General features: G+C 38.3%; 6 protein-coding genes and 1 non-coding gene across 17 annotated transcripts; 4 read left to right on the forward strand and 3 right to left on the reverse strand.

Moving 5' to 3' along the window:
• Positions 1–878: 878 nt before the first annotated feature.
• Positions 879–9,382, reverse strand: zfx (zinc finger protein X-linked). 3 transcript variants are annotated; one of them, XM_027173808.2, is made up of 8 exons: positions 9,093–9,382; positions 8,024–8,124; positions 7,493–7,804; positions 7,168–7,323; positions 6,904–7,035; positions 5,507–5,641; positions 4,876–5,019; positions 879–4,447 (listed from the first exon to the last, which is right to left on the reverse strand). In XM_027173808.2, exons 2-8 carry the CDS (start codon positions 8,088–8,090, stop codon positions 3,216–3,218), a joined length of 2,178 nt encoding a protein of 725 aa, XP_027029609.1. In that variant the 5' UTR covers positions 8,091–8,124; positions 9,093–9,382; the 3' UTR covers positions 879–3,215. The 3 variants fall into 3 exon arrangements, with proteins under 3 accessions (XP_027029609.1, XP_027029617.1, XP_047664732.1); XM_027173816.2 differs by having other exon boundaries at positions 8,024–8,163; XM_047808776.1 differs by lacking the exon at positions 9,093–9,382 and adding an exon at positions 8,401–8,419.
• Positions 9,383–10,464: 1,082 nt separating this feature from the next.
• On the reverse strand, positions 10,465–25,777 carry eif2s3 (eukaryotic translation initiation factor 2, subunit 3 gamma). 6 transcript variants are annotated; one of them, XM_027173848.2, is made up of 14 exons: positions 25,637–25,763; positions 25,341–25,366; positions 24,092–24,160; positions 22,956–23,019; positions 22,036–22,163; positions 20,883–21,004; positions 20,591–20,685; positions 20,319–20,477; positions 17,135–17,269; positions 16,956–17,050; positions 16,668–16,812; positions 11,306–11,475; positions 10,912–11,084; positions 10,465–10,792 (listed from the first exon to the last, which is right to left on the reverse strand). In XM_027173848.2, the coding sequence occupies exons 3-14, from the start codon at positions 24,158–24,160 to the stop codon at positions 10,729–10,731; spliced, it is 1,419 nt and encodes a 472-aa protein (XP_027029649.1). In that variant the 5' UTR covers positions 25,341–25,366; positions 25,637–25,763; the 3' UTR covers positions 10,465–10,728. The 6 variants fall into 6 exon arrangements, with proteins under 6 accessions (XP_027029649.1, XP_027029683.1, XP_027029666.1 ...); XM_027173882.2 differs by lacking the exon at positions 25,341–25,366 and having other exon boundaries at positions 25,637–25,777; XM_027173865.2 differs by lacking the exon at positions 25,637–25,763 and having other exon boundaries at positions 25,345–25,591.
• An 18-nt stretch (positions 25,778–25,795) lies between these two features.
• On the forward strand, positions 25,796–34,114 carry klhl15 (kelch-like family member 15). 2 transcript variants are annotated; one of them, XM_027173837.2, is made up of 6 exons: positions 25,796–25,933; positions 26,036–26,186; positions 27,620–27,707; positions 28,331–28,402; positions 28,852–29,563; positions 30,057–34,114. In XM_027173837.2, exons 4-6 carry the CDS (start codon positions 28,383–28,385, stop codon positions 31,164–31,166), a joined length of 1,842 nt encoding a protein of 613 aa, XP_027029638.1. In that variant the 5' UTR covers positions 25,796–25,933; positions 26,036–26,186; positions 27,620–27,707; positions 28,331–28,382; the 3' UTR covers positions 31,167–34,114. The 2 variants fall into 2 exon arrangements, with proteins under 2 accessions (XP_027029638.1, XP_047664733.1); XM_047808777.1 differs by lacking the exon at positions 25,796–25,933 and having other exon boundaries at positions 25,940–26,186.
• Positions 34,115–36,524: 2,410 nt separating this feature from the next.
• trnat-agu lies at positions 36,525–36,598 on the forward strand. Its single transcript has one exon. It is a non-coding gene; the product is annotated as a tRNA-Thr (tRNA).
• Positions 36,599–37,140: 542 nt separating this feature from the next.
• On the forward strand, positions 37,141–45,574 carry cmbl (carboxymethylenebutenolidase homolog (Pseudomonas)). Its single transcript, XM_027173964.2, has 6 exons — positions 37,141–37,326; positions 40,301–40,515; positions 40,722–40,829; positions 41,496–41,638; positions 42,137–42,228; positions 42,333–45,574. The coding sequence occupies exons 2-6, from the start codon at positions 40,301–40,303 to the stop codon at positions 42,510–42,512; spliced, it is 738 nt and encodes a 245-aa protein (XP_027029765.2). The 5' UTR covers positions 37,141–37,326; the 3' UTR covers positions 42,513–45,574.
• Positions 45,575–46,200: 626 nt separating this feature from the next.
• Positions 46,201–53,286, reverse strand: cct5 (chaperonin containing TCP1, subunit 5 (epsilon)). The gene is made up of 11 exons (XM_027173953.2): positions 53,114–53,286; positions 52,423–52,483; positions 50,764–50,928; positions 49,113–49,311; positions 48,283–48,475; positions 48,008–48,157; positions 47,778–47,897; positions 47,481–47,666; positions 47,236–47,373; positions 46,932–47,112; positions 46,201–46,443 (listed from the first exon to the last, which is right to left on the reverse strand). The coding sequence occupies exons 1-11, from the start codon at positions 53,216–53,218 to the stop codon at positions 46,316–46,318; spliced, it is 1,626 nt and encodes a 541-aa protein (XP_027029754.1). The 5' UTR covers positions 53,219–53,286; the 3' UTR covers positions 46,201–46,315.
• mtrr (5-methyltetrahydrofolate-homocysteine methyltransferase reductase) lies at positions 53,240–86,322 on the forward strand. Of its 3 annotated transcripts, none has more exons than XM_047808349.1 (15): positions 53,240–53,377; positions 55,628–55,794; positions 55,984–56,137; positions 56,219–56,336; positions 56,540–56,897; positions 59,097–59,210; positions 59,474–59,627; positions 59,718–59,806; positions 60,430–60,610; positions 62,877–62,919; positions 64,497–64,680; positions 66,816–66,934; positions 78,442–78,534; positions 84,440–84,625; positions 85,444–86,322. In XM_047808349.1, exons 2-15 carry the CDS (start codon positions 55,648–55,650, stop codon positions 85,586–85,588), a joined length of 2,085 nt encoding a protein of 694 aa, XP_047664305.1. In that variant the 5' UTR covers positions 53,240–53,377; positions 55,628–55,647; the 3' UTR covers positions 85,589–86,322. The 3 variants fall into 3 exon arrangements, with proteins under 3 accessions (XP_047664305.1, XP_027029744.1, XP_047664304.1); XM_027173943.2 differs by lacking the exon at positions 53,240–53,377 and adding an exon at positions 53,424–53,778; XM_047808348.1 differs by lacking the exon at positions 53,240–53,377 and adding an exon at positions 53,837–53,983.
• The last annotated feature ends 57,857 nt before the right edge of the window (positions 86,323–144,179 follow it).

Below are 144,179 nucleotides of genomic sequence, written 5' to 3' on the forward strand. Positions count from 1 at the left end.
CGAAAAAATCCAGCCAAAAAATACCTTTTCTTTGATAAATTTTGTTATACTTTATGACCAAAACAACAAAACCTCCCATTGCAAAACTATGAGAATGAACACAGTTGGTCTGCCATTATCTGCTAAAAAAACAGTCTCTGCTCTTCTTGAAAGGCTTTTCACTAGATTTGAGATCTGTGTGAATTTGTGCTTATTCTTGTGCCCATGAGAGCACAAGACATCAGACATTGATGTTAGGGAAGGATGCCTGTCATGTCGATACTGTATTAGTTTATCCCGGAGGCAGACAACCCGAGATCTCCAACTCCAACCTGGGCAAACCATGTCTTCGTAGAGCTTGCTTTGTGCATAGGGACATTGTCATGCAGGAACAGGTTTGGGCTTCTTGGTGTCAGTAAAAGTAAATCTTAATTCTCGTGCACAACAAAGACATTCTTGACAATGGCATTCTTCCAGATTTGTGTCAACAGTTTGTGGAATTTTACAATGTTATGATCAGGTGTCCACTTGCTTTTAGCCATATAGTTTCTGTAGGTAAGGTGACTCGGTTGTATTTAAAAGAATTGTACCTTAACAAATGTAATTATTTAATTTTTTTTAAATTCCAACTAGAAAATTTGATTGCATTTGTATGCCTGGCATGGTATTGAATTGTCACTAAAGAAAACCTAATGTCTTAGACTGAGCGTAAACTAATAAATAAAACCTATGAACAAAACCACAGCTGGAAATACAGTAAGGGCTGATGTTCTAGAAAATGAAATAAACATGTGGAAGGTATGTGATTTTTTTTGCTTTCTGATGTAAAAATGAAACATTCACAAATTTCAGATGTGTGCTTGATCTTACAGCCAACAAAAGGAAAAAATCAGACAAAATAGTCTATTTTTTTTTTTTAATAATTCTGTATTTACAAAAGTTATATATGTACACGACGTCTTTCAGGATATAGCTATTCAAAGTTATACATTAGATTTTGTGAGAATCATGTGCATCATTCCTCTACACGTTTAGAGACAAAAGGCCGTGTTCAGTCCACTTAACATGATTATTCTGTACTTAAAAACTATTTCAGATGCAAGCGGCCTAGGTAGAATAGAAAGAATAAGAAGGAAAGCTGTCTACTAAGGGTCCTTAGTTAAGACATGTCTCACTGATATGTCATGATTATTTTGTGAGCTGTGATAAATTTAATGTGATATAAATACTTTACTTTATATCTTCCACGTAGGTGTCTTAATCATTCATTAATGGTTTAACAACAAATGTTTCACTCAAACCCAAGACCCACCCACCCCAACACACACACACACAGCTGAAATCTGCCAAATTTAAACGCAGTCATAATTTCAACATAAATGGACTAAATAAATACAGACAGATTAGAATATATGGTGCCTGGCTTTTAAGAAACTTCCTTGTTTTTAACAGACTTCCTGTATCTGTGATAAAGGTGTTGCATTATATGGCCAAAGCATTTTTGCTAGCATGTTGGGTGTAACGTACCCTGCATGTGGTAACTAGGGATGCACCAAAGTCATATAATCCATCAGGATCGTTATACTGTTGTCCTGAAAGATGACATGGTATCGAACCTGATCTGATGTTTAAGAATCCAAATCAATGCTGCTTATGCTGGGACTGTTTACGTGAAAGTGGGTAACAAATCGTGTTAAAGTTCCCCGCCTTCATAGATTCTGTGCAAAAGATGTTGCTAATGGAAGATGTGCAGCTATTCAGAAGATTACATGAAACCGTTGCATCCTGACTGCTAGCTGAAAATGTATGCTACATGTAGACTGATTCCTGAAACGGAGACATTTTAATATGTGAAGAGCTCATGGCTGCTTGTGATTCACCGATACTCTGGCTTTAATTAGAATACGTATAGCATAAACAAAGCTACTATAGCTTGATTTTACATCAGACCAGACAGTCTACAAATTTGAATTTGTGCAAAAAAAACCCTCTTTATAATTTAACAGAAAGATCAATTGTGAGGGTTTTAAAATAGCAAGAATGTGCATTTAAAACAACAACAACAACAACAAAAAAAACGTTTTTAGACCAGAAACATAATTGTCAAACTGATTTCAAATCAAATTCTTCCCATCGAGTTTGTTTCAGAACTACTTTCTGTTAGCCGCCTGAACAGCAGTCGTGGGCAGTTAGAATAGAATACGGTGAAACGTTTAGCACAAACGCCTGAACGTCTCCTGGTTAATTCAATAATTCAGTTTACATCATCAGCATATGATGGAAATATGAATCCCTCTGAAGAAGGGCATCTTTCATTTTAAACTCCACCTCGTCTGTAGTGTATGTGTGTTTAACAAACGGCTAAAGAACGTTTGCACATTTCCATGTAATAAGAAAGGAACAGCAAGCTTATTGACTTTTAATGAAAGTTGATGAATTTCATTAATAGTCATTATGAAAAACACTTTTTTTGCTCACAGCTCACTTTGACTGGCTTGTGAGAGGGGAGATCTGTATGCCATCCTTTCTTCCCTTCAAGATCAAACTCAATCTAGTATGATTTCAGTCACTTTTGTTCTTTTTACAGTACCAGGAAATGTCAAAATTGGTAAGCACACACACACACACACACACACACACACAGCAGTTTCAGCAGATACGCGTTCTATTGCCTGCTTCTAATACACTGTTTTGAATATTACCACATGAACATTTTATAACAGGTGTCACGCCCACTCCTATAGAAAGAGGTGGCGTGAAATAATGATCGGAAAAAGGAACAATAATAAAATTGGAACACAGGGCGTTATCTCTACACTACATGTTCTTGGTGTTAGCCTGATCAACGTCACTACACAAAAAGCCTCTAAAACAGGGGATTCTGCTAAGGGTGTGCGATGTGACAATATGGCATCAATATCACGATCGATTAAGTCGATTATACTTTTTAACAAAGTGGTCACTTCTTTACCAAGTACAATATGACTTGCAATAACAGGTGGCAGAATGGACGGTGAAATCTTTATCGGAAACCAAATTTTTTTTTCTTTCATCCTTCTTGGTAAATAGCATCATGTGATAAACACTTAGATTTTACTTAGTTACGGAAAAAAGGTTCAACTCAATTTTGCAGTTAATACTAATGTATCCAAATATCTGTGAAACTAAAAATTACGATGCGCTTCTTTCCTCTGCCATATCGCACACCCCGTACGCTGCAGTGAGGTTGTGTAACATCAAATAGATGCCATGTCTTTGTGATGGCGTGCAATGTGCTGGTTTTTTTCCGATGGTCTGCGGAAGCCCTTGGAGCAGAAATCGCAGCGATGTGGGTAATCCTTGGTGTGGATGGAGATGACGTGTCTCTTAAAGCCAGAGGCGTCCCCTGTGCTGTAATCACAATACTGACACTGATACACCCTGCGCTCCCTGTGTACTTTGGCCAAAACCTTTTTCCCTCCGTGAGCACCCAGAACAAATGCCTTCTTCAGGCCTTTTTTGTCTGAGAATGGGGTTTGCTGTTGTGTTTCTTTGGTGTGGCTAGACAGGATGTGGCGGCTGAGCACGAACGGATCTCCGATCCTGAAGCTGCAGTGGCGACACTGGTGCAGTTTTTTGGCCTTGTGAGCGGCAGAGTGCTTTTTGAGCTCGGAGGGCCGGTGGAAGCCTTTTCCGCACGTGTCGCACTTATGTGGATATTCTTTAGTGTGAACGGAAATGACGTGGCGCTTCAGGTCGCTGGAGTTGGAGCTACGATGCTCACAGTGCATGCATTGGTGGCTCTTGGCTTCCTCCTCGTGTGCAAGCGTGTGTTGCTGAAGCTCCTCTGGATCAGCGAAGGTCTGGAAGCAGCGCTCGCACTTATGTGGCGTTTCCTTACTGTGCTTCGTCTTCACGTGTGTCTTCAGGTTTGACGAGTCAGCAGATTTGTAGCTGCAGTACAGGCATGAGTACGGCTTTTCTCCAGTGTGAGTCCTCATGTGCTTCTTCAGCTCAGAAGGGTGCCGGAAGCCCTTCCCACACTCCACGCAGATGTGAGGAAAATTTTTGCTGTGCACAGCCAGTAAGTGCCGGTTAAGAAGTCCCTGCTCGGCTGTTTCATATTCACAGAACTTGCAGCTGTGCATTTTTGTAGCGGGCGGCGGAATCTGCAGCTTCTGCTCTCTGTAATGGTGCTGGAGCCGGTGGGAGATAAGTGCCGCCTGCTGGTGGAACTCTTTGCCGCATGTTTCACACTCGAACGGTGCGCTCTTGTTGCTCAGTTTGTGGGTCTCCATGTGATTGTGGAGACTAGCTTTCTTGTTGGTGGTGAAGTCACAGTCTGTACACTGGTACTTCTTCTTGTTTATGGCATCCTGGTGGTGGTTCTTGGTGTGACGCTTCAGGAAGCCTCGTGATTTAAATTTCTTTCCACACAGCATGCATGGATACACGGTGAGAGGCTGGCCATATGGACCAATGATAATGGCTGAAAAAGAAAATACAAAGAGAAAGCAGTTTAGTGTTGGAAGGAAAGTCCAATCTCACAACAATACAACCAGAGTCAACGGCTTCACACAGGTCAGCCCAAAGAAACCACCGTACAGTCAGGCTAAAAAAAAAAAAAAAGTCAATTTCCAATTGACAACAGTGACAGAGTGTTTGAAACCTAAATCTTGCTGAATAACACTGCTGCATTTTGGGTTACCTAAATATTTTGCTACCGTATTATGATAACTGTCATCTAGACAGCACATTTAGGCAATCCTTCCAATAACGATGGGGCCTTAGCTGGGATAAACATCTATACACCTCGCCTGACTGAGTTCTGCTCCAAACACGGCCGATTTGAGGATGATGGTGAAAACGTACGTGTCACAGAAACTCCTGAGCACGTCCAAATCGGTTTTGCAGTACCTGTCTGGATGTGACGCGTCTCTGTGTGTTTCTTGTTCTTGATTTTGATTCGGTGGTGGTTGATTTTCTCCATACTGTCAGAATCTTCGACATGTAACACTGCACTGGCTGCTCCATTCCTGTTCTCACAGCTCTCCTGTCCACCTGAGAACAGGTTTATGCATGAAATATTTCAGTTCGAAAAGATTTAAGTGACATTATGCCATGATCTAAGGGAATATATAAAGGCAAGAATGAACAAATTAGATTTTGTTTAATACAGTGTAGTTGCAGTGTAATATTAGTCGCACAGAATCTTTTTCCTAGTTTTCACCAACAGTAAGATTGATATTTTTTATTATTTCATAAAAAACATAAATACACATATATATATTTCATTCTGTACAATAACAATGTCCGTATAGACCAATTGACAGCAACTTATTAGCTACAAAAACCAAGAGCCTCAGCCTCAGTTGATTAGAAACACATGACTTAAACCACTAAATCTCCAAGTGCACTTTATAAAGCAAGAGTTCATAACAGCTATTAAAAAGGAGTTACTTAAATGTGTTTTTCTACCTTTTATGCATTAGTATTGTTGTCTATACTCTAAAAGGACAAATAATTGTGTCTATACTTTAAAACTTACCATAAGCAGCTGCCCAAGCTACAGGCATGAAGTCCTTGCTAAGTGAGGTGTTATCAAATGGCCGCTGGTGACTGGCTGGCTCCTCACCCCCCACCACCACCTCCATGTACACTTCATCAGTAATCTTGGCCACATCTGTTAAGGAACAAATGCACATTCAGATATCAGTTTCATCCACAAGCTACAACAAGCGCTACAGTCCCCTCCAAAAGAATTGGAACAGCAAGGCCAATTTCTTTCTTTGTGCTAGTCATTGAAGACATTTGGCTTTGAGATCAAAAGACCTATGAGATTATAGATCAGAATAACAGTGTCCATTTTTCTGATATTTACATCTAGACATGTTAAAAAGCATAGAAAGTTGCACCCATTCTTTGAACCCAGGAATTTTTAACCGACAATTGTTTCTTGTTGTATGACTTGTTAGATTGACTGTTTAAACAATAAGTAGCTCCGAATGTCTATATCCTGGGTTTCACATGTGAAGACCAAATGGAAAAACCAGTGGAAAACCAGAGAAGCAAACCATTCTAGAGCTGAAAAAATGGAAAATCCATCAGAAACATTGCTCAGACATTCGGCATAGCCAGTACAACAAATGTACTAACAACATCGGGCAGGTTGACCAAGGAAACATTGATGTCAAGAAAATCCCAAAAAAAAGATTTACAACAACCTACAGAGGGCAGGGGTAAAAGTATCATAATCCACCGTTCTCTAAAAGCAGAAATAGAGACCAAACCACAAGATACAAACCATTAATCAGCAGGAGGCATTAGAAGAATTTGCCAAGAAATACAGAGATGAACCACAGGTTCTGGAACCAAAATTAACCTCTACCAAAGAGATACAAGGAGATGTAAAGGTATAAAGGATCTGCTGAGGATCCAAAACATATGAGCTTGTCGGTCAGTTAGCGTCCTGGCTTGAGCTTGCATAGCTGATTCTGAAACAGAGTCACTAATCTTTATTGATGATGTAACTCATGGTGAAGGCGGCAGAATGAATTCAGAAGCCTACAGAAACATTCTGTCTGCCAGATTACATGGAATTGCCTCCAAACTAAAACACACTGCAAACACAACACAGGACTTCACTGGGGAGAAATGTGGAAGATTTTAGAATGGCTTGGATGCAGTTATTGGGATACATAACCAAATATTATGTGTTATTTACTTTAAGACTATCTATTGCTATACTTTTGCTGGCATAAATATTCACCGACACTAAATTCTAAGTTGTTTAACAGAGCTAGCTGAATATATCAGGAAATAAAAATATTTCATTTCTAATCCAGATGCCTTCATGGTGTAGCAAAACAATAAATCGGACTTTCCCTTCCAATATTTTCAGAGTGAACTGTACATTAAAACAAAAGTCAGCATGGCAGGACTCACTAATGTCTTCCTGATTCTGACTGGCTTCTCCCACAGGCATAAGGACCATTTTATCACTGAGTGCAGATGGATCCATCAACTCCACACTTTCGTCCACATCAATATCAGCATCTCCGATGTCCACAGTGCCACCTGCAGTATATTTAAGCAACAAAAAAGACAGGTTTCTGAGGTGACCGAATGTAAGCAATGGAATGCAATAAAGACTCGTGTCTGGATTTTAAAATCATAGCCATCTCTAGAGTGGACTAAAGCCTATCTCACCCAGGTCATCATCCCCTGAATCGGCCTTCAAGATATAAACCTTGATGACCTCTTGACCATCGTCGTCCTCCTTTTCCCTGTCATCCTGCTCCTCTAAAGTGCCCTCTGTGGTAACTTTAACATCATCATCTGACACAATCTTCCCAGGTTCTTCCACTGGGGGGAAAAAAAGGTATGTGAGGGATAACACTAACCACTTTCTTCACATGTATCACTGTAGTGGCTCCTTAAGCTTTGCTAACAAAAGATGAAAGCGGATAGCATCAAAACAGCAACATATGGCATATTCTTGGTAATGCTGAGTTAATAAAACGTGAGCACTCACAGGAAATCATGAGGTAGTTTTCACACGTGTCTGGGTCCTCCTGCACCTGAGAGGAACTGAGCACATCCTCCAGAGCTATTCCAGGCGACATCACACATGTCCCTACGGTAATGGTACTTAGGCCTTCCTCATCCTCTTCATCATCGTTGTCCTGTACATACTCGGCCACAACGTCTCCCATGGCATCCTGTATAACCAACTCATCTGGGGAAAAACCATGCACCGCTATACCATCATCCTCCACTCCAGAAACCAGTACCGTCTCATGTAGCTCCACTTCTACCTCATCCTCCTCGGCTTCGCCATCCCCACCTATAACATACGCACAGGCAGAAAGAAAGTTCCATCAAATGTATTTACTTTTCAAATAGTACTGCTCCCTTATTAACTTTTGGATTAGGGGAATATAGTTCCCTGCTGCTGGCATATAAATGTTTTTCTGGAAAATAGTATAGCTTTACCAGCAAAGAGGTGGATAACGTGTGCAACAGGCTGATTTTCTTCAGACATACACAGAATTCTGACATTTACCTGACCCATGGAAGATGATATTGGGCTGGTGGGAATGGGGAGAGAGGGTCGTCACATCTTCATCCATCGACCCCCTTGGTCATTGGCATAGTTTTTAACTCCTAAAAAAGACGATCAAAAAGTTTCGTCTACAAACGTCTCTGTAAAAAAAACATTTTCAGAGGCTATAAAATGCACATAAATCAAACTAAAAATAAATTAAGGACAATAACAAGATAAATCACTATTTTACTCATTCATTATATTTATGTTACACTAAAGACTTATTATATTACTTTTAGAAATTCATAAATGGCTTCACACAGGACCAAATTAGGTCCCTGGCAATTTATAATAATTGATAAGGCGATTAAAATACAAACAAGAGAAAGACTAACATTAAATATTATTATCTTCATGATGAGGACCTTTTTAAGAATAGGGCGTGGCCTGGCGGTGACGCAATGGCAACCGCGTAAATGGCGAATCTTGCAGCCGTTAGATTAATATTTTCCATACCCGTATTCCGACAAATCCGGTATTTTGCGCAAGGATTGGTGAGTACTTCATTCACACAGGCAGCTTCTTAGTGGCTATAACGTACCAACCAATAACAATCTAGAGTCCGACATACCACACGCCAATTGTAGCGAAGAAGGCGGGATTTGCCGGAATACGGGTGAGGAAGAAACTCGAAAGGTTCCATCATAGGCACGCCCACTTTTATGCCTACCGCCATATTGGATGAATAAAAAATGATCAATAAACGTGCATAAAAACGTATTTTAAAGCTATAATACTATGTTACAACGCTTCATTGTGGCATGTCTATAAGCTATAACGAAGTCCTTAGATAAGTTATGAATTTAGGTTGTGTGTTGGCACTAGCGGCCTAAATGAGGCCTCCGGAGGCCTTTGACTTGATGCTAACGAAGGCCTAGCTGTTATAACGCTCCTAATCCTATAACCTGGTCAAACAAAAGAAAATGCGTAAGCTTCTTCACCCGTGTAAAACCACACAATTCTCGCGCTATTGAGTGTTTAGTGGTCGATGGAATTGTTTAGCGTATATGGTTGTGCAGCGGCCTACCTTTTTCACACACCGCCTCCAGGCCGTAACGCTTTCCCCAGACTCGGGCAGAGCTCAGGCGGGGAGTTTGTGTGAGCAGGGCGGGCCAGTGCGGCGCTGGGAGGGCGGGGCCGAACTCAGCACTCACACCGCCGTCAGCGGCTAGCGCCATAGCATTTATTATTGACATATTATCACTGCACGTTCTCCTAAACATCAATCCCTACAGATAATAAATATCCATAATATATATAGTTATAATACAATACAGAAATAACGTGTGTTATGTCGAGGCCCTGAGAGGGAGGGGCCGAACCTTCTCGAACAAAAGGCCAAAAGATCCATGCATTCAAATCCGGATGTAAAAAAAAATAAATAAATACTTTTTTCATGGATAAAAATCAAAATAAAATATTACACCTTTTGGTGACACCTTCGTTATGTCACACGTTCTTGCTTCATAAACTTTCTTTTTAAAATACGACGGCTGAATGAAATTCATGTGAAAAGTCGAGTTAAGGTTCCCAAGCAAAGCAGAAAGTCTCCACACACAAACATGAGCTGTTTTGCCTGCGAGCCGAAACTCTTTTAAACACGGTTAAAGTTAAAACGTTAAAGTGATCCAGCGCTATAAAAGTTATAAAATGTAAATATCTCGTTTCTTAAATGACGACAGCTCGTATATCACATATATCGAGAACATACAGTAACTAGATTAGCAAGCTATTGATTAGCTTGTCCGGTTTATAAATCAAAAGATAAATCTGATAAACTTGTAGTGAATTATTACGTTATTTTTGCTTCATAGATTTTAGATTAGATTGTAAATAATAAAAAAAGTGCCAGTATACATTTATAGCATCTTTAATCCCTTTATGAATACATATTTGCTTAGCTAGCAAAGATTAGCTAGTTAGCCATTTCTGTGTATTGATGTGTTATGGCAAGCTAAGCTTCTAGCTAAGCTCTAGTAAAGGTGTAGGTTACACTATATAGGATGTAGAAGCCATTGTTTTAACCACACTTTGTATATATAAGAGGGATTAGAAAGCTATTTGCTCTCATATATACACACAGTTATTTCAAGTGGTGGCTACTTCAGCTAAATGTATTAAAACTTAAGGCACCTAAACCGATTTATGTAATACCCATTTTACATTAGATTTCACATGAAGTTAAATGTCCTCTTTTAGATTTTTATTTCGCTTTAGTACATCAAAGTGTCATCTTTTGATCATACTTCAAATGTTAATAAAATTCCAGTCTCTGAATCTGTGTACGTAAAACGTTCGGCATTGTGAGTTCAAGCACTAGTCAGTCATATCACAAATCACATGAATGCAATATTTATGTATACGCATTGTTTTAGGAGCACTAAAACATCTGGCCGGAGTTTTGATCCAAAGTGTTTTTATTAGTAATCACTGAAATATGTTGACAACTTTTTTTTTTTCAGCAAATCCAGGAAATACATCTTCTCCCATATCGCAGTGTAAATGAAATCAGTCCTGCCGTTGGGATTGGCGCACATTTTAAAATACGGGTGCCGAGATTCTGACGTCTGTGCAGCTCCGACCTCGGCACTAGCGTGAAAATGGTTTGATATTTATGCCATATGGTGTGACAACACTATCCTTTTGTTCCAACTGTAAAATCCTCAATCATCATCCACCGTAGGCGTGATGGTCACTCCTCTCCTGATTTGACCCCAGCCGATTAGACTTAGAAAGAGAAAGAAAATTGAATAAAGTTCACTGACCAGATATAAACGTCCATCAAAAGAGAGACACCTGTTAACTTATTCAACTCTATACAAAAAAGGTGTTTATAATTTGCTTACCGCCAATGTTTCTCCACTCGGCGACTCAAAGCGATCTTCTCGCCCACCTCTGTGCACACAGGGTTAGTGAGCACAATTTTGGCCAAATCGGCTTTCACTGCACTCACACGGCCTCCCGTTGACAGTGAACCAATGTTCACCATCAACACCTCATTTTTCGAAAGCTTCTGGACCTGTACAACAAAACAAAACCAGATTAGTAGCCAGTAGGCATTTCAACGTTCTAAACCATCACTATTGCCGATCAGATGTCATGCTCATTCCATCATTTTATTGACGATACGTTTAGGCAAACACTATAATCACCTGATAACCTGCATTAGATTCGAGTTGTTAGAATGTAATCACACTACCAATCAGTGTCTATGTAAATCAGAGGGAGTATTTCATTTACCTTTGCGGCTTTCTTGTCACCCTCAGTACGGACACCCAGCAGCCTCCTCAACAGGAAGTAGGAGATCTCAAGCTCGGTGAAAATCTCAGGCAGCGCGCCAACAGCACCTAGGACCTGACCGACCATACGGTCCGCTCTGCATAGCGTTGGGTCAATTTTAGTGCCAACACCTGCATCACAAACAATGTATGAATCTAAGTGGCCAAGAGATCGGCTACTAAATAAAATAAACCAGACCTAAACCTCATGTCCTGGCCACATTTCCCCCATACACAATGAAACAAAAGCAATTTAAAAAAAGAACATGGCCTGCTGGCCACGTGTACTGCGTTTCTGACCCAGGAGCTTCATGTGACTTTTTGTTTGTTTATAAATATACAGATCTCACACTAACACCTCAATGCTTCTTGTATACTATAAAAAACAGTCAACCATGAAATAAAATTGCCCAGTACAGAAAACAGCAATGGAAGAAGTGCTGCCATCTCAGTTCACAGACAATCTTAGACACTAAGACATGAAGACTACTAGATAAAAGTATCAGTCTGTTTTGGAGTGGGAATGGAATAAAAGGCTCTTCTGCAGGAGCACCATATTACATCTATATAACTAATAACTATAGCTTAAAAGGTAGGGTCTCCAATATTTGAGAAATGCTTCTGAAAACTGTGTTAGGCCACCAAACAAAACAAAAATCAAAACAAAATGTATAGCCAATGAGCAGAAAGGGGCGGGTCTTTTCAATATTTGCGGAGAGAGTGTTCAGTGTGCATGTGCGCATATTCACAGATTTGAGTTTCCCGAGTCAATAACTCCTGAGCTAAATGCTGTTAATACACAAAACGCGGTTGTAGCTGCCTCTCTACATTACTACGATAGGTGTTCTTTGTGTAGTAACAGCGTTTAGCTCAGGAGTTATTGACTCGAGAAACTTGAATCTGTGAATATGTGGCCAACTTCCCGCTCCTTCAGTTCTCTCCAGTGCTGGAAAGCTGATCCTATATTAACACGTCCTACTTCTTGCCTTATCATAAGCCTTTCTTCGCTTTCTTTCTGTTTTTATCCTCCATATCAATGTTAAAACTGATTTCTGCTAATGTCACACATGCACACTGAACATTCTCTCCACCCATATTGACAAGACACGTCCCTTACTGCTCATTGGCCACACGTTTGTTTTGATTTTTGTTTAGCTTGTCGTCCCGACTCAGTTTTCTGAAGCATTTCTCAAATATCGGAGACCCTACCTTTAAATACATACTTTTTCAATTCCTTTAGGGGCTTTCTACATCTGGTCACCTCATACTTTTTCTGTGATCAGATAGCTATCCGATCGTAAAAAGACCAGGTGTAAATGCCCTCCGAAACATTTTCAAGACGGATATAAATCTGATCGTTCAAACCACTTCAGGAGGAGGTCTGGGACCCATTTCAGATGAAACTGGACAGGTGTAAATGAATGTGGTTGTTCAAGCCACATATGTCAGCACTATACTCCTCCCAAATGGAAGTAAGCAGCGACCCCAAATTTACTGTTTCAGTTGCGAGTGACGACTGAGGAAATGAGGTAAAATATATTTTCATTTTGGGCAGGAGTAGAAAGTGTGCTTTAACTCTCTACATTTGATTATATTGTCTTCTGGTAAAGTAGGTTCCTGTCTTTTGTATACTATCTGCTTAACTCACTTTGTTCTAGAGTAGTGTGATTTGAATCGTGTTATATTCTATAGCATTGTTGATTTTTATAGTGTTGGTTTTTGTTGTTCTCTCAGCTGATTAATCAGGAGTAGTTTCAGTCTCCCTTAAGGTGTGAATTGGGGGCAGGGCTTACCTATTTAAATTGAAGGTTCTCTCTCTCACATTAGTGTCTAGTACTAGACTACAAATATGTGCCTTAAACCCATCTCTGTACTCAAGGCCTACTCTCGCAGACGCTCTCATCCACAAAGCAGAGGTCACAATCCCAATAACCTCATCTACCCTCCTCTGTTGTGTAAGTCTCAAACAGTAGTGGTAGGTGGGCTCTGGAATTGTCAGTCTGCGGTAAAGAAAGCTGATTTTATCTCTGCTTTAACTTCCCATTACTCCTTTGATTTTCTTGCTCTAACAGAAACCTGGATATCCCCACAGAACACGGCTACACCAGCTGCTTTATCCTCTGCCTATGCTTTCTCTCACTCACCACGAGAAACAGGCAGGGGTGGTGGTACAGGTTTATTGTTGTCAAAGAAATGGTGCTTTAAACCTCTACTCTTCTCTAATTTAACCATCTCTTCTTTTGAATTTCATGCCATTTCAGTTACCTCTCCTATCAGCCTTGTTATCATTGTTGTCTACCGCCCTCCTGGTCCCCTAGGAAACTTCCTGGAAGAAATGGACTCACTGCTTAGTGCTTTCCCTTCCGATAGCTCCCCCCTGACAGTGCTTGGTGACTTCAACCTCCCCTCTGACAAGCTACATTCTTCTTCCCTCCTGTCTCTTCTCGACTCTTTCTCCCTCACACTCAACAGCTACATCCCCACACACAAAGGAGGCAATGTCCTGGACCTGGTTTTCACCCGTCCTTCTCCAGCTACAGATATGACTGCTACCCCACTCCACGTCTCTGATCATCACCTGGTATCCTTCACCATCACTCTACCTATCTTACCTAAAACTACCTCTCACCCCCTTGCTCTTACTCGCCGCAACCTTCACTCTGTCTCACCTTCATCTGTAGCTTCCTGCACTCTTTCTTCCCTTCCTGATGCTAAGTCTTTTTCCTCACTACCCTTAGACTCAGCCACAGATACTTTCCTCTCATCTCTTTCCTCAACTATGGACTCCCTCTGCCCTATGTTCACTAAACCCAAGAAAACTTCTTCTTCTGCTCCTTGGCTTTCAGATGTGCTGCGCAACAATCAAAGAGAGCTAAGATCATCAGAGAGAAAGTGGAAGAAATCACAACTTGATGCAGATCTTGATTTTTACAGAACACTTCTTGTCAAGTTCTCCTCAGATGTGACTTCTGCCAAGACTTCCTTCTACAAGGAAAAGCTTGAAGCTTCCTCACATGACCCTCGGAAATTCCACAACATCATCTCTTCTCTGCTCAACCCCCCGGCTCCACCTTCCTCATCCTCCCTGACTGCAGAAGACTTTGCTTCTTTCTACCAGGAGAAGATTGAGGAAATCTGCCGGACCTTCACTTCAGCCCCGACTGCACTTACATCTCAGAGTATGGATTCCCCTACACCTTCGTTGTCACATTTTTCAACCGTGGCAGCAGAAGAGATTTTACAACTCATCCAGTCCTGCAATCCTACCACCTGCCCATTGGATCCACTCCCTACCACTATGCTCCAGACCATCTCACAAGACCTCTTGCCCTTCATTTCCACTATCGTCAATAGATCCATAGCATCTGGTCAGGTGCCAACTACTTTCAAGAGAGCAAGGGTTATTCCCATCCTAAAGAAACCTGCTCTGGATCCATCAGACATCAGTAACTACAGACCGGTATCACTTCTCTCATTTCTTTCAAAAATTCTTGAACGCATTGTCTATAATCAACTGTCTGTCTATCTCTCACAGAACAACCTCCAAGATCCCAAACAGTCTGGCTTTAAAGCAGCTCACTCTACAGAGACAGCCCTTTTGGATGTCTCTGAGAAGCTACATACTGCTAGATCAGCCAAACTATCATCCGTCCTTATCCTCCTTGACCTTTCAGCAGCGTTTGATACGGTCAACCACAAGACTCTCTTATCCTCCCTCAAGAGTCTTGGGATTTGCGGATCAGCTTGGGAATGGTTTGCCTCCTACCTGGAAGGACGCTCATATCAAGTAACATGGAGGGGAGTGACTTCTGCTCCACGCAGACTCTCCACTGGCGTCCCACAGGGCTCAGTACTTGGTCCTCTTCTTTTCTCCTTGTATACTCACTCTCTTGGTGAAGTTATTTCATCACATGGGTTCTCTTACCACTGCTATGCTGATGATACACAACTTATCTTCTCTTTCCCACCCTCAGATGCCACAGCTTCTGACCGGATCTCAGCATGTCTGGCAGAAATTTCATCATGGATGACTGCTCATCAGTTAAAGCTCAATCCTAGCAAAACTGAACTGCTGTTCATCCCAGGTGATTCATCCCCAGGTCACGATCTTGCTATATCCTTGCACAACGATCTGATCTCCCCTTCAGCCACAGCTCGCAACCTTGGGGTAACCATGGACAATCAACTGTCCTTTTCCTCTCATGTTGCAAATGTGACTCGCTCATGTCGGTTTCTTCTCTACAACATTAGAAGGATTCGGCCATTTTTGTCCACACAGACTGCCCAGGTACTTGTTCAGTCTCTTGTCATTTCTAGACTGGATTACTGCAATGCACTGCTGGCAGGTCTACCTATGAACGCAATCCGTCCTCTGCAAATGATCCAAAATGCAGCTGCCCGGCTTGTTTTCAACCTGCCAAAGTTCTCGCATACCACCCCGCTACTGCGATCCCTCCACTGGCTTCCGGTAGCTGCACGCATCCGGTTCAAAACACTGATGCTGGCCTACAAAGCCAAAAATGGACCAGCCCCCTCTTACCTCAAAGCCCTCATCATTCCTCGCACTGCACCCCGTAACCTCCGATCTACCAGCACTGCTCGACTGGTTCCACCATCTCTCAGGGTAAGAGGCAAGTATACTACAAGACTCTTCTCTGTACTGGCACCAAGGTGGTGGAATGAACTTCCCATAGAGGTCCGGACAGCCGAGTCACTGGCTATTTTCAAGCGGCGGTTGAAGACCTACTTATTCAGGAAGCACTTCAACTAGCACTTCTTTCCTTATCTTTTGCATTTTAAAAAAAAAAAAAAAAAAAAAAAAACCTTTGACACTTTTTCATTCTAACTTTGAACAAATGTTTTAAACTCTTGGTATCTTAAGTATGTAACCTAGTGAACCAGCATTAATGTATTCAGTGTTAGAGATTTAAGCACTTATGTACGTCGCTCTGGATAAGGGCGTCTGCCAAATGCTGTAAATGTAAATGTAAATGTAGAAAGATCGGATTAAGATCAGTTTTAACAAATCAGATAGCTATCGGGTCAGAGAAAACACATGAAGTGACCAGGTGTAAAAAAGGCCCTTAGAGAAGGCACACCATGTAAGAAAATGCTTGCGTGAATGATAAAATAACTGAGGATTGATTACTCATTTACATTTCCAATGACTAACATTTTTCAAAGAATATTTGCTACTTAAACCCTTAAGGAAACAACCTGACAGCTTAACAGTAGTTTGTGCTATAAATAATGGATTGATTCTAAGTGCTTATTAAGAGTTCATTACTAAAAGTGCCACCAAATCTATTCTCTCGCACACGTACCAATAAGGCCACCAGGTGCAGCATATTGGAGGTCATTGTGCTCAGCGAACAGCGAGACGATCTTGGAAAAAATGGGTTTGCACATGAGCTTCCCTTCATGGTCCTTGGAAACAATCCCGGGTCGGACTTCGATCTCCTGTCCCACCTGCAAATAGAGAGAGAAGAAGCATAAAAAGAACAACAAAAAATAAAACATTACTTCTTAATTTTATGCATGAATGAAAATGACAAGTTTTAATAATTTATATTTAGAAATATATGGTGTATTAAGATTAGTTTGAAGCTCACCTTCAGCACTCCTTTCAGGATGCTGCCTCCAGCTACACCTCCCTTCAGATCATCCACCTCACAGCCAGGTTTATTCACATCAAATGATCTAATTACTGGCAGAAAAGAGAACGTTCGATTAAAATTCTCCTTGTAAAACATCAACTTAAATCAAACTGCTGCCAAGAGCCTGTGTTTACCGATAAGCCTAGGCTCAGAGATGAAGTCCCGGACAGGCACGGGGATCTTATTTACAATGTATTCACACACCACCTCGATGTTGTACTTTAGCTGAGCTGAGATCGGGATGATGGGAGCGCCTTCTGCGACTGTGCCTGTAAAAAAGTTTACATTTATAGAGATGAGTAGTCGAAGGTTAAGGGTCTTGCTTAAAGTTCTTTGCAGTGACTGTTTGGCAGTGCTGGGATTTAAACTCATGATTTTCTGATCCGTAGCCATTGATCTATTCAAACTACATCATGGTCAACTGTATGTGAAAAAAAACAAAACAGGAACAAAAACTAAACAGGTTAAAGATGCTTATAATGCATTTCAGGTACACGGATGATGAAAAATTCACCGTATTAGGTCACTGCATTGCGAGGTCATCTGAATTAGACTTAAAAATGACACTTGATAGCAATTTTTTTTCATTTCATTTACAAGTCCATTTGAGACTATATGACCCATTTAAAACTCATACACGGTAGTGTACATGGTGCACAATTTAGTCATTTGGGATGCAGTCAAGGTGTATTCACATGTATAATACATAATAAATGTATTACACTTATAACAAGCACACACTAGACAGATGTTTCAGCACAGCTGTGAAGAGCAAGCAGCATTTTTAATTAGAATTATTTTTTAATTATTTTAATTATTAATACACTTAAAACAATGCTCTTTTTTCATTCGTTTTAAGATTTTTTTGTGTGTGGAGTATGTACATATATGTTTGTGATATCCCTAATGAATATAATTACTGAAATACTAGTGCGATGTTACGTTGCTTTTTTTTTTTAATCCCTGCTGCTATTAGACTTTGCAATCAAAGTTGCTCCCAGTGAACCAGTCACCAAAATACACACTGGATTACTGTTTAACTGCAATAATAACAATAACAAAGTATTTAAACAACACGTGTGCAATAACAGAAATTTTTAAAAATGTGCAATATACAGTGCCTTGAGAAAGTATTCGGCCCCCTTGAACTTTGCGACCTTTTGCCACATTTCAGGCTTCAAACATAAATGATATGAAACTGTAATTTTTTGTGAAGAATCAACAAGTGGGACACAATCATGAAGTGGAACGATATTTATTAGATATTTCAAACTTTAACAAATCAAAAACTGAAAAATCGGGCGTGCAAAATTATTCGGCCCCCTTAAGTTAATACTTTGTAGCGCCACATTTTGCTGCGATTACAGCTGTAAGTCGCTTGGGGTATGTCTCTATCAGTTTTGCACATCGAGAGACTGAAATTTTTGCCCATTCCTCCTTGCAGAACAGCTCGAGCTCAGTGAGGTTGGATGGAGAGTGTTTGTGAACAGCAGTTTTCAGTTCTTTCCACAGATTCTCGATTGGGTTTAGGTCTGGACTTTGACTTGGCCATTCTAACACCTGGATATGTTTATTTTTGAACCATTCCATTGCAGATTTTGCTTTATGTTTTGGATCATTGTCTTGTTTGAAGACAAATCTCCGTCCCTGTCTCAGGTCTTTTGCAGACTCCATCAGGTTTTCTTCCAGAATGGTCCTGTATTTGGCTCCATCCACATTCCCATCAATTTTAACCATCTTCCCTGTCCCTGCTGAAGAAAAGCAGGCCCAAACCATGATGCTGCCACCACCATGTTTGACAGTGGGGATTGTGTGTTCAGGGTGATGAGCTTTGTTGCTTTTATGCCAAACATAACGTTTTGCATTGTTGCCAAAAAGTTCAATTTTGGTTTCATCTGACCAGAGCACCTTCTTCCACATATTTGGTGTCTCCCCCAGGTGGCTTGTGGCAAACTTTAAACGACACTTTTTATGGATATCTTTAAGAAATGTCTTTCTTCTTGCCACTCTTCCATAAATGACAGATTTGTGCAGTATACGACTGATTGTTGTCCTATGGACAGAGTCTCCCACCTCAGCTGTAGATCTCTGCAGTTCATCCAGAGTGATCATGGGCCTCTTGGCTGCATCTCTGATCAGTCTTCTCTTGTATGAGCTGAAAGTTTAGAGGGACAGCCAGGTCTTGGTAGATTTGCAGTGGTCTGATACTCCTTCCATTTCAATATTATCGCTTGCACAGTGCTCCTTGGGATGTTTAAAGCTTGGGAAATCTTTTTGTATCCAAATCCGGCTTTAAACGTCTCCACAACAGTATCTCGGACCTGCCTGGTGTGTTCCTTGTTCTTCATGATGCTCTCTGCGCTTTAAACGGACCTCTGAGACTATCACAGTGCCGGTGCATTTATACGGAGACTTGATTACACACAGGTGGATTCTAGTTATCATCATTAGTCATTTAGGTCAACATTGGATCATTCAGTTTGCTGCACTGAAAGTAAAGGGGCCGAATAATTTTGCACGCCCAATTTTTCAGTTTTTGATTTGTTAAAAAAGTTTGAAATATCCAATAAATTTCATTCCACTTCATGATTGTGTCCCACTTCTTGTTGATTCTTCACAAAAAATTACAGTTTCATATCATTATGTTTGAAGCCTGAAATGTGGCAAAAGTTCGCAAAGTTCAAGGGGGCCGAATACTTTCGCAAGGCACTGTATCTGTTAGCGCAACTACCTACTCGTGGTCTCTTTTCTTCTTCTTTGTACCTATACATTGTGTTGTGTATATACTACATTTCTTTATTTACTTATTTATTTTTAGATATATTTGCATTTCTTTTTCTTTACTGCTGCAACAGAGAAATTTCCCAATTGTGGGACGAATAAAAGTATCTTATCTTAGCCTTCACTCCCTGTCGCTGTCCTCATTGGTAGTCATTGCACCAAGTCACTCCATATTTGCATAAACTTTTCTCAGCAGTGTCAAATCTTGAAGTCTACCACATTTAGTTGTCAGAACATGCTGTTGCTCATGTCGCCAGCTCTGGTTGAAAATCTTTGACTTCGGGTTGCTTTGCCGCTGCAAATCCCCTTGTGCGCGGTGACACTTTGCACCATGTATTAATGTGGAAAAATGCTGCTACTATACAAAATATGTAAAAGTCTGCTTTTGAATAATAATGAGAATTCCAAACAGTCAGTTTCCCCACAGTCAGCTTTCAGTTTGACAGTCAGGAGAATAAACATTAAAGATTGCATTATTTAGATCTCAACAATCTTTATACAGATGTCTGTACCCCCAATGTCTGAGCTCACACTCACCCTGCACGAAGGCCAGGATCTGCTCATACTGCTCTTTGGCTTGACTCTCTTTCACAAGGTCGATTTTATTCTGTAGGATCAGGATGTGCTTCAACTTCATGATCTCGATAGCGGCCAGATGTTCTGATGTCTGAGGCTGAGGGCACGACTCGTTACCGGCTAAAACAACAGGACAGAAGGGTTAGATCTTAACGGGTTATGCTAATAATAATAAAGAATCATACTTGAATTGACGTCATTGAAAATGGCTAAAATCAGGAGCAAGCACTCACCAATCAGAAGGAGTGCAGCATCCATCACAGCAGCACCGTTCAGCATGGTGGCCATCAAAATGTCGTGACCCGGACAATCGACAAAGGACACGTGTCTTATAAGAGGACGAGAGGGTAGAAAAAAAACAAATAAATAAAACAAGCACAACTTCCACGGATTCTCTTCTATAGACACTTATACAGTGAGGTTTAATCATGTGTATGACAGCAACCAAAAGCAGCTTTTATTTTTACTATGTGTTGATCTTTTACTAAATGATTATCGATGCTATTAATACACCTGATAATTTACCTGACTAGTTTGAAGTTGCCTTTTGTGCCAGGAATGTCTGTAGGGAACTCATCAGGAGTGCTGCTGCCACATGACCTGTAACACTCGGGCCTCGGGCAGCTCGGGTCGTCCAGTTTATATACCTGACACAGGAATAAAGACATTGCTTACACTATTATCTCAGAGTAGCTTCCTACAACAACAAATTAACCTGAACAAATGGCGAGTAAAATATGATAAAATCTCATTGAACTGGAGGAAGGGGGAAAAAAAAAGGAATAGTATTATAGATTATAAAATGCACTGTTTATCAGTTTAGTGCTTCAAATATCTGTACCTATATATATATGCATGGATTTGAACTGAACTGAAAGAAAGCATGGTTTAAACCATGACAGTGATTTATTTTATTGTTTTTTTTTTTAATGACCTGAAGTCAATCAGTATTCGTGTATTATAACTGAGAAAAAAGGTTGCTGTGGAAAGTTTCTTTCCTGCAAGAATTCAATCTCAAAAAAGACTGAGAACTCTAGGGAACTATCCTTGAAATAAAGTACAAGTACTAATCAGAAAAAAACTGAATATTGTTGACAAATAGAAATCGAATCATTTTTTATTAGATTGTTCTAAGGAAACTTCGGCAAAAATCACTGGACCGACCGGACAAGACAAAATGTTGTCGCTTTAATTGGCAAGATGGTTAAGATGACAGAATCTTACAGGGAATTTAATAGCATGGTTGAATGGGTGGTTTTACACATGTTCTGCACGGTAGCATTTATTCAGCACCAAGCAAAACAGCATAACTTACAAAATGCCGGGTGCAAAGCCACTGCCGGGCTACATTCACGCAAAGAGTGATGGCAAATCATTTCGAAACAATTTTCGTCCATGACGACTTGTGCTGTTGGCTGTTTTAACAGAAAGTTTAAAAGACCCAAACATACTGTGTAAACTGAACCAGTCAGCGAGGTATTGTGTGCTTGGCAGCTGATGCTATTCATCAGTCCGTACACAGCAAAACAATAAGCTCCCTTATAAAAGAGAGGTTTGAAGTAGATTTTTGTAACCTGTGCATTAAGCCTGTTGATCTTATTCAATCACATCACTGTATTGAGCCTCTAAATCAGACTGGAGCTTCATATGAAAAGGAGACGAAGGTTTTTTCCCTTACCTTAGCGTTGGCATAGCCCAACTTGATAGTAATGTTTCTCTCGAGCTCGTTCTTGAAACGGACAGTGTGGACACCAGATATGGCCTTCACCACTGTTGACTTTCCATGAGCCACATGGCCAATAGTTCCTGCAGGGAAAACAGCAATACTTACTTGCAGAAGTGCCACGTTCGTACAAGTGGCCAATAAAAGGGGCAGAGATCATTCAGAACATTAGTTTTAACTTTAATTTGTAATTGCCTAGTGGAAAATTTGTGCATGAATCAACAGAAATAAACCGTACAGAATTTGTTTGCGGTGCTTAACTGATAACAGAGACCAATTTTCCTGAATCAGGAAGATGCAGGTATGTGGAAACCCTGTTGCAACTTTTTTTTTTGATGGCAAAAATGAACCAAAGGGCTAGAACTAAAATAACACCCTCTCCTGTAGTGAAGTGACATACAGCTAAGTATGTAATTTATACACTCATCAGTTTCAACTTCTTAAGACTTGTCAGTTACGATTCCTAGTAACAAAAGCATGGGTCTGAGTTGTACACTAAAGCTTTTTCATTTCGTTTGACAACCCGGGATGATGACGACATTCTGTTTGGGGTCGCTTTGAAATCTTAACAGAAGCCAAATGTGTACAATAACTGTTCTGTATATAGGCTTTTTAAGATTAAAGCTCTTTAATGAAATATTAATTCATCGTTCTTAAGTACATGGTCAAGTTGCATTGCCCATCTTTAACAGATATTGAAAACTCCAAACTGAAACTCCACCATTGTATTTATACATCTACATAGGGGTCTTCTTTTGCTAATGATCTGTTGCACATAAATAAAAGCAAGCATTTGACAGGATGTGAAATCAATTCTAAATAAAGAGTTCGAAATCAAGCGAGCATCTGATATGATTCAGACCCAGCGAACCCACCTATGTTGATTGTAGCTTGCCGGCTGATGATTTCTGGTGAAAGTGGTGTCAATGTGCTCACATCCTGTCAGGAGAAATAGAGCCCATTGAACATCTCATGAAACATTTCATTTATGCATTACATATTAAAAAAAAAACAAATCTGGTATTCAGTTATATCAAAAAAACTTAAGTTGGCACATTTCTTCCCATCAGTTTCCCCAAAAACACTAAGGCAAATAAATATCCTTGTTAAATGGTAGAGAAAACATCGTACTGGTCTGTACGGACAGCGTACCGTACCACACATATATTGTCCACTATATTATGCTTACAAAACATTCAAACTGATGAAGATGATTAGAAAACAAACAAATTGGTAGTGTTAAAATAAGTGCTAGCGGATGCTTCTCACTCTCTCTTTGGTCAGTTTGAGCCTATGAAATCTGGCAGGCGATATAGGGTTCCCGTAGCACATAAAAACGTGTTTAAGAGGTCTTTTATCCCAAATGCTATTCAATTTCTGAATTTCTCAAGCGATCGATAAAACAAGTGGAATCTGAGATACTGTGATATGATCTGATGTGGTATTCTAACGGATTTTGGTCTTTGTTTTTAACGTTATTTTCCGGTTCCTTTTTTGTTTTTCTTATTTTTAAGTGATGGTGAGCCAAAGAAAAATTTACACCTTGGTGGACAATAAAGACATAAAATACGATACAATACAATACTAAATGATATAGCATGTTATCCAAGTGAGTTTATCTGGAGTGATTAATCATAACCACTGTCTCTGGTTAGGACCAAAATCTACTACAAATTATTTTTTATTGTTCTAAAAAAATCATTGTCAAACATTCAGAGATACATTACATTATGTAACATTACACAATCACACAGTCTGTAATACAGTTAAATATTTAGGAAAAAGAAAGACAGGTCTGGGGATAAACAGTTGATGACACAGAATTTACAGATAAACATCAGTTTTAACGTCCAGTGCTTCATTGTGCTTCTGTAGAAGTGAGGAAGCAAAAGCAGGCGACATGAAAACCGCACTCAAAGGTCACAAAACACAAATACACTCGGAAAAAGAGACGAAGTTTAAACTCAGGAAATGTTTCTACACCGCTGAAGAATAAAATATAAGGACTTACTAATGTGCTGAGGTCTTGTTTAGCCAAATGAGGCTGCCCCAGTGTTACACCAGACTCATCACCCGCCATCTTGAAGGAAAAGAAAATTTAAGGGTGTCCACTCACCGCCTTATTGATTCACATAACAAAAAAATAATAATAACGTATCAGAAAAGAAATACATCATGAAAAAATTCAATCAGACGCAAAATGGAGATTTTTTTATACGTATAGTGAATACGAAAATGAATGACACTCTGATCTAAGGCAGTTACTGAAAATACCGGCACACAGGCGTGAATGATGCAATAAGGAGAAGGAACATGTGTTCGCAGATAAATGACACAAATAACGTTTATAGCACCTCGGAAAAGCTTCAAATAGCGCGATATACGTATTATGAAGTGGATTTCTCGGTGTATAACGATTTCCACGAGACATTAATTTACCTGTACAGTCTTTTACAAACGTGATGAAGCTGTTGCCGAGAGACAGTGAGGTCCGTCGTGTATAATAGACGTCATAAGTGTTGTAGTTTATTTAATGGTATCGCCGTGAAAAAAATAATTTAAAAAACATTATCGTTTAAAAGCGCTATTCAAAAAAAAAATAGATTAATTTGGGAAAGTAATCGTTCCTTCATTCGTTTTGTGAAAGTGTAGTTAAAAAATGTGATGCATAAAGTAATGTGATCAAAAATGTGATGTATAAAGGGATGTGATCAAAAATGTGATGCATGAAGTGATGTGATAATGTGATGCGTGACGTAATAAGTAATAAAAATTTGATGCATAAAGTGATGAGTGATGCTTAAAGTGATGTGATAAAAAAAAGTCATGCATAAAGTGAAATATTCCTTAAAAATATTCTTGTTTGCCGTAACCCGACCGACCCTGTCAATTTAGGACCGACCGACTTGCCGGTTGTAAAATTTGCGTTAAGACCGACCTTTTTTTTTTTTTTTTTTTAACTCTTCAAACAACTAATACAAAAGCAATAAAATAGCATTAACGGGTTCGGGCACCATAATACATCTAAAAAAAAATTCACAAAAACAACTCGACACCGCTTTAACTTAGCACGAATTTCTGGAAAAAACTGTGTCCAGCATCAAAATAAGATTTGCAATAATGCGCCTGAAGGCACGGGTTGAAGACCCAGTCAGTGACGTCAAGATATGCTAAATCGTTTAAAGTCATACCTACGTAATCATATCACAAAAATGTTACTTTTTTTTACATTGAAACTTGAAAAAAAAACATAGACCTACCTACCGACTCGACCCTTTTTTTCCCACTGTAAAACAAAATATTTTTAAGGATGTCCTCAGTGAAAACTTTTGCTTCTAACTCTCAGATTTTTCATGAACTAACTGGTTCTAATGGGGAATACAAATCCCTGCTGTTTACTACATTTATGGAGTTTATTTAAGGAGTTAAAAATGCTCATAATGCCTCTGTAAAATTGTCTATGCCTATTAATTAGTTTTACTACGTAAACAATTATGTTTTAGAATGAGCGCAGTGATATAAATGTATGATTTGAATTTCAGCCGGAACTACTTACAGACCGACTCGTAGAACTTAATCAACTTCTGACCAATCGGATTCAAATATTCGCGCTGTGGACTATCTACTAATTTGCATAGTTTCTAGCTCTTTGTCTTCAATCAACTAAAACCCGAGCGGTCTCTCAGCAACACAGTCTTTCCTCAGCCAATCACATGTCGCTTATTCGCACTGCGCAATTAATAATCATGACGCTTTCTTTCTACGATGTTTAAATGTCTCTCTGCAAGGCATATTCTATTCTGCTCTCCAACACCTACACATCCGGTCGCCCGGATATTCTACGGGAAATGACGTCAGTGCAGACAATAATATGGCCTCTAGAATGGCTGGAAAAGCTGTAGGCAATCATAATGTTGTAATTCAGTCAAAGTAACGCTGGTTTGTTGCCCCGCAGAGTCGCGTACGGACGAGATGTCACCACCGATCATGGTTTATCAGCGTCTAGTCTTTCTGATGTCTAGAACAAATTAATCACCGGCCCTCCATGTCAGAAGGATCCCGGGCTCCGTGGTCGAAGCGGGTTTGTGTGGAGTCGCATCGCCGAGGTATTTAAACCTCTAACGAGTGAAGAATAATAATAATACTACCACCGCTCGTGCTCTCTATAGCTGGGGTAAAATGACGTCATTGTGAAGCATGTCGTAGCAACTAAAGCGGTTTATCTCTGTAACTGTAACACTGATTAACAACGTGCTAATACCGTGTACCTGCTGGTTACAGTGTAACAGTTAACCTATCTCTCTCTCTCTCTCTCTCTCTCTCTCTCTCTCTCTCTCTCTCTCTCTCTCTCTCTCTCCATGTCTGTATATGTGTGTGGTCTCTCTCTCCCTGTGTATGTGTTCTCTCTCTATGTGTGTGTGGTCTCTCTCTCCCTGTGTGTGTGTGTGTGTGTGTGGTCGGTCTCTCTCAGTCTGTATGTGTGTTGTCTCGCGCTCTCTCTCTGTGTATGTTCTCTCTCTCTTTCTCTCTCTCTCTCTCTTTGTTGTCTCTCTGTGTATGTGTGTGTGTTCTCTCTCTCTCTCTGTTGTCTCTCTGTGTGTGTTGTCTCTCTCTTTCTGTATGTGTGTGTTGTGTGTGTGTGTCTCTCTCTCTCTCTCTCGCTCTGTGTGTGTTGGGTGTCTCTCTCCTTTCTCTGTGTGTTTTCTCTCTCTCTCTCTCTCTCTCTCTCTCTCTCTCTCTCTCTCTCTCACTCTTATGCTCGCTTGATTCATTAATCAATGTTTGTGGCTTTCCTTAAATCACCTCCATAGATGTTGAGTTGTTCTGTTCTGGTCACTCAATCTCTTGAGTAATGGAGTGTGGAACTATAAATCCTTCACTTGCATTAAATGCAACGCAACATGGGAGTCCCCGATGTCACGTTAACACAGTGACCTCTTTGCTCTGGTGCTGTTTGGTTTTCACGCTCTCAACACACTTCATCACACCTTGGACATACTTTACAACAAACTGTAGTTTTCATGAACGTCTTCCATATGGCAAAGTGAAATCCCTGTGAATTAGCTACTAATTAGTTAATCCTAGAAACAATCCTGTGAAAACAAGTGCATGAACACTGTATAAAGTGGTCAGTTGAAATTCAGTCAGCACTCATGTCAAAGCATCAACAACACGTATTATATCCGACATTTCAACAGTAGTGTAATCAGAATGAAAGGCATTGCCCGTATAGGCATTTTCCCATATAGAAACATGTAACATTTCCTCAGCCGTCCTTAGGTTGGTTCAAAACGGAACAGTACAGTATCTGAATTGCAAGGATTTTAATGTGTCCCTGTTAACAGCGTTGTCCGAGCCTGCCGTCCGAGCTCGGATTCCAGCTTGAGTGTTCTGATAACCTGTTAATGCATCATGTTGTTTTTTCTTCATAATTATGCCATTATTTTTACACTACTAAAGTGTTTTTAATCAGTGTGCTGTGTAGGAGTGTAGTGTTTGTGTTATCAGTGCAGTAAAATCCCTGTTTTTCACACATTAGAACAGGGGAAACACAAGCAAAGGAAATGTGAACGTCCTCCCAGCACACTGACAGCGAAGCCGCCAACCGGCCAGGACGCCTCCAAAAGGTAGCGCTATAAAAACTGCTTTTTATCTACTTGTCTGTCATTTTGATTTTTTTCTTCTTCATTTAATTATTAATAATTGGGTTATGAATGGAAATTATCTGTAGAAGATTGGGGTAGAGTTGGATGATATTCTTTATGCTTGTTATACACTTCCAGGGCACATGTAATTTCCTATTGAACTGGTTGAAAACATGGAATCATTATGTTTAGTTAAGATTTTGTGTATGTTTAGCCCAAATTATGGAGTTAGCTACTGAATAATGCTGGAATTAGCTAGCCACTGAATAACCCTCAAGAATGCAATGTTTATCTGTTAGAATTTTCACGAATTTTCGTTTTCTTTTCTTGATTGATACTAATAAGATATTTGCTCTTAAATACAAAGCATTTGGGACACAACCTTAGTTTTCCTGGTCATGATGATCAAACAGGAATATGAATGATCTAACTATTAGTAATACTTTTCTCAGAAATATCATCACATTATGTCTCTGAATTTCTGTATATACAAAGGGACAAACAATATTTCGGCAAATGTATTGTATGTTTCACATGAACTTACTGACTAAACTTACTGGACGTTTGTTTACAAATAGATGAATATTTGTTGACTTGTCATTTAGGTGAATCCCTCAGAAAAGAGGTTTTTTCCTACGGACACAAAGGGCCACTGTCATGCCCGTGGCCAATCAGAGGTGAGTGCGCAAAGTGTGTGTGTGTGTGTGTGTGTGTGTGTGTGTGTGTGTAAGGAAAGAGAAAGTGTGGGACAGCAGAGTTGGCTCTCAGCATCACAACCCAAACTGCTGAGGTGTGAATGTTCTTGAAGTCCTTCCAGAAGCTTATTTAGCATCTGTCAGTTTTTCGTGTTTGCAAATTCACATCAACTGATGGAAAATTATAGTTAAAAAAATTATAAGAAGAGTCAAATGTTTTATTACTTTACAATAATACTGTAGATAACTGTATGAAGTATTTTTTTCTCCACATTTCTGTGATTTATTTTGCTTATGTTTCTAAAGTACATTTTCGTAATGTGACTTGCACTGACTTACCATTTTATCAGGTATACAATGGCCCTAAGGTTTACTTTGTATTCTGAAAATGGGGTGTTTTTTTTTTTCTTCTTCTTCTTTTTACCCTACAGGTGCTTAATGGCTGGGGACGTTGAGGTGTACCTGTCACAGGTGCATGATGGGAGCGTGTCCTCTGGCTTCCGAGCCTTGTACGAGGAACGTCTTTTGCTGGATGTGACCCTTTTGATAGAAGAACATCATTTCCAGGCCCACAAGGCCCTGTTGGCCACACAGAGTGACTACTTCCGGGTCATGTTCACGGCAGATATGCGCGAACGAGACCAGGACAAGATCCACATGAAGGGGCTGACAGCAGCTGGCTTCGGTCACGTCCTTCGCTTCATGTACTATGGCTCGTTGGAACTCAGCATGCCCACAGTGCAGGAAATTCTGCAGGCGGCCATGTATGTGCAACTCACCGAGGCTGTAGAGTTCTGCTGTTCTTTTCTTTTGGCCAAAATCTGCCTGGAAAACTGTGCCGAGGTTATGAGGCTGCTGGATGATTTCAGTGTGGCAGTGGAGGGAGTGCAAGAGCGGCTGGATGCCTTCCTGCTGGAGAACTTTGTGCCTCTGATGTCAAGGCCTGACTTCTTGTCCTATTTAAGCCTGGAGAAACTGGTGGTGTGCCTGAGTAGTGAGCGGCTGTGTCGGTTCCCGGAGATCGAGCTGTACGAGGCTGTGCAGTCCTGGCTTAGACATGACCGACGCCGCTGGAGACACACGGACGCTGTGGTGCAGAACCTGCGATTTGGCCTCATGACACCAACACAAGTGTTTGAAAAGGTATCAGTATTTCCTTTAATATGGCTGTAGTTCAGTATTCAGATTAATATTGAACTGAAATGCTAAACTGTTATTTGATCCACTGATATATTTTATGCTATAAATTTGATTTTTTACGATTGGAGTAATGTTGTAAATCTCAAATCTCGTACAACTGTATTGAAAAGTGGTTCTTCCTAAATATTTGTAAATTGCTTTTGCTTTTTATGGTTTACTATAAATTACAATAGACAGTGCAGTCCTGAGAAAGTGACCAAGTTCCAAAATACCACAAAGCTATATTAAAAAAAATGGTTGCCTGTTTTGTTTTTTTATCTTCAGAGTTTTAGTTTTATGCACTTTAAAACATATGGAATCTAAATACATGATACCCAGCCTGCTCATGCCTATTAAATAAGTAGACTTGGTTATCTAGGATTTGGCTCTTTACTGAAATAAAGTCTTTTAAGTGGACATCATAACAGGGTCTCCATGACCTGCTTTTATTCCTTAGGTGAAGACTTCGGAGTTCTATCGTTACTCCCGTCAGCTGAGGCAGGAAGTGGACCAAGCACTGAACTACTTTCACTCGGTGAACGAGCAACCGTTAGCCGAAACAAAGTCCAACCGGATTCGATCTGTTCGGCCTCAAACGGCTGTGTTTCGAGGGATGATCGGCCACAGCATGGTGAACAGCAAGATCCTCCTGCTTCATCGGCCCAAGGTTTGGTGGGAGCTGGAAGGTCCACAGGTTCCACTTCGGCCTGATTGCTTGGCAATCGTTAACAATTTTGCTTTCCTGTTGGGAGGGGAGGAGCTTGGGCCTGATGGAGAGTTTCACGCATCATCCAAGGTTTACCGCTATGATCCAAGGCAGAATTCCTGGCTCAGGATGGCAGACATGTCAGTCCCTAGGTCGGAATTTGCTGTCGGTGTGATCGGAAAGTTTATCTACGCTGTGGCAGGACGGACACGGGACGAGACATTTTACTCGACAGAGCGCTATGACATTGCAGAGGATAAGTGGGAGTTTGTGGATCCATATCCAGTTAACAAATATGGCCATGAGGGCACAGTGTTGAATGGAAAACTCTATATCACCGGTGGAATCACATCATCCTCCACCTCCAAGCAGGTATGTGTGTTTGATCCAGAGCGCGAGGGAGCATCTGAACACCGCACACGCCGCAATCCCATTCTTACCAACTGCTGGGAGAACAAATCTAAGATGAACTATGCACGCTGTTTCCACAAGATGATCTCCCACAATGGGAAACTTTATGTTTTTGGAGGAGTTTGTGTAATCCTCAGGGCATCTTTCGAATCCCAAGGCTGCCCTTCAACAGAAGTGTACAATCCAGAAACGGACGAATGGACCATCCTTGCTTCTATGCCCATTGGGCGAAGTGGGCATGGTGTGGCAGTGCTAGACAAACAGATCATGGTGCTGGGTGGATTGTGCTACAACGGCCATTACAGCGACTCTATACTCACCTTTGATCCTGAGGAGAACAAGTGGAAGGAGGACGAGTATCCCAGAATGCCTTGCAAACTGGATGGCTTGCAGGTGTGCAGCCTGCACTTTCCTGAGTATGTCCTGGAACACATGAAGCGCTGCAGCTGAGGGGTGGGTGCAGGTCTCTGGGGTGGGGAAAAAACACACAAAACAAACGTTTACAAATGTGAAAGTAGTCTTCATAACTTATTACACTTTTAAACAGTAGGTCAGTGCTTATTTAAGAACAAAAAGCTTCATACTTTTTAGGTAGAAGTTGGCAGGTTTGGGGGATGTCAGGTAGGGGGAAATGGTTAATATTGCTGGTTAAGCCGTTTAAGCATTTTTCCCTCCAAAATCATTTTTCTCATTTTAAGAGGACTTAACAGCAAACATTTCTGTGGACTTTTTTTTTTTTTTTTCTTTGTGCATAATAATGTCAGTCTGTTCTGTAATTGTAATGTCCTGTACAATAACGGCATACTGCATTTCCACCACATTGTTCATCGTGACTTTGACCTATTCCCCTCTGGTTCTGTGTTTGAGGAAGTTTTTCTTCCACCACTTTCAACTCTGATGCAATTTTTTTGCACTAATGATCAACTGGACAAAAATAGACATTGTAAATGTCATTAACAACAACAAAAAACAACACAATTCATTTCTTTTTGCTTTAATATTCATTTGTCTTGATGTCACACGCTATGAGATTTAGGTTTTGGATGATGATGATGATTATAAAGTTAGTAACACTAATCTGTGATGTGGATTAAATTTTGCACTGTAAAGGGTGTTGTTTTTTTTACTGTTAGGCAATAACACTGTTCCACCACTACTGATGAAAGAGGAAAATGAAAGGAGAGTAAAGGCCAACCTTTCCTTTTAACCTCTTCCATATATGTTAACACTTAACCTTGTTTAATTTATTTACTTGCTGGAGCTTTGTCTTTATCCCACTAAGCTAAACCAGCTGCTGTTTTCAGTTTTGTCACATGTCTGTTTTGTTTCATGAGCAAAGGGCTAAATCACATCTGCTTGTTTTTCATTATTTCAGGGGGTTAATGTTGTCATGCCAAAAAATAGTTCATATTTAATGGGCACTTGCATTTACACAGTATTGTTTTGTATATTTCAGAGAGATCATTTGGGTTGAATTTCTCAGAATAGAATGTGTGGCTGGACAAATTGTGTTGCAATGTCTAAAGTACTTAAAACAGTAATGTGCATGTCAAATATCCAATAGAACTATGTACTGAACTGCTGCACGTGGCAGCATAGCACACACAGAGGAAAGTGCTATCTGCAGTTTTCTTCAAAACACATCACTGATTGTTAGTTTTGCTCACTTCGCTCCAGGCCACAGTAGGCTGTGGCAATGACGGGATTCGAATGTGTAAATAATGAAAGTCCATAGATGGGAATGTGCAAGGTCAAGCAGACATGATTTCTAAGAGTATCTCAAAGTATCTTCATAAATCTTTATAGTCTTTACACTCGACACTAGCTGGCCATCCAATGCCCTATATGGCGAAAAGGTTGTGAACACCTGACCATCACACCCATATGTGCATTCCCAGCATCCACTGATGCTGGGCGTGAACACTTTGGGCACATCAGCATTCCAGTTTATTCCAAACTTGTTAAATGGGACTCTGTGCAGATGCTTGGAGTTTTTCCATTCCAAACTTGCCAAACCATTTCTTAGTATGTTTGGGTCTCTTATTTTCAGCATGGGGAAACGGCATTAAAAGATATAATTGTTTACTTGCACACTGGCAACAAGTTGGGAAAATTTGGGAAAGGCCCACATGTAGGTGTTTGAATGTGTGCACAAACTTTTGGCTATTTTATGTAGGAACTAACCTGACACAAATTCTGGGGAAAATGTTATGTTGGTAAATGTTGATGATTAATATGAATTCTTTTTGGCTCACATAATCGAACACCTTTTTAAGTATAATCATTAAACTAGCTTTGAACACCGGGTGGCCATTTAAATACATTGGAGATGTGTTTTTGAGGGCTCACAGGATACACAAATCTACAGTCTTATATACAACTCATGTAGAGCCTTAGACAATGAGGAAGAGTTATTAATTATGAATGTTTAAGTGGTGTTTGACAAAGTATTTGAAAGCAGTCAAACTGTACCTATGGGAAGTTTCTAGATGAGATGGCATAATTATATTTAGCCTTAAAAGCCTGAACACAACAGAAGAAAAGCAAGTCAGTGACCCATGTCATTACCTATATAAGCTATTTAACAATTTTACTTAACAAATTTCTATTTTTGTCCAGCCACACATTATTCATGAGATTGTTCTGGCTAGTCCTTTGAGTTCCATGTGGTAACACTCCATTGGCTTCTTCACTATTATGCTTTCTGTTAGGCATGCAATCATAGTTTATACGATAGGTTATGAGTTTAAACACCTCAAAGGTGAAGGCAGCCTAGATATGTGGCATCTTTTGGCACTGTTTGTGGCTTTAAGTTAAGCTCTGTCCAATTAAGAAGGCAGCTTATTTCTAAGACTTCATATTTACATTTGTTCTTGAAGACAAATCCCATAATAGAAATGTTAATGTATAGTTCTATACATTATAGTCTTTTGTAAAACTAAATTATTTTTTTTATATCAGTACATGCCTACCTCATGTATTTTTTTCCCTGGGAGTCATTGGCTTTGTACTGATATTATATATGGTACTGGTTTGAACTTCCTCAAATACTAACTTATTCCCTCATGTCTCTGTCTTGTGTTTCATGTTTTCTTTTTCCACAACCAGCTGTCAATGTCATGTACATATAGACACCAAAATACAACCTGAAAGGGTTTCTGCTGTGCAGCTTAAGATATAAAATGCACAGGTCTATCCAATTTAGATTTATTCTTGTCACGTATATCCCTCTGCAAAATAATCTGAATAAACAAATGCAGTTTAATAAAACATAGCCCTGTATCTAAACTGTACTTGAGCATTAATCAGATTACTGATGTATTTACTGTGATCTGATGGTTTATTGCTACTTGGAGACTTTGTAATTTCTTTCCTGAAATAAATGTTCCTATTGTTCAGTTTTTCAGTGGTCTTTTTTTTTAAGTACCTAAAAATTTTATAAGCATCATTAATTTCAGTCCAAGTCATGTGCGAGTCCAGTGCAAAGAACTGGTTATTTTATTGACTGAAGATCAGAACAGCACTTATTGAGCCAATATAAGATTTTTTTTCTCCATTTTTTTTGTGTTCGAATTTAATTAAATGTATGACATCACAGTATATCTATATTAGTTTGTCACTATAATCTATGGCTTTTTGTTTACTGAAGAAATAAAATCAGCTGTATTACAACCAACCCAACTGCCAACTGTTGGTTAATATTACCCAGATACCCAAGTGTGCATGTATGCACACATGGCAAGAACTTCAACTAAAACACAATGACCATATGGTATATATTTTAAATATTGTTGAAATATTTCCTTCATTTCCTGTCGATCTTCCTGACGTAGACGACACCTCAGATTTCTATCTTTATTTTCTTCACAGCTGTAATGAGTGTATTTTCCACTTTTACACCATTCTAAACTGTAGCATGTATTGGGTTCCTATGAGCTGTTCTGTTGCTCAGTACGGCACTTAAATCTTAGTTTCTTTCATATTTTCCAAGGTGCTCTGTTTTTTTTTCCATTGTTCACCATCTGGCTAACTGCAGTGCCAAACCACACACTCTACCCCTGAGACTGCAAACATGCATATGTGGACCAGAATTGGGTTTTTCATGCATTTGCCTTGTACAGTACCTCTACTGAGTGAAGTCTCCTCCAATACTTTGTTTCAGTCTACCTGCCCCTGCAGTCTCCTGATTAGCGGGTCTTATTCTAAGCACAGCTAAAGTATTGAGTGTTCTGCTGCATAACTAGGCCATATTAGCTCACTTACTCATCTCTGTTCAATCTTCTCAGTGTCTTTTATCTGCATAGGTAACTAGTGGGCATGAGTCTAACTACTGTTTCTGTGTTGAGGTGCTGCTCCTAGCCATACTTCTACATTAGTTTGATTGTTAACAACAAAACATCAACAGGCTAGAATAGTTGCAGCATGTGAAGCCCCAAAATCAGAAACCTGGACCTGGTTTTCTCTCCAATTTTCCTCCCATCTTTCTCTCTCCTCTTTAATGTCCTTCCAAGCTTCCTCTCTCTCCACACAGAGGAAACCTCCCATGCCCACTAGTCTAGGCAGGTTTGTTGGTGCTGTGGATAAGCCAAGCATTTCCAGCTTCATGCTTCCACAGGGGAACACTGATCTGAACCCTTGATGTCACTTAAGTCTCCAATGATTAAACATGTACCTGCCACATGCCAGGTAAGTATACAAGAAAGTACTAAGTTTGTAACCAGGCCAATTCAATGAAATTCAATTGAATTCAAGCTGAAAGTGTACACTTCAATCATATCTTGATTGCTTAATTTCAAACCCACTGTGATGTACAAATTAAAAAGAATTCTGTAAAATATCCAAATACTTAAGGACCAGACTACATTAATAGAGCACATTATTAGGAACACTTGCAGACCTAAAGTTTAATGCAATGATCTAATCAGACAATCTTATGACCTCAGTGCATTATTAAAATGATTAGAATGTGAAAAGTGTGATCTTCATGATTTTCATCACACTCTGTACATTTGTGATGAGCAGAAATGCATCTCAGAATGCAAAGGTGTCAAACTTTAAGGCTGATTGGTTACAAAGCAGAAGATCACACCGATTCCACTTCTGTCAGCCAAGAACAGAATGCTGACACTGCATTGGGCACAGACTCACCAAAACCGGACCACTGAAGACTGGAAAATCGTAGAAGGTGTGATGTATCTCAGTTACCACAGAGGTACACAGATGTTATGTCAACAACATGAAACCATGGACCCAACCAGCCTTGTGCCAACAGTCCAGGATGCTGTAGGGTGGTGTAACGGTGTGGGGAATGTTTTTTTTTTAAACACACTTTGGAGCTGTTAGGGAGAATCAGTCATCACTTGAATGTCACAGTCTAGTTGACTATAGTTGATGACGATGTGCATCCCTCTTCATGGCCACAACTGACCATCTTCCAATGACTACTTCCAGCGTGACCATGGACCATGTCATAAAGCAAAAATGTTATGTCAAGGTGGTTTCATGGACATGACAATGGGTTCACTGTTCTTCAGTGACCTTTCCAATCACCTTATCTCAATCTAATACAACAGCTTTGGGATATTTTAGAACTGGAAATCTGTTAACATCCACTTCTTGATAAAGCGACAGTGATTTGTTTCATATTATGGAGCTATTTCTTCAAATTATGGTCATCATTGGTATTTCTTTTGTCAATTTACTTACGTTAATGTACTTTTAGTACATAGAACGTTCTAGCACAGTATTAGCAACTTTAGCTGTCAAACGAACTTTATATTCCTAGAATGTGACGCTTTGCGTCGTCGTGGCGCCGTGGCTTAGTTGGTTAAAGCGCCTGTCTAGTAAACAGGAGATCCTGGGTTCGAATCCCAGCGGTGCCTTTTCTCCAATCTATGTACCAAGGACACACACCTCCTTCACATTTCTACTACATGCATTGAAGATTTTTATTTATTTTTTAAACGTATTAATAAATAAATGAACGAGGTTTATCAAACCGAAACCCAGACTGACTTACTATTCTATATGTAACTGTATTATTATTTTTTTAATATAAGTTGTTTAATGTAATATTTCCATTTTTATTATTGGTTGTGATTTTTATAATGGAAATGTATATCATAACGTGTTGGGCAGAAAAATTACACGATAGTGCCGTCTATAACGTCTATTCAGAGACATTCACTTCCAATCGTGTGCACTGTCTAGCGTCAGTGCCATCTAGCGTCTTTACAGCATATTGCAGTTATATTCTGCAATAGATGAGTGCAGAAAATCTGCAGCCAGAGCTTACTTTAAATAGGTAGTTCACATCCAAAAATGTGGGACTAGTTCAGGTTGAGATTGCACGAAAAACATATGAGAGTACGTCTTGTATTCTATGTCCTATCTTCCCCTTACCATAACCATAATTCATAGGAAGCCTAGTTAGAGCAAGCCCCTCCCATTTGGATCTGGTTCTTAGTGGAAAAATCCAACAACTGCTCTCTAAGGGCGTTTCGGAAGGGGCCATGCTCAGATAAATGACTGTTTTTCTTCTTCGACCTCCCCAGTTTCAGAGCGTGTGTCTTTTTTTTCGCTAAGGTCGTTTCAGTGACAAAAACACAAGGTAAGAGCAATGCAAACTAAAGCATATAACTGATGCATGCTCTTTTTTGTAGTTTGCTGTAAATGCGTTAATGCAAACGAGCAAGAAGGACGTATGTGTTTTCGAATAAGCAGATATAAACGGTGTCTTTTTGTGTCGACTGAATAAGCGGTTTGCTGTATTAGTAACATATAAATCATTTGCATGATCGAGTCCGGTTGTAGAACAGGTTATAAAGGCTATATTATGTTTTGTGTTAAGCACGCGCACGCATGCACAAGATGGCTGCCACGCGATCCCTCTTTGCACGCGCTTTTGGAGCTTCGCTCGTGCACGTTTCCCCAGAAATTGGGTCCTGTTTCCAGTGAGGTTAAACTGCAGAGTTGCAAAGTTCACCTGGCATACAGGTGACAATAATAGTGGCTAGATTTACTTGAACGCTGAACCCAAGTGCTTTTAACTGACTGTAAATTACATTGTTACATTTGAATGTAGCAATGAATGTTTTGGGATTCGAACCCATGACCTTCTGGTCAGTAGTCCAACACCTTAACCACTAGGATTTGTTTGATTTTATGCATGACTAGATTTTGGATAACAACAGCAACTCAGCACTCAGCAACATTTCTGCATACTGTGTGACAACAAAAAAAAAGGATAGTAAAATTTTCTAGTCCACAGGATTATAATTTTAAATCCAGATTATTTTCACTGTTGCAGGTTTAGTCCTCATCTTGCTTTGAGACTCCGGGCTAGTGAGCATTTATTAAAACATTAGATGGTTAAGTTGCTCCTGATCTGATACAAATAAATATTTGCTTTACTTTATTCTATTTGCTTTTTGAACCTGTTCAAACCCTGTTGAGATTTTAGCCATCAGGCACTGACATGGGTAAGAAATCTGTGTTCTTATAATACATTTTGAGACAGACTCGATTAATCTTTAATCCAGTTTCATGGAAAAAAGCAACCGTTTACATCTAGAGAGCTATATCTTTGTCTTGGAACAATTGAATCCTTTCCTATTTTGAGCTTATTTATTCTAATTTCTTCAGAGATGTAAATCCAGCCGTAATCTTTCTACTTTTAATGAAAGACAATGTGTGAACGTTGCCCATTGATCATTACCCCACAATGTTTGAAGTACTTCTGTACTAGCTGTTTCTTGGCTACTGGTCTAAAAAAACACTTACCCATTGTAATGAATTGTGACTGTTCAGGTTTTATATTAAATCAAATCTATGAACAATAAATTGAAGTGACTTGCATGGAATTAAAGCCTCGTTGAATAATAATAAACAAATTGGTTGTATTTTTCTTTAAACATCATGAAAGTCTTTGACCGACTGGGGCGATCCTTCCTGTAGGCAGTGAGGTTTGGAGAAGTTCTTCTATACCAAATCCTCAGAAATTATCTTAAACTGGCTGAACTTGCTTCTCTGTATTTCCAGTGTTTGGATCCTCTTATCAAGGATATTCACTCGGTACAGCAATGTTTGTTCTTTCTCTTGAACCATTTGTAAAAATGTCGCAATAATCTACAAAGCTCTCACTAGTTTCTATTTGCAATGCTCCTCATTTAGCCTTATTATACCGATTGGTTAGTTTTTTCATCCATCTCCAGAGCGATGTGCAAAAGTGCATTTAAGTCTCTATCGATGAATATTTTAACACCGGTTCACTAGGTGACAGACTTCGGATACCATACAATCCATACCGTAGGATGTCAAGAATCTGCAATAGTCTCACTTACTTTCTCCAATATCTGATAAATTTAATGGAAAATGTTTCCTCAGTAAACCACGTTATAGAACATAATTATCAAAAAACTGCAGGCCCGTGTCTCAATTATCAAAATATAGCATATTCTGTATGTCTATTCTTCCTCTTTCTGTTCCAGTCAGCTACTGAAATTAAATGTCTGATATGTTATGAATGGAAATTGAAGTGTGCTGTAATACTTTGTACACTCATGCTCTCATTTCACCTTTTTTACAGTCAGGGTGGTTGTTTGTTTAGTGGAATCAAGAGTATAATTGGCTTGCCAGGTTTCTACTTGTATTTGAGTGTAGGGCAGAGCTTAAAGCACATATTAGCATCCAAACACAGCGAGTCCAACGTCTCCGTGCAGCTCTGTGTAATTTGTATAAACGGAGGTTATAATCGAGAAAGTACATAACGTTATTTTATCATTAACACAGAAAAAAGTTAGCCTTAGCATGTAGCTACCTACTATCATGTGTGCTGATGAGTGATTATATTGCGGTAAAGTAAACGTGTATTAAACATTAGTAAACTTTAGGTACATTATCAAATGCGCTAACAGTAAACCCGCTATTCTGTGTGTTTACAGCCTTGATTTTGTTAATATTATGCATATTTATTTAAAAATTGAAAATTTTCATTCAAACCCATACACCTGACCAATTGCACCCATGTGTATTGTTGAACATGCCATTCCAGTTATAGTCTCAGCTCTGTGTTTATAATAGCCTCCTCTCTTCTAGGAACGCTTCGCAGTAGACTTTGCAATAGAGCGTGGTTATGGGGATTTATGTTCATTTAGCCACAAGAGCTTTAGTGAGGTCATGCGCTAAGGTTGGATGAGGAGTTTTGTCACACAGTTGGCATTTCAGCTTTGTGTACAGTGAATCGTCACGATGGAACAGGTTTGGGCCCTTTATTTCCAATGAAAGCCAGCGCAGCAATAAATTCTGTTCTGTTTACTTTTATCAATATATATGGCTGTGATGGTCAGGTGTCCACACACGTTTGGCCATTTAGTGTGTCTTATAATTACTGTGTAAGCTGACTGTGCATGGAATAAAAGGCTTCCCACTATACACACTTCTCAGTCATGGGGAAGTCAACAGTAGGCCAGTTTTTCATATTCTCTAATTGAGGTAGATCAATCAAATGTATTTACTTTTTGTAAATGCTACAGCACAACAGGTATATTTTAACATACTATATAAAAACATATTTCAATTTCTAGATGGCAAATGAAGCCAGGCCATGCCCGTGTGACATTGGAGACAGGATGGAATATGGCAGTCTTGGTGAAGAGGTTCAGATTGAGCACGTTAAAGCTTACGTGGTGAAACCTAAAGCACCAACAGACAAAGCGGTCATTGTAATTCAGGACATTTATGGATGGCAGCTACCCAATACACGATACATGGCTGACATGCTCGCTTCAAATGGATATGTGTAATACATTTATTTCTTCATGCCAAAGTAATATTCAAATCATAGCCTCAAATCAAGTATGTGGCAAAATGAGCAGTGAGAAAAAAATTCAATTTAATTTCACAATGTTCACAAATGGTAAGCAACTTCAGAATGAATTTAACTTATGTTCTTAATTTTTTTTTTTCTCTCCCTCTCTTGTTCAATCCCTGTCCTCCTGATTATAGTGCTGTTTGCCCAGACTTCTTTCTTGGAAAGGAGCCATGGAGTCCTTCAAGTGACTGGTCAACATTTCAGGAGTGGCTTGAGGAAAAAAACCCCACCAACATCAACAAGTTAATCATTAACCATAGTCTTCGAACTCTGGCATTCCTTACATGTATACAATAGCTGATATGTATGTGGATACATGATCAATCAAACCCGTATGTGCAGGTTGAACATCCCGTTTCGGATTTGGCTCCTTTTTTATATCCATCTCTCTTTTGGGATGTCTTTCCACTAGATTTTGTCAAATGGTTGAGAGGGTTTGCCCATTCAGCTACAAGAGCATTATTGAGGTCAGGCACTCATAGACTGACAGAGCCTGGTTTATAATTGCCTTTCCACTTTATCCCAGACGTGTTCCGGGCTCTATGCAGGAAACTCTCGCGTGATTCTTCCACAGCAACCTTCGCCAACTTTATGGATCACGTGCATCGTCATTCTGGAATCATCTTACAGCATACAAAGACACCCTAGACAATTCTGTGCTTCCAAATTTGTGGGAAATGTTTGGAGTAGGCCTACATATGATTTGATAGACAAGTGTCCACATACCTTTGCCATATAGGCTTTATAGTGTACATGCATTGCTGATGTCTTGAGTTGAGACTGTGACAGCTCAGTGCTGTTTGGAATTGATCTCATACCCCTTCTCTCACTAGAGCAAACCTTTAACCATTGAACCACCATTTTATTATGAGCTTTTATTAATTAATTCTGCCATTTTATTTACCTAGGGAAGTGGATGTGGTTTTGAAATACCTCAAGGAACAAAGTGGCACTAAAAGGATTGGAGTGGTGGGTTTCTGTTGGGGAGGAGTGGCCACACACTACATAGCTCTGCAATATACTGAAGTCAAGGCTGGAGTTTCAGTCTACGGTAACTTCTTGTAATCTGTGGTTGTTTTTATACATGTGTAGTTATACAAGTCCCCAATACTGCAATCACTGCAGATCATGGTATCAGACTGACTGTAGAAAGTTGTAAAGAGAAATTAAGTATATTCATCTGTTTAACATTGGTACATGCACTCAGTAACGGGGAACCTGGTGGACAGGAATATTTTGGCTCTGACCTGCCATCTAGTGGATGGTTCTATAAATTATCCACCTGTAGATGAGATGCAAAAGCGAACAAGAACAAATTTGAATGAATGAATATTACCAAAAGATAAATAAAATGCTGAACACTTGCATTCAGTGTTTGCTAATTCACAGCGATGACCAAACCCATAGAAACTCTCAGCAGTGCAAGCAAAGAAATGTAATGTGGCGGTACAGTGGACAAATGCAAACCATGCTTGTGTACAGTATATAAGAAGTGAACGTGGCTGAATATGTGCTTATAAACCCACTCACCCAAGTAATATCTTTGCAGGGATCGTTAGAGAGCGAGAGGATCGTTACGAACTCAAAAGTCCAACTCTCTTCATCTTTGGGGAAAAAGACACAGTGATACCACTTGACCAGGTAAGACTCACAAATTTAAGGTTGCCAACAACAGGAATTAAAAACTGGTAATATTTATATTTTGTATGTTCATCTTCATGTTTTTTTTTTTTTTTTAAACCAAGGTGACAACACTTGAGGCAAAACTGAAGGACAAGTGCACTGTTGACTTCAAAGTGAAGGTTTTTCCCAACCAAACCCACGGATTTGTGCACCGTAAACGAGAAGACATCAACTCGGCAGACAGGCCACACATTCAGGAGGCCCGGCAGGACATGATTGACTGGTTAAATAAGTATTTGTAAAAGTTAATTGTGTGCAAATTTTCAAATTTATAGTAAATTCTTCCAAAAGTGACCATCTTACCCCAAATGTTGTTGATGCCCCATGTGTTTGGTGTATAAAGATCTGGCTGCATTCATGAGGATAGTTTAGTGCCTCAGAACACCTGACTAATGCATCAAACACTCTCCATAACAAAACACAGTTGTACCTAAAGCTTTTATAAAATACCTGAATAAGTTTATTTCCCCCAGACGTAAGCAGATAAAAGGTCAACAGGTAACTTTAATTGTGCCATTTGCTTTTGGAATCTGTTTAACATTCAACATGAAGTCCAAAGAGCTCTCGCTGCCAGTGAAGCAGTCCATTGTTAAGCTAAAAAATGAAAACAAATCCATCAGAGAGATAGCAAAAACGTTAGGTGTCGCCAAATCGACTATTTGGTCCATTCTTAAAAAGGCAGAACACACTGGTGACCTCATGAACAATCACAGGTCTGGAAGACCACGGAAAACGACTGAAGGGGAAGACAGAAGAATTCTTTCCTTGGTGAAGAAAAACCCCTTCACAACGGTTGGTCAGATCAAGAACACCCTCCAGGAGGTAGGTGTATCTGTGTCTGAGTCAACAATCAAGCGAAGACTTCACCAGAGTAAATACAGTTGGTCCACCGTAAACCTCAAAGAGAGGAAGAACAAACGAAGATTAAAATGTGTGAAAAAGTCTGGAAATTCTAAAACAACATCCTGTGAACAAATGGAAAAAGGATCTACTTTGACAGATTCTGAGGAAGAGACAAGCTCAGAGAAGGGAAAGAACTGTTCATGATCTAAATCATATCACCTAATGTGTTAAGCCTGGTCATGGTGTGGGCATGTGGGGCTGCCACTGGAACTGGATCCCTTCTATCACTCGTGACTGCCGACCAAAGCAGCAGGATGAATTTTAAAGTTTATAGAGCTGTATATCACATCAAACTCACTGGGCAGTGCTTCACAGTGCAGATGGATGATTAATGACACAAAGCGTACTTCAAAAGCAGCCCAAGACTTTTTTTTTTCATTGAGATGGCCATACTGAGATTTATTCTCTAATAACAGCACGTCCCAAAGGGTTCTTATCCATCTTTTACCACAGCAATTTGCCAAAGATCACAACAGAGAAAAAATTATTAATGAAAAAATATTGTGCTTTTTAGTTTTATTTTTTTTTAGTTACCTAAACAAACCGCTATAAACAATCACCATCTCTGGCCTCTTTTTTTTCACCCTTTCTTGATGTTAGGACAGAAAATGCAGTTTGTCATATTTTTAAGGAATCAGAATGTTTCTGTGGTAGAATTTCCAACGGTGGAAAAATGTACACTGGAATTTTTTTCATTAAATGCTAAATATCCACCAGTTAATTTTTTTTTTTGGGGTGGGGGGTGGGGTGTTTAAATAAATGTTTTTTTAATTGGTTCATAATTGCCTCTAGATCTCTGACGTTCCATTATAGTTTTTATGTATAACATAAAATCTAAAGAAACTAATTCAGACCTTTTAGATTCTGGCCCAGATTGGACAATATCATTTTTGACTCCTGATATAACTAAAGCTATATGTCATCATGTACCTGCTTACATGCAGTACATGATGACATACAGTGGTGTGAATAAGTCTTTGCCCCCTTCCTGATTTTTTTTACATTTTATTTTATTTGCATGTTTGTCACACTTTCATGTTTCAGATCATCAAACAAATTTAAATATTAACACTTTTTCACACAGAACCATGTAGGTTTGGATTTTGTTTTCCGTTAATAATAAAAACCTTCATTTAAAAATGGCATGTTGTGTTTACTTGTTATCTTGGACTAATATTTAAATTTGTTTTATGATCTGAAACATTAAAGTGGCACAAATGTGCAAAAATAAAAAAAATCAGGAAGGGGGCAAACACTTTTTCACACCACTGTATAATGATTCCTGAATACTTGTGTCTGGTCTGACCTTGAGTCAGTGATGCAGCATGGCTGGTTCTTGAACTATACCCAATAGATGAAGGGTTAAAAGCCAGAGAGCATTTTAAAATATGAAAAAATAATGAGAGAGAAATATGAGAAAGTGTCTCTGCTATTATTTTTGTGTCCTTCAGCATAGTAGCTGAGCTTGTGGAAAGAGGTCACTTAGTACAGCTCACTGACCGACAGAGAGGCTTTACTATATGATCTCTTTGTAGAACTCTGGTGATATCTGCAATTGTATGTTTTAGAGATGATCTTTTGATCATATTTTACTTTTAGAATTAGTGTTTCATCTTAGTGCAAGAATCCTTTATACTATGCATTCTACCCATAGATGTACAATATATGCCCTAAAGTATATGGACACATGACCAGTAATGCTAATATTTGGATCTTCCTCAAACAGGTGCCTCAAATTTGAAAGCATACACTTGCATTAGTTTGTTAAGGTTGGAGTGGAAGAATGTCAGTGGCCTGCACAGAGCCTCTGTTGGGAAGACCTTTAGAATGAACTGGAATGCTAACGTGTCCTTGTTCATGTTCCAAAATCTAGTGATGTGATCATCCTGTAAAAGTGAAGAGAATCATACGCCTATATGTCTTTCTGAACATCCCATTCCAGATTTATTCCCTGATTGCTGATAAACGTGTGTCCAGAAACCTTTGGCCATATTGTATCACTATGCTTAGTTAGTTATAAGACTTCGTAGGTACGGTAGATGATATGTAATAATAATCCACTGTGTGACCGTATTAAGGAACCTAGTTAGTACTAAGACCCAAAAAATATGGCTATCCTGATAATGCAATGACGTTTGTTCGTTGTGGGCTTTCTATATCTTATAGATTAGGGTTAGTACTATGAATGCATTATGTAGTATTCTCATTATTTTCTTTCATAATACTGTTATTGGATTTCACATGGCAGAAAAGCAAATATGGGAGAATTGTCAATCAGAAACTCAAATCATATCTCTGAGAAATCTGTTAAATGAAATGTTTTGTGGACCTGACTAATACTTGGAAACTTTGATAACTGATTTCATTATTTTTTAAATAAATCATAATTTTATTACCATGATATCTGGTTTACTTTGCATACTTACAGGAGAAACTGTTACTATAACCTAAGAGTGAATGTATTGTGATGCATATAAAAGACCACTAGACTTTAAATGAGCTATACATCTCTACTTTTTACAATTGGGTAATGTTACATGCTTGATCTAGTGTGGTAGAGATAACACACGTCTCTGGATGAAGACTTCACTTCAATTTAACGGTTCATTTCACAATGTACCACAGGACCAAGTTCTGAGATCTGATGAATTACTTGAATACAAGGTATTAAAAATTAAAGTAACCAACTAACTATCACCATGGAGATATATATATATATATAGTATGTTCTTTTTGTCTTCTGTTTTTATCTAAAACATACAGCTGTATCTGTATTGATAAGGATCTTGTTTTCAGACTTTTGAAAACAGAAAAGCTTTCAATGTAAAACTGACCTTGACTTTGATTTGTATTTAATCAATTCCAAATCAGTGAATCTAAATGTTATATATAAAAACAATTATATAATATATTAATATCCTATATATTAATTACTAATTGCAGTACAAGTGTAAGGAGAGACAGCTGGAGTGTATTTAAATCCAGTGCATGCCATTGACTTTTCATTAAAATTGACACCAAGAAACATTAACTTCTGAACAACATTTTATTAATTGTTTCTGCTCTACAGTGAGTGAGTGCGTGCTGTATGAAATGATAAATAAGACTAAATGACATTGCTGTCAGAGTGCCCCATATGTGATCAGTCTTCAGATTCGCCATGGTTCCTGACGTCATCGATCTTCAGGATCATCTTCACCACTTGGGTTGCGAGAGAAATCTGCTGTTTCTTTCCAATGAGGGTCTCGATCACATGTTGCTGCTTCATGTCTGTAAAGAATAAAAAGTTTTATTATTGCTTAACAAGCATAGGTTGCCCACAGTTAAGCTTATAAAAGAATAGTATAGCTAATTAAGTAGGTACAGAAAATACATGAAGTACAAAGGCCTCCACAGCTGACTCTAAGGGAATCATATGTATTGAAAGTTTCAGACCTATTAAAGACTATAAAGCCATAAATCTGTGTACACCTGATCATGGCACTTGTGCACTTTGACCACATCAGTCAAGATTTAATCACCCATTTGCTGTTAGAAAAAGTCCACTCTGGGAAGGTTTCCCTCTAGATTTGAGCATGGCTGTGGTTGTTTGAAGACTTACAAAGTCGTACTATATTTGAGTAGTACTAGGAATAATGCTGTATATATATATTTTTGTCTTTGTCAGTAATCTGGCAGCACTGCTTAGATGAAGAATAAACTATAGTATTGATATAATCAGAGAAAAAAAAATCCTCTGGTTGAGCACATGTACATACCGTTAGTGGACAGGCGCAGGCAGTCAATTCCCAGAGCAGGGTTTGCTTCTTTAACTTGCCGAGCTCTGACCTCAGTCATTGTCTGGATGGGATTCAACCCACTGTTCTCTGCCAATGCCATGGGAATGACTTCTAGAGCATCAGCAAATGCCCTCATGGCGTACTGCTCCAGAGAAGGGCACTGTTGAGAAAACCGAAAACTATTTAAAAACAATCTTCCCAATCACAGATATTGAGTGGTATCATGACTTACTGGGTCCTGTAATAATACAACAACAGCTAAGACCGTATGATTGCCCTGTACCTTATCAGCAGCTTCATTAACTGCAAGAGCGCAGGAAATCTCAGATGCACCGCCGCCATATACAATGCGATTATCTTTAACCAGGTTACGGATGACACACAGGGCATCATGGAGTGCTCTCTTTGCCTCCTCGATAATCTAAAGACATCATACCACAAACATTGGTGAGATAAAAAGACTAAATAAATAAAAGTATTAGACATTGCTGTGAAAAAGCTATTCGGTAACAAACTCCTAACATTTACCATTTTGTTTCCTCCACGGATGAAGATTGTAACAGCTCTGGAGTTCTTGCACTCTTCAATGATAAGCATGTGGTCTTTAGTTGTGCCAAAGCAGATTTCTCGCACCAGGCCAGCGGCACCCAGTTTCTCTGGAGTCAGCTCAGAGAATCTGGGAACAATGCGGCCACCGGTGGCGATGGCAATCAGCTGAGGATTATAAACACAGGATCAACAAAAACTCCCAATACTTTTAAAAACAACTCTGTAATCAGTACCTGAATAATTACATTAAGAATACGCATCCAGACTATGACTTACCTCAATCTCGGGTCCTCCGACCCAGCGCACAGCAGGCAGCTCGTTCTGCAGCAGCAGGTGATTCGCTTCATCATCAAAGCCCCACTGGCAAATGGCAAGATTTGCACCGGTCTCCTTGACCTGGTAGTAGTGACAATTTATTTAAACTAATAACATTGATTCATTTAGTCAAGTAGCTTTTACCGATCAGACACATCCACCAGCTCATATACAAAAGATCCTAAACTGACCTGCCGAATCATTTCCAGGAATTTATCCTTCTCATATTTCTGTAGAGCTTTATAGTCTTCCACTGAGGTCACGTCCAGCTTGTGTTTGGTTTTAGGCTTGGGTGGCTCAAACGGGCATGTCAGGATGGCGATTTTTGTGTCCTTTAAGACCTGCCAATGAATTGCATGTTACATAAGAGCCTCTGTCTGAGAAACATGCAGAATATACAGTCTGTATATCATGTTTCAAAAGTCTTGTAAATCTTTGTATAATCCTTTCATAATTCTTTTAATACCTTGGGCATTTGAGGATGGCTGAACTCTTTGTCCACGACGACACCTTTGATAAGCTGAGTGTCCTCAAGTTTACCTCCAACCTTCCCTTCCATCTTAATGAGCTCAAAGTCAACGTCCTTCCTCTCCATGTCTACCACGGTAAGAATGGCATTCACTGCAATCTCTGCCATCTGTCTGTGGCATCGGTTAATACTGAAAATAAATGCAGAATTAATATTTTACACAAGGGGCATGATTTGATGCACAGAAAAAAATAAACTCAAGCTTTTATTAGTCAATCATTATGTGACTAATTTAATCTGGAAGAAAGTGTATAAGTGCTACTGTGGTGTTCAGAAAAACATCTCAACACATCAAACCTTGAACCCAATGAGGTCTTCAAAATGTTTGTCTTGAGCCAAGTCTTGATGTTTTGTGCAATCCGAGATGCTTTACTGCTCCCTGCAGTGCGCTTATCTGGCTGTCTATTTCCCTTTGACTTCAACTGCAGAACTGTTGCTCATTAATAGTTATGTTTGTTTTTGCCATTCGTTATAAACTCTAGAAGCTGTTCACTACATCACAATCTTAGTCGCAGAGATCGCACTTTGTTCATTCTGGTGTTTGAAAAACATTAACTGAAGGGTTTGACCTGCATCTGTCTGATTTTCTGCATTGTGCTGCACATAATCAGGTGTTAGAATATCTGCATGAAAGTGCAGGTGTTCCTAATAAAGTGGATGGTGAATGTATATTAAAAATTATAATCCATGTTCACAAGAGGCTTTTGTTGATACTGTAAGCTAAAGACTGAAAGGCATATATAAAACAAAAGTAAACATGAGCTCACACTTTAGAGCCGAGTGTGGTCATGGCTGTCTGAATGAGTGGGTCTGTGTTGTTGATGTCCACTGGAAAGCTGTCACTAATCTTATCCAGGTGTTCGATGGCAATGCGTGCAGCTTGGTCATAGCCGTCAGCAATGCGGATAGGGTGGATCCCTCTGTCCAAGAGTTGCTCGGCCTGTTCGAGAAGAGCTCCGGCAAGAACTAAAAGAAACACCAAAGACTCAAAGATCAACTCAACGAGAGAACATTGCTGTCACATTATGATGTAACCTTAAAGAAAATGTGAAGCCTGAAAGCCAGGCTAATAGCCAGATCTCAAGCAGCAAATCAATTACTTGATAGATGCATACTTGGTATACACTGGCATAATTTAATCTATCACGTTGCGGCAAAATTTCATGTGTATCCAAAATCTAAAATTCTTTCCATCATATATTCATAAAAATTATACATAATTATCACTAACAAGCATAAATGTATTAGCTAGACCACCTTGGAAGTAATAGCACCAGTGTTCTCATATGTTGGCTGCCCAGAAACTAAATCAGGCTAAAAAGTGGTAGCTGATGTAAAGTATTAAGTATGGCAAGCTAACTACTGCTACTACTGAAGGGTTACACATTGCTTGATTTCCTCTGTGTTTCCACAAGTCTGTGTTTTCCAGATTCTGTAAACATATCCATTGTGTGCTTTTTTAAATGAATTTATTTAGTACAAACTTACACCACCCATCAAAAATAAAACATGCACTTTTTGCTATAGTTATATTGAGGCGTGATTCACACCAAATGTAAATGTAACTATATACCAACAACAAATGTTTTAGGTAAGTTGAAGGGTTTCTTTCCTTTTATGGCCAGACTGCTGCTGTTATCCTGAGACTAACAGCGTGCAGGGCCGACGCTATCGTGATACAGTTACATCAGTGTGTTGTTGTAGGAGTGTAACTCTGGTGGAACACTTTAGCATGTGTGAATTGTCCATGAGCACCCCATTCTAACGGTTATGAATGTGTGAAGAAATACTGTCCTGCCTGTGATACAAAAAACTTATGGGCTTGCAAGTTTTCCTAAGCTAAGACCTAGTATGTAAATCTGAGCCCGGACCCTTTAGTGGATCTCCACTTTTTTTAATGGAAGGTTTTTTTTTTTTTTTTAAGTAAATTACTTCTGGTAATTTCAGCAGACTAGTTTGCATTAATCAGGGCATAATTATAAGATAAGCTATGTATGAAAAGTAAAAGTTAACTGTTACTGATATTATTTAAAAAACTAAATAAGAGGAAAAATGTAGTCATGTTTATAGTTCAGAATGAGCAACTAACAAAGGCAAAAAAAGTGAATAAATGTTGAGGTTTTTAAATATATTTCTACCTGCATTCAACTGGAAACATTTCTACATATAAAAAGTTAAGGTACCACAAGTTACTACAGTTAATGGACAATTTTCAAGAAAACCTGAGCCTATCGAAATAAATCGCAGCACTACCTTGATCTGAGCGTCTCACAGTAAAAGAGGAAATATGTGCTATAATTAACTTCCAAAATTACAAAATAAGGTGGAAGCACCATTCCCTGATAATCATCTAAAAATATGAGAAAGAAAGAAAACCACATGAGCTGTAAAGCTGTATGAGGTTGCAATAGTTCTCACCCACAACCCCAGTTGTGCCATCTCCAATCTCATCATCCTGGGATTTTGAGAGCTCAACCATAAGTTTGGCAATCTGGTGATCCACGTCCATCATGCTGAGGATGGTAGCGCCATCGTTTGTGACTGTCACTTCTCCATCCTTATCCACCATCATCTTATCAAGGCCTGAAAAAAAAAGACTGTTAATTCAGGAGACACAATCTGACATTATAAAATATTTTAACTTGCTCTTTTACAAACTTCAGTTTCAGATAGGATGACAAATTAAAAATAATGGTATGCAATTCAGGATTTTCTTGCATTAAATTTAAAATCTTTTAGACCTGCTTAAATATTTCTAAAATCCTATTATTATTCATACACATATTTATATCAGCGACTGATATTTATATGGCAGATTTGAGACAGAACCCTCTTAGATGTCCGGATTATTTACATTTACAGTGCGACTGATTTTATATACCTAAGCAATTGGGGATTAAAGGTGGGGTCTCCGTTGTTTGAGAAATGCTTCAGAAAACTGGGTTGGGCCACCAAACAAAACAAAACCAAAACTAACATGTAGCCAATGAGCAGCCGTGTCTTAATATGGGCAGAGAGAGTGTTCAGTGCGCATGTGAAACAAATTGTAGCACTACCTTGGCGGATAAAAACATTAAGCGAAAAATGGCTTACAATAAGGCAAGAAGCAGGACCTGTGTTAATATAGGATCAGCTTTCCAGCAATAGAGAGAACTGAAGGAGCGGGAAGGCCCGCGATGGGACACCAAGGGACTTGAGTAAAGTGGGCCGCATATTCACAGATTCGAGTGTAATATTTTCATATTAAAAAAAAATCAGAAATGATACAAAAAGACATTCCCCCAAAATAAGTGTTGTAGTATAACTATCAGGACATAAATGATGTGTGAGCTGAATTTGGTGACAGTACGACAGTGATGTTATTGTCTGTTTTTGTAGTATTCGCTTTTCGGGTTTTGCACTTTGCAGACGGTCCTTTGGAATATGTCTCTCAGTCGTTCGCTCATAGAGACTTGTGTATTTTGTCCACTGCGGAAGAAAGCTGACTTTGTGGAAAATTGGGTTGTAGCTGCCTCTCTACATTACTACGATAGAAAGGTGTTGTTTGTGTAGTAACAGCGTTTAGCTCAGGAGTTATTGATTTTTGAAACTCCAATCTGTGAATATGCGGCCGAGGTTGCTTTTTTCCTTTTCGATAGATGAGTAACATTGGTTTTGCTTTGTTTCACAGAACTAATATATGCCGCCCCTCGCACGATTATGCTTGTTTGTTTATCTGCAATCATATTGTTCTTCCCTTCAGCTATGATAAAGATTTCTTTCATTTCTTTCCATTAGTTGCCTGGGTTACATATGTATGTGTGGACAGGGCTATCAATACAGGGGTGGGACCCATTTGGGTTAGGGGCATGTTTTATTTTGGTGATTTCAAATGTCAACATTGGCTTTCAAACAACGGAGACCCCACCTTTAAGGGCCTCACTCAGGGGCCCAGCAGTGGCAGCCTGGTGGACCTGGGAATTGAACTCACAACCTTCTGATTGGTAGTCCAGCAACTTAACCACTAGGCTTCCGTGTATTCCCTGTGTATATTACATCCCTATTAAAATTTATTTATTAATGTATGACGTGTCCTACCATTCGGACCCAGAGAGGTCTTCAAGGTGTTGGCAACTGCTTTCGCAGCCATGATGTGTGACTGAAAAACAGAGATGCAGTTAATTAAACACACGAGGTAACCTTAAACCACCACATTTCCCTGCACAAGTGCACGGGTTCACCGTAATCTAAAAATATGACTTTTTAATTCAACAGTTTTATTTAACGTGCATGACGACACACTCTTTATAGATTAAAAAAATAAAATCTCAACAATAATAATCAGATTATCAGTACTATGAAGACCCGCTAGATAAGCTTCATTAAAGGGGAAATAAAAGGCTGCACATGCACATGGGCAGAGCAGCATGCCGCTAGCTAAGCTAAGCTATGGCTAAGCTATGCTAACGCCCAAAACCAACAGATAATAATAAACGTATCACAGTAGTGTCAGATAGACCACACATAAAAGCGTTACAATCTAATATGTTTAATAATAAACGGCTTTTAAACAAATAAAACTCAAAATGAAAAGAAATCCAGCTAAACTAGCTAGCCGGCTAGTTAGCTCAAACGGCACTGCGTTGGCTGTATCCGAATCGGCAATCCAGTAAGACAAAAAGTGCACTACATGTGGTGCAGCCGCCATTAACACACACCACAGAAGTGCACTAGTTTTAGGGCCCTGTGTAGACATTTGGTATAAAAGGAGTCGGTTCAGTGTTGATACCTTAAGCGCATCAAGGCCGGTCATACGAGATTTCCTATCCTGGTCTTTGATGATAATAAAAGGCCGTCCATATTCATCGAAGGCAAGCGTTCCTGAAGTGGACATGATGAACGGCGGAACACACACAGTTAACAGAAAACTGATTTATTTGTATTTCGGAGGTTAATATCCACCCGAATCTGTGTGCACCTCGCCGGCGCTTTCTAGAAGAATCTCAGGGCGGCGCGGACGAAACCAAATACATAAGACAAAGAGTCCACTAGTGTTAGTGTTTTTTTTTCTCTGTGATTTTCACACACAGGATGACAGTCTCCTTTTAAATATTATAACAAATGCTCAAATCATTGACTAAAGGCATTAAACAACATTCAACGTATTCTAAAGACTTTAGACAAAACTTAAATTTTACGGTTATTGCAAATGGTTCGTTCTACTATCGCGAGATCTTACGCACACTCTCGCCCCCCCCCCACGCACTCGTCTATAACATCTGGATCGACTGTAATGTAAAGCAATTCATGTGTTAAAGGCGTTCCTTATTATTTGAGAAGCGCTGACGTGCACGGATCAGAACACGTGTTTGCCGTATTTCGTTTAGTGGTGCTGTCAAATGTAAAGAATAAACACTTTCTGAGGCTGATATGTAAGATGTTGATAATATAAAGGTAAGCTTGCAAATCAGCTGTGTCTAATGACGGTATTAATGGCGCGTTGTATACATAAATATTCGCTTGTTCTGTTTTCAACCGGTTTTTATTACAAGTGCTTTAGTTAATCCTGATTGATTACATCATTGATTACTGGAGGTGAACTGGAATGAGCTGTTACAAAGCTTTAAAATGTTTCGATTATAGTCATCATACAATACAGGTTTGTTTAACCTTCAACTTTTTTAGGTGAATATTGAGAACCGACTCTTTAAGGTGACTATTGGGAGCCGACACCTTGGAGTGAATATTGGGACCCGACACTGTTAAATAAATATTAGGAGCCTAACATTTTAGGCAAATATTAGTATCCCACACTTTTAGATTAACATTGGGAGCCGACTCTTTTAGGAGAATATTGGGAGCCGACTCTTTTAGGCGAATATAGGGAGCCGACTCTTTTAGGCTCCAGGCTGGTTGGTTCTAAATGAGTTCTAGGGTAATGTCCTGAGTTCAGGTGACTGTCTGTGCAGGTTTTCATGTGTCCTCCCCGTGATCATGTTTATTTTCTGGGTTTGACTGACTAAAATGCACAGGTGTGAATGATGTGCATGCATGTGCTTGTGCATGGTATTCTGCAGTGGTCCTATCTGGGGTGTATTGCTGATTCTGTCTTGTATTCCTGGTAAAAGCTCTGGATTCACCGTAACCCTGATTGACTCTTTTTGGCGAATATTAGAAGCCAACTAACATTTAAGGATATTTGGTTCATTGCAAAACCTGAAGTCCTGAACCTGAACTTCTAGTGGAGCTGGAATTCTGCTATAAGCCTAATCCAGTCCCCTGATGCTTTTTGGTCAAATCTGCTATCTAGCCTGATAAATGATGCTCAGGGTTTCTGTTTTAGACTGTTTTAGACTGTTTTTTTCCACTTATGCATATTTTTTTTTAGCTGTGAATATAATCATAAGAAATGTTAAGTATAAATTTCTGTTAAGGTCCTTAACATGCACTCATCAGACACCCACACACTTGCTAATTCATGTAATTATAAAGTCAGTCAGTGTAGCAGCAAAACATTGCATTAAAGCTTTATTTTAAGTTTACATCAAGCATCAGAAGCAGGAAAATGTAATCCCACTGACTTTGAATGTCAGGAACTGCAGATCTGCAGGATCAGGTGTTTGTACAAACTGTTAATCTAATAGTTGCTGCGTAGAAATGAGTGGGAATGGCTCATCTTATCCATAATGATATGATATTCCTGAAGCCAGATGGGACATGATAACCTGTTGCACAGCTAGAAATCAGTACAGAAGGGCACAGAGGGACTGGAGGAAAATCTTATACATTTATGTTTTGAGTGAATATTTCACTATTTACCATTTCGCTCTAGACATTCGATTAGAGCTTTTTATGCCAGAATTTACATCAATTCTGTGTTCACCACCATCCACTCACCTATTCCGTGAACACCAGAGTTTGTTAAAGAAGATACCTATGCAAAGAGCACCAAGAGAAGATCAATATTTTATTAAAACAAGTTCTGGAAAATTCATAGTTTGGTTGTAGAAAATAAAATCCCAAGCTTTGGACATTCTTCAGAGCACCATTAAATCCATTGTGGAAAAATTTAAGAATCTGTGATTAGAGGAGGTTGTTTCTATGGATGTCAGTGACTGGGTAAGAAGGGCATTAGTCAGAACAGCAACCAAGGGAAATGATAACATGGCCTTGGTGCTTCTTTTTATATAGGTGTGGCCAAAAATAATTGCCCACTTACCAGGGGTAGAGGTGCATCTTGGAGGTATAACCACTGTGTGAAAATTGCAGGGTTCATGAGATGTATCCTGTATTTTATTTTCAGTCCACGGTGTCCATGTTATCATGCCCCACGGGGTTTCATCTTCTCGCTTCCTGATACTATACGGGTCACAGAAAGGTCAAGCACAGTCCATAGCCGAGCAGCTCTCGGAGCAGGCAGTCGAGCATGGCTTTGAAGCAGAGATAAGCTGCCTGAGCCTGGAGGACAAGGTAGGACATACTGCAAGTTTCTCTGTATTGTATTGCATTGAACATTAGACACAAAGAAGTATAACCAGTTATTATGATATGAAAAATGTAATTTCAGTGTAAGCTAATTCAGCCATAATTACGTTTGGTGGTTTTCTCTATAGCTCAGAGGTGACTGATTTATCTCACTGATTCCGTCCACATTTGTAGTACAACTTGGAGAAAGTACACAGCCCTGTGGTTTTCGTCGTTTCCACAACGGGAGATGGTGAACCTCCAGACACGACGCTGAAATTTGTGAGGAGGATCAGGAAGAAATCTCTGCCCCGTGATCACTTTTCTCATCTGAACTATGCACTGTTAGGTAAACTGGTGTTTTGCTGATGAGGAATGAGAGCATCAGTTTTCAAAGAGTAAGAATAATCGTCTTCTTTGTGTCATCCAGCTTTGGGGGACACGAATTATACGAATTTTTGCAACTGTGGAAAAACCATCGACAGCCGTCTGCAGGAACTTGGAGCAAATCATTTCTATGCAACTGGTCTTGCTGATGATGGGACAGGGTAAGTATTAGGGTTGTCAAATGACTTATTCTAAAAAATAATTTTATGGTACTTCTTGGCTGACTGAATTTCAGCGATAGGGTGAAATTCTGTGTTTAATTATCTAAACTGCGGGAGAAGAAAATAGTTTTTTTTGTAACTTAGAAACCTTGTGCGTTTTAAACTTTTAGTAAATAATCGATCTGATGTTGGTTCCTCTTCAGGCTGGAAGTAGTCGTGGACCCGTGGATTGATGGACTTTGGGACGCTCTAAAGAAGATATTTACCAAAATGTCGGCCTCTGATCTCATTAGTGACATTTCTCTGAGCAGTGCTCATCAATCACTAGCCATCGAGGAGAAACTCGAGTCGTCTGCGCAAAGCCTCCAACTGCTGGATATTAGCGACGTGGATGTAGGAAAATCCAGAGCGGAATCCGAAGCAGAGAGCCACGATGCAGGAGCTCCTACAGAGGCGTCTTTGAATCGATCCATCGCGCCGCTCTCTCAGTCTTCCCTCAGCATCCCTGCACTTCCTCCATCTTACCTGGAAGTGTGCTTGGGAGATGTGCTTGCAGAAAAGGTGAGATTTTTCTGCAATCCATTACAAGAAGATAGTTAAAGAGCAAAAGTCTGATATGGTGACTGATATTGTTCAATTCAGGTCACTTTTAATAGTATGTGATATAAGAGTTTTTTAAAGCCACTAGGTGTAATCACTAGCTAGCTAATAGCCTTGTATATTGGCCAGTTGGCAGAATTCTTGCTGTGCACAACACACTCAAAAATAAATAATGACACACTCACACACATCCCATAATCCTGTGTATCGCCTAGGCTGTAAGAAATGATGTCAGGAAACACCAGGGGGAAGAAAAACGCTTGAAGTTTAAATTCTGACAGTGCCAAACATGTCTGGGAGCCATGGGGCAAAACCGGGTCTCTGGATAGGTGGGATTACATATACTATCTTCCCTATTAATCACAGTGACACAGGCCATCTTACGAATTGAATTTGTGCATGCAGATGGATAGCGAGTGTGTTACACTACCATGTGATGCAGCCTGAGCAACAGTTGGAAGAGATTGAGTTGAATACATCTTCATGCTCCCAGGCTGGTGGCTGTTGTATGATAGGGGCGAGCTGGTGGGATGGAATTAGTTGGTGAGACAATGGGGAAAGATTATTATTTATAAGAAATTATTTCTAATTTTGTGTGTGTGTGTGTGTGTGTGTGTGTGTGTGTGTGTGTGTGTGTGTGTGTGTTTAAATTAAAATAGCTGGCAAGGTTACACAATATTAAGGCTATATTCCAAATAATACAATATCAAAAATATTTGAAACAATGCAAAAATAAATCTCACAATATTTAGTTGTTTTTACACATTTCATGGTATACATTTTTATTAGCAGGTCAATGAGTACGAGCTACTTTGTTAAAATCAGAAGTCATTTTTAAACAATCTTTAGAGACAGCTTTAATTCTGCGTTGTGTTTCTGAATTCCAGTAGGTCAAAGGTTTACACCAGTTTGAACAGAAACCGATGTGCTGAATTTTAGAAGCTTCTGATTGACCAGATGTTCATTAGGAGTTAATTTGGAGTGCATCCATGGCTGTAAAGAGGCCTACTGTAGAGACACTAACGTTCTACTCTTGGTAACATACAAAAATTCTGGGGGAATTATGACACAGGGTCAATTTCAAAATAACTTTTTTTGGAACAGTTTTGGAACCACATAAACATGGCATATTACAGGAAAGACACAAACAAACGCAATACACACTCACTCACTCACTCACTCACACACTCACTCACTCACTCACTCACTCACTCACTCGATTCAGATTTATTTGTATAGCACTTTTAACAATAGACAACAGGATCCTGAGATCAGCTTTAGTCCTGAGCAGCTTTACAGAACATAAGAAACATAGTCCAAAAGTTCAAGATTAATATTAGACTTGTATTTATATGTGTTGTATTTATCCCTAACGAGCAAGGCCGAGGTGACTGTGGTGAGGAAAAACTCCTTTAGATGGAAGAGGAAGAAACCTTGAGAGGACCCAGACTCAAAAGGGAACCTCATCCTCATTTGGTTTACACCGGAGGGTGTGATTACAAATTGTTATAAACATAGTAGAGTTATTATGAATAATGTCCTTCCAGTGAACTGTATGAACTTTTGGTGTTCATCTGAACTACACGACAACAACAAAGGAACAGGTAAGGGTGAGGGTACCAAAGTATGTACATAGACCATTAAGAGAGATCACCATGGCCTGAAAGGTTGTAACGTTAAGAAGAAGCTCCTATTCAAATTCTAGCATAAAATAAAACAGACTGAAGTATGGAGGTAATGACCAGCCTTATGAAGTGTTGTCTGGTCATTTGAAACAATAATTGCAGAATATACTTCTTATTCTGTAATGAACAACGCTATGTATGGGTGAAAAAGTGTGAGGCTTTGAAGCATATGAAGCACTTTGGAAGATGCGCCTTCATGAGGATTATTACTAAAGCAGCACCTCTGCACATCAAGCAGAAAGTTGAAACATGGTCACTAGAAAGGAAATGATCCAAGCATGCCTCCAAAATAGTTCTATAAAAAGATATTATACTGCGAAAGTATACGTAAACCTTTGACCCACTGAAAGGCTAATATGGTGAATTAAAGCATATAGAAATCAGTCTCTAAGCTGCTGCAGTCTGAATAAACCTGACACAAAGACTCCTTTGCATTTCTTTGTTTTGCTGAAACACCTTTCTTCTGTTCCTGTAGGAGGAAATTCACGTCGTTGCTCGAGACTTTCACGAAGTGCCGATTTCAAGAGCACTCCGTTTAACTCGAGATGATGCAGTGAAACCGGTCTTCCTGCTGGAGTTCGATATCAAGGTATGTTTTCCTTCGTAGAAATTAAATTAATATACAACACATTCACAGATTTTCCTTTCATTTCCATCCTGTTCTCCTTGAAAAACGACTTTCTGTCCTTGCAGAGATGCACGAAAACCCTGAAAGTATATTACAATTTTTTATCTGTTTCACAGAATTCAGCTAAGCAGATATCATGATATCCAGTGTTTAACATGGCCATGTGTTTGTTCTGTCACCAGCTTCTGAGCATGCAAATAATCTCCCATTTCTCATCACTGCAGGACGAGAATATTTCATACCAGCCTGGTGATGCGTTTGACCTCCTCTGTCCAAACAGAGACAAGGAAGTGGAACAGTTGCTTCACAGACTGGAGCTACATGACAAAAGGAATCATTCTGTTCACCTGCAGCTGCTCAAAAACACCAAAAAAAAGGGTATTGAAACTTTAAAGGAGTAACTAGAAACATTTTGAAATACAGTGCCAGGAGCTACCATTTTATGTAAAAGGCTAATTTTATCCACAGGAGCACGAGTACCTGCCTACATCCCAGAAAAGTGTACGCTACAGTATCTTCTAACCTGGTGCTTGGAGTTAAGAAGTATACCCAAAAAGGTAATATGAAGAAATTCTATATTATATCGAGCACTTTACTGACATTTTTATCCCTGATTGCAGGGTGCGACATATGCTGTACGTCATGACAGTGAGTCAGTGAATAAAAATGATGCCTAATGATTCAGTAATGTAGAGTCACTTTGATGTGATACACTGTGACTCACTATAGTTCAGTAATAGCACTAGATTGAGTTTAATAAAAATAGCTACAATTTGGACTTAAGGATTTGGCTGGGACTGACAGACGCAGTGGACATGCCTCCTTCACTTAAATGTATTGAGTAAAATTTAAAACATTAAATTATTTAAAAAGGATGATTCATCAGATGATTCAGTGTCATTTCAGTGCAACATAATATGATTCAATATTGTGCACTTTTGATATTAATTCTAAAATAATTAGCATTCCGGAGTTGACAGGGACTGACGAACATCGTTGCCGCACCTCCTTCACTGGGATAAAGAATACAAAACTAATTTAAAACAGACGACATTGGAATAAAATTCAGATGATTCCCAGCCATTTCCATATTATAAAATATGATTCAATATTGTTCAAATTGAATTTATTTATTTATTTATTTTACATTTTATAAAATGCGTGTTTGTGTCTGTTCCAGGCTTTTTTGCGGTCTCTGGTGGACTTCACACAGGAAAATCTGGAGAAAAGACGACTGCAGGAGTTGTGTAGCCGTGAGGGAGCGGCCGACTATGATAGATTTGTGAGGAACCCCAGCGTGTGTATACTGGACCTTCTGTGTGTTTTTCCATCCTGTATGCCTCCTCTCAGCCTCCTCATTGGTCAGTTAAAGCATCATCACTGATTATCAAAGGGTTTTTGTCATAAAGGTCATTTTTCAGATGTTTCAAATATCTGTCTAAGGGCTGTCTGTCCTGAGATCTTATAGGTTGTTCTGCTGTGGCTTATAAGTACTGGAGAGTGCACCAATATATCTGTGTAGTGAAAATCTGGAGTATCTAGACAACCAGAAAGATCACTATTATTCCATAAAAAATTGGCTAAATTAAAACGATCTTAAAAAAGAAACCTTATTCTTAGTGCACCTTAATTAAATAAAAAGCAACTAAAGCAGTATTTCAGTGTGTGATGAACATGTGCCATATTCTGTAAAGACTATTCAGATCTGTGCAATATGTCCTTAGAAGGTAAAACCACCTCAAAGTGACGCTTCAGTGAGTAAGGATGCCTCATTTAGCAAATACATTTGTCCTCAATTCCTCCTGCCCTTATTTCCTTCCCTTGCGTTTTTCTCTCTTGTCCTCAGAGGGAGAGACTACACAGCGAACGGAACAAGGAAAAGAGGGGCATAAATTAGAATATCAGGATGCACCCTGAAGCAATAATGTCCCTATTGTTCCAAGTTTAAATAATTTAACAATTTGATAGATGGTACCAGAAATGGAAATATGGTGAAAGAGTTCCCATTAAAAGTACTGGAACAGCAAGGCCAATTCTTTTGATTTTGATATCCAGTAAAGACACTTGGGTTTGGGTTTGAGATCAAACCAATATGATGGATCATAAAATATTGTTTTTGTTTTTGGATTCAATTTAGAACACGACACAATTTGTTTGAACTCACATTGAAAATACTGATGCATGGGGAAGTGGTGGCTCAGTGGTTAAGATGTTTGTATTATCGATCAGAAGGTTGTGAGTTTGAATCCCATAACCACCGAGCTGCCACTGCTGGGCCCTTTGAGTAAGGCCAATAACCAACAGTTACTTAGTTGTACAAATGATATAAATATAAGTCTGGATAAGACCATCTGCCAGATGCCCTGAACGTAAATGTCTTACTTTTGGGGTGCCGTGTTGGATTTGTTGATAAAACAGATAATAGCTCTGGATGTCTACTCTTGGTATGAGCCCTGGTTGTTCACTGTGAAGGTGAGAGCAGATAAACCAACACCAAGACCAGAGAGCTGTCTGGGAGAAAGGCAAGCCACTTTGGAGTTCAGAAAAGAGCTTCAGTGATTAGCAACAACTGAAGTATTGGCCTCGCTCTTGCAATATTTTTGGAGAGGATTGTATATTTATTTGCCAGTATAGATATCTGGCAGAGTGTCAGACAAATGCATGCCCAGGTCAAAGTAACAACAAAAAAAAAAAGCATGTACAGTTTCTTTTGCAAGAAACCTAATACTTTAATTTTTTTTTGGAAATTGCTTTGATGACTCACCAGGTGGCAGTAAAATCACATGCAATCCAACTAGCTCCCTTGCTGCAGTTAAATATCCATGTCTCCAGAGAGCACAAAAGATAGATAGATAGATATATAGATTTTGCTATACAATATCACCCATTCACACACTCATTGACCCCTACTAACTAATTACCAGTAACCCTGTTAAAATGCTCAGTATGGAAGCTCGTACCCTGAAGCTGTGAGGCAGCAGTGCTAATCGCTGTATCACCGAGGCACTCTGTACAAACAGTACAGTGAAATTCATTTCTTCACATTCCCTACCTTGTTAGGAGGCTGGAGAGAGAGAGGGAAAAAAAAAACTCGAGAAGAACCAGACTGGAAACGGTCATCTTCTGGTTGACTTCAGATAGAGGGATTAGACATCATCTTCTACAAGTGTTTCTTATAAAGTCAAACAGTACTGAGTGTGTAGAATGGATGCATGCATGCATACACAAGTCAAACAGCATGTATAGTGGATCAACAAACAGCATGTATAGTGGATCAGCAGTTTCTAGCTTGTCTACAGTATCATGCGAATGATCTAGTGAACAAGAGTGAGACTCGGCCATATATCTTTTTTTTTTTTTTTTTTTTGCAAAACCTTTATTTGGGAGACCATGCAGAATTTGAGTCAAAAGCTCCAAGAGGAAACACTTTAGATCCCTTTTGTAGTCAGCAGTGTGGTTTCACTACAAGGCCCAAGGCTTGGCTCTGAGCTTGAAAGCAGAATTTTGTGTTTGAAGTGATTTTAAAAGCACTATCCTGAATATGATGCCTACAATAATGCGAAATGCCCTTAATGCCATCTTTTATATGTCAGTATATGTAACCTCGTGTCCTCTGCTTTATTACAGAGCATTTACCGAAGCTGCAGGCTCGGCCGTACTCAGCCGCGAGGTAAGAAACCCCTGTTTTTACACACACAAGTGACCACAATTAACTATACTATTTACTGCAGTATTCACAGCCTTGTGTACCGATATATTCTGCCGAGGTATATCTAAGATGACGTCTGTCCTTTTTAAAGGGTGGCATATTAAAGGGTTTTTTTATTTGGGACACATCTAAAAGATCATGTGGCCTTCTCAGAAAAGACATGTCCTTGTTCCTGTGTTTGAACTGCCTGCTTTTGCTTGCAAGTTACTTAGATGTTATTTTGAACAAGAAAATCGCTATCAATAGACACATTTTTAGAGAAATACATTATACATGTTCTTTATTTTTTATTTCAAACATTGCCACATGCCATGTATTGTGAAGTTTAGTTAAAATGAGTTTAAATGAGATGTAATTAAGATATTTAAATACAAACTTTTGTAATAAATAAATCTAAATTATAACATTTAAGTTCAGAAACTCTGTTTATTCACCTGCAATAAAAGTTGGATACATATCAAAATGTGTAAATTTAAAGGATCGGTTTGGACAGATTTCGAACGTACACAGCATTTTACAACCACTTCCTTTGATTATATTTAGTTATTCATGATGCAAAAAAAAAATAATAATAAAATGATGCAAATCAAAGTTTTGACATTTTCTTGTATAGTTGAGTTTCCTGAAATACGTTTCTCTTTTACGTGTATCTCAACCAAATGTAAAGTGAACTGTGTGTGATGAGATTTCAGATATCTAACAAGGTTTTAGACTCCAACAAGGTTTCAAGGTCTTTCTTACCCAACATGATTATGCTGAAACGTAGAAAAAGTAAATGAAAATATTTCTGCCTAAACCACTTCTAATCTTAAAATCACCTTCAGGCCAAATCTCAAGTCTTGCATGGAACAATGCCAGACTACGGACTGAGAAAGTTTAAGACATCTGACGCACATCTGTTATGCGTTTTTTTTATTTATTTTTTTATATAGAACACAATGGCATCATATAGTCTCAGGAATAACCTAAGCAAACTCCACAAAGCAGTTTAATGAACGTTAGGTTAAAATCAGGCCCCTAGTTTGCCCAATGATAAACTGGCAGCTATAGACTTATCTTACTTGGTAGCTGCATGTGCCTTCAAACATGTGTTGGCTGATTAACCACATTTGGAGGAAGAAGAATGTTGTATGCACTGTTTTATTTATGTCCAAAATGTTCTTTTAATATTGACCCATATTATGTTTGACATTCTTATTTAAGACTATGTGAAACACTCTTAAAGGTATAATATTCTTTGGGCTGCAATCCGACACTGAACACATTTATTCCTATCAACGGATGGTGAGGACGCTGCATTCCGAAGTGCCTGATGTGCTCATTTGTTTTCCGAGAGGTTCCACGTCTCCACTAATGCTTATGATGGAGTGTAATGATGCTGCTATGAGCTTTTTTTTTCTGTCCACACCAACATTAGGCCACTGAAATATTAATGTCTGGTCAGCTGGGTTCCACACAAGTAGACCGAAAAATAATGATGTACAATGTACAAGAGGTCTAATGGTTCTGTCCTTATAACCTTGTGTGTTATTGTGCAGCTCCAGTCTGTGCCACCCTGGAAAGGTCCATATTGTATTCAGCGTTGTGGGGTTTCCAGCATGTGCTGAGCATCCGGATAGGACAGGATTGTGTACAGGATGGCTAGCGGATCGTGTGTCCACGATCATTGAGACCAACGGGACCAAACAGGCTTCACAGAAGCCTTTTGCAGAATTTCCCAAGGTTAGTGCACTAGCACAGAAAACATCCATATTGCATCAGACTATGACAGATACTTGAATTAAGAGAGCAAAGTCCAGTGAAACGATTTGCTAAATTCAGAGTAGGAATATTCTGCTGTCCGATTGCATGGATATTAGGACATCACAGTATCTACATAACACTGTGCATGTACTGAATTTAATGAGTGACCGTAATCCCTGGGTTTTAACCCTGGGTCTTAAACCTGATCATCTCACTCGGGTACCTAAGCTTGCTAACTTAACACTTTTTAGTTATCTAAAAAAAATAGATTAATATATCACATTTGCCCTACATCTCCGTAGATGGAGCTTCAATCCCCGTCTCCATTCAGTGTCTGTATGTTTTCCTCATGCATCTGGGGTTTCCTCTGGGTACTTCAGTTTGCTCCCCCAGTCGAAAGACATGCTATAGGCTCCAGGTTCCCAACATGACCCTGTGTATCATAAACCGTACCGAAAATGGATGGATGGATATTAATGCACATGTTAAACTTCTGCAGTGTTGTATAAAGTACTAGAAAGCAATACTTGAGTAAAAGTACAAGTATCGTACTAGAAAAAAACTTTGGTAGAAGTGAAAGTCACCTTTTAGAATATTACTCAAGTAAAAGTCTTAAAGTATCTGATATTTACTGTACTTAAGTATCAAAAGTAATTTTCTGATATTTAATGTACTTAAGTATTTGAAGTAAAAGTAAAAAGTAAAATTTCAGTGATTTGGCATAAGGCATAAGAGCAGGGGAGGTTCTAGGATTTCATCTTTAGGGGTTTTAGCCCTCAGTGAGAATTTAAAACAAGAAGAGTTTTATATTATATTATTATATGACTACATAGTAAGCCAAAAGTTATGGTATTATTTAAAATGGCAAAAGTGGACACCAAAATTTTATGCATGATGTAATGATGCCAGTCTTGAATCAGATCAGTTCATGTATGTGTGCATTCTCTACAAACAGTGTGTCCAATGAATGCAGTCATTAATAAACTAATATTCACAAGACAAAGACCAAATCAATAAATGTTGTTTTTATTTATTATTGATATTGTTTTAATATTTTGTTTGTGCTATCAACTCTGGCAATAAGAATAGTGAAATTTCACTGCTTTTGGTTGCTTTTGTTTGCCTCCGTTATAGATAAACGCCTCCAGCTCTGACTGCGCGTGCACGCTGCGCGTGCCTGTGCTTCTCCGTAGAGCGCGCGGAGCGTAATACAATCTAGGAGCAGTGATTCACCAAACCCTTATTGCAGTCCTTATCCTTATCACCCTTATTGCAGTCCCACACATTTCTCCTGATTTTATTTTGTAGTAACGAGTAATGAAGATGCTTAGTGGAAATATAACGGAGTAAAAGTATACATTTTATCTAGGAAATGTAGTGGAGTAAAAGTGAAAGTTTACATAAATTTAAATAGCGAAGTAAAGTACAGATACGTGAATTTTTTACTTAAGTACAGTAACGAAGTATTTTTACTTCGTTACATTACAACACTGAACTTCTGTATTGTTTCTATTGTAACAAATGATTCACAGGGACATGTACAGTATGGTGGATGATTAATATTAACTGATCTAAAAAGTCATGATTTGTATTGTAAGAAATTTATTTAAGATTTTCTCTAGTGCCAGAGCTAAATGTTCTGATGTGGGACTCAAGGTTATAAACTTTCCAGGTTCTTGGAACGTGACAAGATGCATTATTTTGTTTTATTAACTACACGTGGAAAGAGACAGTGAAGGAATTACAACAGTAAATGTATCAATAAACAGATAAAAAGTGGTGTCATTCTATATTAAGTAAATAAATAAACTTGTAGTGTTGACAAAGTCCAATAGTGTAAGTGGAATAAAACTTTGGAACATGTATTTATAGGAAAATAAACATCATCACAGTGTGATACAAGTAACTCTGCTTCTTGGTGGCTGCATCATTTCAACCTGTATTTATTTCTTATTTGATGTTTTTATGATTCTTCATCACAGTGCACCATTGGGTAGATACCTTAGGAATAAAGAAATATCAAAGTTCATATTCTTTCAGATTACTATGTTGTGTGTTACCATGTGCAGACTTGTGAAATAAAGCAAAACTCACAGTCATTAATATATTTTCAGGTCCACATTCGTCCTCGTCTCAACAACACCTTCCACTTGCCTTCTGACCCTACAGTTCCCATGGTGATGGTAGGACCAGGGTCTGGTGTTGCACCCTTCATAGGCTTCCTTCAGCAAAGGTACAGCATTCTCAAGTCTACATAAAGTTGCATACACGAACACACACATGCATATATACAGTGTCACCTGAAAGTTTGTGAACCCTTTTTCGAAATTTCTGCAAAAATATCACACAAAACATCAACAGATTTTCACACAAAGTCCCAAAAGCAGACAAAGTGAACTCGGTCAAACAAACCAGACAAATCTGATTTACAAGGTAAATTTTTTATTCAGAAAAATGTTCCAATAGTATACATCTGTGAGAGGCAAAAGTATGTGGACCTCTAGGATTTGCATTTCATTTCAAGGTCAAATTAGAGTCCATCTGAGTTCAGTCAATAAGATGACAATCAGGTCTCTGCAAGTGGCCTATTTTATTTAAAGAATAGAGATACAACCTGAGCACTGAACAACCTTGGGGTGCAAGGCAGAGTTGCAAGGAGAAAGCCACTACTCTCTAAAAAGAACATTGCTGCCATGAAGTTTGCTAAAGATCATGTGGACAAGCCAAAGGACTATTGGAAAAATTATTTGTGGAGGAATGAGACCAAAATAATACTTTATGAGAAGTGTTATTTTTGAAGAAAGGAAAATACTGAATTCCAGCATAAGACCCTTATACCTTCTGTGAAACATGGTGGTGGTAGAATCATGCTTTTGGCCCTGTGTTGCTGCATCTGGGCCAGGACAGCTTGTTATCATTGTTAGAACAGTGTATTCAGAATTATACAAGTGATCTCTGAATAAAAATGCAAGACATCTGTCCATGAACTGCATCTCAAGAGAAAATGGTTCATACAACAAGACCACAATCACAAGCACCCAAGTTTATTTACCAAAGAATGATTAAAGAGGAACAAGGATAATGTTTTGGAACGACCAAGTCAAAGTCCTGACCTTAATCCAAAAGAGAAATTGTGGAAAGACCTGAATCAAGCAGTTCATGTGAGAACACCCACTAAGATCCCAGTGTTGAAGCTGTTTTGTTCTGAGAAATGGAATATAATTCTTTCAAGCTGGACTGATCAAAAGTTACCGGAAAATTTACAGATACTGAAATCTTTTGCAAGTCTGTAATGCTGGATCATTTTGCTTAATAAATAAACGAAGAAGTATATTTCTGGCTCGTTTGTTTGATTGCGTTCACTTTGTTTACTTTTAGGTCTTGTGTGAAAATCTGATGATGTTTTGAATCATATTTATGCAGAAATATAGGGATTTCTAAAGAGTTCACAAACTTCCAAGTGACATATAGTATATATGTGGGGTGGGGTATATAGAGAGAGTTCTAACAAACCCTTACAAATGAGCTAGCTACTATGAAATCCTAAACAATGAGCAAATTACAGATAACCCAGCAGATAAAACACTCGACACATTAATCTGGAATAACTGGAGGTTTTTTAATTCTTTGAATATTACTGACTTCTCAGAAGCAGTATCATTTCAACATCCATCATTTATAGTCTTTTGGCCAATATTATTAAATAATTTTTCCTGCTTACGAGATACTGATGAAATGGTGTGTGTGTGTGTGTGTGTGTGTGTGTGTGCGCGCGCGCGTTTTTGGTGTAATGAAGTAATTAATATTCATGAGCGTCCGTGACAAAATGAGGGAAATGATCATTTCTGAATGTTCACTAGTGGAAGTGGACAGAGCCAAATATTAATCTGAGGATCAGCAGAGTGAGTTTGGAACATTTCAACATGTTAGTCAGATGTGTAGCTATGACAGAAAGAAAAGAGAACACTGGGAGAAAAGAGGGATTCGGTAGATGTGTGTTGTTATGAAATATTAAAAATTTTCGTCAAAATAATTATGCCTTCTAACAATTTATGAGATTATGCCAACACATCATTATTCAGTTGGAGCGACAGTCTGCCATGATTTGCAATGTTTTTTTGGAACATTTACCTGGTGAACAGAAAATAAAATGGAACGTCTTCACTTAGAAATACATCAAAGCTGAAACTTTAGTGGATGGATAAAGAGACATTTTTGAAGGTGTCTTTTCAAATAGGACTAAACTAGACATAACATTGGCAACAAAATTCAATCTTGTTATCAAACATAGTTCTGAAGATCCTAAAAAAAAACACGGCTATTTATTAGCCATGGCAAAGCCCTGAGAGTAAACCTTTTTAAATGACCTAATAGAAAATATTAGACTAACATTGGCTCGCTATCAAACTTGGTCATTGTTTTTAATTACATAATAAAACTAGGATTAAACCATCTGTCAGACTGCTAATGAATTGTTTGTCTGCCTTAATCATAGCTAATTTTAAAAACACAAACGTCTGGTGCTAGGTAAAAGCAACCTTAGAGATTGATGAAAAAGGAAGAAGTGCTCATGACAGCTGCACATTCTCTGCAAGGACGATTTATGTCATGCTTCAGAAGTGACTGTATGATTTTCTATAAACTGAGCTGCCCATGTCATCTGGATAAAACAAATGTAATGTACTGATGATCAACAGAGCAAATCTCTAACCACACACACTGTGATACCTGTCAGACACCTGTCACTGTGTTTGTGGGTTAAAAATAAGCTCTCTGTTTGTCGGTGTGTGTGTGTGTGTGAGTGTGTGTGTGTGTGTGTGTGTGTGTGAGTGTGAGTGAGAGAGATAATGTGAGCTACATGTGATTGACTGTTGATAGCACCTCTGTGGAAAACAACATAAAAGCTGAAGAATGGGGAATGGTGATGTATCTGGAACACATGCCATAAAGCATCAAGACTACTGATAATACTGATCTATCGATTTTATCTATAAATACACTGTAAACAGAAAACGCTGCAAACCATTCACCTTAAAATTTCAGTTCAGGAAGCTGTACAAACACGGATAACATTAATAATTACATAATTTACATCGATTTTTTAATATATAAAATTATGAATATTTTTTTTCATCTAGCACCTACCTCCAAACTTAACTCGAAATATAATATATATTTGATTTTGAATATTATGTTGGCTTAGTGTTTGTATCATACCTCCTGAGTCGGAGGCTTGATTTCCACCTCCACACGGTGTGCATGAAGTTTTCATGTTCTCACTTTGCTTTAGGGGTTTCTACTGGAATTCTGGTTTCCTCTCACACTTTAAAGACCTGCGTCGTAGGCTGATTGGCATCTCTGAATTGCCTGTAGGGAAGTCAGTAATGGACGTGTGTGAGCGTATGTCAGATTCTGCCCTACTAAGAGTTTGTACCATGTCCAGGGTGTCCCCTGCCTTGTGCCCCGTGTGTCCTGATGTGGACTCTAGGTTCCCTGTGATCCTGTGTATGAATGGATAGATAGCACACAAAATAAGCTACTAGAGGATATGTTGACTTTGCGAGCGATAAATTTATTAATCGACTCGACTAGTCGACATGTTGAGACAGACGATAAGGAAAGCAAATGTATGCTTTTATTCCGAAAATATGTCCGTCACTGTGAAAATGCTGGACATCACTGTAAATAACTGTAAATATGTGTGAGATATCTTTTTAAATCCTTCCCGTACCTGCTGCTATTATTTATTTATTTAAAGTGTTTCCCATTATTTCTGTCATTAAAAGCTAAATACACTTAACACTTGAACTGAGACATGGTGAATTTTCTCATAACCAGTTCTGTATGAAAGTTCTGTATGTGCTTTATGTGCCTCTGGACTCCACTATTTTCGACTGAGATCAGCAGCGTGTACCTTTTTATCCAGACTCATTTCCCATGGCTACTGAAGCTGGATTTGTACAGGGCAGTTTAACTTACAATGTTATTAAACCTCTTTTGCTGCTGTAAATACAGCATGCCATTCTCAATTCAAGGAACGTTGGTCATTAAGCTGTAAGGAGGACTTTGTTGATGGATATGAGCTAACATGCAACATGCTCTCAATCTTAGGGTTTAAGTGCTGTGATGATGAATAGTGTGACGTGATATACAGATAAATTATTTTTGAATATTTACTATATGACACTGTAACAAAAATTGTGCCTGTGTGTAACTATTAATTGATGTTCTCTTAATTGATTCGATTCATTATTTGCAGTTATTATGATTCTGTAACTTAATGTTAATGTTATTTAATGTGAAAACTGTTCATCATTTTATTTTAGTCCAGTCCTAATCAGGAAAAGTCTAGAATCATTATTACTCTATTTAATGCGTTCAGCACACACTTTGTTTTACAGTTAATACTACCACAGTTTTAAAAATCACTTATCTGTAGGATTAATGGCTTTACTCTCAAAGTGCACCTGCTTTTAATAAGGCACTCTTAGTGTCCCATATGAGAGCAATGAGTTCCACAACGATTTAGCTTTTCTTTAATTAGTTGCTATTCTGTATTATTTTGTTGGCTTTAAGGTAATAATAGAGATTAAATTTTAATGAGATATAAAGCCCAAGTACTTAAAAACTGACACACTATACACAGTTGTGCAGAATACATTTTCTAATGTACAGTAATGATGCCTTGATAAAAAAATAAATCTATATAGTAATAACAAAATGTTTCACAGTATCTATGACAGTAATTGCTATATTACTTTATTCACACTGTGGAACATAAAATAAACATTCAATCAAGCCAAAAGTCTTTGTGTTTTTTATGTTCTTTTTTTAATAATTGGGGCAGCGGTAACTACTACATTGGAAGATTAGGGTTCAAGCCCTGGCACTGCAGCTGCTACTGCTGGACCCTTGAGCAAGGCCCTTAACCCTGTCTGCTCTATGGGTTCCACAATGATGGCTGACCCTGTGCTCTGGCCCCAAACTCTGAAGTCTGGATATGTAGAAAGAATTTCACTGTGCCGTTATGTATATTTGTCAATAATAAAGGCGGCTTCTTCTAATAAATTTAGGTAACTGGGGTGCAGCTTTCTAAAGAAACAGGCTATGTTGTTCCTACCTTCATGAAGAGCTTGCAATAGTTCTTCTGTGTCTGGCAATTTGACCTATTTTTTATCAGAAACGTAACGTAGTCGATTACTTAACAAAGTTTTTTTTTTTTCTCCTGACCCTAAAGAAGTAAGAACAAATGCAAGATGAACTTTATTTTATCAGTTTTAACAAATCAGTTCTGATTAATCACCTTCAATAAACCTATGATGTTATCTTGATGGGTGTGGTTTTTCCCATGATAGCCCCGCCCTATCCACAAGTCAAGACAGCTCAGTGATTGAACTTAGTTCTCGGACCTCAAACAAATTCAACATTTATGGAAGATTATACAGAAACTTGTTAAGATCCAACTCTCCACCATCACCATCATCAAAACACCAACTGAGCCGGTATCTTTTGGACAGTGTACATCTTTCCAGATCTGTTCATCTCTACAAAGCTGAGCTGTATAGAGTCTATATACAATTATTCAAATTGCTTTCACAGTTATGAAAACGCAATACAAAGCCGAGCCGTCGTCATAGTTGTAGCCGACAGAGCGCCATTTTATGTTCCAACTCACTGTGCTAGAGCTTTCATTTGTAAACATGCTCGGTGAACAGGAACCAGGAACGACTGTTTAGCCAGGCACCTGCTGTCCATCCATCCTCATGCACCGCATTGTCTCGCCAAACTGTGAATTTTGCCTTGTTTAAAGGATATTAGCTCCAGGTTTGTTCCGAACACAGACACCTTTGATGCTTGTTGTCTACAAAAGATACCATTCAGTCAGCAGGGCAAAAGGAAGCCCAAAGCTCCCTCTTTCACAGTAAAACAGCATGGGAGACTTCGATCATCCTCAGCATGAATCGATGGCTGGTAGCATGAAATTGGAGACACATTGTGCAGCTCAGGACGAAAGAGAGCGAAGAAAGAAAGAAACAGAAAAGGTCAACACACACCAAAATCTATGTAGTGCATCAGCGAGGAGCCGTGTTAGACGTGTCATGATTCTGAGCTAAAACAGAGAAACAAAAGCAGAGAGCTGAACTAAATATCCAATTACTCCCGAAACCCCATAATGCAAAGCAGCATGTAGTGCCCCATCTATCTACTTGGGCAGGCACAAAATACCCATAATTCACTGTACAGCTGTGACATTTGAAAACATTGCATTGCCTAAACAGTTAATGTGTCTGGATTGGGATGCTCCTGCAGTGGAGTGATGAAGAGATAAAAGTTTGAGTTGTTTGGGACACAAACAAAATGGACTGATTGTTAGAAGATGATTGTGGTGGTGTTAATGTGAGCTGTATATTAAATAGAATATGTAGTTTAGGATGCAGCCACGCTGGACTGATGATGGGAAGACACCTGCAGAAGTGCTTTAGTGACTTTATAGTAAATAGGTTTGTGATTTAGGAAATGTCCGCAGTGACCTGATGAGGAAAGCTGCTTGTGGTGGCGTGTATGTGACTGTATGAGAAAATAGTCACAGTTTGTGACATGCCCATAATGTACTAACGATGGGAAAACACTTGCAATGTTCTGTATTTTTCCTACATAGCAAACAGGGTGTGTAGTTTGGGAAAAGTCCACAGTGCGCTGATGATGGAAGACACTTGAAATGGTGCTTTTGTGACCTACAAAATAAGTAGGGTGTGTCTATTGGGACACATCCGCAGTGCACTGATGATAGGAAAACACTTGAAATAGTTTGTATGGGTTTTACGTAGTAAATAGTGTGTGTAGTGTGTGACATCCACAGTGTATTGATGAGGGGAAAACACTTGCAATGGACTAGAAGTATCCTACATAATAAATAGAGTGTGCAGGTTGTGATGCATCCACCAGACACTTGTAATAGCTTTTGTGATTTATTCAATTAAATTAAATAGGGTTAGAAAAGTTAATGTGTCTGGATTGGTGTGTAGTTTGGTACGCATCCATAGTGCACCGTTGATGTTAAAACACTTGCAATGATCTTTATTCTGCCTTCATATTAAATAGGGTGTTTAGTTTGGGAAGACCTTTGCAGAATTGTTTGTGACTGTTACACTAAATACGGTATTTGATTCAGGACACACTCACAGTGAAACATTGGCGATGGGGCTTTTATGACCTACACAGTTAGAGGTGACCAAATTGCTAGCCTGGGTGAAGCAGAACTCATGTCCATGTTAGTTTATTCATTTTATCTTGTTACATGGGGGCAAACATCACATCTGAGATGTTTGCCAAGAATTTGGAGATGTTTGTTAAGTTCACAAACACGGTGTGCTAATCAAATATTTTATCAGGAGAAGATAAGGACTACGATTACACAGTTGTTCTCTCACCATGAATTTATATACTACTGCTTTTTAGTCTTCTTAATTAGATTTCTGGGCAACAAAAATGGGGACTGGGCAGGATGCTAGATCTCTTACTTGCTTGGTTGGCTAGATCTTGAACTCACCCACCCCTGAGAGTAAAAGAGGGAGTGATGTGGAATATGTCCATAGTGTTAATGTGGACAAATCATGGTGTGAGCCAAATTCATTTGTGAAATGACCATTCTGTTCTCCGACTCTGGATGATGGTCAGTCTCTTGTGATGGTGTTTATTTGGCATTTATCAGAAATATGGTGTGTAGTTTGGGACATAGCTGTGATGGTGTTTCCATGCTCTATATAGTGAATCAGGTTTGATTTAGGACACATGCATAGCGCACGTGACAGAATAATGAATCAAGCATGCATTAAATAAAATAGGAAAACGAGCCATTCTGTGATACATAATGCTTAGGTTTCAGTTTAGGAAACAACATGGAGTGATTAGTGTTAGCTTGCATGTTGCTTTCAAGCCAGACGTGTCACGAGACCAGCCTTTATAGCTATGCTCATCAGCCTATACCTGTAAAAATAAGGTTGGAATATCAAATTGCACAAGCGCTTCTAGGCACTAGAGGAGTGTTAGCATGCAGGACACATAACCCCTCTACAGAGGTAAAGAGGGAGGATGATATCATATCATGATGCTCAGGAAAAGGTAATGCGTGGGTGTGATGGCTCTCATCCCAGTCGTGACCTCCGGTGGTGTCGTTTGTCTGATTTTCTTTCTAAGAGGTGCTCGGTATCCATCTCCTGTGTTGCGGAACACCTGATTTGTATTCCAGATAAGGCGGGTCCAGTCTGCAATACTTGTTGTTACAACAGTATTCAGATTTATCCATATTGGTATGGGTCCTAGAGGGCAGTGTAAATCGACATTAAAGGTGGGTTATTGAAGGCTGTGTTTTGATCAGATGCTAATATCACTTCTCCAGCAAGTAATCTTATGTTATGCCCAGTTTTGGTTTCTGATTGGTTTAGGTGGATGTCGCCATTAGCAAACCTGCACCAGTTTTTGCTGAGAATCTTGATGTATCAGAAGCCCCTGATTAGTGATGGCTTGTTAAGGACATTTCATATGTCCTTCACAGAGAAGATAAGATGGATGATGTCAGTATTTCTTTTGCGTTTTCAACAAATTTGGTCAGTCTAACAACCAAAACATATTCTGTCACTTTGCCTTGGAGTATTAAGGCTAATATTAGGTAATGTTAGGTAACACAAATAACTCTCAATTTGGAGTTTCAAATGTTCTCTGCTTGTCCATCTACGTTTTCTCTAGGTTGTCTGGTTTCTCCCTAATATTCCAGTAGGTTGATTGACTCTGCAGTTGGCCAGTTTGCCTTTCTGTACGTGTTCATAGTGGTCTCCTTTCAACTGTGTTCATTCCTCAGCCCAGTGTTCCCAAAGGAGAATCCGGATCCTTTAAGACCCTGACCAGCTAAAGCGATTATTGAAGATAAATGAATAAATCAGTACTCTCTTCTTTTTTGTTATTCAATTTTTTTCATCAAATAAGGGTTTTATTTTCATAATATTGAACAGTAAGAACTTTTTAGAGATCATTGATGAAATATTAGTAATAGTGGTGAACTGTGACTTCTGTGTAGCCCAGCTCAGCAATCGTCTGGTACTTAGACCCGGATGTAATGGGTCAAGAAAAAAGACTGCATATGAAATGAAGCAGCACAGATTGCTTTTTCTTGAGGAGCAATCCTCTTTTTCCCCCATCAGTCAGCCCTGTTCTGATTTGGTTCATTACTTTTCTAATTGTAATTAGACGAAGCCTTCTGTGCATGCAGCTGACGCTTGGATCATAACAATGTGTTTAATTTAACCTGCATTAGTATTGCCATGAGGCATGCAACAGACACTGACTGCTAATCAATTACACCATCTATTGGTAATTTCTTTATGGATACATTCATGTTTTTGTACTGTTTGGAAGCCAAATGGAGGTCATCGTTATTTTAGGTTAAATTTCAAGTCTCAAGACAAGAGTTTCATGAAAGACTGGAAAATATTGTGGACAGAAGCTTAACATAATTAAGGTGGTTTGCATAATATAATTGCATTATCCCTTTAATCTGTTCTAAGCCTCGAAACATAGTTAAAATAAGAAATTTGCTAACCCTACATGAAACTAGCGCATGCTATCATATCTTTTAAATTGGACTATAGGATAAAAAGCGTTTAGGATAATTGCTTGAGAAGAATTGTGTGTTCTGCTAAGAGAACTGGAGTTATGGTGCAAAGAAACATCTGTCTGGGAATGATGTGCCAAATAATTGCTTACAAAATCAATATTATTGTTTTTGTTTTTTTCCTCTCTAGTTTACACGCTCATTGGCTGTTTCTCGTTGTCGTTCTTGCTGCCTGTCATACAGATCCTCACACTACTGCTAAGATTCATCACCATGAATTTCAAACATGCTTAGCAGAGCATTTACAACAGCTCTCAGACAGAAAATTGCATCGCTGAGCTGCTCAAACTACATGAGCGGTCACCACAGGGATGCGCAATGATTTGTTGCCGAGCTTTTTGCTGGGGTTAGAAGAAGAACAAGCCGTTATTTTACAGCACAGAAACACTTTTCTTCACATATCCCAGCTTGTTAGGAAGGGTCAGAGCAGGGTCTGCTATGATACAGTACCTGAGAGCACAATGGGTTAAGGGCCTAGCTCAGTGGACCAACAGTGGCAATGCTCGAACCACCATCCTTCTGGTCATTAACCAGGAGCGATAACTGTTGAGAAACCACTGCCCCTGCCCCACCCTGGGGTGGTCTTAGTTCTCTAATATTTGTACTGTGACAGGGAATTCAAGCTACATTGTCTTCCACTGCTTTCTAATATGACTAATATAAAATTGCTTTATTTTAATCTTGCTTAACTCTGGAAGCAGTATAGCTCATCTAAGGATAATTCCTCAGGTCCCAGGTCAGCTCAGGTCAGAATATAAGCTACACTGTGTTCCACTGTTTTCTAAGACGACTAATATTGTCTTTTATCTGGCTCAACTCATGAAGTATAACTAATCTAAGGAAAGATTCTCAGGTCTGCAGGGAAATAAAATGGTTTCTTGTATATGTCACCATAACTAAGAAATAGGAAAATGTTGCAGACAATATTAAGAACATAATAGAAGGTTGTGGGAAGTCTGTCTGTTATTACAGTCAAGAAATTAAGTGTGTTTTACCTTTTATAATCGCATCTACTGCTGTGTAGGAGAATAAGGCTGGCACATTGAGTAAAACTGCGGTTATGGCACAGGCATGGCTTAATAACATGCTCTGCCACATACGGTGATCTATTATTTCTGTCTAGTACCTCGATTTCTGACACGGCTGCTACAAACCTCCAGGAACTCGACAGTCAGATACACATTATATTGTGCATAGTGCACACATTTACACACACATGAACATCAGTCTGTAGTATAAAAAAAAAAATCAATGCATGGTAATGTGCTGTGTGTTGTGTTTGGATGGCTTGACCCAATACCGGTACCCTTATCTCCTCAAAGCCATCAGGCACGAGCAGGTGTGTGAGCAGATAGTGCTTGCTGCTTTTGTGCCACCTCAGTCACAAGCATTCTGGGAAGGGAGCCAGACCTTCTGGAGGAATCATTCTTAAAGATGCCTTCTGGTCTTACTTCATTCCCAGTTCTGTTCAGCGGTTAAATGCCCTTAAACTGTAGAGCGATAGGAGTGAAATGAAACACCGTATGCCAGGTGGAGCAGGTACAGAAGACATTAAGTGAAAGGCAGTACGGGACGCTTATTATATTCCAATTTAATTCGGTATCACTGTGTTTAACACGCTCAATAACACTTCAGAATGTTTCATAGGGGGAGGCTCGAGCAGGAATGTAATGTTTACGGACAGCTTTTTTTTTTGCTCCTGAATTGAAGACATTCCTTTTCAGAAGGCAGTAATTTTTTTTTCTAAGGGCTCCAGTTTTGGAAAAACAGCTTAGTTCTTGGTTGGAGAAAACAGTCCTGTAGTTCAGTTCGCCAGCTGAGACTTCCAAGAAGGTCTAAAATGATCTGCTATAAAAATATATCTGCATACGCTATATAAAATTTACTGTATTAATCTTCCATTGTGCTTTAATTGCATTAACATAAGTTAATGACCATGTGCACTGCAGATGGTGGTATAAAAGTTCCACAAAGTTGAAATCCCCATAAGGTGTTTGCTTTTAAACCACTGCTTACTCATGCATTTTTTAGCAAACATTATTATTAGTGCTGATGTGATGTTGCTTTAACAGGGAAAAGGAGCGAGAGAGAAATCAGGACAGCGCTTTCGGTGAGACTTGGCTCTTCTTCGGCTGCAGACATAAAGACAGAGACTTCATCTTCAGGTGTGTGCTTTTTATACACACTCACTTACACATACAAACACACCCACGTGTACACAGACAGACACAATAAGGACAGAAAGGCAGAGACTTTTTGTGCTCTATACACAACCACACATGCATGCATACACACACACACACACACACACACACACACACACACACACACACACACACACACGAACACACAGAGTAGTTGAAGTCAGAAGTTTGCGTATCAAGATTTTTGATAGTGAATATGTAAATTTTAGAATTTGTCTACAAAAAAACCCCCAAAAAACAGAATTCCACAGTGGGTGTATCCTTCAAAAGAACAACATAAAGCAAAGTCAGCAGTTTGAGATAGAATTTTGCCAGATTTGCTTTAAAGAAGAAAACGAAACATCTTGCACGGAACAAACAGACGTGTCAGGGACTATTTGTGACTTGCTGAAGTGTCTTGGTACTGGAACTAAGAAGCTATTCATTTTTAGAACATAAAGCTTGACAGCCTCAGCCAATCATCTCATGTTTCTCGTATGTAGTGCTAATCGCATACCTTTTTGAATAAGCAGTGATGGGGTCAAACTCTGATCCTTTAAGGACCATTAAGCTTTTATTTATTAACTCAGCCACTGAATGTGGTTGGATTAGGGGTTTAGTGGCTCTGTTAGTAAATCTCTATGTAGCACTTGTTGATCAGCTACGATAATGTAGTTATTATCAGACAAATTGTCATTTCACTTCTCAAGCTTGACTTTGATGCTTTTGTCTCGTCTGTCGAAGATAACTGGGAACATTTTAGTCGCTCTACCATCTTAAAGGGTTTTGAACGTTTTGTAGTAATTGGGTGGTAAGTATGCACTAAAGGGATTCTCTCTGTGTTTGGTGATGTTTTTTTAAAACACTTCATCAGTATAAGGATAAGGACTGGCATCTGTGACTTCTTGGGAAATCCACAATTTCTTTAAAAGTCTTTTAAATCTCATTTATCCAGTTCTGTGTTTTGGATAAGATAATGATTTGACATCTGCCAGATGAATAACTCAATGAACAGCGCTAGATCTTTCTAGCAGATTGCCGTGATCCCAGTGAATCACTGTGCGCCATTCCACTCATCCTAGAGATTGATAAAGCCAGTAAATGTGCAGAGGTTTTTACATTTACATTTAAAAGGATTGTGTTTAATGTAATCCTGCTTTAAAAAAATGACTAAAATGATGCTACTCATTCTGTTTGACTTGGATTTCACACTATAATTAAGTGATTTATCCATTATTTGAACCAACAAAGGTGTTGAGATTGTATTATTAATGGTGCAAACATCCAAGAAAGAGTAAGTTTGAATTTTCACCATCACTTGCCACACAGCAAGGTGTAACATCAGGTAGCATTGCCTCCTCAGAGCTCTGGTTCAATCCTGACTTCTTAATGTTTCCATGATTCCTCCCAACTCCCAAAAAACATGTCAGTAGGTACCATTAAATTGCCCCTATGTCTGCATGAGTGTGTGTATGTGGTGCATTGGACAGGCATCCCATCCAGGGCGTAATCACTCTCTCGTCTCACACCCACTGTTCCCAGGATGGGGTTCGGATTTACTATGAGCGTGACCAGGATAAAGCAGTCACAGAAGATGAATGAATAAACTAGCACTAGCTGAGCTCACGTTCTGTCAGAACCCTAAACTACAATACCCTGCATAACAGTGAGAGATTTCGAATCGTATTATGGAATATCTACCAGAGCACAGAATTTATTTCTTAAATAAATAAATGAAATGACACTTATTACCCACAAAATTATCCCAAGAAATGTACTATACAACAACTATATGAAAAATAATCAGTTAAATGCCAACTGCATTATGTTCCACTAGGAGATGCCCTAGTACTATGCATTACTGTTTCAAATTTGTCCAAAATAAGTCATTCATCTCCCTCTTGGAGTCGACTCAGGTGTAAACCCACTGCCCAAAAATACTACCTATGTGTAGCGCCACGTATGTTATGGATTGACGTCCTGGCTTTCCCTCCCTCTGCTTAGCATGATGAAGAAGGAGAGATGTTTCAGAGTTGCTCTCTGAGTTAATGTGCCTTAATCAGGTCCAACCCCCATTAGTGATGCATCACACATACACTATACAGCCCTGAATGTTTACCCACATGGTACGGTCTACTGAATTAATGAACTTCATCAGGATTAAGTTAAGTTTTCACTTTAAAAAAAAATAAATTAATAAACATCCAAACTCACAGCTCATGTCCTAGTTTGATCCTGAGCTTGGGTTACTGTCTGTGTAGATTTTCCCATATTCTCTCAGGAGATTTTCATACACGATGTATAGTTTGAAACAGAGCACAAGTTGCATGAAAAATGTGAAAGCAGATAGTTATGCAGACCAGGATGTGCACCGCGGTACAGAACCCGAGGTTATCCATAGGAGGTGTTCAGTTCAGGAGTTCAGTTGTGATTCCTGTGAATGCAATTCGTGTTCAGGTTCACAATTGTTCAGGAAGTAAAGTAACCTGCGCATGCGTTTTAGCCAACGATGATATCGTAGTTTCCACAGCACACGTACCATGAGTGGCAGGGGAGCATCATTTCTTTGTGAGTTGCAGTTTGTTCTCCATGCACATGCCATGTGATGATGCACAGGGGTTCAGTAGAATCAAGCGAGTCTTGAAATCAGATCAGCACCTCAGGGGGCACCGGGAACAATAGCAATCGGATTCAGACCACAGCAAACGTGCTCAGTGTGAAGATAACCCCAGCGTCTGCGTGGGTTTGCTTGAGGTTCTCCAGAAAGATGCCTGCAAGTGGATTGTTGGAAATTGCTTGTGATTGTGGGTGTCTCATCTAGGTTTTTTTTATTTTTATTTTGTCATGCCCAGCATTCCTGAGGCTCTGGAGCCATTACAGCCCAGATCAGAATGTTGTTATAACTGAAAACAGGAACTCCTTTAGTCCTAGTAAGAATTCTGCCTCCTATCTATTTGGTAAATATTCAGCAAACAAAATATCATATATACACATGCATTTTGTTCATGGAGGAAGCACTGGAGGAAAGAACTGCTCATAAATGGCATAGTTCACTAATTTATATCAAAACGTCTACCTGGTGTATGTGGTTTAAATATGTTTTATTTTGTGTGCTGGTTATCAAAAATGAATAGCTGACAGCCTCTGATGGCCGCTTGTGGATGCATTCAAATCGATGTGATTTAAAAATGTAATATCTACACATGCCTACTCTAATCTTGGATTAAAAGCAAAGCCACATTCTTTTCCCTGCAGCACACAGAAGGAAGAAAGCAACCTACAATAATTCCTAATCACTACAGTGTAAAAGGGGTCAGTCTGACCTTCTCTGGATTCCCTTGGGTTTCCTAGGCTGACAATACATTAGGAGAGAAGCTTGAGTTGCTGATTGCTTAAGTGGGCTGGCTTTCTTTGTAAACACACAGCGTTTTAGATCGGCTGAGAATCCGTACCTGATAAAATCGAACCATACTAATGCATACATTATACGTTAAGCCAAAAACCTCTGGGTTGTGGAGAACATGGTCCAGGGTTCTTATGCTTCTTGTTATTTATTTTTAAAATTTAAATAAACTAATTGATTTAATTATATATTTTGTCTTACCCATGATGTAGTGCATGCATTTCATATGACATGATGCATTTGTCTCAGGTTAATCATGTCATGTGATTAACCACATTGCCCAGGGTTGGTAAAAGACATCGTTAAGATATTTTGTATTAATTAGACATGTGTTGATTTGCAGCTTGTACATAGGCAGTGACAGCATTTTTGCATGCATTTTGCTTTCAAATTTCAGGGTTCTTTGGTTAGTTTTGTTGATTAGTTGGCCAATTTTTAGTTTATTTAATAGGATGGTTCGATGGTTCGTTGGTTGGTGGAGTTCTTGTTTGGCTTTTATATTGGCTGGTAGCTTGGTTGGTTAGTGGAATAAATAGATAATTGTTTGGTTTCTTCAGATTAGTTAAGTTCAGTTCAGTGCTGAAGTACATCAAAAGTATCGGACAAGAACAAACACATCACCGACATACAGTAGACCTGAATGGTCAAGGTTTGACATTTTCTTCTCCTCCGAACTGAACACAGTTACGGTTCATTTTTTGAATATATAGATATATCACTATCTTGTTACTACAAGGATAAAGAAAATAACAATTCAGGGGAAAAAAGCTGACACGTCTTGGACATATAAAAACCTGACTACAAACCGAACTGATTAGGGTTAAGTTTGCTTCTATGGAGCTTCATTATACAACAAGCTGATCAAAGTGTGTGTAAATTACACACAACTAGCCAGGTTTTAGATATCTTTTCACATACTGACTGCAATGAATGCTGTATTTCTTACGCTGGCTCCTTTCCAAACATGACCTTTGCAGAAGGACAGCTTAGGCAAGATTAAAAAGTAAATCAAAAAAAAATTTCAAACAGGTTGAAATTAATTTATATATATATATATATATATATATATATATATATATATATATATATATATATATATATATATATTTCTTTAAAAGGATTCACACCGGCAATTTAGTCTGAAAAATAGCACAGTTTGCATGAAAATTTGGTGATGTAGACCAGAGTCTAAGAGGTTGTGTGAGTTCAGTTGCCTTGATCAGTGTAAGTGTGAATGCAATGCGTACTCGGGCCTGCACTTGTTCAGGAATTAAAGTAACCTGCATGTGTGTTTTACCCAATGAAGACTTTTTTAGTTACCACGAATGGCAGGGTAATGTTGTGGGTGGACAATGTGAGGTTCATTAGTGCCTGTAATAGCACCAGAATGATAAAAATTATTACATAAATATGGTGTGTCATGTTGTAGTTTGGGTGCAGCATTTATCTTGGATTCAGACCACATGCCCAGTGTGTAAACTACCTGTAGATGAGGTGTCAAAGTATGTTACAGGCAGAAACACCCAATATTTTGTTGAGAGGTTTCCAGATTTGCCACATTATTGTTATTTGGTGGATTTCCCAGAAATTTTATTAAGGCAGGTTCTTGGTACCGGTTACAGTTCAACCATGTTACTGCAAATTATATGTGACTTGGAATTATGTATGCAGGCACAAAAATCACAGAGGAGAGTATGTACTCTTTGGAAAACTTTTTTTTTTTTTCTGTCTCATGTGCATTATTGTTTTCGGCAAAACAAAACATAAAGACGAATCATAGAGTTCTGTTGTGTAGCAGCCAGCTGAGAGAAAAAGCACAGCAACTGACTGCAAAAAGATAAAACCTGGAGCCTGACCTTCTTTTTTTCAAGCCACTGAGCGAGTGCATGTGCTTGCAGGTGTGTCTGAAGTAATGCATCATCTGAAGGATACTCAAACACAAACACTTGTAGTGAATTGAATTGAAAGTTGAAGTTTGAGAGAAAATCACGCCAGACCCTGAACTTTCATACAACCTTTCAAAGTAATATAAAAAGTTTAATGTACTTCCTCACAACCTGACGATGTCTATGAGTTTTATACCACAGACTGTTAATATTTCATCCAAAACTTTTGCAAGATTTTACTCAGTGGATTTTTTTTATATTTACATACTAGTTTGTTCTGCTCAACTAATTTGATGGGACAAGCAGAGTTTCAAGAGTGTTGATATTTACTGTAATATATTTGGTGCGTTTCACTTTTTTCTGTTTGTGAAATAAAATTGTAATTCTAACAACAGTTGCATTGAATTAATTTACAATGATTACTACAGTTCATGTTGTCACTTTGCCTTGGGAAAAATTTCCTCGGCTAAAATCGTTAGCATGTTGAAACCAAAATATTAAAACAAAAATGTTTTCTATATTTAAACAAAAGATTGCAATGCATGATTGCTCGTGATCTCTCATCAAACAAATACATCTTTCTGCACTTTTTCCATAGAGAGGAGTTGGAGAAGTTTGTAGAGAATGGAACACTGAACCATCTGAAAGTGTGTTTCTCTCGAGCTGAGCCGGACTCTAACGGTTCCCAATCCAAACCCAAATATGTTCAGCATAACCTCGTCCTTTATGCCGAACACGTCGCACGCATTCTGCTCAAAGAAAACGGCTGTCTCTACGTCTGTGGGTGAGTCAGACAAATTTGTGTTTCCATGATTTAGTACTTATGTGTTCTAGTATAGGCCTGTGTAATGTAAGTAATAAAACATTAGCTGGGGATGTATACTGTTGTAGAAAAATAATCATCATGGGATGGTGTAAAGTGGCTCGATAAGGTTAAGATATTATGTATTATTTACCTATGAACAGCATAAAATCTTTATACTTGTGAAATGTTACATTATGTGAAAGCATTATGTTTCTTGGACAATGGACTACTGATATGAAGGTATAAAAAACAAAAAAAACCAAACAAACAAAAAAAAAAAGCCAATCTTTCACTTGTGTTAACCCTCAACCCTGAAAGTGCTCATTAAAATTAAATACAGCTATAAACATTCACTTTTTTTCTCTCTCTTGATATTATTAAAATAAACACTATTTGCATGTTACTGAGAAACTGGACACACCTTCCATACATTTTTTCAGTGTAAAAACATTATATTAATCACCATCATCTTATTAAGACTTCTCTAAGACTAATAATGTATACTTATTCTCTGGAGATAAAGTTTTGTGTCCTACTCTGAAAAAAATATTAATGACAGTTTGAGAAACGAGCTGATAATTAATCGGGAACATAGTATGGTGACACTGCAACTATCATTTGAAAGATAAAACCAGACAGAAGTTTGTTTAATAAATCAGGGAAGCCATAACGGGACATTGCATAGACATGGAATAATACAGTGCAGTAAAATATACAGTATGAAACCTAGTATAACATCTGAAATAAAACAGGTCACTTTGCTGTTAATATGTTTACGTTTGTTTTTTATTTCGCAGCGATGCTAAGAACATGGCCAAAGACGTGAACGATACTCTGATGGAGATCATAGGGGAGGAGCTTCAGGTGGATAAACTGGAGTCTATGAAGACTATAGCGAAACTGCGAGAGGAGAAACGATACCTGCAGGATATTTGGAGCTGAAGAGAGAAATCTTCTTGTTTTGACTTTGAACTTCTAGCATTTGCTCATTGGTGGTTAGATTAATCATATATGCATTATGTGTATATTAACATTTTAAAGGAGTTGAACTGCACTGTCTGATTAACCACAATAGACCAGACGTGTGCCATTACTGACTTTTTTGATATCATGGCAACGGCCTTAATCAATGACATGTTTTGAGGACGTTGCCATGTTGATATCACGTATCGACACATATGATGCTGCCTTAATCTCAGGTCCACAGAATGCTGTCCAGAAAAGCATGTCTATTTAGGCAGACCCTTTCCAAGTGGACATTATTTTATGATTTTAACATTATATTGTAGACCAGGCAGATCAGACTGTGCCTTTTATGCACTTTAACGTCTGACAGTGACGTCTTCTGATTCAGAATTTATAGGTCATATAATATAATATAGCATATGTGGATGCAATGAATCAGATATTGACAGATTTCTTCCAGATGTGCAGAACAAATATTTAGCAGGACAGACTGGGAATACTATCAGTTTTGTTTTGTAATCCAAATTTAGTTTTAGACAAATATGTAGTTCAGATTCAGCTGTGGTTTCCTTCACCACATGGTCTATTTTAAAATTCCTCTCAATGCATCAATCTTTTTATCCATTACAAAATTCACTTTTTCACTTCTGGTACTGTACGTGACTGACGTGTCAGTCTTTTTGTTGCAGAGAATAAAGTCATGAATCATGCCAGGCTGTTGTGTTTATTAAACATCTGATTTGCTGAAATTTATTTGCTTCTTGCCAAAAAATTCGCTTCTTTTTTCCCCTAGTGAAAATTGCATGATTGACAGTCGTGTAAGTGATCCACATTGAAGCCCCGCCCCTTCCCCATTTCACATTAAGATTTTACCTGATATCCTTGACAATTTTTCTGTACATTATTACAAGAAAAAAATTATCTATAAGCATCATCTACTTATATTTATTATGGATACATCACAATCTTAGAGAAAATTTAGAGGTGTCCATATTATCTACATAGAAAATATATTACTACACTTTCCTCAGCACAGATGCATTCAAACAGTTTGAACAGCAGATCAAGAGTAAAAATATTGTCAGTGTGAAAACATTTTTAAGGCTTCTAAGAAGAATGTTAAACTAGTTGTTTATAATAAAAAAAAGACTTTCGACAAAGCGTGCACATTTTACATCTTCTACTTGAAATGATGATTATTCTTTTTTTTTCTGGCCTTCTCCAAAACATAATTCGCTGTCCATTTGACAGGTCTGTTATTGCATGTGGAAGAGTCGATGTGAGTGTGCTATAAAGCCCTGATCCAGCATGGACACTTCAAAATAATGACTTGGTTCCACAGCTCAGTATGTCACAAGGCTAATGAGAGTTATTAATCATGGCTGAACCAGCAGCTCAACTCAAGGTTACAAAGTTGATGAACCCATGTCCATCATGTCCAGTGAAGTATAATAAACTTATGAAGATGAATAAAGTTCTGCTGAATCCAGTGTTTGTGCTGCTGCAACAGACCGATTTGATTAAGGTTTTTTTTTTACATAATAAAGATAAATCTACAGTTATACTTAATTTTTATACAGTTTATTAGTCTACATTTACAGCCCCAGATCCCTGAAATATCTATTCGCTCCCTTTGAATATTTCCAAATTTTGTAGTGTTGCAACTTGGAAGTGAAAAGCTCTGAACTGAGTAGCAAAGCAGCACATAATATTAAAGTACAGAGAAAAAGAGTACAATTTGTAAAATTATTTATGTGGTTGCATAAGTATTTACAACCATTGCTATTAAAAAAAATAAAATCCTGAAATTATTTCAGAAGTCAGATAATTAGTTGTATGAAGTAGTCTTGTGTGTAAGAAAAAAATGCGTAGTGTAAAAATAAGACGATGATGTTGAAGATCTTAATAAAGAACAAGAAGTTTATTCCAGCATAGCAGTGACAAAATACATGGCGTACTTTGGGTTCGTCGGAGTCGGTAAGAACCCCGAGCAAATCCTGCTCAAGCATTATATACAGTTTTCCCTTTTGGTAATTTAAATGAAGTTGAACTGAATGTCCCCCAAATGGCTGGGCTACACCTTGTTGTCTAGCTGATGTCTTTAAATGTTAATCATGGTCATGTACACCTTGTCTTGGTATTGTTACAATTGTTATCAACCAAGTGGTCACTTTAAATGGTAATCGCAGCCACGTAGGCCTTGGCTTGGTATTGTTATCAACCAAGTGGTCACTTTAAATGGTACTCGTGGTCACGTAGACCCTTTGTTCGTGGTGATCCCTAATGTCCTGCCGCCATCTCCATATTTATAATTGTATCAAGTTTATACATTTAGAGTCCTAAACGTATTACCTTATGATACTTCTTAGGAATGAGCTCTTTTTAGATGTGTACCTTGGAGTGGAGTTTGGGTGCAATTTTTGTAATTTCTTACAAGTGTAAAATTAATTTGGCACATCATTTCTTTATAAATATGTAAATATGTTTCTGGAAGAACCCAGAGTGTGTTAGTGTTCTATCTATCCATTTATACATCCATCCTCTACACCGCTTATCCTACTGGGTCGCAGGGAACCTGGAGCCTATCCCAGGGGACTCAGGGCACAAGGCAGGGTACACCCTGGACAGGATGCCTGTCAGAGCACACACAGTCTACAGCACATATCTTTGGATTTAGGGAGGAAACTGGATCGCCTGGAGGAAATTCCTGAAGTACAGGGAGAACATGTAAACTCCACACATACATGGCATAGATGGGATCACACCTAAACAAATATCATTACTTACAATGGTGTATCATTATTGTCAAAATAGTCATAAAATAGTCACACACATAAAGTTACAGCATTCAGCACTTTTTTTTTTGTTTATGATTATAGCTAAGTCAAAACTAGATACAGTTTTGTGATGATTTTCTTCAGTTTTATGAAGATAAAATTGACAATAAGAAGGTAGTAATAAGACTAAAATTACACGCCTGTGTATCATCATCTGCTTTTACCTTCTGCTCCATACTGTTTTTACTAGTTTCTAATTTTTTTCTTTAACTTCTTTTAAAAGTTATCTTTTTTATTTTTTAATATACAATGGAGCAATTAAGGTTTATGCAATGGCAGCCTGGTGGATGTGGGAATCAAACTTACATCCTTCCAACTGGTAGTCCAGCACCTTTATCACAAGGCTACAACATCCCTAGCTGATGACACCAAAATCATTGGATATATTTTCCATGCTGATTTTGTTGGTGTTGCACGTTTAACAGCCATGTTTATGTGTGTTTTTAGCATCGCTGCCAAAAACAGAGCATTTATTTCGGTTTAGGCCGACACCACTCACAGCTGCAGAGGCACCAGAATGAGTCTGCTAATGGATGCCCTACATTAAGGATAAATTAAGTTCCAAATTACACGGTCTTAATTAAAAAGGTTCAAGGTGCTTTCAGAGCCATAGTGCAAGGACTCAAAAGGGTAATCTGAATAAATCAGAGGCTACAAGCTTACAGCAGGGCGCTTGCTAAAATGATAGATTCTCCTGCACAAGATGGCTTAAATGAAGCAGAAAGATGTATGCAGAAAGTAATGACTGTCATTAGATAAGACTCCTGGCTAGCCTGTTCCTTTGACTCTATCTCACTTTTAAAAACTGGACTCTCTCGACCAATATCAGTAGCAGCCCTTTCTATGTGAAAAATGATATGCCATCCCACAACGATCACTGTGGGGTGGTACGGTGATGAAGTCATCAAGTTTTCCAAATGCTGAATCCAGTAATTTAAAAAGGTCTCTTCATAACTTTAATTGGAAAGATTCACTCTTTTACAGGATTGATTAAAGAGCTGATTTTCATTAATATCCTGCAGGGGAATAGTGGATCTCAAAAAATAGGCTATAAATGCTTCATCAGCAGTGTGTGAATCGCTGAATACCACAGGCAATTTTGTGAAATAAAAGATTTTTTAGAATGAAAACTAGCCACTGAGAAAAAAAATGAGAATGAAACTTGTCCATATTTTAGATACACTGTAAAAATTTGTATTCAGCTTGTATTCGGTAACTAAGTCTACTATGCGTATAAGGACACAAGATTACTTATCCTTATAGCTATATGCTAAACATAACAACTCCAGGGCATTTAATAGTTGTCTCTTTCCAGAGCAATTTACAGAACTGTTTTGTAGTCTTTATCAGAAACACTTCCTCATGCTAGTTCACTAGGCCAGTACCATCAGAAATTTATTCCAGCATCTAGGTGCCACAATATCTTCATTTTTGATGCATATCTTCATTTTACACTAATGGGTCCAATTGAGCGGTCCTAAAGTTTCAGAAGATGCAGCGCATAATGCAGAGTGGGGTGTGATAAGTGTGTTAAGGTAGGTTGGCGCTACGTTTTTGCCTTTGTCGGTAAGATTTAGTGGTTTAAATCAGGAATCTAGTCAAGGAGACAGAGTGGATGGGTTATGTGGGCGAATTTCGGCAGGCTGGAAACAGATCATGTAGCCTCATCGTGAATCAGTTGCAAGTCAGAGGAGGTGCTAATGAGGAGCTGAGCAGAACTGCAAGGGCTACATTATACACTCTATATACACTCACCGGCCACTTTATTAGGTACACCTGTCCAACTGCATGATGCTATTCTGTCAATATGGACCAGAATCTCTGAGGAATGTTTCCAGTACCTTGTTGAATTTATGCCACGAAGGATTAAGGCAGTTCTGAAGGCAAAAGGGGGTCCAACCCGGTACTAGTAAGGTGTACCTAATAAAGTGGCCAGTGAGTGTAAGTACCTGAGTGGCCTCTGTGGGTAGATGCTCATGGGTCTGGGTATTGGTGGTTCAATGGTTCAATTCCCAGCACTTCCAATGTTTGCCTCTTGAGCAAGGCTGACCCTAACCTCCTGGTAGCTGGTATGTATGATAAAATGAATTTCACCGTGCTGTGAAGGCTTCTTCTTATGCAACAATGAGCCAATTTAGTGGTGAAAGTCAAGAAGTAGCGACTGCTGCATGTGAAAATCCCAGAAGAGCAACAAATGTCTGGCACCAACAACTATGCTATGGTCAAAGTCACTGACATCATAATTTTTTCCGATTTTGTACTGCTGCAATGTAATATATTGGATAATGGCATGAATGAGCAGTATGCATGTATTCCTAAAACAGATGGTGTGTATTAAAAAACAGTTCAGTTCAATTCAATTAAAAAGAATTTACCTAATTCACCATTATCTCCTTATTGTTCTTGTCAAAATTAGCAGGAATGCTAGTTTTGTGTATTTTCTAATTCTGTGCTTAAAAAACCCCTCAAACCTCTTACCTAACTACCAATAAAATGCAGCCATTGTGAAATATTTACATCTTATACATCTGCCATATTAAGCTGTCCACTGTTTATTTTGTTAAGGTAACTAACATTTAAGGTAAAGTAAAATTTTGAAACTTTGTTAGGCTAACCTACAAGAAAATGTACGTATTTATATATTATTTATATGTGGGGCTGCAGCCACAGTAAATATTACTGAAATATATTTTAGTTAGTAGTACAGAATTTACAGATACCCAGCTGTTAGATGTTCAGTGAATAGGCAACTTCACAAGGGTCCTAATGCATACTGTGTAGGAGGCACTTGTCAAACATATTGCCTAATGAGGTACAGTTCTTTATTTTGCAAACAAGCTAAAGTACACTCTAAGCATTCTAGGAAAGCCCAGCTCATATATTCTGACTTGGAGGACATAAACAGTCTCGGGTGTGCCCAAGTGCTCCTAATTACTAAAAAGCCTTCAGTATGGAACTAATTGATTTTCCATTTAATGAGACCTGAGGTAATGGTGCTGCAGAAGGTTTGCTTGCTCTGAATATCTACTAAATATCTACCACAGATAGGCTTCTGGGGGGCACTGTAGTGCTTTATGTTTTGAGAAAGATGAAGATGGCCATTGCAAACCTGACATCAGCAAACTATCAGACTCCCATTAATCTCCATCATCTCTGAAACGTTTTAGGGGACACAAAGTGCAGGCAAGTAAGCTTTGTATAACACATTTTTATAGAAAATTACACTGTGGGATATTAATCTACACCTTTCGCACTTTCATACCAACACTACACTATGTGTGAATTTATTGGCGCAGTGATGGCTCAACATGCTAAGGTGCCAGGTGCCCATGGGCAAGGCCTTTAGTTTTCCCAGCTCCAGGCTTGCTCCATCATAGCTGTGGTTAAAATAATATTCAGTAGACATGTACAGCAATGGTGACTTACCCCAAAAGTGGCCATATTTAAGGTACTTTTAAACTTTAATGCAAAATACGAGACTTAATTACAATTACATCCAATACTTCCGCACCATGTTAATTTTTTTGGGTAGTAGTCAGAACTGTAGAACTGTCAGAATGGGGGAGTGGTAGCTTAGTGGTTAAGGTGTTGGTGTACTGATCGGAGAGTTTGAATACCAGGACCATCAAGCTGCCATCCAAAAGCATCTGCCAAACTCCTGAAATGTAAGTGTAAATCTCAGCTTCCTGTTTTCCACATGGTGTCTACTAGGAGCATAAAATGGATAATACCGTAAACAAAACCCATCACACATCACATTTAATTGTCATACAACAAAGAGAGATAACACATGGCTTCATTATGTCTACACATTACACACTCGGCACTCACAGCGTCTAATGAGAGGATGAAGCTTGTTCCTCAGATGGTGTAGTGGAAAATGTTCACCTCATCTTGGCTGTTACGTCCAACCTAAATTTCTGCTTTGATTTGAAGCATGCAAGAATGCTGAACCATGCATCCTATAAATAATTGAAAAACTGTCATAATTATTTGTGACTGTTCACTTGCTGCCTAACAAATCCCACCCCTTGACAGATGCTATTGTAACAAGATAATCAATGTTATTCAGGCCACCTGTCAGTGGTTTCAGTGTTATGGCTGATCTGTGTATATGATTTTCACTTTTGCTTTCATAATTAGACCAAATCTCAAGTAAAACCAGGGCCACAGCTGTTACAGTAGGCTACAGACTTAAATACTTTGCAAAGTGTTTTTGCACTGTTTCTAACTGGTACTGTACATGCTCATTTTTATGTTTGGATATAAGTTGCTTCCAGTCAACAAATTTAATTGCTGGAGTTGTGTTTCAAGGGTTCCTATATTTCATGTGTGACATTTAACTTTGTGTAACTCTGTTCTTCTGTTTTCACTACATAAAATTCTACTTCATTAAGATCAAAGTGTTTAATAAAGTAGTGTTAGCAACATCATCAGTAGATATGGCAAATGATACTTTTCAAGAATATACAGTAAGTCTGGCATAAAATATGAAACCTCAATAGTTAAAGATGAAAAAACAGAAGGGATGTCAGTTTTATTAGAAGCCTTTAAAAGGGATGTACAAATCAGCTAGCTTGTATTGTAAGTTAGTTGATGTACTATAAACTTGGCATGGAGGTTTGCTGTCGACACACACTATCAACACTTCACTAGCTAGCTAGCTAGCTAGCTAACAAACTTTAACTGTTTTAAGGTGTAGGTAACAGTTCATTGTATATAATACAAGTAATTATTTGTTTACTGCATTTAAAAATTCTCTCAAGTAAAATTTACATGTACATACTTCATCATTTACACATTCACTTGCACTTCATCATGGGTTTTTTCAAGTCAAGTCAAGTCAATAAGCTTTTATTGTCATTTCAGCCATAGCTTTTGCAGTACACAGTGAAATGAGACAACATTTCTCCCGGACCATGGTGCTACATAAAACAAAGACAGATCCAAGGACTTTGTAAGTTAGTCGTAGATACATAATGTTCATTTTTGCAACCTGGTGCAAACAGTGCAAGCCAAGACAAAAATACAGTGCAGGACAAAAGACAGTGCAAACAAAGAATACAAGATGTTACACAAAATGTAATTCTAGTCTGAGAATTTTAGAGTAACACAAGGTGATATCTATCAACATGTCAAAGTCGAGATAAACTAAACAATCAGTTCCATGAATCCTACAAAATCTGATAGTATCCATCCATTTTCTACCGCTTATCCGGGGCCGGGTCACGGGGGCAGCAGTCTAAGCAGGGACACCCAGACTCCCCTCTCCCCAGACACTTCCTCCAGCTCTTCTGGGGAAATACCGAGGCGTTCCCAGGGCAGCCGAGAGAAATAGTCCCTCCAGCGTGTCCTAGGTCTTTCCCGGGGCCTCCTCCCGGTTGGACATGCCCGGAACACCTCCCCAGGGAGGCGTCCAGGAGACATCCGAAACAGATGCCCGAGCCACCTCAGCTGACCCCCCCGATGTGGAGGAGCAGCGGCTCTACTCTGAGCGCCTCCCGAGTGACTGAGCTCCTCACCCTATCTCTAAGGGAGCGCCCAGCCACCCTGCGGAGGAAGCTCATTTCGGCCGCCTGTATCTGGGATCTTGTCCTTTCAGTCATGACCCAAAGCTCATGACCATAGGTGAGGGTAGGAACGTAGATTGACTGGTAAATAGAGAGCTTCGCCTTACGGCTCAGCTCTCTCTTCACCACAACAGATCGATATATCGAGCGCATCACTACAGAAGATACACCGATCCGCCTGTCGATCTCCTGCTCCATCCTTCCCTCATTCGTGAACAGGACCCCAAGATACTTAAACTCCTCCACTTGAGGCAGGAAATCTCCACCAACCTGAAGGGGGCAAGCCACCCTTTTCCGGCTGAGAACCATGGCCTCGGACATGGAGGTGCTGATTCTCATCCCCGCCTCTTCACACTCAGCTGCAAACCGTCCCAGTGCACGCTGAAGGTCCTGATTTGAAGAAGCCAACAGGACAACATCATCTGCAAAAAGCAGAGATGAATTCCTGTGGTCCCCAATCCGGACTCCCTCCGGCCCCCGACTGCGCCTAGAAATCCTGTCCATATAAATAATGAACAGGACCGGTGACAAAGGGCAGCCCTGTCGAAGTCCAACATGCACTGGGAACAAGTCTGACTTACTGCCGGCAATGCAAACCAAACTCCTGCTATAGGGACCGGACAGCCCTTAGCAGAGGGCCACGGACCCCATACTCCCAGAGCACCCCCCACAGGTCACCACGAGGGACACAGTCGAATGCCTTCTCCAGATCCACAAAACACATGTGGACTGGTTGGGCAAACTCCCATGAACCCTCCAGCAACCTGGTGAGGGTATAGAGATGGTCCAGTGTTCCACGACCAGGACGAAATCCGCATTGTTCCTCCTGAATCCGAGGTTCGACTATCGGCCGAATTCTCCTCTCCAGTACCCTGGCATAGACTTTTCCGGGGAGGCTGAGGAGTGTGATCCCCCTGTAGTTGGAACACACCCTCTGGTCCCCCTTCTTAAACAGAGGGACCACCACCCCAGTCTGCCAGTCCAGAGGCACTGTCCTCAACCGCCACTTTTCTAAACGACCTCAGTGACCTCAGCTTGGGGGATCGACGAGTCCACAACCGAGCCCTCTACCTCTGCTTCCTCACTGGAAGGATAAGGTTAAGGAGATCCTCAAAGTACTCCTTCCACCGTCCGAGAATGTCACCAGTCAAAGTCAGCAGATTCCCACTCCCACTGTAAACAGTGTGTGCAGGGCACTGCTTCCCCCTCCTGAGACGCCGGACGGTTTGCCAGAATTTCTTTGAGGCCAACCGATAGTCCTTCTCCATGGCCTCTCCGAACTCCTCCCAGGCCCTAGTTTTTGCCTCTGCAACCACCCGGGCTGAAGCTTGCTTGGCCCTCCGGTACCTATCAGCTGCCTCCGGAGTCCCCCGAGCCAACCAGGCTCGATAGGACTCCTTCATCAGCTTGACGGCATCCCTTACATCTGGGGTCCACCTCTGGGTTCGGGGATTGCCGCCACGACAGGCACCGGAGACCTTACGGCCACAGCTCCGTGCAGCTGCATCGACAATGGAGGTGGAGAACATGGTCCACTCGGACTCAATGTCTCCAGCCTCCCTCGGGAAGATCTCTCTGACAGGAGACCCTGCCAAACATTCCCAGCGGACCCTCACAGTACGTTTGGGTCTGCCAAGTCTGTCCAACTTCCTCCCCTGCCATCGAACCCAACTCACCACCAGGTGGTGATCAGATGACAGCTTCGCCCCTCTCTTTACCTGAGTGTCCAAGACATACGGCCGGAGGTCAGATGAAACAACCACAAAGTCGACCATTGACTTCCAACCTAGGGTGTCCTGGTGCCATGTGTACTGATGGACACCCTTATGCTTGAACATGGTGTTCGTTATGGACAAACTGTGACTAGCACAGAAGTCCAATAACAGAACACCACTCGGGTTCAGGTTGGGGGGGGGCGTTCCTCCCAATCACGCCCCTCCAGGTGTCACTGTCGCTGCCCACGTGAGCATTGAAGTCCCCCAGTAGTACGACGGAGTCCCCGGTCGGGGCACTTTCTAGCACCCCTCCCAGAGATGCCAAGAAGGCCGGGTACTCCACACTGCCATTTGGCCCATAAGCACAAATAACAGTGAGAGACCTCTCCCCGAAGGCGCAGGGAAACGACTCTCTCGTTCACCGGGGTAAACTCCAACACATGGCTGCTGAGCTGGGGGGCTATGAGCAAGCCCACACCAGCCCGCCGCCTCTCACCGTGGGCAACTCCAGAGTAGTAGAGAGTCCAGCCTCTCTCGAGGAGTTGGGTTCCAGAGCCCAACTATCTCTAGTCGGTATCTTTCAATCTCTCGCACCAGCTCAGGCTCCTTCCCCCCCAGCGAGGTGACATTCCATGTCCCTAGAGTCAGATTCCGTGTCCAGAGATTGGGTCGCCGAGGCTCCCACCTTCAACTGCCACCCAATCCACATTGCACCCGCCCCTTACGGTTTCTCCTGCAGGTGGTGGGCCCACAGGAGATCGGCCCCACGTCGCTCCTTCGGGCTGAGCACGGCCGGGCCCCGTGGGGTAAGACCCGGCCACCAGGTGCTCGCATGCAAGCCCCAACCCCGGGCCTGGCTCCAGGGTGGGGCCCCGGTTGCGCCATACCAGGCGACGTCACGGACCTTGCTTTATTCTTCATAAGAGGTTTTTGAACCGCTCTTTGTCTGGCCTGTCACCTAGGACCTGTTTGCCTTCCTTGGGAGACCCTACCAGGGGCAGAAAGCCCCAGACAACATAGCTCCTAGGATCATTCAGGCACACAAACCCCTCCACCACAATAAGGTGGCGGTTCAAGGAGGGGAATCTGATAGTATTAAAATTGTTATTCAGCTCTTCACACCATTTTCAGACTACAGTGTAAAGTTAACATTATTTATTACCAAGTTTACTTCAACATTCTTTACAGGTTGAAACCAGTTTATTTCAGATCCAAAAAACTGTCAATCTCCAATAATCTTTTCAGACAAGACACATTTATCAAACTTCCAATACTAGTTTTCTTCACACAGTGGATTGAATCCATCTTTCTCATCTTAAATATGTGTATAAATGAAGACCAAATCAAACAAAATTTCCTGCCAGACTGAAAAGTGTTTGTAATGCTGATTTGCAGTTAAGAGTTTTGAGCTGTCAGACAAATCCAAAAATGTTAGGCATGAGTAAGATCAAAAAGCAGGCTTAGGTCAGGTGATCCACAAACAGAATAACACAAAAAGTCAGGTAACCAAAAAAAGAAACACAGGAAAAGAAATGACAGAGTGTCTCCTAAGTGTGCTGAGTGCTGAATGTTCTAGTAATGCAGCTTAGGCATTGAAGCACATTGGCTACAGACACACACTAATGCTTTCAATTCATTATGTCCTAACTGCATGTTTAACCTTATTTGTATACTTCCATTTACTTATTTCCATTCATTCATTCATTCATTTTCTACTGCTTATCCGAACTTCTCGGGTCATGGGGAGCCTGTGCTTATCTCAGGCGTCATCGGGCATCAAGACAGGATACACCCTGGACGGAGTGCCAACCCATCACAGGGCACACACACACACACACACACACACACACACACACACACACACACACACACACACACACACACACACACACACACACACTCATTCACTCACGCAATCACACATTACGGACAATTTTTCCAGAGACGCCAATCAACCTACCATGCATGTCTTTGGACCGGGGGAGGAAACCAGAGTACCCGGAGGAAACCCCCGAGGCACGGAGAGAACATGCAAACTCCACACACAAGTCGGAGGCGGGAATCGAACCCCCAACCCTGGAGGTGTGAGGCAAACTTGCTAACCACTAAGCCTCTGTGACCCCCTCTTATTTCCATTGATCTTTCAAATCATTAAAATAAAATGACTGACCAAGTCTGACTATGTAATTTTAACAAACATTTATTTAAACCATACAGATGTAAAATAGTAAGATTGGTAAAGTTCACATTGGAAATATTTGAAGTTCAGTTCTAAAAAAACAACATAAACAATTGTAAAAATAAATAAAAAATAAAAAAATGTAATCAACCTCACATCTCTTGTTTTTTTCCACCTTTGGCTATCTGCCTCTGCAGCATTTGGCAGACACTCTTATCCAGAATGACTTTGTAGTCTCCTTTAAAACATATCCTCATGCTACTTCAAATAGGTCAGGGTCTAAAAATGCTAGCAAACTAAAACCATGTTAGAGATGAGTTAAAACAGAAAAAAGCCAGCAAATAAATGGATTTTTTAAATTAAATTAGTTGTTACTGAAGAAGCCAAGAAAAGAACCAATAAGTGATGGTTTTATAATTGTTTATCTAACTGTCCAGTGTTTGTGCTCACTTTAGCTTTAGATTACTGGTCTTGGCTAACAGATGGAACCCGATGGCTACCAATCTGAAGTTTCCTCTGACTTCTTTCAGCAACAAAACCAAACAGAATTGCTGCTCACTACACTACATGTAAAGTGTTGTGCGTGATATTTCCAAGAGGCTGGCAGTTTCACCATGTGTTCTTATTATACCAGCCACTTAGTGTATATTGAATGGCTTCTGTGTTATTGCATCGCATCAGATGTTTTTTCTGTCTTTTATTTTTTCTTAATTACCTTGCATTTAAAATTCAAAAATGAATTAACAGTTTTAACCATTGTTTCCTTCATTTTTTGTTTTCCTTAGCTAATTGTTGTACAATTTATGGTTATTTGGTTTTGGACTTGTCCGGTGGGTATCAAGTATAAAATGTTTGCATAAAATACTTTTTTCCTACTCAAAATAAAGGTGATACCACAGAGAGTGCTGTTGTCCCAACTGTATGCATGTTTTGAAAGTAATTTAAAAAAGAATATATATATATATATATATATATATATATATATATATATATATATATATATATATATATATATATATATTAAAATGCACGTTTTGAAATTAATAAAAAAAATTATTATTTTACTTATTTTACATTTTTTTTGTTTTTAAAAAGCTTTTTGTTATTAAGTCATTATTCACTTTTTTATTGCAAAGAAATGTTTTCTCAGAATGATTTTCTCCACTGCTCTTAAAAGCCTGAACTATAATGAACTGAACTGAAATGCAGCCTCAGCAAATACTGCTGTCATTGTCTTAGTCCTCATTAGCCAGAGGCAAAACAGCACGCAAATTGTTTAGCGTTTAAATATACTCAATGATGCATGCGAATTGGCCCGGGTTTATGATCTCCTGCTCTCTGACAACCATAATGGCTTATGCAAATGAATGATTAATTGGAATTAGGGAAGAGCTGGGGTAAATGATCTGAGTAAAGAAGAAAGTGTGAATAAATGAATGATGATAAATATAGAATGGCGATGTTCGTGTCATTTTTTTTGGACACCTGCTTATCAAAAAACAACATTATTCTACACACCTGAATCATTTGTCCTTAAGCATGATGATAAATAGCATTGACTAATATATTGAAACTTGTTTTAATATTGACATAAATCCATTAGCAATTACTGAACACTTTTTATAGAATGGTCTTTTAAAATACAGAGACAATGGATGTCATTGTCTCTGGTGAAACCTCGAGAAGAACCCGACTCAGAAGAGAATCCATCCTTATCTGAGCGACACTGAACAGTGCTGGTATAAATCATTTCAAGTCTATAGATGTGTTCTCTATTTCAAGATAAAAAGGATTATACAGTGGTTATAACATGAAGTGTATTTTGTTGAAGTTATCAACTGTTCGCTAATTGAGACTTGACGGCAATACTGTTGGTGACCACCATTGTAGTCTTAAGCCATCTTAGCAAAACTGTTCAAATGTTCATATTAATTGCAGTCCAAAGCCATCTTCATGGTTCCTAAGTGGTTCCATGCATTGCATCTTTAGGCTGTCTGTCTGTCATCCTCAGCAGCTGTGAGTGATGAGAAATCCAACCAAAAGTAAGGCATCGGGTTAGATTAGTCAGGTCTAGAGATAAGAAGGGGTCAGGATTACTTGGATTTTAGGAGTATCATGTGTGGTGTGTGACTGGAGAGAGAGAGAGATACAGAGAGAGAGAGAGAGAGAGAGAGAGAGAGAGAGAGAGAGAGAGAGAGAGAGAGAGAGAGAGAGAGAGAGAGAGAGAGAATGAATAAGTAATTTGTGATTAATTTAGTAATCCAGGCATCAGGTATCAGGTTTACTGCAGGTTTACTGCAACCTTAAACATTTGGATTGATAGTATATAATATATGAATTGGGAAGACACTCTTGGAACACTCCTCATTTGTTCGCAAGGTTGTGCTTCACACTGTTTACCGGACCCAAATAATGTCTTTTTAACCTTCGAGGAGATTCAGAGGATGTCTTGAGGAAATAACGTGGAAAGCTGTTTTTTTCTTGTCTAAACATGTCTAGCCTACTGTCCATAAAAGTAGCAATCTGCCTTGGAGCTTACTGAGTCCCATTTAGCAGGCAGTATTTGATATCGACAGATATTGACCATGTTAACTGCTTTGTGCAGAAGGTCAGATTTTCCTCTTCCTTGTAATCTCTTCTACTGAAGCACTTGTTCAGATGACGGATTTCATCTAAAATGGATAATACGGTTGTACACAAACTTGTGTTGTCCATGCCGACCTGAATACACACTGTTATTAAAGGGGATGAACCAAATGCAGTAAGAAACCCTGAAATTCAGATAAAATGATATTTAGATATTCATGTAAATATGTAAAGATGTGATTTACTTTTCAAGATATGAGTAGAGGTTGTTTTCTAAAGCGGCAGCCTAAATTTGTATTATCACTGCAGGTGAACACTTTTAGACATTTGTATTTGTGGACATTTCACAGTTTGTTCTCTGGTAGATGTTTCTGTAGCATTTGATATTGGACAGGGTCTCAAATGTCAATATTTTATAACAGATGCTGGAAAAGCTGTAACTTAGAGATAAGTGAGTTAAGTGACATTCTTCTATAAGATCACAAGTGTTTTATGCTTTAGTTAGTAGCAATTAAATCAAATGGTATTGTAGTATCATATTGCTGTATAAGATGTTTTATTAACTAATATATATATATATATATATATATATATATATATATATATATATATATATATATATATATATATATATATATTGACTGCAATACTGTATATATATATATATATATATATATATATATACTGTGCAAAGGTTTTAGGCAGGTGTAAAAAAATGCTGTAAACAAAGAATGCTTTCAAAAATGGAAGTGTTAACCATTTATTTTCATAAATGAACAAAATGCAGTGAATGAACAAAAGAGAAATCTAAATCAAATCAATATTTGGTGTGACCACCCTTTGCCTTCAAAACAGCAGCAATTCTTCTAGGTACACTTGCACACAGTTTTTGAAGGAACTCGGCTGGTAGGTTGTTCCAAACATCTTGGAGAACTAACCACAGATCTTCTGTGGATGTCGGCTTTCTCACATCCTTCTGTCTCTTCATTTAATCCCAGACACACTCGATGATGTTGAGATCAGGGCTCTGCGGGGGCCGTGCCACTTCATGCTGGTTTGAAGGCAAAAGGTAGTAACACCAAATATTGATTTGATTTACAGTAGATTTTTCTTTTGTTTGCTCACTTTGCATTTTGTAAATTGACAGAAATAAACACTCATTATTTATATTTCTGAAAACATTCTTTGTTTACAGCATTTTTCACACCTGCCTAAACCTTTTGCACAGTATATATATGTATATGCAATTTTTTTAATTAAGTAATTTAATTAAGTAAAATGCACTCAAAAATTAAAGGACTAGGCAGACCAAAAAACCCCATAGACAAACACTAGGTCAAGAGACAGACACTGTATATAGTGTCAGGAAAACGAGTGCCTCCAAGGGAGAGATATCAGACCCATACACAGGGATAATGACACAAATCAGGGGAATTTATTAAAATCTGCAGGCTACAGACATACAGGAGAAGATAACAACAAAGCCACAAAAACCGAGACACAAGGTAAAGCAACATCGATGTGGACCAAACTAATTTTGGAGAGTAATCAAAGAGACATGAGGAACAGATGTGTAGAGGTGGGAGTGGACTCAGGACCAGGCGGGGCGACCCATGTGAGATACAACACAAACAAAGAGACATGGCAGGAAATCAACAAAACCCCTGCCGAACATGACCTCCGATGTTTCATCAGGGAATCCGCCAGCCATCCTGACATATGGTCATAAAAGAGATAAGGTAAATGATAGAATGATAAATAGCTGGAGTCAAACCATAGAAGCAAAGTGTCAGAGAACAAGGCTTCCTGGAGGAAGACTTTAAAGGGAAATGTCTAATTGCCAATAATCTTGTTACTGGGTCACCAACTATATTATGTTTTGAACACTTTAAAGAATATGTAAGGTTCTTATTAAATAAGACTGTATTTTTAGGTGTGATAATTGGGAATGAAAACAGAATTTGCATCTTTCTATTGAAGATCTGTTATATTTGTTTGTGGTCAAATATTTCTACATCAATTTATGCAAGTTTAGGACAAAACACCCTAATCATACATCTTCTAAGCTAGAAAATAAGGTCTATAGAGACACATTTTGAATAACACATACTCTCTATGCAGTAAGTGGCCTTGATTATTTGAAAAAGATGTAAAAAAAAAAAAAAAAAAAAAAGGAGTAAGCAAGAAAAACAGTGGTGTCCATAGAGACGCTTTATTAAGATCTGTTGTGGAGATGGAACAGACTAACGAGAGTAAGTTAATTAGCTGTTGCCACTGGTGAAAAAATAGGTCATATGGTTACATGTTAGTGAATGCTAGCATTAAAGGAGATAAAAAATTATCCCTTTTATATCAAACACCTTCCAGAAGTATGTGTTTTATATAGAGGACACTTAAGAAAGGATTCATTTTATCCTTTTTCAGCGAAGTTATGCTATGGTAAATTCTAACCATCACTATTTACAAACCATGAAGGTAAGTATGAAATAGATTTTTTCCCCTGCTTGCTATTTACAATTAAAAAAAAACTGTGAAAATGATTTCATTTGACATTTTATTGATAACCTTAAATACGACAGGAAAATGAGCATTTCCATAATTTCAGGAGTTTAAGGATGGTGTGGGAGTGTGTAATAATAGTCAGCTGTGTAGTCAGAAACTGCTCTCTGCCAGCAGCTGTTGCAAAACCTCATCTCATAATATGCAAGTGGCATAAATAACCCTCCATAATTCTAAATTTTTAATGCGTTGAACCCTTTTAGAAACTGTTTGTCTTATATCCACATGGCTGATTTGTTCTTATACAATTCACATTGACTGGTGCAGAAAAGAAAGTGTATGCAACTTTGATGAAGGATCAGTGGCCATATTTTCCATTTTTATGTCTTTAAAATTTTTACAAATGTAAAAAAGTGTAAGATGTAATACTTGATTTTGCTGTGGCCTTTGTTAATAATTTATGATTCAACTTTTGGAGGTTTGTGTGCCTTATTTTTGTGGGAAAATATTTAATTGACAAAATTGCAAGCACAGGATTCTTCTTTTAAACTCCTAAAATTAAAGGTGCATATGTGACTATTTTCTAAAATGCACTGTTCGGCACATGGATTGAGGAGTGTTTTGGTTGAATGCACAGCCAAATTGGGTTATTGAATATGAAGGCTCCTCTGTGTATTTTGAGTTTGCTTGATTTATGGTAAGTTCTGGTATCGATGTGCCTTGTTCACTAATTGTTTTCCTGTTTGTTTTGTCTAGTTTTTTTTTTTTTTTTTGGTTGGACCTGCAGGCTGTTTTTGAAAATGAATTATTTACTTGTCTATGTCGATCATTTCTCCCTGACTTCTCCCTGATGTTATAAAATATAACTAAAAAAAGTTTGCTGCCTTTGGTTAAATACAGTATAGTTGTTCCATATTGCTTAGTATAAAATCCTCTGTCATTAGTTATTAGCCCACAGTTAAATGAACTAGCATTCTATATGTCTATGAAGCCTGTGCTGAAATGTGAAGTGTGAAGTGCTTAAGAAAAACTCAAGGATCAAAGAGCACTTATAGCGTTTATACACAATGACGTATCTACTGTGGACAGCCAACGATAGAGCTCAGACCAGTAATTTCTCCCAGTATCTAATGTACAGCCCCTCATTGACTGTTCACTCTGAACAAGATGGATAGTCCAATCTAGAAGTATTCTTAACTTTGTGCAAGGATGCTGTTATCAATTATATCATCAGAGGCCATTCAAACGGATCCCTTCTACTGTGAAAAGAGGATATCTCTTTTTATAATACCAAAGAAGTATCAAGAATTTATAAATGATTTCATATTGAAGCCTGTGAAAAGGACAAATGTCACAATAACGCATCGAGCGCTTCTTCTTTTTTTCCCCCTCAGTATTCGAGACAATGTGAATTTTTATTCGGTACACTTTTCCCTGGTGAAAACAGTGACCTAAATTCACAGGAGTGAACTTTGCATTCAAACGCCTCCATGTGCCTGCAGGTTAATACATTCAACATTAAAAAAAGGCTTTATAGAGTCTCTGTCTGAGTTTTAAAAGACAATATATTTAAAATATTCATATTTCTACATATAAATAACTGTACACAACTTTCCTTATCCATGAACTCACAGTTGCTTTTATTACCATCACATCAAATTCATCAATATTGGACAAGAATACATCAAATTCCTCATTTTTAATAATTAATTAATTCCTAGGGGGGCACAGTGGCTTAGTGGTTAGCACGTTCGCCTCACACCTCCAGGGTTGGGGGTTCGATTGCCGCCTCCGCTTTGTGTGTGTGGAGTTTGCATGTTCTCTCCGTGTCTATGGGGTTTCCTCTGGGTACTTCGGTTTCCTCCCCTGGTCCAAAGACATGCATGGTAGGTTGATTGGCATCTCTGGAAAATTGTCCGTAGTGTGTGATTGTGTGAGTGAATGAGAGTGTGTGCGATGGGTTGGCACTCCGTCCAGGGTGTATCCTGCCTTGATGCTCAATGACGCCTGAGATAAGCACAGGCTCCCCGTAACCCGAGTAGTTTGGATAAGCGATTAGAATTAATTAATCAATCTTTTTTTTTTAGATTGAGTTACGTTTTTTCTTATTTTTATAATTTGTGATAAATTATTTTAAAGTCACGTTGTGGCTTTTTTTTGGCAAGCCATTAACTTCACTTTTCATATAAATTTTCATTTAAATTTTTTCTTGTTTTGCATGAGACACATGCGTTCTGTTTGAGTCAAGATGTCAAGAAGCCTTTATTGTCATTTCAACCCTATATAGCTGGTGCAGCACATAGTGAAATAAAACAATTTTCCTCCAAGACCATGGTGCTAGATAAAAAATGCAGCACTACATAAAACCAAGTAATAAGTAAATGAACACAATTTCACATAAAGTACATGTGCAAATTTGTGCACATAATAGAAGACAGAAAACACTGCAAGACAGTACACTTCATCACTAAACAATACAGTATTGCACACAGAACAGTACCAACCAGTATACAGTTCTGTACAGTGCAAGTAAAGATGCTACGGTTGTAAACAATGGATCGTAGCAGATTGTAGCAGCATTAAAATATTCATGTGAAAAAACTGCAGTGTCAGTGCAAAGATGTCTGTGTGTATATTGGTGTCAGTCCAGTTTGGGTATTGAGGAGTCTGATGGCTTGGGGGAAGAAACTGTTACACAGTTTAGTTGGGAGGGCCTGAATGCTCCATTCCTGTTTTCCAGACGGCAGGAGGGTGAATAGTCTGCATGAGGGATGTGTAGGGTCATCCACAATGCTGATGACCACAATGCTGATGCTGATGGTACATGGATTCTATATGAAAACAGAACTCTACAAGTTCATATTAACCTGAACTAGATAAAGCACAACAGTTTTAGGCATCCTTCATAATAAATGTACAGAAATTATATGTAATATATGGTAATAAACCCAAAATAATTACATTTCTTCACTAGAGACTAAATATTTTTCTTTGTTCACACATAAATGAATGCAACATAAATTGTAAGTCTAAAGCTTATAGAATCTGTGTGTCATTCATACTCATATTCATGAAATAGACACTACCTAAAACCAGCTACATAAACAGTTAATGGCTAAATGTGAAGTGCTGCTAATGGGCTGTTTTGTGGTTGGTATTTCAGGGGATGTTGTTGTGATCGATCAAATTAACATCAGTATTTTAGCCCAAAACCTGGCTGCGTCTGCCAGGAGGTTTAGACATGGTCAAGTAAAAAAGATGTCCAAACCAACACAGAAATTATTGAAGACAATGCCAATGTAAACTCAATGCCAATCTCTGGATTCAAACCCTGGATTGAAGAACCTGGGAATATAGAGCTTAAAATATTTTGCATGGATAACTTTACCAGTTCCTTTTATGATTTCTTCCCTGAGACTTCCAGAAACGGCACACATTGTGGCCTACAAACATAGCTGCCCTGGACTACACTTCCCCAAACACGAGATCTGTCACTTTTACAGTCACTGGACCTTTAATCAGGCAAACCTGACACAGACCCATAAACACTTTAAAAGAAAAGTGCACACACACTTTAAAAGAAAAATCTCATAGCCACTCCGGTTACAAAGAAGCACTCAGTGCATTTATACATGTTCATGATATCATGTTGTTTTTCTGTTTTTTGTTATTTAGCTATATATATATATATATTTGGAATGTCCTAATCTTTGCTTGTTTATTCAATATGATGCTTGCCTCACAATTATATGTTATATTGTATATCGCACTGCAATAAACTCTCTCTGCACTTGGGTTATGCATGCACTTAGGTTAAATAATGCAATGTCTGAGCTCAAAAATCACATATTACACATGTTATTGTTTTACAGATTTATTTTTATTTATTTCCTGAAGTATGCTTAAGTTATGGGGTAAATAATAGCCTCAAAAGCTAACCAGAATTTATATAACCATTAAAAAAATTAAGATGTTTGTTATCTGTATTGGTTACATCTGGCAAAAGAGCAAAGCTGTTTTCTATATTGATGGATTAGTGGTTGCTAATCAAAAGGTCAGACGTTTAAGCCTCTACTGAAGCAAGACCTCCAGGGCACCCTATTATGACCGACCCTTAGCTAAAACTCCGACTAGCTAAAAAATTTAGATATGCTACACTATATACGTGGCAAGTGTTTTTACTCAACAAATTTTTGATAATGTGAACTTTCATACAATATCTTTTTGCCCTTATTTCAGGCTGTTATTTGTATTTATGTGTCTGCAGTAGACCCAAGAAGATGAATTAACCCTTGTATGTTGTTGGTATTTTTGTTACTCAGCCAGTGTTGGTGGGTCTGCTGGACTCGCTGCATTTTTGAGTTTTTAATTCAACACAATCAAAAATTTTATGTTAAAATACTCTACAGATTTTTTTTCTTCATCCCAATTACATTTTAATTAAGTTACAATTAAGTGCTACTCGTTTTTTGTTGTTTTTTAAATAAAATGTAATAAAAAAAGAAAATCATGAGTGGGAAAAAAATCAACAAATTTACAAGGAAGCAAAGTTTTTCAAAACTATTGATGTTTATGAATATGGGTCCCACAGACCCGAACAACATACAAGGGTTAAGCTCATTTAAATGAGCTCAATGAGGTAAAGTCCCATAAGGCAGATGAGGTCAAGGACAAGGTCATATTATTTACTTCCAGTGAGATGCTGTATATGATAATCTGCTTAAGTCATTGTGATAATGTAATGAAGGCATCTTGTACTCTCAGAGCAGGTCAAGACTGATTAGATTATGAAATAAATTATCAAGACATTGAGACCTAGAGGTGGCGTAAGTACTGACAAATTTAAGACCATAATATTTTCAAAGCTTATGATAGAAAACAGATAAAGTTTATACAAAAGGGCTTTATATTTTTCTGAAGAATTGCATAATAATTTTATAAATAATTTAGCATAGACAGAGGCAGCTGTGTAATTTTAATTAATCTGTTAATACTTTGCAAATCTATGCTAATCTAAATTGAGTGAAACTGATAATAAATCAGTGACAAAATTGGTTGTAATTTTTTTAACAATCTGTGTTTGTGGAATTACGATTTTATATAACAGATTAGACCAAGTGAATTGTTGACAAATTAAGGAAGAACACCACAATGTGAAGTGGAGTCTGTTATTTGAGGAGTCTTCTTTTCTAAGCTTTGAAATCACGACAATACCGATTTTTTTTTTGGTAATAATTGCCTTCATTTATGTGGACCAGTATGCTTCAGGATGTGTGTATTAACTTACAGTGCATTTTTGTGCCTTCTTACTAGTGGAAATGCTCATTATCTAGGAGTTATTCCATGAGATCAAATGTCTACACTTATTTCTGTCTCATTCTCCCTCCTGGTGTCCCTGCAAATCATTGTAGTGGCAAAACTAGGACACGACAAAACCCTTCCTAAAGCACCTTGTTATTGCAGACACATGTTTAAAAGTCCCCCTCTAAGATGTCTGAGAAGGGCAAGATTTCCAAAATCAGACACATTCGCCACAAGGGACACCCAAGGGATTGACGAAACACAGACACGTATGACCAATAAGCAATTTTAAACCTGTGGACTTGATGGGATGGAATTAATACTTACTTCATTGACTAACATATTTTTCCATACTTCCCCTTACCATTTATTACTGATGGAAAAACCTCATGTTATGGTTTATGTGAAATCCAGTACTGTGAATACATCAGTTCTAATGAAAACAGTGATGAAAAATCCTAATTATTCAGAAAACAGCAGCTGGGACCATATGGTGCTTTTCCATGTCTACTCCAGTGCTGTTGAAATCAATGTTGTACAAATCAGTGTGATTATCTCACACCTCCTTTGCCTCGGGTCTTAATTTGCAAGGGATATTTAGTTCAAGCAAAACATTATCACACATTGATTTTCATACTTTGTGTGAGATTTTAACTTACTGCACTTCAGCAAGTCTGCAATTATGCATTAACAGCTTCAGCTTGTAAGAGTCCAGCCAGTGTGTTCAAGATAATGATGCAGTTCAACAACAACAAAAAAAAACAAAACGTTTTGATAAAAAAAGGATCTTTCTAATCGTGATATTTTGTTCATTTGTGCTCATTAATTATGCAACACAACACCTTTCATGCTAGGCTTTGTCTATTATGAGCTTAAAATAAACCCTACTGTTATTTTAATAAGCTGTTATTTTAATGAGCTAACATTTAACATTTGTTCTGTACTGTTAATACATTTGGGTTTATATATAATTGCTGTTACTATTTATTTATTTGGCAGCAGCACAAAGCATAGACCTATGTAGATGCATGTAAAGAACTTCAGTTAATGTTCACATCAAATGATGGAAATGATGGAAAATGATGGAAAAATGTGATCTCTGTGATTTGATTGTTGGTGCTAGATGAGCTGGTTTGAGTAATTCAGAAACATTAACAAAGAGTGCTCCAAAAACAAGAAATCTACAGTGAGCAGCAGTTATGTGGACAGAAATGCTTTTTTGATCAGAGAGGTCATAGGGGAAACTCCAAACTGGTTCAAGCTGACATAAAAGCTACAGTAACTCAAATAACCATTCATTACAACCACAGTGAATAGAAAGCCATCACAGAATGCCCAACACATGAAATTTTCAGGTGGATGTTCTGCAAGAGCAGAAGACCACGTAGGGTCCCACTGCTCTTAGCCAACCACAGGCATGTAGAAGCTACAGTGGACACAGGTTCACTGGACCTCAGAGGTTTGGGGAGATTGGAAAAATGCCACCTGGTCTGATGAACCTTGATTTCTGCTGTGAGATGCAATAGCTAGGATCAGAATTTAGCTCCAACAGCATGAATTCATGAACCCAACCTGCTTTGTGTGAACAGTTCAGGGTACTAATGGTCTGGGAAGTGTGGACCAAAATTTCAAAGGAATGTTTTCAGCACCTTCAACAAAAAACTGAGACTGTTCTGAGAGCAAAGAAGGGTCCTACTGTACATAGCATCGATATGTTGTTTCTAATAGTAGCAAGTGAGTGTATTCTGAAATATTAAATCATGTATTAGATATATTCATAAACAGCTTTTAGTTTTGGAAAAGTAATTGTGTAAACTGTGTTACATGGGGGGGGGGTACGGTGGCTTACTGGTTAGCATGTTCGCCTCACACCTCCAGGGTCGGGGTTCGATTCCCTCCTCCTTGTGTGTGCGGAGTTTGCATGGTCTCCCCGTGCCTTGGGGGTTTCCTCCGGGTACTCCGGTTCCCTCCCCGGTCCAAAGACATGCATGGTAGGTTGATTGGCATCTCTAGAAAATTGCTTGTATTGTGTGAGTGAATGAGTGTGTGTGTGCTTTGCAATGGGTTGGCACTCCATCCAGGGTGTATCCTGCCTTGATGCCCGATGACGCCTGAGATAGGCACAGGCTCCCTGTGACCCAAGGTAGTTAGGATAAGCGGTAGAAAATGAGTGAGTGAGTGATTGAGAGTGTTATATGAGCAGATCTTCGGGTGATATTGTGCCAATCTCATGAATACAAAAGTACATTAACTTTACTAAAGATTGGTGAAATGAAGAGGAGAAGTCGATAAGGACTAGTTAAAAGAATGAGAATGAAGACTTTCCAGGATTTTAAATCCATACTGATCGTCAACTGAGTAGCAGATTTCAGGATGATAACAGTCATCACAATATATGATGCATAAACAATCTGACGTGAATCACAAAGAAGCAGAAACTGAGAACTGCAAACAGGAAAGTCATTGAAGTTTACAGTGCACTTCAATCACGCTCAGACTATGGGCTGCACATTACTGTGGCGTTATGTGAACATTACACAAGAGAAAAGGCCATTAATATGTAATCATATCCACAGAAAGCCATTTTGAATCCATAAAACGTTGGAAAATCAACATAATGGCCCTTATTCATCAAAGCCACATAAAACAATCACAGATTAAAGCACATAGAATGGTGTATGAAAAAATCTGGGTCTCTTGTTCATGTTTTCAAGTGGTCTTTGACAAGAAAAAATACAACAGGTAGACAAATAAGGATATTTTTGGTAATGACTAATGGACTAATGGCCAAATAAATGATGTAAAAGCTACACAGAAATAATATAAAAAAAAAATTATATAACGAATATTAGAAAAGAAAATGTTTTTGCCTTTGTGATTCCTTGCAAGTCAAAAAACAGGCAAAAAAATTGCAAACCCTGTTTAAATTCTGTTTAAACCATGTGACCCATTTACAGATTTTATAATTATTATTATTTTAGGTTTTAAATAGCTTAGATTATGGCATTTCTGTGTTGATGTGAAATTATGTAATAAACATTCATTCATTCATTCATTTTCTACCGCTTATCTGAACTACCTCAGGTCACAGGGATCTCAAGCGTCATCAGGCATCAAGGCAGGATAAACCCTGGACAGAATGCCAACCCATCGCAGGGCACACACACTCTCATTCACTCACGCTATTAACACACGTGACAGACAATTTTCCAGAGATGCCAATCAACCTACCATGCATGTCTTTGGACTGGGGGAGGAAACCAGAGTACCTGGAGGAAACCCTCGAGGCACGGGGAGAACATGAAAACTCCACACACACAAGGCGGAGGAGGGAATCGAACCCCCAACCCTGGATGTGTGAGGCGAACGTGTCAACCACTAAGCCTCCATGCCCCCCCTGTAATAAACATAAAATTGTGAAAAATGCAACTTTTAATAACTCAGACGTGTAGTTGGTCTGATGATTTGTGTTAGTTAACAGTTTCAAGAATTAACAAATTCAAGAGTTTTACCAGGTTGTTAGAATGCTACTCTGAAAGTGACATGCACTTTGATCACAAAGCTCAGGTATGCCAAAGATTATATTGCTGTATAAGAAAACTGTAAGTGGAATTTGCATACCCTCGTTTTACAGATTTGACCGTATGCAACTTTAATGAATAAGGCCCAGTGTATATATTTAGGAATAAGATCAGCTAACACTGAAGTAAAAGGGAATATAGAAAATTGACCTTGGCCTTATTGTACACAACACTAAAATAAATGATCTCCCAAGGGCATTATTACTGACAAAAAAAAACCCTCTTCTGACACGATGTCAACTTTATTTTATGCAAGATGGGTGTTCATACAGATGGTACACAGTATTAATTTAGAGCACATTGTCGGATGTCAGAGACCTTCAGCAACCTTCCTTCAAATTATGATTCTTTCTAAAGAAGCAAGAAGAAGCCAAATGATACATTTACATGCTGCAACTGGAGTGTAAAGTTCTGAATGGTTAAGGTTATGGTGTGGGATGGGAATTTTATTAATCTTTATTTATACTGCACCCGTTCATTTTGGAATTAAAAGTGAAAGGAATATTAATGGAATAATCCAAATGTTCATATTAAAGCATATCAGTGCAGTGGCGCTAAAAGTCTAATCTCATTGAAGCATAGCCATAAGCACTGTGATTTTCTTTTATTTTGTTACATTGGTAGAAATGACAACTATTATAATTATTATATTCATTCTTGAGTTTATATATATATATATATATATATATATATATATATATATATATATATATATATATATATATATATATAGAGTTTTTGTCAAGTCAAGTCAAGTCAAGTCACTTTTATTGTCACATCACCACAGCACATGTGCCTTGGTGAGTGAATTTCTTAGAAGCAAACTCCAGAAATTGCAGAACAGTTGTACAGATATACCAATAAATATATAGGTAATGAGTTGACAAGTGAAAATGTGCAATTTGCTCATACATATAGTCAGTGCAATATGTGTGTACAATACTGTATATACAATTAACAACATAATGAAATCAACAGGTGAAATGTACAGTATGCTCATATATATAGCCAGTACAATGTGTATACAATATGTACAATTAACAACCAGATAATGGAATCAGCAAATGTCTGTTTGTTACTTGAATTTAAATTGTTAAATCCAAAACTCAGCACAAAAGAAACTCAATAAGAAGAGGACAATAAATAATGTGCCATGACCTAATGTGTTCTGGCAGTGACAAATGCCAGACGTTATTCTAGGCATCAAATAAATAAAAAACTCCTATAACCAAAAAGCACTTCATACAAGTCTAGTCCCTCTTGTTATTAAAGGCGGGGTCTCTGATTTAAAAAAAAAAAAAAAAGTGAGAATTTAAAACAAGAAGAGTTTTATATTATATATTATATGTATAAGTAAGCCAAAAGTTATGCTATTATTTAAATTGCCAAAAGTGGACAATAATATTTTATGCATGATGTAATGATGCCAGTCTTGAATCAAATCAGTTCATGTATGTGTGCATTCTCTACAAACAGTGTGTCCAATGAATGCAGTCATTAATAAAATAAATATTCACAAGACAAAGAACAAATCAATAAATGTTATTTTTATTCAGTATTGAATGGATTGTTTGTATTAATATTTTGTTTGTGCTATCAAACCGGGTAATAAGAATAATGAAATTTCACTGAGCTCTGACTGACTCTGTGCTTTTCCATTCAAATAAAGCAGACAGCTGATGACGCACATTGACAGACTACAACGCACGCGCGTAAAAGCAAAGTAAAAAAAAATAAATCGCTCTTGGATCATACTGATAAATAATTTTCTTTCCCATCAAAAACATGTCCTGCATTTTACCGTAATTTTTATTTTTTATTTTTGAAAGTAAAAATTATACTCACAGTTTTAGGGTGGCTGAGATCACAGACAGGGGGGCTGGAGCCACCGTAAAAAGGGCCTAGAACCGCCCCTGCTGTGACCTTCACACTCTTTGGATCAAATCCAAAATCTTTTCTGCTGGTTATGATAATAATTAAATAAAAATCTTACCAATCACTTGTTCTTGAGAAATCACACTAATGAGAAAACTTGCTAAAAATGTTTAATAAATTAATACTGATGAGGTCTATGCAATTTATATTAAAGTTCAATGGGTCTCTGGCTACAAAAGGTTTGAGATCTCACAGTTTGTTCTCCTGCAGTGCATAATTATTTATATATATAAAAATAATCAAACCAAGATTGCTTCCTGTAATTTTGCAGAATTACATTAAAGCATAAGTAAAAATAGCTCATAACCACCATGTCTTCAGTTGTATGGCCTAAAGCAGTAAAATGGGCAATCTTATCCATAATATGTCATGCCTGATTCCCAATGTTAATCAGCTGATTTTGGCCTTTATATAAATCTTGGGTTTGTGTCCTGCCAGTTTTGAGCAGGAATCTACACCATAAACAATCTTTTTCATTGTTATTGTAAATAGGCATAATATTTTCAACAGCAGTTGGACCAAATCAAATAAAAAACAAAACAAAAGTCTTTTATACTACTAATTAGAAATTTCAGCAATCTGTGATATAAAGACAATTCCAGAGAACTATTTAAAAAAAAAAGTACTTCTGGGAACAGTTGATATTTTCACTACTAAAGTAACATGGTTTATGTCAACTTGTATGTTAATTTGTTAATAAAACAGCTTATCAAAATCAGCTCCCTGTTGATCCCATTTCTCTTAAGCAGGCTAAAGCCTCTTTGAGTCATTTCTCCAACAGTGCAGCAAGATTTTATAGATTAAAAATTGTTTTGTTTACATTAATGAAATGAAGTATTACTTTTAATAAGTTTATTTTACATATATTTAACTAAGTACACACTACACAATTTAAAGGGCAACAACATGATTGCCTCATCATTGGACAGTTAACCCTTTTCACCAGTACACATTAGTTGAAATTTTCTATCAGTATAATCTAATGAATTATTTTGGCTTTTAGTGTGAGATGTTTTTCCCTCTGTCGGATAACCTTAAACAATTTTAGTGGTTGAAATTCAAATTTTAGATGCTTATGAACAATGTTTGATATCACAATTTATTTAGATAGAAACATTTGTGTGAAAAAAAATAATTTTTTGTTTTTTGGAACTTAGATGAAAATATACTTATATATTCATATAAATAGGTGTCCAAGCATGTCTACTTTTATATAAGCCACTAAGCACCACTGTGGCACTGTGGCAATGCTGAACATGGGCAATTTGAATTGAATTTGAATTCAATTGTATAGCACTTTTAACAATGGACATTCCTTATACAAATATTAATATTATACAAAAGTTCAAGATTGATATTAAATATATTTATATGTGTTTGTATTTATCCTAAATGAGCAAGTCTAAAATGACTGAGGTGTTTGTGGTAAGAAAAACTCCCTTGATGGAAGAGGAAGAAACCAGGAGAGGAACCAGACTCAAAAGGGAACCCATCCTCATTTGAGTGACACTGGAGTTGTAAGACATAAAAAGCTATAAAGGAGAGTTTTATAATAAATAATGTTCTTTATATCGTCATATCATTGTGTTTCACAGAAGAGCCTACTTACAAATTTGGGATGAATTTAGCTGGATAAAGAAACATCTCTCCTCATGCAACTGATGTATAGGGTCTGCTCTTACTTAAGGAGCAGAAATCAAACCTGCTAATTGGTATTTAATGGACAAGAGATGAGTTTTATTGACTTGTGTAGCACACATGGAGGCTAAAGGAAATCCCACTGGATTCTTCTAAAGCACACTTTAGCTCAAGCTGACTTGGCTGAGCAGGGGATTGATCTGCGGGCTGTGGAGGAGGAGATTGATCTATGGCTGAGGAGGATGTGCCAAGTGCTTAAAAGAAGTCGCTCTCATGCATTTATAATTTGAACTAAATTGTAGATTCTTCATCACATCCCACACTCTGTATTAAACTGTTTTCTATTTTAAAAGAGGCAAAATGTAGTTGAAGACACTGAGCATATCAGAGTCAGACTGCGGTGAAGTTCACAAGGGCTGAATCCTCCACCTCTGCACTAGATTCCCCTATGTTTGTGGTTTATTCTCTATCGATCTGCACTGTGGGGAAGCCACTTGGCCTTCAGGCGCTGGCTCTGTCATTATTCTTTTTAACTCTGGTTTAGGTTCACACTGGGGCATCAGGAGAGGTTATGAAAGGTGTAGATGTATCTCTGTGGGCAGCTAATATCATGGGACTTTATAAGAAGAAAAGTGGAAGACACATAACACCAAATGGTTCCTGTATAAATCTGGTACACTAGTCAGAATAAACCAGTCATCTCATTAATCAGGCACAGAAAAATGGCAAGAGTTTGTCTTTTTTTTTTCCTTAAATCATGCAGAATGGGCCAAAGATTGTGTGATGTTTCTCATTTTTGTACAATATTGTTAGAAATAGAGCCAAATATTTAGCAAACATTGTTGGTATGCACAAACTAAAATAAGTGCATGAGTGGAAATAAAAAGCAGTCCTTCTAAAATCACAAAGTTTGGCAGAGGAACCGAGGGTGAGAATTTAAACACCATTCCTGCATTTTTACTACAAAACACCATACTGGTAATATTTTCAGTGTTTTAGGAAAAAAACACGGCACACTTTGGGTTTAAATCTAAATATAGATTTTGTGTGAATGTCTTTGTCTTATTAACTGTGCTTGAGGAAGTGATATTTTATAGCTGCTATAACATAGGTGATAAAAAGAACTAGTCTCAGCCTTAGATGTCATGCCCATGAACCGTTAGCTGAATTTCTGATGCATATGGCACACAAAATTGGAAACGCTTCAGGAGTTTTGAAGTTGTCATCTGATTAGTTGGATTCTACATGATTTCTGGGAGAAGTGTGTCATGTTTTTTTAATGGGCCTCCTGGAAACAAAGCTGTTGTGATGCTCTACTTTTCTCCTGGAGGAAAGAAGCTATGAGGTTTATAACTGTGACAAGAAGCACTCATGAGGATCAGTTAAACTCTGGATTTTCTGAATGATGTGAAGCCCACGGTATACACTCATTCATTTGCATGCCTTTTGAAAATGACCTATGTTTGCACACCGGTTTGTTTTTGTATTGACATCGACTCACTTACATTTTCACAACCCTAAACATGATGCTGAACTAAACAAACTGTGATTGGTTGCTTTACATGTCAGTCACCGTTGGGTATTCAGTACAATCTGCTTCAGAAGGTCTGAACTCAATCATATCTATGTAAGACTAAACAAAAACTAACTTGTCTAACTCATTAAATGTAGCTATAAATTGTTAAAAGCCAAATGAGTTGTTAGTTATAATTGGTATAAAAAAATTGAAATAGCACACTTTGGTCAGATGGGGTAATAATCAGGGTGTTATGCCCCCATTGTGAATTTGTGCATAACAACAGTCAAATTCAAATACAAATTTTATTAGTCACACACAATACAACATGCAGTGAAATGTTTTTTTTGAATGTCTGTATTTTGTTACTATAAAAATAGAATCTAACAGAAAAGGGTCACAATGGGCTTTAAAATGTAAATAAAATAAAAGACAATAAAATAAAGAAAAATAAAATGTGATAAAAAGAGATAACATGGAATTAGTTGTGTATAGAATTACATACAATGAAAAAAATTCAAATGGAATTAGCTGCATGTTTGAACAAAGAAAAATAAATAGACAAAATATAAAAAATGCATTGTATGTATAGAATATGATGACTGATAATATACAATGATATTAACACAGAATGATCATTATGCATAAAGTGCATATGTGTAAGTTGTGTGCATTTTAGTGCATAAAAATGCAAAGAATGCTGTTCAAAGAGTCAGTTGAAGTAGTACGGTATCCTAGTGGTCAAGGAATTGGACTACTGACCGGATGGCCATGAGTTCGAATCCCAGGTCCACCAAGCTGCCACTGCTGGCCCACTGAGCAAGACCATTAACCCTCAGTTGCTCAGTTGTACAAACTGAAATAAATTGTAAGTCACAACGGATATGCTAAATGCTGTAAAAGTGGTTGTTGTACAGACAAACATGTCCTGTTGTGTTTTAGTCCTTACATATCAAGCCATACTGTAACTAACTATTGCAAAGTATAACATTAATGGTAAATCCCTTGTGCTATATTTAACCATGACGTGTGTTTGAACTGGGGAGGAAACTGGAGTACCCAGAGGAAACCCTAAAGGCACAGGAGAAAATGAATATTGTAATTTAGGGCTACTTTAAAACTATGTTGCATGGTGAAGCCATTATTTTTTCATAGATACATATAGAAAATATTTATGAGTTTTGGAAATTAGTCCTATATTTTGGTACATAGCCATGTAACCTCTAAGTTCCACTAAATTGAGTGGGTGTGTGGGAGCTGGGGTCAGTTTGATTGGACCAACGAAAGTAGTTGAGCTGGCGCTAATTAGAAAGAAAGGCAGGCTGATTAGGCTCCTGAATTACATCAATGACCTTTGGGATGTGCTTTGCCGATACATTAGCTGTGGATGCACATCAGCTAAACAGGAGCCTGAAGAAATCTAATGAACAACATTCTCATTATTTCTTTCACTCAAAACAGCAAGTATGTGTATATGGTAGAGGGCATTTAACTGACACAGCACTTGAGTTAGAGTCTGACCTCTTCTAAAAAACTCAACTTTCAACAATCCTATTTTGTGTGATCGTCTGTGATGAAATAGTGGTTTCATTAATGTTTCATGGTCACGCAAGCTCTGTCTTCCTCTGTTCTTATATGTCTAACGCAACCTGCAGGAATTCAAATATCTTTTCCAGAGTCTTTTGTTCTACACCAACCTACATGCCTAAAATAAATCTCTGAACCTGTTAAATAATTAATAATTATTGGAGTAAGCAGAATGCATTCATTTACTTTTCATAAGCTTTTTAGGCATCATCACTAATTTTGGAGCAGACGTAGAAACAGCTTCAACAGAATTTTTGATAGTATTGTTTTGAAAAGAATTTAAATTTATAGGGGAATTAAAATCTTGTTGGTTCAGCTCTTAATCAGAAACCAAAAGGAACCGAAAGGTGTGTAAACCGAAAACTTGTCTTAGAACAAGACAAAACCAAAGTCAGACATGAGACAAAAACAAGGTCAGCCTACCAGTTAAGGTTGCATAATTATGCTACACATAAAGTTTCAAAATTAAATCATGTTTGTTTTTATCCGATTTTAATAAACCTTTAATTGAAGTGTCTCTACAGCACAAACACAGCAGGCCCTCTGAGGTTTACATTTACATTAGTTTATTAGGAGGTGTCGGAGTGACTATTAATATAACCCCCCATAACCCCCCCCCCAACACACACAAGCACTTTATTAATTCAATTATGCTCTGTATCATCATGCGGTTCCTTGTTGTCCTTGTTATTACTGCAAACATTATCATATTCAGGTTAAGATATGCATATTCAAGCAAGTTTCTAACTTCATTTAACTTTCTACCACAGCATGATTTACTGACGCTTTAATGACACGAGTAAGAACTTAAAACGTAGGTTTACTTGCTGATCCAAGAACCATTTTCAACCGCTCTTACCTAACCGGGCGTCAAAGATCCACAGTGCTGTAAATAAATCATGCACATCTATTTCAGTCTGCTGGCTCGTTCTTTTATTGATGGCAGTCATTGATTGGTGCTGCTAAAGTGCACATGCTTAAACTACCATCCATAAAATTATGGTTTAATTGCTGTTAAGGGATGAAGGAATAACATTATGAAATAACTGGCTTACGAAGATAGAAAATTGTCTGTTGACCACAGTGTTTGTAAGCAGTGCACCCGATGAGTGACATAACACGGTCAAAAGACTAAGCACTCACAAATTAATATAGTTACTAATTTAAGTACTTGTATGAGTCAGTTTATATTTCAGTGTGATGCATGTGCTGCAATTGATTGGAAAGGAAAAACTAATAGATACAAAATGATGTATGAGGCTTTGACATGATAAATGTGACTTTTAAAATAAATTCTGGTACATTTGCTTGAATGATTAGAAGAAATGAAGGAACCATCAATTAGAGATAAGCTGCTCATAGCTTTATGATGAAAATGTTTTTTTTTTTCAGTTGAATTTTTTACAGCTTTTTTGTCAATGTGCTACATTCAGAGTTGGCGACTTAACTCTATAATTTATGTTCAAAAGTCAAGTCAGTATTGATTTGGAAGGGCTTCTGAGTGGCACAACAAAAAAATCTTCAAGGCGAAGACTGCAGGTTTGAATCCTGTGGTTGCCACAGTCATCCGTAGCTGAGAGTCCAAGAAAGCAAAATTGGCTGCGATTTCTTGGTGGGAGGTACAGAATACTGTCTCTCCTCTATCAGTCACTGCAACACTAACCATTCATGGGTGTCTTCCTCTGAGGGTGTTAGAATTAGAATTGAAAAAAGGAGGAAACACACGTTAACCTTCTCCCTCTCTGCTTGGTGTCTGTCATATGATGATATGTCATATGCGGGCTGGTGGGTGGGATCTGGCCGAGGCTTAACTGGGGACTAAAATTACATTGGAAAGTTTCTTTGTATTCAGAGTCATACTACGCTGGTGATTAAATTGAAATTCTTATTTTATCATAGTGCTGTTGAATTTACACATAATTTACATTGTCCTTCACCTGATAACAGTCATACCATAACAGGCAAATCACAAGTTTATATCAACAATATTCTAATACGTTATGATTCATATATATATATTCATATAAGGTTATACTGTATAGTATTTAAGTATAGATATTTAAACCTATATTTCCACATGTTTGCTAATGCTATGTACAAATGAAAGGTCTAAACACTTTGAGTATACACTTTCGGTTGAAAAATTATAATTATACGAATAATTCTACACATGACAAATTAATATAAAGCACTTTGGGGTATTGTGTTATTGGGAAATAATTCACTCTGCTTTACCTCACTGACACACAACATCATACCAGTCGTGTCTATAGATTTGATATTGTCCTCAGTTGTAATTCAGGGTTACAGATAAAAATGGCGCTGGACTTACTACTGCTTGTTGGAATCGTATCCTGCTGAGAAATACAAGCTGAGTGTTACACATATGTGTATATATATGTATGTATATCACCCACAAATCTTTCCCAGCAGCACCCACGTCTGTATGTTAAGTCTGAGATCTGAAAACCAGCATTACTTTCTAGTGCCATAGTACCATAGTGTTTCGATCTTGCCTGTTTTCTGGATCTGGATTTGTTTGTTCCACAAATTATATCCTCTGTTTCCAAACTGTTGGTTTTCCAATTATGACCTGCTTTCCTGTCTCCTTTATTAAACCACTCTGCATATGGATTCTGCTCCTGCCAATCATTCATTACAGTACTTATATCAGGCCTGAATACAGCCCATTTTCTTCATAACTGTCATTTAAAACTTGGGTACACATCCCATCTCTATATCACAAACGATCCATTCAAGAGAGGAAAAAAAAATCAATGTGAAAGCCTTTGAGATTGATATTCACCGTCTAAAAGCAGCTGCGGCGTGACAATTGGGAGAATAATACATTTTTTAAAGCAATCAAAATCTAATCTGACAGCAATCTGTTTCCAAAGCGCATCTGCAATGAATCATGCATGAAAACTTAAAAACACTAACAACAAATAGAGCTGGCATGAGCATAGTGATAGTGCATTCACATCATTTTAAATTAGAGTTGTGTCATCTTAAGTAAGCCGCAGTGGTCAAAGTGACATATTTCCTTGATGAGAAATTAATGTTCAGATTAATTTTACTCCATAACCCTTAAGGATAATGATGCTACTCCTCTATCCAGTATTCCATATTAATTTCTGATTCAGCCAAGCAGCATGTTTAAACTTCTTTCTATACCCACCTGAAAATAAGATGTAAAGCAAAAAAAAACATTTCCACTTAAAGACAAACATTACAGCTAGTAAGCACTTTAGATAGTGATGAATGTACAGCATAGGTGCCTTAAGAAGTATACGTAACACCCGCATCACCAAAAATATATTCCCATATATAATAACAATTCTGACTATAGGGGCATCATTGAATATTACGGTCCGAAAATGCTTCTGAAGAGTTTTTTATTTGTTAAGCCTAGTGCTGCTTCACAGATCCAATGATCCTGGTTCAAACCTAGTTAATGTCTGTATCTGCATGAATTTCCTCCAGGTTCACTAGTTTGGATAACATGAGGTTGCCCTGTAATAGACTGATTTCCCCTCCAGCATGTATTCCTGCCTCACAAATGATGTTCCTTGGTTATTCTTCGAATTCAGTTTGACCCTGAGTACCATTAAATAGTTTCTGAAGAGTAACTAATGCATGAACTTCCATAGCAACAAGTTCCACCTGCAAAGTTTCTGGAACCAAAAAACCCCACAAATAATATTTTCAAGTGTTTTCCACTTCTGATGTGCGAAAACCTTTTTCACAGTGCTTTGCTTGTCCACTTCACGCTACCAGCAGTCAGTCCAACTCCTTCCTCTGTAGATTGCTGAGTCACATTGCTAATAAATGAATTCAGGTCATTTTGCTCCCAGTAGTAACTTGTAATACAATAGATTTGGGAAAAAACAAAACACTTCAACAAGTGATAACATAAATAATATTATCAGAAAGCTATGCTTACATTAAGCATTATCTCTAAAAGTCTCTCTTGTGATCATATTTTTATTCCAACATCACAAGAAAATTGAAATTAAAATGATTATTTAAATGAAAGTGAATTGGCACAATCTGTATAATGTTGCAATGAGTGCTGGCCAAAATGAGCACACATGCAACAAATGCATGTGGGTACTTTCACTTTTGGTGAAAAAAGTGGCCCAGCTGTTAACATATGATCCTATCAAGGCTGAACTGTGCCTATTTCTGTCAGATTTACATGCGTTCATTGCTGTCATTTTATGGTAATACTGTATGTGAGCCAGATAACGTGTGGGTCATCACTGGTCTATTACTCTTTTGCGATCGGGATTAATTCTCCTGTGTTTTGGTCACATTTGAGAAAGACATGGTCATTTAGTATGTGCACATCATAATCATAATCATTTAAATTACATTTCTATTGTAATTGATCTAATGCAGTAGATATTTCAGTAATAAATGTATAAAGTGTGTAATACATGCATAAAATAATAGAACACAAAGTTTCCAGAAAAGCCTCAGGTTTCAGATGGACATGATTCATTAGCTGTGCAAGTAAAGCACTTCTGAGCAAAAAGGCACAGCTGATGAAGGTCATCCATTTGAAACATTCTGTTTCTCGGTAAACTTTGTGTTCTGCTCTGCAGGTTTTACCTCATCCATCTTATCTATTAGAGTAAAAATCTTTTTCAGCATCCACGAGTCACTTGGGTCTGTACATCTAGTCTATTCTACTGTTCCATTCATTTGACCTCAAATGATGTGCATCTTGATCATCCTGATACTACACACCTTGCCCAATTTACACAGGGCTAATAATCATTGCTAATTTGTGTTATTTTATACCCAGATTTACTGTAATATTAAAACCACCTGCCTTATATGATCTAGTTTCATTTTGTGCCACCAAAACAGATCTGTCTTGTAAAGGTATAGACTCCACAAGACCTCTATAGGTTTGCTGTGGTATCTGGCAACAAAACGCTGGCAGCAGATCTTTTAAGTCTGTAATTTGCAATATGGGGCCTCAATGGGTCAGGCTTGTTTGTTTAGTACATCCTCAATTGGTTCTTAATTTGATTTAAATCTGGGGAATGTAACACCTTGAACCTTTTGTTGTGTCCTTCAAAATATTCCTGAACAATTTTTGCAGTGCTACAGCATGCATTTTTGTGCTTAAAGAGGCTTTTGCGGAATAGCGTTGCCATGAAGGAGTGTACTTGGTCTGGAACAATGTTTAGGTAGGTGGTGCATGTCGAAGTAACATCTTCATGAATGTCCGGACCCAAGGATTCCCAGCAGAACATTTCGTTTCATTCCATTCAAACACACAAAACGTTTCATTCTATTCAAACACACTTTAATCCAATTCTGATTAAACTGGCGGAATCAGGTGTGGCTTCTTCTTGATTAGAATGAAAGTTTGCACCTCCACCAGCACTGTGGATAAGATTGGACACCCCCGCCATAATGCATCCTGGTGCGCCGTTGCTTACAGTACGTATTCGGCCATCCATGTGAAAGAAGACTTTCTGTGGTACAGAAGCCCTTCCGTGGGAGGCTAGCCTTCTCCCTGCAAGTATCACTGAGACTTTGCAGCCCATGTCACCAGTTTACTAATTGTCCATCCTTGTACCGATTTTTGTAGCTACAAATTGCTGCAGAGGAAGAAGACCCCACAAGACCTGCCTTTTTCAGATGTTCTGACTTATCTAAAAATCACAGGTTGGCCCTTGACAAAGTTGCTCAGATTCTCCCTATTTTTCCTTCTTCCAAAAGATTAACTTTGAGAACTGACTAAACTCTTTCTGTCTAATACAGTATATACAGTATGCCACTGTAACAAGATAATCAATGTTATTTTACTTCACCTGTCAGTGATTTTATATAATTGATGTAATATGTTGTAAATCTGAAAAAAAAAAAACCCAACAAAATAAAATTATTTTCAAATCCCACCACATATTTCATCATAGCTTACTCCAGTCTGCTGTTTTAGGATCAATTTGTCTAGGATGATGCTTCTTGTATATATTTTTTAAAAGATTTCTTCATGAAAATTGCAAAGGTTTAGTTCAAGACTCGTTCAGACATTCAGTTCTCCCAGCTGATGACATGCCCCTGTAAATCTATTTGCTCATGCAGTTACACTGAGAGTCCATGAGTAATGAACCAATATTGGCCCACATTTACCATTTCATCCAGGCCACATACTGCTAGAACAGGATGTTAGCTGTACCTCAGTCATAGTTTAGAAACAAACTAAAAAAGCACTAGATTTTGCATTTGTGCTACAGATTCCAGATACAAATAAGATTTGTCACTACTTAAATTTGTACTATTCCTATAACTGCTTTATACTCCATGCCTAAATGCATTCAAACTATATTTGGCATAGAATCCTCTGCTAATTACAATTCAGTCAGTCATTCCCAGGTTCTCCAGTCCAGATTCTAAGGTAAAAAGTTAGTGCACATCTTTTGGACGAGATTATATCATCCACTTAGGTAATGTAAAGTAAACAAAGTGAACTAACCCACCATTTAAAGGAACAGTAAATGTTCTTACTAACAGGTGGGTTGCTACTTGTGAATTATATTCTGCCTTCATTATTGATAACATTTTCTGCCAAACTAATAAACATAATCACTGTTTTCATAATGATTAAAATTTCTTTTACATCCTAAACAACATGTGAACTGGCTTATTTTGGGGCTGTTATTTGTGCTATTTTTGCTGCATGCTCTAGTTATGCTAGTTTGCTGTTCAGCATTGAAAATGAATGATCTCATCTATCTTCTGTTTTCAGCTGGCCGTCCTGGTAATGAAGGCCCAAGGTGGTGTGTGTTTGGCCTCCCGATCTGTTCTCATTTGGGTGGCATTTTATTCTGTAAAAGATGTATTTCCCTTCAGTGCCACCAAAGTATCAAATGACAAGTGTGAAGAAAATGAGGACAAATATTTAGCAGCAAAAAGATAGACTGAAAAAAAAACACTGTTTACATGAAAAAAATAAAAAATCCTCTACCACCAATTTGGTAACACATGGCTACACTCAGCCTGATTCATTCCTTCTGGTAATTTTCTTGCTTTCCTCAGAAGCAGCTATGAAAATACACTTATTTGATAGGTGTTTTATCATAGCATGCTGCTCTTTCACCATTACACTACAAATATGCGCTGAAAAATGAGCAGGATGGATGACTATACATCTAATGCTGATGAATCAAGAATGTACAATAAAGTCACTGCTTAAATTAATCATTTCATTTCATTTTTGACATTGCTTTTCCAACATACTGCCTGCTTTCTTTGGCTTCTACTATATAGCACTGCCTTGCTCAAGCCACCTAGACTTATTTTTATACCAATTTCTGTCTAATTATTTTACATTTACTTAGTTACTATAAACACAGCCTTTAAATGTGGATGTCACATTTACCTTTGTGTATACTGTATATGCAAAAATCCTCAAGTGACCAAAAGAAAGTATATATTGGGTAAGATATTGCAATGCATGCAACACCCTATTTATTCTTCAATAGAATATATAACCAAGATGTTGCTAGTGTTTTTAGTGCTTATGGTACCTTGCATTCGTGGTGCTTTATTTTGTTTACTTGTTGCTAGTTCTTACCAAGCATTAGCTCCTAACGATGTAGCCAGGACCACCATTTTCAATTCCAACATCAGGACAGAATCAAGACTGTGTCATAAGAGAGTAAAGGCCAAGTCAAGTTCAAGTGTAAATCAACTTCTTCTCAATTATTCATGCATTCCAAAATAAAAGATTTAAACTTTTGATTGAGACCAAGGCCATATTTATTGACATCGCTCCAGACAAAGACAAGTCCAAGTACAAATACTACAAAAATCCTTGTAAATACAGAAAATGTCTAAAACTATTCTCAAGTCCTGAAATCCTAGAATTGATCTATGACATGTTAAACTCGTCTGATATCTTGTTTCAGCTCACCACCACTGTAAACTATGATGTTTTGCAAATAGTGCACCATTTAATGCATATTCTGCCCCATTTGCTATTTTTGTGTTCAATAAACCCTTAAAACACCTCAGGCAGCTTAGGCTGCATCAATGTACACTGCACAGCAGTCAGCTAGAAATAATTCCACTTCAAATGGGTTAAAACTGATCATACAGGATGGGTTTGTTAGAGCAATGTGGAACATCAATGAAGAGAGAGAGATTTTAATGATATCTTTAATGATTTCAAAGATATTTTATGAAAACGTTTTAAATATTTTATTTTTTTTAAATAAGTGTTCAAGCTTGCATCAACAAAAGAAGGATTTCATTTGAATAATTTTCATTTGTATTAGAAAGCCTGCCACACACGGTAACCGATTAAAACATTTGAGGTTAATACATTACAAAAGACTCATGATCATCAGTTGATCATGCTATGAGGGGATTTTACATGATTAGATTTAGATTTATCTGGATGATCCTGTACAATTTTTATTTTCCAGTGAACTTCAAATAAAAACAAATAACACAGATAAAGAGACATGACAGAACTTTCTTTTTTTTCTTTTTTCAAAATGCTCAGCTTTTTACCAATGAACCCTTGATGACTTGGTCTGCATTTATGTTGCAAGCAGATTGCAGGGCTAAAGGTGCCATTTAATATAAAGAGACAGGGATACATCCACTTGTGTACGGCTCCCCTGAGCTACAACACTTTACAGCTTTAGAGTTAACTTGTGAGAGAAAAGTTTTCCCTGGCAGAATCTAGATGCTGGACATTACATGATGGTAACTCCAGAGACATTTTTATCAGTAGTATTGATTCTTGTGATGCCTCAAGGCCAAAGCCAGCTTTTATTTCTCTTTATTTATTGATTTTATTTGTTATATTTGTAGATTTATTTCTCAAAAGCCAACCTCTGTGGGTTTAGATTCTCTTTAGTATTCCCATACACATTTGTAAAAAAATCACAAAATCTCAAGTGTGTTAAAAGATCAGGTATTGTGTTAGTGGCCATAACCTTAAACAATCAGTATGATACCTTTTGTGTTAAATGAAATCAAGGAATAAAGCCACACCTCTTGGTGCTCTAGTGTTTTTCTGATGTTTTTGTAATAGTTATATTGTAGTTGTGGTAATAAATTCTATAATAAAGTCTGTACGATTTCCATATCTGGTTATGTTTGCATGTATAACAACAACAACAACAACAATAATAATATAAACAGATTATTCATTTTTTACCACTTACATGTATCCGAACTTCTCGGGTCACGGGGAGCCTGTGCTTATCTCAGGCGTCATCGGGCATCAAGGCAGGATACACCCTGGACGGAGTGCCAACCCATCACAGGGCACACACACACACACACACTCTCATTCACTCACACAATCACACACTATGGACAATTTTCCAGAGATGCCAATCAACCTACCATGCATGTCTTTGGACTGGGGGAGGAAACCGGAGTACCCGGAGGAAACCCCCAAGGCACGGGGAGAACATCCAAACTCCACACACAAGGCGGAGGCGGGAATCGAACCCCAAACCCTGGAGGTGTGAGGCGAACGTGCTAACCACTAAGCCACCCATAAACAGATTAGCAGTATGCGTTTGCTAGGTAAATTAAAGTTTAGCAATTAAAGCAGCTTTAACTAAATGGATGTAAATTTATAGCCCTACTGGGAAAGATGGAAATGATAGTGGCAAAAAAAAACTTCTATGAGACAACATGAGTAAGAAATATTGAAGGAAACAGACTCATAAAGGATCTTATTCTAGATGACAGTAGAAGTACAATTACATCATCAACAAAGAATTAATTATGATTACATCTTTAAAATTAGTTTTTTTTTTCCACACAGAGAACATCAGAGGAGACAAGATCTTAATCAATACAATGCAAACAACATTAATACATTTTTCAATGTGACAAAATAATGAATTAAAAATGTGGATTAAACATATAAAATAAATATTCGGCATACTAGTATACACAAGAAACGGCATTATAAAAAATTTTTTAACAAATCGTATGTGCTGGATCACATGCTATTTTGTGTAAACTTCTGAATAATTAGGGTAAAAGGGTTAAAGCCTTATTGTTAAAGTAAACCAAATTAATGTGATATTTACAACTAGGACTATTAAGGCAGATAATCAGATAGTTATATAAATTCTTCTTATTCATGTATCATTCATTGTATCAGTCTTTTTTAAACAGAAAATAAATCGCCTTCATTGTCTATGTCACGACCAGGGTAGGAAGGAGACAAACCCGTACGCAGGATAGCTTCAAATCAAAGGGGTTTAATAAATAATAAAGACAAACAGTAAAAGATGATAACTAAAACAATACAAATGATGACACTTAACAATGACGAAACGTAACAAACGTAAATACGAAAGACAAATGATAACAATTGGGAACAGGTGTGGAAACAGGGAGGAGTGAACGAAGGCGGGCAGAACACGTGACCACAATAACAATAACAATAGCACATGGCCAAAAGTCAGGGCTGATCCCTGACAGTCTATTTCTGTTTATATTTTTGTAGGATGAAAAACAACTTCTATTTAAAGATATACAGTTACATGCAGGTAATTGGCGCACCCCCCGACCCCCCCACCAAATAAATAAACAAACAAACAAACAAACAAATAAATAAATAAATTCTTGAATCTAGGCAAATCCATCACATATTTCTAATTGTGAGTTCATTATAAAATTTTTTATAAATTTTTAAATATTTTCCTTTTCAAATGGCACACAATTTTACTTAGAAATAAATGCTTAACAGGACAAAAATATCTGCAAACAGAACTACAGAGGATTTTTATTATTAAATTTAAAATGAGCACAAATGTCTAGGATTAATCGCTAAATATTTGATCTATTGTAGTACTATAAGAATCTTTTATTTATAAGAAAACATTTGCAGTGCTGAATAGGACATCACTGAAGAAATTGTATCGTCTTCACCCATTGTGACTCCTGGGAACAGCACTAGAGCGCCTTTAGAAATACAGCAGCAGTTCTTCTCTTAATAGTCCAAAATTCATGGAACATTAGTTTATTAAAATTTAATGGTCCATTAGTTTACTAAAATTGACATTTGTAGAGTATGAGTATAAGGAATCCTTATGGAAACTACTTTACAAATATAATAATGTCAGCACTGAATGTTTTATTTAAAATGATCAATTGCCAAACTACAGATTTTGCCTTTTATTTTCAGTACTGATTTCTCTCTACTCAGCTCCTCAATGCTTTCCATTCAATAGACCTATCAGTGCTCATCTCCTCTCACGTGAACATGCTTTACTCTTCTGTTGTGCTGATCAGCTTGTCAAACGTCTCCATGCTCCACCCTTTTGTTTCTTCTTTCTCATCTTTTTATTTTATTTTTTCAGAAAAGTGTGTCCTGCATAGACTTAACACGTTTGCCGTACACTAAACAGTTGTATCACGTGATGTTTTCTTCTTGGTCTTTTGTGTCAAGGAGAATATTGCAGACAGTATAAAATACTGTATGTCATTTTAGTATTACAGTAATGCATTTATCTCAGAAAATCCTATTGTGAGTAAGTAAAAGTTTGTAATCAATTCATGTAATATAAACATGTTCTCTGATCCATATCCAAACAATCCCACAATAAGTGTTACTGTCTAAATTTGATCTTAACTGGTTTTAACCAGTTTCCTGAGCCAGTTTCTTGTCTCTTACTGCCCTTTACATATCAGTATTTCCAGCAACAGACGCTCATTCAAACGGCTCAAAAGCCAACAAAAAAAGAAAAATATCAGTGAATCCAATGTGCAGTCAAAAGCAGAAATATAAAGATTATGATTTACATTCACACATTAACATCAGATATTTACGAATTTATTTCTCTGCATCTGATTTAGTAGCGTTCTAGCCAAAGACAGCCAATGCTTGATTAAAATCTTAACAACTGTGACTGCGGGTATGAAGTGTGACTATAAGCCAACAATTGAACGATGGCATGGAAAAAAACAAAAAATCGTGTAAAATATACAAATACATTAATGTCGATATTGAAATATATTTTTGATTAATGAGTATACAAAATTCATATGCATTAAAATGACTTTACTAGCCTCCATACTTGGTGCTTGTTTTGTCCTCATTTACCAAGCCATGAATATCATCGAACATTTTCTCTTTTGCCTTTTTAAGTGTCTCTTGTCAGGGCATAATATTGCTACTATTAAACCAAGGTCTTGTTTTTTTTATTATTATGATGTAAGCAGAAGGTAGTAATTATGTTTAATGACAGGTTTATTATTAGACAATCATCATCCTTTATCTGACATTAAAAGCACAGGTTATCACACAGGCCAAGATTTTATTGTGGTAATCTCTTACAGTGTGACATGTAAGAGTTTTAAAAGTCACACGATGTAAAACTAGAAGGTTGTTAGCGTCATTTGACATATCCATGAAGATCAATATCAAGGGGATAGTTAGTTGAATATAAAATATACTCTGTTCTGATTAATGTATCTGTCATGACATGTTTGATGTCTAAAGATTTTCTTCAAGTTTTCACTTGACTTATGGGGCTAACAGCTAACTAGAAATTAAAAACACACAACATTTTAAATATTTATCCACATCTTATATAGTTACTTGAAATTACTATAATAATTAGGATGTATAATCATATTTTTAAATGAATTATTTAGTAAAAGCACTGTGATGGACATTTAGCCTATTATTCTAGCCTCTTACTGAAAATGAAGGAATGAATTCATAAATGAATGAATGAATTTGTAAAATAGAGATATGTTTTTTTTTAAAGTGAAAGTGACGTGACATACGGCTAAGTATGGTGACCCATACTCAGAATTCGTTCTCTGCGTTTAACCCATCCAAAGTGCACACACACAGCAGTGAACACACACGCCATGAACACACACCTGGGGAGCAGTTGGGGTTTGGTGCCTTGCTCAAGGGCACCTCAGTCGTGGCTGGCCCGAGACTCGAACCCACAACCTTAGGGTTTGGAGTCAAACTCTCTACCCATTAGGCCACGAATTCCCCCCTGACTTTAGCAAGTACTAGCAAAGATTTTTTTTATTCATTTAAGTCTAATTATTTGCATTCAGACATAAACTTATTTATTAATATTCACAGAAAAATAAGAGCAAAATATTCTTGACCAATAAGAACAATTTACGTCCTATCGGGATCTTTGGGAGTCTTAAAAGCGAATGTCTAACAAGTGACATCTTTCCTGTCTTATAAGCAGGTCATGTAACAAAGAAAGATCAGGGTCATTACAACTGCTTGGTCAGAGTTTCAGTGGTTTGAGCTAGGCTAGTGGTTTATATGTTTCTTATGTGTTTTGATATTAATAAATAGAACTAATTATATTTGTTAGAACATAGCACAGTCAGGTACAAACAGGAATTAGAGCTGCATGAGTGAGATTAAAACAACCAACAAACATCTGATGTGGACACTAATTATAAACTCGAATGATGTTGCTTTATAGCTCCTAGGTATGGAAACATTTGGACTGAACAGATAATGTGTTCTAAACAGCTACAATACAGATAGAAACAGGAGGTACACTAATCTTTCTTGTTTACTTGCTTTTTAGAAACCCTGCCAGAAAGGTTCTGAGGGTTCCCGTTGGACACGTCAAGGAAGTCTTGTGAGGTTGGCTCACTTTTTTAAAGGGACAAAATGCAGTATTTGGTTTTGCTTCAGCAGCCTATGCTAAACATGGAGATTACTATAAAACCTTATTTATGTTCAAATATAAATTGATGTCCCAAAATTGATGAAAGAAATATATTTTTATTAAAAAAAAACAGCTTGTAATAAAGCCCACGCAGGCCATGCACTTTGCACAGGGCAGCAGATCTTTTCTATCATCTCAGCATATCAGGGCCAACTGATCATCACTTTACAACATACAAGGGGCCTAAATGTGTTTATTCAGGGTGTGGGAATAATTGGGAACAGGTACTGTGTACTGTGTGTTGTTCTGGGGATCGTAGTCCATTTCAGGGCAAGGTTTTATAGGGACCCAGAAGTGTGTTTCTGTATTCAGGCGCTTGTGTGACAGGCATTATAGGTGAAATGGTGCTTAAAAGACCCCATTTAACACACAGCAACACTTCCCAGTTTACACAGTACGTCTCAACTTTATGCTAAATGACCACTGAATTTTTCTGATCTTTCTGGAGCACATTGCAGAAAAACTGCTTTGAATTTGTAATTTACTAAAAAAAAAAAAAGAAAAAAAAAAGTGCTATACCATTAAAACTGTTGGTAATTTAGAAATTTACTGTAAATAGTTCAATTCAATTTTATTTGTATAGCGCTTTTTACAATTGACATTGTCTCAAAGCAGCTTTACAGAACATAAACACGAATTGAATTAAATAACTGGAATATCTTAATATTGCACAAAATAACATATTCCCCAGTACACTTGCTTATTTTGCTGTAGTTTAAGGATCTTGCTCTTCCATGACAGCTTGACAGTGCTAGGATTTTACAGATTTGGGAAAGACTTCACAATTTGAAATATTGTTCCCTAACTTACTCAGTCACACTAGACACAAAACTCACCAGAAAGTTCAACAAGGTAACTCGGTGAAAGCTTAGGTTGAAGAACAGTAAAGTTCAGGGGTTGAATAAAATCTGCAAATTGTTACTTGTTCTTATAGTTTGTGAATAATAATAATAATAAAAAAAACTTCTTTTATATGCAGCCAAAGTGTTTCTGGAGGCACATCCACCTTTGGTCTAAATCTGAATACAGATGGAGACCTGAATATTTGGAGTGCTAAACAGATAGATATATAGGAACATATACAGACAGAGAAACTGTTACCCTACAGTGGAGTTTTTCTGCTGTGAATTGAGCAGGATTGCAGGCTTAAAGGAAAAATGATTTGAATTCTGTTTGTATGAGGACATTTATAATATTTCTGTATCGCTTCCAATTTAGTTATTAAATAAAGCTGTATTTATTTACTTAACTTTATCTCTGACATTTTGTAACCACTGATGAAGTTCTAGGATGATATAAATTTATCAATGCTTTTAAGGCAAAGCAACATGATCGCTATTCAGGTTTTGGTAAATATCTTCTGCAAGCATGAAGCATCTAAATTATACTGCTTCATCATGTCTGAAACACTCCAGTAAATCAAGAGCTAGTCATTTGAGTAAGCTGAAAAAAAAAGCAAAACATTATTATTATTATTATTATTATTATTATTATTATTATTATTATTATTATTATTATTATTATTATTATTATTCATTCATTCATTCTCTACCGCTTATCTGAACTTCTCGGGTCACGGGGAGCCTGTGCCTATCTCAGGCATCAAGGCAGGATACACCCTGGATGGAGTGCCAACCCATCGCAGGGCACACACACTCTCATTCACTCACACACTACGGACAATTTTCCAGAAATGCCAATCAACCTACCATGCATGTCTTTGGACTGGGGGAGGAAACCGCAGTACCCGGAGGAAACCCCCGAGGCACGGGGAGAACATGCAAACTCCACACACACAAGGCGGAGGCGGGAATCAAACCCTGACCCTGGAGGTTTGAGGCGAACGTGCTAACCACTAAGAAACCGTGCCCCCATTATTATTATTATTATTATTATTATTATTATTATTATTATTATTATTATTATTATTATTATTATTATTGTTGTTGTTGTTGTTGTTGTTGTTGTTATTATTAATAAACTTTGTATATTCGTTTTATTTTATGCACATAGAAATCTGATTCCTGCGAGCACACCCACCCATCCATCCACCCACCCACCCACCCACCCACACCCCCCACCCCCACCTCCACACACACATCTACCGTGCACAGCCTCAAGCTACAACCTTCAATTTCCTACTAATTATCATCCTCACTGATAGATGTGTGTGCTTGAATGTCTTGTAAAGTTTTCTAAGGTTAGACTGTGTTTACCAGCACCAACCACCATGTTGACAAAGCTTCACTTAATGATGATGATGATTAATGAATGCAGTGAAGCTTAGTGGCCTTTCAAGTGCCCTTAATGATATCAAGGCCGTAGCCTATAGTTTTTCTATCTTATGGCACTTTAATGAATGCAGATTGAAGTCATTTGTCAAACAGGATATTTGATGGGAGAATATTAGCAACGTGGCTAGGGATTCTTCTGACCTTCATTTACAAACCATTGGAGGATTAATGGATTAAAAAAAGGGAAAATAGCCCAAACGCATCAGGATGTTATCTTTCCAAGCTTCGCAGAATTATAGTATAGCATCTGAATGCAGGAGATCAATAGCTCATCTAGTATCTCATTAAAGACATAATGGAAGGTTAAAAAGGAAACGTTTATCCATATCAGTTCCTGTCTTGCATATGGGTTTAGATTAATTTTATAATCTACCCACAGGGAAAGTGGTGGAAAATGAGAATTGATTTTAGGACGCAAAACCTCCAGCACGAGCTAAATGTTTGGTAATTATTTACATTCACTACACAAGTTATTTTTATTACAATATAACTCTGTTTAATCTGCTTTTATAAGTAGAATTTGATTTTGCCTTGTGCTCACACATACTGTAATGCATCAGTTCACACATTCAGAGTTTTGTAGCCTTCAAATTCAACATTGTTGTGTAAACCAGGAAAAAGAAACATTTGCATTTTTACGATAATTTAGAATCTGTGCTCAGTAAGCATTTTATCCTCATAAAAGTTAAGGTGGACAGGTCGGCTATACGCTAGACACCCAAAGAGACAACGTGCGCACAAACACATTCAAAGCCTTATGGCAATTTAGAGTAGTCAAATATCTTTCTGGCATTTTTTATGATGTGTGATGACCATTCACAGATAGTTACCTGAGCTAATGATTGAATCTGGGACCCTGGAGACTCTGTGTCCCAAAATCACTGTTAAAAAAAAGAAGACAAAGAGGCATAAATAGTGTCACATTTGGGCAGAAGGTTCAGTGTCTCTCAGAGCTGGTATGGATTATAACGTGCAAATGAGACATAAGATTTAGTATGTGTTTACAAATTCTTAAGCTGTCCTTGAATTTTGATTATAAAAATACTTGAATTGACCTCCTTCTTTTTTGCACATATAAATAGAACTTTAAATCACACACCCCATGTTTTATATGCAATGAAATGCATTCAGTGCTGGTTGATTGTGTAAGGCCCTTTAGCGCTCAAGTGCTCAGCTCTATGCTTACATTTGATTCTGTCTCTTTTATTAGTCATCATCTTCTCTGCCAAATGAATAGATCAAAAATGTGGCACATTTGTTCCTCCAAACGCTGCCAGTCTGTATGTTTGCTGAAAGAAAGCTTGCAAAAACCAAACAAAAACAAGTAAAAGAAAAAGAAATTCTCAGAAACAATTAACAAGTGCATTAATATTAAAGTATTAAGATGTACCTTACACAGTAATGAGTTTTTGGATTGTGTTTCTATCGTGAGTTGAGCCAGATGCTGGATCATTAAGCTCCATCTTTCTCCTGTTATTGGTAAGCTCCTCTGTGAGCACCAGTCCCTGCTGTAATACGTCCAGATTCAGAGTGCAACCATTAATCAAGGCAAAGCGTAGGGGAAGCTCGCTGACTGCAGATGATTTAAACAACAACAACAGCAACAACAAGAACAACAACAGTAGTATCTCACAAAAACTATCAGACATTACAGCATAACAGAAGAAGCCAGAAAAACCCATTAATAAACTTTTTTTAACCTTCTGAAAGTCTTTAAAGGTATAAAGTAAATATATGAGTTGAGTCTGCACATATGTTCTTTTTAAAGTTTATCATCGGTGAAGGGCTTTCGAAAAAAAAAAAAACACCTGAGCGGCATAAGCAACAAATTTTAGTCCATTAAATCTTGCTGCTGCAATATATGTGGCATAAGAAACTCTGAAATCTACAGACTTTCCCAAACTGAAGAATGTTTCTGTTTTGCCTCAATCTGACTGCAGTTTATCTCAGACATATCTGATAACAAACTTTGATTGATCATGCTAATGTCCATTTCACCATGGCATGTACTTGATCAAAGCATGATATTCACTATGTGATGAAAGCAGCTAGCAAAGTTTAAGGCATCATTAGGCATGCTCGTACCAGTACCACTGGGTTGTTATTTAACATCATCTTCGTAGAAGCTAGCCTAGGTCAGATTAAAAATAAATAAATCATTAGCATATTCATTTGATATTTAATACTGGATATCAAAAAACCCTTTTTTGAATATTTTTTGTCAGTTTGCTGACATAAAACCACAGCAATATACATTCATTCATTCATTTTCTACCGCTTATAGAAACTTCTCGGGTCACGGGGAGCCTGTGCCTATCTCAGGCGTCATCGGGCATCGAGGCAGGATACACCCTGGACAGAGTGCCAACCCATCACAGGGCACACACACACACACACACTCATTCATTCACTCACGCAGTCACACACTACGGACAATTTTCCAGAGATGCCAATCAACCTACCATGCATGTCTTTGGACCGGGGGAGGAAACCGGAGTACCCGGAGGAAACCCCCGAGGCACGGGGAGAACATGCAAACTCCACACACACAAGGTGGAGGCGGGAATCGAACCCCCGAACCTGGAGGTGTGAGGCGAACGTGCTAACCACTAAGCCACCGTGCCTCCCAGCAATATACTATTTGCTATTATCGAACAAGTCATTCGATGTACCTGAAATTGAGGAAATTTGACCGATTTCCCAGGCTTTCATGCAGAAACTCTCAAAATCTGTCACTCTGGTTGATGAACACTGCTGTACTGCTATTGTCAGGTTCACATTCAGTTGGGCTGAACTCCAGTTTATGTCAACTCACTTGCACATGAGTCTGAAAATTTGCTTTGATTTAACTGTGTTTTGAATAACTGTTATGTGAAAAGTCATTAAGACCTCAACATCTGAGGTCCTAAGTGCTTCCCAGCAGGTTTTTATTTTCTAAAGGATGTCTGTTTGAGCCATTTATCTTTTGCGCAAATCAATTATGACAAACCTTCCAGTTACTGCTGCTTAAAAATATGCCTTGGTTCATTAGTTTTTTTTTTTTAATAGATAAAGGCCTCTAGCATCTTGATGAGAGCACTTTCAGAGCACTTTGGGCAAATATTGGCTTTATACTGAGGTATGGGTGTTGACATTGATGGTGTCCTTCTATCAGTTTCACAAAGGTTCTCAATGTTTCGGTCATCTTTACTATGGGTAATTTTATCTTACTTTTTCCTGTTTGCCAAGTTTTGATGGACAGCCAGCTTCAGGAAGAACAGAAATAATTCACAACTTCCATTTAAAAATAATAGAAAGCCACTGTGTACTTAAAACAAATTTCTTTGTGCCCTAAACCAAATCTTCGTCTCCATGTATTAGAAGGATTGCAGAAAACTCCCATGCTATCTGTTGTTATTTTGTTCATTGTTAACGTTTGGGCTTTATTTAGACAGGGATGTGCCAAATCAAATTAATTTAATTGAATTATAATCAAGTTTGATTGTCAAAGCAAATAGTTGTTTACAACTACCATCTTATTTTGAGTCATGATCCTATTATCATCCCTACAGATTTTAATAAAATGTAAAAAAAAAAATGTAATATACAACAATTTTACCTTATTAGTTCTCACATTTTCAACATAATGTCATCTCATGTTTCCCATTGAGCTGGAATGTTCTATACCCCACAGCCTGAGGTGATGAAAATAGCACTGAATTAAGTCATGTCTGGAAAAAACAAAGGATCTTTGACACACTGTGCGATCTGGTATTGTGACATGATCATGCCAGGGGCTGCAAAACACCCTGTTTCGCTCAACTATGTAACATTTTCATGACAGTAAATCTCAGTTTCCACAGAGGCAATTATCTCTATGAATGAAGCAGTAAATGCCTGGCATCAGTGCACAATGACAATGAGCTCAGCGAAACTCTGCCTGGAAATGGGACACCTTTTCTATTTTCTTCATTGTGCTCTGTGCACCAATAGCTTTTTGATTCACTTTTCTATTGACAGGAATACTATACACACTCTTCCCTAAGGCCATGCGAATGAACTCTATGTATGTATAATTCAATTAAATTCAGAACATTACAGTAAATACATCACACAGTCAGATTATGTGGCCTTTTTCAAAAGTGCTTTCAAGTGCAACAAGAAATCATTTACAGTGGTGATATTTTGCTGCTTTCAACAGAATGGACTACATAAGCAGATTCAGATACAAAGGTTTTTAATCATGCCTAGTAGCTTTTATCTAAAGCTAAAACTACACATAAGAAAAGACTTTGCATAGTTTACTGGTAATCATGGGCTTTTACAGCCTGTATACACCCTTCTGATCTTTAACACCGAATGTTAATCTGCTAAGCTACCATTGCTAGCACCTCTATAACAGGCAAGTATGCTAAAACCTTGTAGACACATGATGTGAGGATCAACAGAATATTCAAATTATGAGATTGATATGCTACAATAAGAGAACCCCTTTCTTCATTCATTTTCTACCGCTTATCCGAACTTCTCGGGTCATGGGGAGCCTGTGCCTATCTCAGGCGTCATCGGGCATCGAGGCAGGATACACCCTGGACTGTCACAGGGCACACACACACTTTCATTCACTCACGCAATCACACACTATGGGCAATTTTCCAGAGATGCCAATCAACCTACCATGCATGTCTTTGGACCGGGGGAGGAAGCCAGAGTACCCGGAGGAAATCGCAGAGGCATGAGGAGAACATGCAAACTCCACACACACAAGGTGGTTGCGGAGGCGGGAATCGAACCCCTGCCCCTGGAGGTGTGAGGCAAACGTGCTAACCACTAAGCCACCGTGCCATTACTAGTGTAGCCTTGTGTCTGCTTGATACTCAGACTATGTTAGCTTCTGGCTGTTCATTTTAGTCATGCTATTAGTGCTTGCACTCTCTGCTCACTTATCTTCTTAAGCCAAGTTCAATTCAATTTTAGCACTTTTTACAATTTTCTCAAAGCAGCTTTACAGAACATAAACATAAAACAAAAGGTTAATATAAAGATTAATATAATACAAAAATTCAAGATTAATATTAGATATATTTAAATGTGTTTGTGTTTTCCCTATGAGCAAGTTCGAGGTGGTTCAGGTGGCAGTGGCATGGAAAAACTCCCTTGAAAGGAAAAGGAAGAAACCTTGAGAGGAACCAGACTCAAAGGGGAACCCCTCCTCATTTGCATGACCCTGGGGGGTGTGATTATAAATATACAGTCTGATAAATGTTGTACTGATGAGGAGATTGTTGTCCTCAAAGACCACATGGAGTTAGCATCTCCTCTTTAGTATAGCAGAGTAGTATAAGTGCATACATAATAAGCTCCCTTCTTTCTTACTCTCTCTGTCAAGCTAAACATATTACTCCTGTTGCCTGATGAGATTCCTGCCCTCTGGGATTGCCTGATCCATCCTGATGCTCTACTTCTGCTTGGAATCACTTTCTTAGAAGAATCACCTGCTGCTGAGGATAGTTTTACATGGCTAGCCTAAATTGTGTAATACATGGTTAACTGTTAGATGGCAATGTTCTTCTTAATTATTTAACAAAAATTATTTTCTTCAGTCTTATCTCTGATATTTTGTAAATGTCATGACTGGTTGGTTGGATCCTTCTAGAGATATTGCTCTGGCTAGTCATAAAATGAATAACTGATGAAGGCTGTGATCCAGATTTTATGTGTCAGCTTTCATATGGAGAGGTCATCTTCAGGGTGATGCTAACCCATGTTAAGCAGCTTGCTCGTTAGTTTAATTTCAAATTTGGCCCCCACTATGAAATGACATTGAGACTGATGAGGAAACCCAGCTGGCATTTGCCATTGACTGATGACTGCAATGAAAATCTGCATCCTTTTTTAACTCAATGATGGCTCACAGGCTTTTGAGTGCCATAATTGGAAATTAATTTTTTTTTCTAGCTTTACTTCCAATTAAAGCAGTCCGAGTTTCATTTATAATATCGCACCATGTTCTGGATTGCAAATGATTACGCAAGTAAATAAAGTAAAAGTGACAGTAACATTGAAATACATCAGGACTGGATGATACTACTTCAGATATCAGATGAATTGGTTCTCAAAAGACTTGTTGAAATGTTTTACAAATCTGTTTGGGTATAAAAAAATGTATATTTAATTTTTTTTAAGTTGAAGTTTGCTTAGTAATGTCTAAAAGCAAAAAAAGAAAGAGCAGTCATCAATACATGGAACCAAAAGAGTTTTCAATAAATAAATCTTGTCTTTTGGGTAGCTTGGTTGGCTAGTATGGTTGTGCTTGACCACTGTAAATGAAATTTAAATTAAGGCAATGAATAAGTATGTCAGAAACCAAATATGGAACGGTTGAGTGCTCAGGTCCTTGTGAAGGAGTGTTGACCACCCAATTACTCTAATTAAAAAATTACATTTGAGACATGATTTCTTTAAACATACTATAACTACAGTTTATAAGCCAGATTCAGCCTGCAGTATTGAAAGAGCTGAAAATCTCTGCCAGTTCACGCAGACCTGAAAGTTCTTTATCTATTTATACCCTAAATAACTTATATGATATTTGCAAAATTGTAAAATGTATCCATGTATCCATCCATTTGCAAAAATGTATCCATGGAGAGATTGTCTGCATTTCCATGTTGGGTTCCCACCCGGTGTTTAACCTGGAACATAAAGTCCTGCAACAAGAGGAACCAACGAGTTACCTGGGTGTTTGAATCCTCGGCCCGTGCCGTCCATTGCAGTGGGACATGGTCAATGACTAGAGGTAATACCTCAGTCCCTTGTTGGCCTACTTTATTGCCAGAGTTTCCAGTTCCACGGTGGTGTAGTTCTTCTCAGCTGTGGTGAGCATCCACAAGATGAACAGGACCAGATGCTCTTCACCCTCAAACTCCAGAGATAGGGCGACCCCCAGTCCTGTGTTGGGGCCATCAATGTGGACAGTAAATGGACGGTCAAAGTCTGAGGTCACCCGGTTGAGCCTCCGGAAGTTGCAGAGCCGGATGGAGATCAGTTCCCATCTGCACAAGGACACCTTCTTGGAGCTCTGTCCTGACAAAGGCAAGGGCAGAAACAGCTGGCAGAGGGGGAATCCTCTAATAATTAATGTGATATAATTGTGTGTCTGCTCGCTTATCGGGCAGTTGCAGGTGGTAGTGGACAGTTTCGACAGTCCACTACAGACCTTCCACGGCCCTGCCACTTTGACAGAAACTTGCAGACCACATTGTGGATGAGCAGCAGGACCTGGTCCCAGGAGAAGAACTCATGTGGCTGTGCGTGGTGGTTATAAGAACATTGTTAATCCTGCTGGGCCGTCTCCATATGTTCCCGGAAAATTGGGCTGACACAGTTGACGCAATCCTGCATGTCCTGCACAAAGTCAATGACTGACCAGAAGGGTGAGGGCTGTTCGATTCAGGCTTCCCATGCCACGTCTAACAGTCTCCGAGGTTGCAGTCTAAACCACAGCTCAAAGTGTGTGAAGCCAGTAAATGCTCCCAGTTGTTCCTGGCTCCCAGGTGACCCACCATCAGGTCACAAGGCTCCCCTCTCCGTTCTGTCCTACAGACTATGATAATAGGAGGCAAGGATGGGCAGTTGGGGATCTGTGGCGACCCCTTCAATCTGGTGGCACCTAGGCCCAACAGTGCTTGAGCCGATTATCCTTCTTTTTCTCTCTCCTAAAACCTCTCCCCCGGTGAGCCTGCTGCAACACAGAAAATACAGGGTTAGAAGATATCAGCGTCCTTTTCCTTCCGAGACATGCTCAGCTGAGAACGGGTGGCGTCTCCCAGGAAAATTGGAAACCCTGGCGAATCGTGCCCCAGGAGAAGAGGGACTGGGAGGTCAGAGATCCCACTCACCAGTAATAGGCTTCCTGATCCAGACCTGTGTGATGGGGACAGAGCGGGCATCGTCATGAATGCACGAGACCACTAAGGTCCCTGCTGGCTTTGTTGTGCATGGGGGAAAAGATGATGGGCTGGGCAAATATCAATAATAAATATCTACATAAATACATTGTAAGAACTCACAGAAACCTTTTTTTATTCTGCTTGGCTTGAACATTAAGAGGGATTAAAAACATTAACATTTAAATTAGAAAAAAAAATATTATATCTTCACTTGAGATGGAACAATTTGTCAGATTTTGAGGAGATGATAAGCCGTTAATGTGACACCACAGATAAGATGTCAGTCTTGTGTGACAGCTAATTCAGAGCATCACATTTGCCCAAGATTCCTGCTCAATGAAATGTCAGAATATGATGGGCCAGAAGTGGAGCTAGGAGAGCTATTTTGCTAAATGATACACCAATATGATTTTTTTTAACAGTTACAAATTTCATATAACATTCTATGATGAGGAAAAATGAAAACATTCCTTGAAACATTCATGCCAATAACATTACTCCACAGACTTGTGTTGCAGTGAAGAGACGAAACATTCATTAATGAAGACACAAGAAAGGCATGGTCTCTGATGAAAATGTTAATGCACAAAATGCTGTGACTGACAGAAATGTGGTGCCAAGGAACTGCCACAGCAACCTTGATTACACCAGCTGGTGCCGGTGCCATCTTTTAAGCATATCAGCATTGTGTTTAGCTACCAAGTAGTAAATTAGGTGCTGTGGATCTCTCAAGTATACACCATCAACAAAATGAAGTCTTTTGTACCTACCCCCAGAGTGGTTTATGCTGCAGTAGTTCTCAACTTATTTATTTTATTATACTTGACTATTGTGATGTAAAGCTTTATTTACATTGATCACTTATATTTCAATTTGAATTGAATTGAATTATTGCAGTGATCACGTTATTTTTTTTTTTATTCCAGGGCTGTCGCGTGGTGGTTAACATGTTTGCCTCACACCTCAACCAGAGTTGGAGGTTTGATTCCTGCCTCTGCCATGTGTGTGGAGTTTGCATGTTCTCCCTGTGGCTCTGGGTTTTCCTCATAAATACAGATTACTGTATTTTCTTTACTGTATTAGGAAAGCCAAATAAATGTTGGCTTACTTCAAAAATAAGAAATCCTACTTCTATAATCATTAAAGGAAGTAATTAGTTAATCATCAAAAATTGTGATTAGTTCTTAGTTTCTTTAAAGGAGAACTTTTGAAATTTTGAGTTTCTGAGCACTCAGGTGTGTCTAGAGTTGCAAATCAAGAAGAATGGACATCAGACATGACCTCAGAGAAGTAATTCCAGACTGCTTATCAATCTGTGAAGTGTTATAAACACGTCTCCAAACAATTTAAAATTCATCATTCAGGAAGAAAGATTGTGTACAAATGGAGAGCCTTCAATTGTCAGTCGCCAGTCTTCGACGATGTTGACGTCGCAGCAAATTCAGTTCAAGGTCAGACCATTTCATGCTCAGAGGTAAAAACAAGAGTCACATGTGACCTACAGGTCTACAGCATATTACATATTTATGTTCATGACAGAAATCGGAAAACAAGTGAATGAGTATGGCTTACAGAGAATGGTGACTTGGAAAAAGTCCCTTCTCTACAAAAGAATATGGCAGCATGGATTTTACAAAATTGCATCTGAACAAATCACAAAAGTTCTGCTATGCT

This window comes from Tachysurus fulvidraco, chromosome 25 (genome assembly GCF_022655615.1).
Source record: "Tachysurus fulvidraco isolate hzauxx_2018 chromosome 25, HZAU_PFXX_2.0, whole genome shotgun sequence".
Classification (NCBI taxonomy): Eukaryota; Metazoa; Chordata; class Actinopteri; order Siluriformes; family Bagridae; genus Tachysurus; species Tachysurus fulvidraco.

Bases quoted from the DNA above. Each gene is read 5' to 3' on its own strand.
- cmbl (XM_027173964.2), top strand. From the start codon at position 40,301: ATGGCAAATGAAGCCAGGCCATGCCCGTGTGACATTGGAGACAGGATG. The intron at 40,516-40,721 runs GTAATACATTTA...TCCTGATTATAG, and splicing joins CTCGCTTCAAATGGATATGT to TGCTGTTTGCCCAGACTTCT. The intron at 41,639-42,136 runs GTAACTTCTTGT...ATATCTTTGCAG, and splicing joins GGCTGGAGTTTCAGTCTACG to GGATCGTTAGAGAGCGAGAG.
- zfx (XM_027173808.2), bottom strand. From the start codon at position 8,090: ATGGATGAAGATGTGACGACCCTCTCTCCCCATTCCCACCAGCCCAAT. The intron at 7,805-8,023 runs GTAAATGTCAGA...CGTATGTTATAG, and splicing joins TATCATCTTCCATGGGTCAG to GTGGGGATGGCGAAGCCGAG. The intron at 5,020-5,506 runs GTAAGTTTTAAA...ACCTGTTCTCAG, and splicing joins AGCTTGGGCAGCTGCTTATG to GTGGACAGGAGAGCTGTGAG.
- klhl15 (XM_027173837.2), top strand. From the start codon at position 28,383: ATGCCCGTGGCCAATCAGAG. The intron at 28,403-28,851 runs GTGAGTGCGCAA...TTTACCCTACAG, and splicing joins ATGCCCGTGGCCAATCAGAG to GTGCTTAATGGCTGGGGACG. The intron at 29,564-30,056 runs GTATCAGTATTT...TTTATTCCTTAG, and splicing joins CAACACAAGTGTTTGAAAAG to GTGAAGACTTCGGAGTTCTA.
- mtrr (XM_047808349.1), top strand. From the start codon at position 55,648: ATGCCCCACGGGGTTTCATCTTCTCGCTTCCTGATACTATACGGGTCA. The intron at 56,138-56,218 runs GTAAACTGGTGT...TGTGTCATCCAG, and splicing joins TCTGAACTATGCACTGTTAG to CTTTGGGGGACACGAATTAT. The intron at 56,337-56,539 runs GTAAGTATTAGG...GTTCCTCTTCAG, and splicing joins CTTGCTGATGATGGGACAGG to GCTGGAAGTAGTCGTGGACC.
- eif2s3 (XM_027173882.2), bottom strand. From the start codon at position 24,160: ATGGCGGGTGATGAGTCTGGTGTAACACTGGGGCAGCCTCATTTGGCT. The intron at 17,051-17,134 runs GTAAACACAGGC...CTTTTCTGCCAG, and splicing joins CTCTGAGCCTAGGCTTATCG to TAATTAGATCATTTGATGTG. The intron at 11,476-16,667 runs GTACGTGTGCGA...TTTGTGATGCAG, and splicing joins TGCACCTGGTGGCCTTATTG to GTGTTGGCACTAAAATTGAC.
- cct5 (XM_027173953.2), bottom strand. From the start codon at position 53,218: ATGTCCACTTCAGGAACGCTTGCCTTCGATGAATATGGACGGCCTTTT. The intron at 48,476-49,112 runs GTGAGCTCATGT...ATTTATTTTCAG, and splicing joins ACCACACTCGGCTCTAAAGT to TATTAACCGATGCCACAGAC. The intron at 47,898-48,007 runs GTCAGTTTAGGA...CACTACTACCAG, and splicing joins TCCTGGAAATGATTCGGCAG to GTCAAGGAGACCGGTGCAAA.